This window comes from Delphinapterus leucas, chromosome 2 (assembly GCF_059928025.1).
Source record: "Delphinapterus leucas isolate spDelLeu-1000000601 "Yukka" chromosome 2, BTC_Dleu_Yukka2, whole genome shotgun sequence".
NCBI lineage: Eukaryota > Metazoa > Chordata > Mammalia > Artiodactyla > Monodontidae > Delphinapterus > Delphinapterus leucas.
In genome coordinates, this window is record NC_143130.1 from 153,904,109 (window position 1) to 154,027,715 (window position 123,607).

The 123,607-nt window shown below is 49.7% G+C and overlaps 4 protein-coding genes across 16 annotated transcripts; 1 reads left to right on the plus strand and 3 right to left on the minus strand.

Annotated features, from left to right (window-relative positions):
- Positions 1-2,017: 2,017 nt before the first annotated feature.
- Positions 2,018-11,157, minus strand: PROX2 (prospero homeobox 2). Its single transcript, XM_022576542.3, has 4 exons — positions 9,659-11,157; positions 5,425-5,534; positions 4,179-4,373; positions 2,018-2,658 (listed from the first exon to the last, which is right to left on the minus strand). Exons 1-4 carry the CDS (start codon positions 10,974-10,976, stop codon positions 2,473-2,475), a joined length of 1,809 nt encoding a protein of 602 aa, XP_022432250.1. The 5' UTR covers positions 10,977-11,157; the 3' UTR covers positions 2,018-2,472.
- Positions 11,158-27,021: 15,864 nt separating this feature from the next.
- On the plus strand, positions 27,022-46,958 carry DLST (dihydrolipoamide S-succinyltransferase). Of its 4 annotated transcripts, XM_089907963.1 has the most exons (16): positions 27,027-27,141; positions 27,347-27,466; positions 27,718-27,751; positions 30,358-30,406; positions 33,234-33,289; positions 33,429-33,503; positions 33,723-33,778; positions 34,277-34,388; positions 35,875-36,030; positions 36,409-36,485; positions 38,292-38,389; positions 41,736-41,866; positions 43,282-43,355; positions 43,664-43,747; positions 44,150-44,317; positions 45,359-46,958. In XM_089907963.1, exons 1-16 carry the CDS (start codon positions 27,079-27,081, stop codon positions 45,491-45,493), a joined length of 1,488 nt encoding a protein of 495 aa, XP_089764089.1. In that variant the 5' UTR covers positions 27,027-27,078; the 3' UTR covers positions 45,494-46,958. The 4 variants fall into 4 exon arrangements, with proteins under 4 accessions (XP_089764090.1, XP_089764088.1, XP_089764089.1 ...); XM_022576541.3 differs by lacking the exon at positions 27,347-27,466 and having other exon boundaries at positions 27,030-27,141; XM_089907962.1 differs by lacking the exon at positions 30,358-30,406 and having other exon boundaries at positions 27,024-27,466.
- A 1,264-nt stretch (positions 46,959-48,222) lies between these two features.
- RPS6KL1 (ribosomal protein S6 kinase like 1) lies at positions 48,223-64,292 on the minus strand. Of its 3 annotated transcripts, XM_089907966.1 has the most exons (13): positions 64,158-64,292; positions 63,019-63,711; positions 62,476-62,760; positions 61,066-61,190; positions 60,006-60,098; positions 54,253-54,300; positions 53,725-53,857; positions 52,347-52,934; positions 51,802-51,891; positions 51,553-51,635; positions 50,067-50,162; positions 49,331-49,798; positions 48,223-48,719 (listed from the first exon to the last, which is right to left on the minus strand). In XM_089907966.1, exons 3-12 carry the CDS (start codon positions 62,609-62,611, stop codon positions 49,688-49,690), a joined length of 1,503 nt encoding a protein of 500 aa, XP_089764092.1. In that variant the 5' UTR covers positions 62,612-62,760; positions 63,019-63,711; positions 64,158-64,292; the 3' UTR covers positions 48,223-48,719; positions 49,331-49,687. The 3 variants fall into 3 exon arrangements, with proteins under 3 accessions (XP_089764092.1, XP_089764091.1, XP_089764093.1); XM_089907965.1 differs by lacking the exon at positions 63,019-63,711; XM_089907967.1 differs by lacking the exons at positions 61,066-61,190; positions 62,476-62,760; positions 63,019-63,711; positions 64,158-64,292 and adding an exon at positions 59,071-59,203.
- Positions 64,293-64,449: 157 nt separating this feature from the next.
- Positions 64,450-92,161, minus strand: PGF (placental growth factor). 8 transcript variants are annotated; one of them, XM_089907969.1, is made up of 8 exons: positions 91,709-92,161; positions 90,434-90,473; positions 85,909-86,105; positions 85,026-85,102; positions 82,994-83,023; positions 82,826-82,888; positions 81,982-82,130; positions 64,450-80,155 (listed from the first exon to the last, which is right to left on the minus strand). In XM_089907969.1, exons 1-8 carry the CDS (start codon positions 91,781-91,783, stop codon positions 80,028-80,030), a joined length of 759 nt encoding a protein of 252 aa, XP_089764095.1. In that variant the 5' UTR covers positions 91,784-92,161; the 3' UTR covers positions 64,450-80,027. The 8 variants fall into 8 exon arrangements, with proteins under 8 accessions (XP_089764095.1, XP_089764094.1, XP_089764096.1 ...); XM_089907968.1 differs by having other exon boundaries at positions 90,434-90,476; XM_089907971.1 differs by having other exon boundaries at positions 80,039-80,155; positions 81,982-82,107; positions 90,434-90,476.
- Positions 92,162-123,607: the final 31,446 nt, after the last annotated feature.

A 123,607-nucleotide genomic window follows, 5' to 3' on the forward strand; every position in this document is an offset into this window, starting at 1 on the left:
TACCTAGGAGATGCCTTTCGCCCCTTCACCATATGAATCTGGTCTGGAGCTGTGTATACTATATACAACCATGTTTGAAATAAATGGCCCTAATTAACATTTTTCTGCATGGAATGCCAGTTAACTGCCTGCTTTCAATTGATCATTGGACATTAAGTCCTCAGTAATGCCATCATCTTAAACCACAGTCCAGCCCCTGCTGTCCAACAAAGAAGGATTGGACAGTTACGCAGTATTTGACCAGACGCTGAGCATGTCTAATTTGGGTATATCCACATAACACCTTGATGGAAAGAATAAGCAGACCTTTGGCAATATTATGACGGCTAAAAGAACACAATAACCATCTCAGCTTATGCTCGAATGTGTTCCCACCATACCTGGTAGAGACAGAAAAATATAGTAAACTAGAATTCTTCTGTTGGCAGAGCATATATATTTATGCATTCTTGTGTGTTTAGTTCAGTGGTTAGAGAACACTTCCTGGAAAGACTGCAGTACCCAAATGTTTTCAATTTGAGCTTGTACATTTCATCTAATTGGTCCCTGGGACAAGGTTCACTGCCCTGGAGGTGGCTTGGCTCAGTGTTTAAAGCTAATGAATTTCAGGTTTGGGACAGAAAGTGGCTGTTCATATTGGACAATCATGTGAACTTGGAATTGTTTCCCATGAATGTCTTAAATAACTATGTAATGTCACTCTGGACAGCAGGTTCTTCTGTCCCCAAACACAGATGCCTGATTGCCCTTGCTCAGGATACTCAGTGCTTGCTTGCTTTTAAAACTGAGGTTTGGCGGAGTCCTTCATTTTTGTAAAGAGAACATTGTGGGAGAAAATAGGGCAAAGATCATCTGAGTGCAGTTGGATGTGATGAAGGACACTTACAAATAGCCTTAAAGCAGCCCAAAAAGACTGGTTTGGGCTGAGTATGTTTGTTTTGTTTTTCCTCTTAGCTATTTGGAGTAAGAGAAAATTCAAAAGAAAGTCGTCTTTCCTACCTTTTTATGTTGATACATCTAGCAATAATTTAGGGATTTCATCTTATCTGATCCAGCTGACCTGAAAAGTCAAGGAAGTGGAGTAATTAAATGTGGAAACTTGTTTTGCACAGAGGGAAGAGAAGTAAACTAACGAAGTCACAGACACCCCTTAATCAGAGCACAGAGCTCAAGCTCTGTGACGCCTATCCTGGCCTGCGCACCTTTGGCATCCTTTCAAAGACTTGACTCTGACTAGCTGGGAAGCTAGATACAGTTACTCAGCTTTGCAGATGTCTTGCCTGTATGCTCAGAGCAAGGCACAATTTGTGTTGGAGCAGTAGGTGAAAGGAATGTTGATTTCATGAATTCCTTTATCTGTGAAAGAGTGACCATGGGCTGTAATGTCCTTATGGAGCAAGAGAATTTCCATTGCTGTGTGATGCTGTATTTGTCCCACTTAAGCTGTCCACGGTCTGTGCAAAGCCTCGCATCTGGGCTTCATTCCTCCTTCCTCTTTTAAGCAGGGTAGGCCAGATGAGCCCCTAAGGCCCTTCTAGCTTTCGTGGTCTGAAGTTCAGTTTCTTCTGCACATGGGAAGTTGGGGCATTAATTGCATTGGTCACCTAGAGACTGTTCGGGTTATTCAGCTGATAAACTCTTCCAGCAGATAAATGTGAATGTACAGCAACACTCAGGTCCTGCAGAAAGTTTGTTTCAGCTTTGCTGGAACGATCGGTGGACGTCCAGTGAGGAAGCACTCCTAAGTGCCAGGCAGGGGTTGTCACAAGATGGTGCCGCATCAGTGCTGGATGCTCACCGGGGATGGTGGCCTGTGTGAGAGCATGGGCGGCAGCATGAGGTGGTCCACATGCAGCCTGGCATCAGAAGGCCATGGGTTCCTCCACACTCCTGACTGCCCCTACCAACCCAAAGGCCCTAGCCTCATAGCCTTTGACGACTTATCTTACAGTTCTAAAACTTCTGTTTGGTTGCTTTAAAAATGTTTCAGGGTAAAAAGCTTAAAGGTAATGTATTTGAAAGTGTCTTGCAAATAAGTGGAGTTTGATAAATAGGTAACTCGAAACAGCAATTTATAAAAACCCCAAATAAGATGGCCTTATCTGAAAGATGAAGGAGAAAAAAAAATAACATTTGTGTAGTGAGAAACATTTCACAGAGCACTTTAGGACATGTCTTTTTATCCATACAACCTCATGTTACAGATGCAGAGACACCTGCAAGTTCCCAGGGTCATGATACCTGGAAACAGTGGCGTGGGGATACTTCTGGTTCCAAACTGTTGTGTTCCTTTTACAATATTTTATAGTTAATGTTAAACCTCTGGTAATTCTGGAAAAGGAAATAAATGATCAAAAATGGTAATGGTACCTATTTGAGGGGTTTCTCCTTATGCTCTTTTTATATGACTACAGCTGTACTGACTGCCATTTAAGATAAACCCAGGCCAGTCGCCCCTCACTTTGTGGGACCTTAATTCCGAAACAGCTCCTGGGGATAGCTGGAAGATTTGAATATCTCTGGGATGTCACTGTCCAGTTTCGAAATAATTTTGTAAATGGGTTTCTTCCAGGAAGGATCTGAGTCTTTGCCTGCGGAGACAGCCCTGAAGAACTCCTGTAATGTCAAGCTGGCGATTTCCAAGAAGCAGTCTGGGACCTGCACTCCCAAAGAGACCCACAAGGAAGAAAAGACGTGAGGCTGTGAAGCACTGGCACCATACAGACCTCACTGCCTGATGCTGCCTGTTCCTAGGGTTGTGGGCTGATCAGAGCTTCCCTGCTCTACTGGCCCCTGACTTTTGTGGAATCTCTTCCTCCCTCATCAAATACATACCTTAAAATGATGGTACTGATGAGACAGCCCTGGGAGAAAGCGTATTAGGGACACTCCCTTTGTAGGAGTAGCTGATTCCACTAATGAGTGGCGTTTTTAGTAAGCGGGAAACTGACTCTGATTGAAGTTAAATCTGTGGTTTAGAAGAGGTTTTTCGTATTCTTTTCCTTAGTGCCTCATGTGGAAAGAACTGCCCCCAAGCTTACGACTGTCGTACCTCATTCTGCCATCTTTTGGGACAGGGTTCGAAGGACTTGGAATCATTCCTGCTCCCAAAGCCAACCAGGAGGCTTGCGGGGGTGTGGGGGGCCTCAAGAAGATGTTCCAGGACCTCACCCAGACTGGCACCGTTAATGATGGGACATCCTACAGGGCCTCCAGATCCAGCCTGGCCTGGGGCTTGCCACCACTGCGTGCCAGATGACACCCGCACGTGGAAAGACGTGGCAGCGCTGCCTCCCATCCACATGCCTTGACCCCCACGAGCCTCACAAAGGAGGCATGGTCCATTTTCCCCACAGGTAGGCTTAGGTTTCCAAACATATTCTGATGGATCATCTAACCAGTGGATGCCAGCAGTTCTTCTCTTTTTTTGGAGGTGTCAATACACTGCTTTGTGATCACAGTCAAGTGAGAAATGCGAGAAGAGGGAAGTGTAGTCAGTGACCAGACACACCCAGCGCCTGCAGAACAAGATGTCAGCCTAACCGAGCTGTCAGCCACACACAAGGAAGATTACGAGTTCTCACCAGCGACACTTAGGCCACCTGCTCACCCTTTACTGATGCTTTACCTCTACGGTGCCACCAGCGTGCCTTCACAGAGATCCCCAAAGGACTGAGAAGCTTGAGTATTGTTTATTATTTCCAGAAAGGATTTGAGGTGACTTGCCATGGGAGACCCACAGATAAAACTGTTCAAGGGAGAATGAAGATAAGAATCAAATGACTGAAAGAACAGAGACTGTTGTAAAGAAACCCTAGGCCAAGACTAGGCATGCAGCTGAGCCCTGCATTCAGTCCTGGGCCTCCTGGCGCTAAGGTGAGAAGGTCGACAGGCTGTGTAACTCGGTCATTACAGAGTATTGTCTAAAATGGCATAACAGCTGACCTCTGGCCAAGTTTATGAATAAAGACAGGCTGTACATTCAGTTTGCAGCATCCGTCAGTTGCCTAAGAGAAGATGTGCAGGCTGTAATCTTTGTGGATGGTACAGAGATTGGCCCCCGGCTGCCCTGCTCTCAGTGATGTAAGGACAGACACGGAAGGGGATCTTTTCTAAAACCCCAATCACAAAGGGAAGGCACTCATCAGTCCTTCTGGGACCCAAGCACATGATCTTACCTCAAAGTCGTTTCCCTTGTTATAGTGCATATTGAGAGCTCGAAAAAGCTCCGAGTTGCGGAGAACCACCAGCATTTTGGGATTTGTGACACCATCTGAAATTGCTTGCCGGGCAAATTTCTCCATCTGGATATAATAAAACTCACGGAAGTTGCTGAACCACTTGATCATCTGGGAGGTAATGCAGCGGTTGAACTGTACAAACAACAGGGTCCATGAACTCAGACGTTTGCCATGAGGTGCTCGGTCAGAACTGTCAGCTTCCAGTTCAACACAGGGGTTAACAAGAATGGCTTCAAGCAACACTAAAAAGGGCTTTCTTTAAAAAAGAAGCCACAGCTGTTTTCTAAGCCTATACAGTTATACACAGAAAAATCTGAATTAGGCCATAATGCCCATTAGAAAACGTATTTTATAGCCTAGATTTATAAAGGTTTTTCACTCTTGAAGTGTGACTTTGGGAGGGTCCAGGGTCAAGACTAGTGTGGTCCCAGCTTCTGCTGCACCCAGGTAGACTGCACGGCAGCCCCAGAGCCCTCTGCCAGGTAAAGAGCCAAGGAAAGGGGTAAAGGTGTAGATCAGAGAGCCATTTACTGGCAACTCAGAGTTGCGGAATGAATCAGAATGAGAGCTTGGTGCAGGGATCAACCGAGCAATTGGATATGAGGGAAAGAGCTCAAAAACAGCAAAGGGATGATATAGATACAAAGTATTAACAGCCCCTAACCCAATACCCAGGGTAAAGGAGGCCCTCAGAAACTTTATGGAAACAGGCAAGGCCTGGTTCCAACCATCAGACCTTGATTTTTCTTATTGTCACATTGATCTGTATGCACCTTCAGTCGATTTTGAAACACAGCAGTTTGAATGTAAAGTTGACAGGGACAGTGTCCAACTCTTGATACACTCTTTCTTTTTTTCATAGCGTCCCCAGCAAAGACAGAACACTAGGCCAAAGACGCCATTTCCTAGTGGTTCTTTCTAACCCTGCCTCTCTCCCCATATGTTTCTGGGTATACCTACAGTTCAAAAGCTTAAATTCAGACACCCAACTTTCCTACCCTCAAAGTTACCCCTGATGATTCAGGCAGTTTCTCAGCCCAGACCAAAAATGCCACCAATTCCATCCACAACATGAAGGGGAGCTAAAGTGCACGTATGATGACCTAGGACTTGCCTCACATGGGAAGAACCCGCTGCCACTTGGGAGTTTTGCAGAGGCTGAAACTCAGTTGAAGGAGTTTACCTGAACATCAGGAAAATAAGCCTTCAGGAGGTTGGAACTGGGATAGCGTGTGAAGAAAAACATTAGTTTGGCCTTCTTCAAGTGACCAGGGTTGAGGCCCTCCTGGATTTATCCCAGGGTCAAGGAAAACTAATACCAGTTTATCAAATAATTTTGTCAAATTATCCAAATAGTAAATTGCCCTGTTCCTTATGGTTTCTATTTTATTTTTTTCTGGTTGAATGATGTATTTGCTCTGTTTTTCTGCCTCTAGCAAGTATCATCAGATAAGCTTTTTCTTTCCAGATGCTGAATACCACATATGTACAGTAAAGTCGCAGAATTTACAAAGCATTTTGATGTGTAAAAGTTCTATGGCACATGTGATATCAAATACAGTTTGTTGTACTGTGTGTGTGCTTTCACAATACGATGGGAAGAGACGGCAACTCTCTCCCAGATAAACCATTTCAAAACCTCAGGTAGAGATTTACTTCTCTCTGCCTCAGTTTCCTCATCTGTAAAATGAGAGGAGTCGACTAGATGGTCCCCATTCTGGCTCTCATCATTGCCTTTGCAGTGTTGACACCAACGAGCATCTAACCAGACTGAGTACCAGATCACAGTTAACTTTGGCTCAAGAAGCTTGAATTGCTGGGCTGCAACTGCTCTCCATTTGCCTGGCAGAATTTTCCCTCATCCTTCCCATCTCAAATCAGATGTTCCCTCTGCTGTGAAACCTTTTCTTGCCAAAGTAGGCCTTCCTTACCCTGGGCTACCAACACTCTTTGTATAAACCTTTTTTTGTAACAATGACATTATTGGAATTTTATTGCATGTTTGTCTCCCTATTTAGACTGTTAGCTCCTTGAGAGCAGAGACCTTATCCTTTCATCTTTGTATTCCACGTGCCTAGCCCGGTGCTAGGAACATAGTAGGTGCTCAATAAATGTTCGTTGGATGAAGGAATGAGGGAGTGATTAAATGGTCAACTTTAATCCATACACAAGTATGGCAATTCTATTCCAACTCATTCCTCACTCTGGGAACAGAGTCCTTCCCCTTTAATAAGAGTAGGGGGCTGTGGTGTGAAAACTAGCACCAGGGTGAGAGGGAAATAAAAGATTCTTACACAAGAACACTTAGCATTCCCAGGAACAATCCTAGGGCTGAGTGACAAGCATACAGAGCTACCCTGGAGCTCAGACCTGAGCTGTAGCCTTAGGACAAAAAAGACTTCTCAGTAGGATATGTCAGTTTACCCGAAGGAAACCAAGCAACTGATGATAATTATAGCTGGCCAGGCACCTAGCTGCTGTCCAGGAGGCCCCCGCTCCCTGCCTCATTGGCCCTACTTCTTATCCTTCATAAATGCTGTGGACAGAATCCTGGATTGAGTCCAAAGACCCAGTTTCAGATACAGATTTTGCCACCAAGACCCTGTGTGACCTTGGGCAAGCCACTTATGTTCTCTGGGCCTCATTTCTAAACTGTGGAGTATAGTGGTTGAAGCTTGTGCTTGGCAGTCAGATGCTGGGTTTGAATCCTGTCTCTGCATGTGTCTGTCTTTGACTTTGGGCAAGTTATTTTGCTTCTCTGTCCCTGCCTCCCTGATACTGATCTAGAGTGGATGATTGAGGAGGGTAAGATAACACAGGCCCACAATCCGTTATCTGAAACGCTGGGCCAAATGGAGGCCAGACTTCAGAATCCCTGTTATTTTATAAAGGTAATACGGTGCATGTACGATGTGTTAGTTAACACCCCCAGCAGGGTCTGTGGCAGGAGTCTAATCCATTTAATATTCCCACAGCAAAATCAATGACTAATTATGTTAAGTGAGATAGTCTATAAATAGCCTCCTATCAGTGCAGGTCAGGTTTTGCAACCAGGTGAGTTCCCATCAACCTTAGGGGAAAGAAATCATAGAGATTTTCAGAGCGTTTTGTGTCTCAGAATTGTGGCTAAGGGGGTGAGCAGGGAAACTGCGAGTCGCAGTGCCCGCCGCAGAGAAGGTGTGCGGTAAATCATCATTGTCTCATCATCATGCCTGCTCTACCTGTTTCACAGGGGTATCATGTGAATGTGAAGGTCCTTGAGAGCAAGAACCTTATCCATTCAACTTTGTATTCCACGTGCCACGTGAAGAACTTGCTCTTAGGTGGCTTTCATGGCCCAGAGGAATAAATCTCTAATGCTGGAATGAGGGACTAATTGGGGTCAGGATGCTGCCTGGGGGCCCCCAATCATTCCAAATGTAGCCAAGTACCTGACCCGGGCAGCCAGGCTCCGTGGGTGCCCCCCGAAACCTCCTGAAGCTCTTGGAGCCCAATCCTCATGTCATAAGGCAGGGCCAGGCATGCCCCTGTGTGTGTATTTCTCAGGGCCAGGTGCCTTAGAAATTGCACAGCACACCCCTCACAGGGGAAGGACAGCAGAGAATCTTTGGGGACTGAGCCCTTGAGGTTCTTCCACCACCTGACTTTGACAGAGAGTCTTAACCAGTAGCCTCTTATCAAAGGCCCGACAGATAGCTTTCCTCACAGAGGGCTATCACCTGACGAGAAATTCTGCCTATGTTGATATCTCTATGCCTACTGGTGGCTGGTGAGTTGCTCTCAGCGTTGGTTTTGTAGCTGCTCTCTGCCTGCCAGGAAAGCAGCCAGCGGTGCCAGAGCTTCGGGAGTGTTTCTAACACCTGTGACCAGCAGGGGGTGCTCATAGCATTTAGGACACAAGGGCGGGCCTGGCATGGTAGTGAGCTGGCCCCATCCCATCCTGCGTCCTCACCACTGCTTGCCAGGTAGAGGGCACGACTGTTCACATCTGCTTGTGTGACTCCACAGGCACAAGGAGATTCGACTTAAGGCTGTCCCTGAGAAGCAGCAGCGTGAGCTTGGCTCCCTAAAAAAGCAACATCCAAAATATGTTCTCAGGAACTTGAGTCCTGCAGTTGCCTGTTGGAAAAGGGCCCTTTGGTCATATGAGTTTGGGGCTGCCTACATTCTCCTCTTAGAGCTTTTCATTGGACTTAAGCATGGCTCTGAGAAGTCCCGCAGTAATGGAACTAACCCAGTGTTTATTTACCCAAGCTACTTTTTCTCCTACTTCAACAACTGTTAACATCCTGAGGGAGAGTTACTCTGAAGAAAAAACTGTTTAAGAGTGGGGTCTGCCTAAGGGTTGCAAAGATGATGCAATAAGATTCAGACCCTTGGGATTTCTCTGGTGGCGCAGTGGTTGAGAATCCGCCTGCCAATGCAGGGGACACGGCTTCGAGCCCTGGTCCGGGAAGATCCCACATGCCGCGGAGCAACTAAGCCTGTGAGCCACAACTACTGAACCTGAGTGCCACAACTACTGAAGCCCACGCACCTAGAGCCCGTGCTCCGCAACAAGAGAAGCCACCGCAATGAGAAGCTCGTGCACCGCAACGAAGAGTAGCCCCCACTCAACGCCAATAGAGAAAGCCTACACACAGCAACGAAGACCCAACGCAGCCAAAAATACATAGATAAATAAAAATTAAAAAAAAAAAAGATTCGGACCCTCTCAGACCAGCCTGGGCCCCGCAGCCTTCCCCATGGGGGCCTCCTCTTCCTCCACATGTGTGCAGCCCTAGGCTCTCTCCTCAGCTGCAGCTTAGAAGCTAGTCCTTAAACTGAAATCTTCTTACCCCTTTCAGCTTACCCCTCAGGTCTAGTCCCTGCAGAAAACTTCCCCTTTCCCATCTGCTCCAGAAGTTGCTGGTCCCTCGTCTCTTCCCCGTGAATTATCTGGTCAGAGCAGGCTTTTTGCCTGTAGAGCCAAGAGGCTCCAGGAGCCATGCCTCAGGTGAGGCCATTCCTTTGACCCGCTCTGCCAAGGTCTACGGGCAGCTGACAACTAAATGATGGGGTTTTTCCTTCCACAGGGTATTTTGGGAGCCAATTTGGGTTTCAAAACAGACAAAACCCTTTCAGACCCAAAGGACTCAGCCAGTAGTGGTAGAATCTGATGTGTCACAGAGGAAGGTGACGGACCCCTCCAAGCATCCTTAAATCCCAGGCTGTGGTCACCACTTTCTCAGGAGCCTAACAAATACGAGCCACAGGGGAGGGAGGCCCAGAAGCAACGTTAAGAAGACCACCGGGAAAGAAGAGCTGTTCCCTGCGTGGGGTACTTATTTGTCCCCCCCTCCCCTCATCGTCCAGACTCCCTGTCTCTCTGGGCTGTGATAACGAGAACTTCGATTACTAGTAAAAGGATATGTAAAGGGCTGAAGAGAAAGGAAGTGCGTCCGTGACGGCCTGCAGGCCACCTTGCTCCATTTTCACTGAGGGAACGAGGGGCAGTCTTTCCAAACAGGTGGACTTGAAGAGCCAGGGGCACTGTTGCTGGCTCAAAGCCAGTGGTCGCACTTTGGCAGCTCGCCAAGGTCGCAGGGCCGCCTCTGAGGAGGGGTGGCTCTGGGGAGATGAGTCCTGCGGAAGATTGCCCCTCCAGTGGCCACTGGGCCTATGGCCCAGTAGCTGGCTGAGAATCTGATCTTCCTGGATGTGGGCAGGCACAGTCAAGGGACAGTTTGCTGGGGGACCCTGACAGGGTTTGGGGATCATTCTCGGAGAGACAGGGTACCTGGGAGAATCTAGAGGCTTGGCCAGAGATAAGTTTCCCAGTGGAGCCCCTGTCTGTGGCTGGGCCCTCCTGGGCAAGGCAGCCAGAGGAAGGGGATCTTTACAGGCACCTCCCTCAGGAGGCGAGGGCTCGCTTCTACCATCTGGCACCAGCCCCGGGAAGCTTCTGCCCAGGTGAGTCAGGTGGCCCGATGGATCCAGTAGCACCTTCTGTAATACTGAGTCCACAGCCTGGGATATGGCCCCCGTCAATTCTTTCTTCAGAATCTCCAGCAAAGCTCGCGCTCCAGAAGGAAGGAGCCTGGGTTCCTCAGGCTGGTGTTTGACCTCAGACACTCTGTGTTTCTCCACCCTGGAGAGGTCCCCGCTGGAACCCTGGCGGTGGTCACTGTGCACAGCCCAGGACGTAGACCCAGAGCCATCCCTCTGCTTTACACTCAGAGGGTCCTTCCCTGTCTCTGAGCCTCCCGGGCCCTGAGCTGGGGCCTTGGGCTCGGCAGCCTGCAGGATGTGCTCCTGCAGGTGTTTCAGCTGTTGCTTCAGCAGGTGAAGCTGTTCTCTCACCCGAGGGCCCCCCTTCCTGCTTCCCCGGTCCCCGGCAGGGCCTGGCTTCAGGGGGCCTTGCTGCACGGGAAGATTCTGCTTCCTCTTCCGCTCCCGGGCCTTCTCTGGGCAGCACAGGCTGTCCCTGGCTGGGGCATTGCCTGGCACCGGAGGGTTAGGGGAGAGACACATGCCTTGGACGATGGTCTCTACTCTGGCTCTCTTTGCCTGGATGTGCTCATCCCAAAACCAGTCAGGGTCAGCGAGGCTGGAGCTGGGGACCTGGCTCCAGGGAAACGGGGAGTCTCTGCCCTGTTCTCTGGGGGACAGGCTTCTTCCATCTTTGGTACAAGGTTCTGCCAGGTATGAGCAGGCCCGGGATGGTTGAGAAAGCAAGCTGAAGTTTGGATTCATCCCTTGGCTCCACAGAGGCTGTTAGTCAGGGTTCCGTGAGAGAATTCCTCCCCCTCAGGTCCTCAGCTGGAGGTGCACCTACAGTGAGCTGGGGGCTTCTCTTCACTAAGAGGAAGGATTCAGACTCTACGATGCCGGGGCGTACCCACCTCCCGGTCAGACTCTGAAATTAGAGACAGGAGAAAACAGTACGTGTGACTTTGAGCGGTGCTTTTCAAACTTGTACGTGCAAACAAATCACCTTGGAATCTTGTTAAAATGCAGATTCTGAGTCTGCAGGTCTGGAGTGGGGCAGAGATTCTGCATCCCTAACCAGCTCCCAGGTGATGCCGTTGGTCCAGACCACACTTGGAGGAGATTCTGAAGAGCAATTCTCCAAGAAGGTTCTTCTCCTGCCAGGGCATAACAATAAAATAATCTGTAATGATAATGGTAATGGCAGCTAACTGCATAACTGGCATTGGGCCAAGAACTTTACATCCATTACCTAATTTATTTCTCATAACAGCTCCGTGGGAATGTTGTCAGTCCTGTTGTACAGATAAGGAAACAGGCTCAGAGGAGTTAAGAAGTTACCTCCCTAAGGTCATACAGCTAGTAAGTGTCAGGCTGGAGTCAGAACAATATTTGTCTTGATTCAGAGTGACTATCTACAGCAGGATCACCCTGGGCGCCTGTTAGAACAAGCACATTCAGCAGGCCTGCCAGTCCTAATTAATCAGCGTCTCTTGGTGCTGGGGCAGGGCACCTGCCTTTGAAACAAGCAAACTAAATTTTGAGAAGCTGCTGTTTGACCGCTATGCTATCTTGCTCCTGGAAGTGTCAGGGTATGCATCTACCTTTCAACGTTTCACAGCTACTTTTTAAGCATCTACTATGCACCAGGCCTTCTGGGCACTTGGAGAGTCGGTGGTGAACAAGACAGCAGAGTCTTGCTCTCACAGAGCTGGGCGTGTAACGGGAAGAGAGAATAAATAAGTACATTTTCAGGTCGTGCTAACTGCTATGAAGAAAAAGCACAATAAGGGACTGGAAATTGGGATGAAGGTGTGGGGAGAAGGAGAGAGCTATGTTAGAAAAGACCGAGTAAAGCTGTTTTATTCCCATGAGTATCAAAGTACACTGCACTTGAACCAGGAGGCTTCCGGTAGCAGGTATAAGGCACTTTGAGTTTACGAAACATTCGTTCATGTAACGTCATTGCATCTCACACCAACCCTGAGAGTCAGTGTGATTCTCCCATTTTATGGATGAGGAAACTGAGGCTCAGTGAGGCTGAGTGGCTCTCAGTTACAAGATTCCAAGTCTTCTGATGCAGCCACACTTCAGCTCCCTCCCTGAAGATGAAAAGACCTGCATAAGAGACCAACTTCTCTGCTTGTTAAAAAGTTTCATCCTTTCCTAGAAAAGGTAAGTGAATTTCTTTTTTCTCTACAATTTTCACTGTCGATTGCTGCTCTAGTCCAAATGATGGCGGGAGAGAGCTTGCTTTCTTCTTCCCACTTTCATCCTGAAGCTTACTTGGAATTCTCTGCTCCAGGAAATCTCAGCTCTTCTGCATCCAGTGGGTTCTAGTCAGTAGACTTGACCACAGCCTCCACCTGGAGCCGGCAGGTGACTGGCAGCCGCACAACACAAGCTTTCTATGAGCAACGTCATACCAAGTGCCAGGGCGGAGGGTGGGAGGTGGTGGCATCTGCCGTGCCATCATGGGGGAAGTGCCACTGAAAGAAGGCTAGGTTCTCAGGTCAGAGTAATTAGAAGATTCTGGCTTTGAGTAAGTAATACATTTGTAAATTACTAAAAAAAAAATGTGACTCACCAAATTAATATAAATTAAAGAATTTGTTATCACCAAGTTTTACCAACAGTTTGGATGGCTTACCACCTCTTGGAGAGAGAAACATTTAACTTCCTGTGACCATTTGGCAATGAATATATATTATTTGTATCATATGAAAAAATTATTTTAAAATCATATCATCTAATAAGCATAACTGGGTCATTGAGCATGCCTTAGCTGCTTTCTAACTAATAATGATCACTACACGGGAAGAATTGATATTTTAACCAAGAGGAACTATACAACAATAGTATAAACCATGTATATTTTCAGTTAAGTCGCTTCCAAAAAGAAGAGGGGTTTGGTTATAGTTATTCTAACTACTTAGTGAATATTTCCTAAACTCAACACTTTCAAACCCAAACTCTAGAGCTGCCCCTCTGCCTTACCCCTCTGCTACCTATCTTATTGTTCAAGCCAGAAGCTGGAGAGTCTCTTTGACCCCTGCCCACCTCCTTATCCTCAACATTGATTTGGTCACCATGGCTGGTAAATTTTTGGGCAAAAATGTCTCTGAACTACGTTCTGCTGTGCTTTTCCCATTATGTTTTCTCATAACTTTTCACGTGGACAATTCCAATACCTCATGACTGGTCCCCATCCTCTAGCCTCTCCTTACTCTGGTCCTTCTTCTACATTCATTCATTTATTCATTCAACAAACATGGATTGAGTGCTGACAACAGACAAAATCCTCTGCCCATGTGAACCTAACATCCATGCAAAGGGAGGCAGATGTAATAACATGCTAAGTAATGGAAGGCCATTATATAGGGCCTTGTTGGTCATTTGTAAAAACGTTGGGCTTTACTCTGAGACAAACGAAGACCCACTGGAAGGTTATGAGCAATGTGACCTGACTTAGTTTTAAAAGGCTCATTCTTTACTGGGTGGGGAATAAACTAGGGGGTGGGGAGCAAGGGTTGAAACAGGGAGACTACTTAGGAGGCTCTTGTGATAATCTAGATGATAATAATCCAGATGAGATGGCTTGGACCAGGGTGGCAGTAATGGAAGTGGGAACTTGTGTCAGATCTTGGATATATGTTGAAGTTGGAGCCAATGGGATTTACTAGCAGATGAGATGTGAGGCTCAAGAGAAAAAGAAGTATTACTGATGGTGACTCTGAAGTGTCTGGCCTGGAAGGATGGAGTTGCATGAACTGAGCTGGGGAGGGCTGCAGAAGGAGCGGGCTTGGGGAGGAATACCAGGAACCCAGTTTTGGACACAATAAATTTGAGGTAATTATTAGACATCTAAATGAGGGTGTTGAGAAAGCAGTCGGATAACTAAGCCTCAGGTTCAGTGGGGAGATCTGGGCTAGAAATATAAAATTGAGAGTTGCTGGTGTGTAGATGGGTGAACTCATCAAGGAGTCAATGTAGATAGAGACGGGGCTGAGGTCTGAGTCCTAGGACTTAACAGCATGAAGAGGCTGGGGCAAGAGGGGACCCAAACAGGAAACACAAGGACCAATCAGTCCTAGGAAGAAATCTAGTCTAGTCTAGGAGTGTGTGAGGTCCTGGGAGCCAAGTGAAGAAAGTGTTTCTAGGAGTGGGGAGAGGTCAAGTCACATAAGGACTGTGAATTGACCGTTCAAGTTAGTAATTCCAGATGTTAATCAGAGTCATTTGGGATCTTGATCAGAGCAGTTGTGGTGGAGTGGAGGGGGGGAAAGCCTGGTTGGATTGAATTTTAGGGAGAGGACAAGAAGAGGAATTGGTGACATTAACCATGACAACTTTTTCAAGGTGTTTTGTAAAGAAGAGAGAAATGGGACAGTAGCTGGAAGGAGAAGTGGGTCAAGAGAGGGTTTCTCAAAGGAACCCTCCCACACTTTTGGTGGGAATGCAAACCAGTGCAGCCTGTGGAGAACAGAATGGAGGTTCCTAAAAAAGTAAAAATAGAGCTACCGTATGATCCAGGAATCCCACTCCTGCACATATGTCAGGAGAAAACTCTAATTCAAAAAGATACATGTTGGGAATTCCCTGGCAGTCCAGTGGTTAGGCCTCCGTGTTTCCACTGCAGGGGGCATGGGGTCGATCCCTGGTCAGGGAACTAAGATCCCGCATGCCGGGTGGAAAAGAATAAAAAAATAGATACGTGCACCCCAGTGTTCATAGCAGTGCTATTAACAATAGCCAAGACGTGGAAGCAACCCGAATGTCCATCAACAGATGAATGGATAAAGAAGATGTGGTACATAGAGACAGTGGAATACTAATCAACCATTAAAAAAATGAAATAATGCCATTTTCAGCAACATGGATGGACCTAGAGATTATCACACTAAGTGAAGTAAGTCAGACAAAGACGAATATCATATGACATCACTTATATGCGGAATCTAAAAAAAGTGATACAAATGAACTTATTTACAAAACAGAAGTAGACCCACAGACATAGAGAACAAATTTATGATTACCAAAGGGGAGATGGGGGGGAGGGATAAATTAGGAGTTTGGAATTAACATATACACACTACTATATATGAAACAGATAAACAACAGATAAACAAAGGACCTACTGTATAGCACAGGGAACTATATTCAATATCTTATAATGGAAAAGAACCTGAAAAAGAGTATATATGTATAACTGTACACCCGAAACTAATACAACATTGTAAATCAACTATACTTCAATAAAAAATAAATTTTAAAAAAAGAGAGGGCTTCCCTGATGGCGCAGTGGTTGAGAGCCCGCCTGCCGATGCAGGGGACACGGGTTCGTGCCCCAGTCCGGGAAGATCCCACATGCCGCAGAGCGGCTGGGCCCGTGAGCCATGGCCGCTGAGCCTGCACATCCGGAGCCCGTGCTCCGCAACGGGAGAGGCCACAACAGTGAGAGGCCTGTGTACCGCAAAAAAAAAAAGAGAGAGAGAGGATTTCTCAAGACAGGAGGAATAACAGGATATTTGCAGGCTGATAGCAATGATGTTGTAGAAAGATAGTATTTGTTAATATAGGCAAGAGGGGGAGAATTTCTGGAGCCTTGTCCTTGGGTAGGAAGGAGGGGGTGTGATGTGGTGCACACGAGGAGGGCTGATTTTAGAGAGGAGAACCCTCAGTTTATCGGTGGTGGCAGTAGAAAGGCAGGTACATGGGCAGGTGCTGGCATGTGGGTAGATGCGGTGATGGGAGCTGGGGGAAGTCCCTTTTGATTGTTTCAGTTTTCTCAGCAACATTGTCATTGGCATGAATTTTCTGAACTGTAGGTCTGCTTATTGCCCATCCATGGAATCAAAGCCTTTGCTAACTTCCTATCAACCATAAGGTTCAGATATTCCAGCTCCTCATAACATGGTCTTATTCTAACTCCTCTGGAGCCACTACCCTCAACAGTTACCTGCACCGAGTGGTTAAGAATCTGCCTGCCAATGCAGGGGACGCGGGTTTGATCTGTGGTCCAGGAAGAACCCACATGCCGCGGAGCAACTAAGCCCCTGTGCCACAACTACTGAGCCTGCGCTCTAGAGCCCGCGAGCCACAACTATGGAGCCCGCATGCCACAACTACTGAAGCCCAGGCGCCCAGAGCCCGTGCTTCTCAACAAGAGAAGCCACCACAATGAGAAGCCCACGTGCCGCAACGAAGAGTAGCCCCTGCTCGCCACAACTAGAGAAAGCCCGCACGCAGCAACGAAGACCCAACACAGCCATAAATAAATAAATAAATAAACAATAATAATTTGTAAAAAAGAAAACAAAAAACAGTTACCTGCATTGCACTGTCCTGGGCTGTGTTTCCTGAGCTCACCAAACCCCTTCATGCCTCTGGGTCTTTGCACCTACTGTTCCCTCCACCTGGAAGGCCCTTCTCCTGCTTTTCTACCTGAGAAACCTCTACTCCTCTTTCAAAATCCAACTGAAATATCAGCTCCTTTCTGAAGCTATCAGTGCATCTCCCCTTCAGACTCTGAGCTCCCACCTTGTGTCCCCAAGTAGTGCCTGACCATGAATTGTCACCAGATTTGTGGTGACTCAGTTAAATAAATTATTCTCTCAGCGCTTTAGACTGACTTTTGTCTCCTCATTAGAGGTACATTATTTCAGATCTCTCTAGCACCTAGCACAGAGCCTTGTGCATGAAACAAAATCAACACAGACAGACCGACAGACAGACAGACAGATAGATAGAAGAGCATAGAACCACCAACTGCCAAATCTCCCTTGTGGGTTATTGAAGGTATTGTTGCCAGTGTTCCGTGTAGTCTTTGTGCCCCGGAAGGCACAACTGCTAGAGTAAAAGACAGGACTCAGTGTGTTCAATGAAGCAAAAATCAGCAAGAATGCCTTGAGGTCAGAAACTGGAAGTCCAGCCAGACTCTGCTGTGGTTGGGTGCCCAGAGACGTTTACGCCCGTCTCTGTAGGACAATCATGGAAACTCTGCATCTGGGCAGCTGAGAAACAGGAAACCTCTGTGCTGGGGCCAGCCTGCTGCCCAGAGCCCTTGATCTGGGTGTGGCCTGAAGCAACAATGCTTTCTGCCTGAAAATTAACTAGCAGCACTCTCACATTCACTGATCGAAGTAGCCATTGTCACAACCCTTTAAAAATAGGTTTACTGCCTTTCTTAGATTATGAAAGTAATACAGAATCATTTTACCCCAAATATAGAAACGTATTAATAGGAGAAGAAAGACACTTATAATGCTTCCTCCTAGAAAAAAAATCACAGCTAACATTTTGGTGTTCATCATTTTTTCCAGTGTTTTTCTCTGTGTACAGATAAATTTCCATAATTACTTTCATTAAAAAACCAACAATGGAATCATAAATGCGTAGTTCTATAGCTTCCAATTTTTTTGCCTCTTTCGTGTCAATGAATATTAATCTACAGCAGCACTGTGAAAGCCAGGTAGTCCACTGTATGGATGCACCAGAACTTATTTAATAAATTCCCTTTCTAGGGACAGTTAGTTCATTCTTATGTTTTCACCATTATAGCCGTAGCATGGACCTTGGAGTCTGACTGCCTAGATTTTTTTTTTAATTAATTAATTAATTTTTGGCTGCATTGGGTCTTCGTTGCTGCCCGTGAGCTTTTCTCTAGTTTGTCGAGCAGGGGCTACTCTTCGTTGCGGTGTGCGGGCTTCTCATTGCAGTGGCTTCTCTTGTCGTGGAGCACGGGCTCTAGGCACGTGGGCTCAGTAGTTGTGGCTTGCGGGCTCTAGAGCACAGGCTCAGTAGTTGTGGCGCACGGGCTTAGTTGCTCCGCGGCATGTGGGATCTTCCTGAACTAGGGCTTGAACCCAGGTCCCCTGCATTGGCAGGTGTATTCTTAACCACTGTGCCACGAGGAAAGCCCCTGACTGCCTAGATTTGGATCCCTAGAGCCACTTACTAGCTTTGTGACCTCTCTGTACTGAGCCTTCCCGTCAAAAAAATGGGAATAACCATAGTACCTACTGTTATCATAGGGGTGTTGTGAGGATCCAATGAGTTAACATATGTCACATTTTTAGAGCAGCTCCTGGCACACAGTAAATTGCTGATGTGTTAGCTATTGTTATTATGAGTAGTATTGGGTTGAACACTCCTATCTATATCCTTGGCAACGTATCCTATTATTTTCTTATGTTACATTTCTAGAAGTGGAAATTCTGGGTCAAAAACTAGGCATATGTTAAACTTTCATACTTGTCACACAGCTGCCCTCCAGTTTACATCCAACTGATCGGGAGTAAAGATGAGGGTCTGAAGGAGAACTTTCAATTTTGACTGTATATTTCTGCATTAATTGAATTTTCATAAGAAAGTACTCATGCATTACTTGTATATACACTTTAAATAGCCAGTTTGCTCTCTCACCAACATATCTTTAAAAGAACACATATCCTCTCATCCTCAGCAACACTGAGCATGTCAGTCTTTCGTCAGAGTCAGTCTTTTAAATCTTTGCCAATATGATGGGTGAAAATGTTATCTCATCATTTGTATTTCTTGCTCATTTTTCATATATTTTGGGAGAAATAGTTCTGTTGTGTATATTACAAAACTTAAACATGTTTATATCATTTGAGTCAATGACTCTACATCTACGAAGTAAAATCAAGATGCTATTAAAAAATAAAATACATTTTTAAAAATTAAAAAAAGAAAGTGAGGGCTTCTCTGGTGGTGCAGTGGTTAAGAATCCGCCTGCCAATGCAGGGGACACGGTTTCGAGCCCTGGTCCGGGAAGATCCCATATGCCACGGAGCAACTAAGCCCATGCGCCACAACTGCTGAGCCTGTGACCTAGAGCCCGCGAGACACAGCTACTGAAGCCCGTGCGCCTGGAACCCATGTTTCGCAACGGGAGAAGCCACCGCAATGAGAAGCCTGTGCACCGCAGCGAAGAGTAGACCCCGCTAGCTGCAACTAGAAAAAGTCCACGCACAGCAACGAAGACCCAATGCAGCCAAAAATAAATTTTTAAATTTTTAAAAATAAAAATTAAAAAATGATCTGATACCCACAGATTTATATAAAGAATGATTATCTTAATATTATTTATAAGACTAGAGAGTGGTTAAACAAATTATAAAGTATGATATCATCTATGTGATGCTATACTATGCAGCCATTTAAAAAAATCATGTTTGAGAAGAGTTTGTCAAACATTATTTTATAGTAATTAGAGGGGAGAGAAAAATCACATATTAAAAATACAAAGAAGAAAAGGATGAGAAAGAAATACATTAAAATGTTAGCAATAGTTCTTCATGGGTGATAGAACCATAGGTAATTTTTTTCTCTATTTCTTCTTTTTACTTTTCTGTATTTTCCATAGTGGGTATGTTCTCACTGTCGTAATTCAAAAACAAAGGCATCCCTTGCCTTGGATAATTTAATAAAACTTGCATTTATAGGGTAGCCTACGCACGTTTGGGGTCAGAATATACATGGGAAATCTCTGTACTTTCTGCTTAATTTTGCCATGAACCTAAAACTGTTCTAAAAAATAAAGTCTATTAAAACAAACAAACAAAACTGGCATTTTTCTCTTATTGACTCTTTCCCAGACATACATTTCTGGGCACCAGACAGGAAGAGCCTCACTGGAGAAGAAAATTCAGCTACAAACACAAGCACAGGACACAGAGCTTATAAGTTCACTCCAAAGGTATGTAGGATTTTATAGCTAGGAAGTGTAAAATGAGGGCGAGGTTGAATTTCAGGTAAATAATAGACATAAGAAAGAAGCTGTGTGTCATCTCTTTTCAGCTGAAGTATTTGAAACCATGGGTACGAGCTGAAAGGACAGCTCAACTGCACAGATCACCTCCTGACATGAGAGCCTTTCTCCCTGCGAGTCTGTGCCCTTCCATGGGACCTCCCTTGAGATCTCCCAAAAGCTCTGCCCAAGAGGGCAAAGGGGAAGAGCTGCCCACAGGGCCAGCTGGGGTGAGACTAGCAGCTCACAGGCTGTGTTTCCCCTTCTGCGGTGTGTCCACATTAGGGAACAGCAAACACTTCTGACAAACTCCAGCAGGGCCACTAAGAACCAATCAATAAAACAAGGTGGGCTTATGAGGAGTCCTTAGATAAGAGGCACCATGTGAAGCCCAAGAGATGCTGGGTCATCCTCATCCCTATGACTGACGCTCAGACCAGATTTATATGAGGTTTATTGTTACTTCCTTGATAATGTTCCTGCAAGGTTTTTGTTGGGAAATTTTAGTGTTTATCTTTGCAGGATTTTGTTCATTCATTTCCTAGACTCAGTTGGATTCCGATTGGACCAGCCTAGTAGATCACCACTCCAATATGGTTGGAGAAATACGGAGGAAAATGCCTTATCCTGAAACAGCCTCTTCTATACAGATGTCATGGGATCTAAGGGTCCACCACGGGTGAGTCATAATAACGATCACTTAATCACACATTTATATACGAATACATTTTTGCCTGACCCATGGTATTTCTGAACAGCCTCGCATCCTTGTACTTAGCAGGCTCAGCAAACTTTAGCTGCCACCTAAGGCTTGTTCAAGGTGGCACATCTCAAGGACATACAGCATTTCCATGCTTTACTAAGGTGTTTTCATATACGACCTCACCTCTGCTTCATTTTCTGAGGGTCCCCTGCATCATCCATCCCCGCATGGCTGTGGGTGGGAGCGGGGGCACCCATTCATCTCTGGTCCAGCCCTGAGTAGCTCTCCCCGCTGCACTGGCTGATGATGGAAATGGTGAGGGGAGGTCAGACTGACGGCCCAATGTGCACAGCCCTGACCATCGACAGACATAGATACAACCAAGTCGGAAGCCCTGGTGGTCTGCGTGACTAGTGCCCATGAATTATAGAATCATCTACTGGTGTTGGATCTGGGTCAGACTCACCAGCTCTTAGGTGATCTCATACAAGTTAACTTTGCCTCTTCCCTCCCTCAGTTTCTTTGTCTGTAAAATGGGGTTGATAACAATGCCATTTACTAGGGGTTCGGTGAGGATCACAGGTGTTAACACATGTCCAGTGCTTGCACTCTCCAGCACTGATAATAGGTGCTCCTTAAATTGCAGGTCCCTTTCCCCGTAGGGCAGATTTGGAAGGCCCCATAGCCATGGAACTTTAGCACTGGAATGGGCTTAGGGATCACCTGGTACAGTGGGTGGTTTCCAGACTTTTAGATTTCAATCATTAATAAAATGAAAAAAAAAAAAAGGATCAGCTTGAGAGTTGCTGACACTTTATTTGCGGTTAAGGGCACAAAGATAAGTATAAAAGACTGCAACCTACTATCATTTTTATTTCATAAAAAAAGAATCTTAACCACCCTGTTTTAAAAAAAAACAGGAAGGGCATAATATCCAAATAAATTTAGCTTTGTAAAAAAACCTCTTTACATTGTCTTTTCTGAAAATCAGGAAAACATCACAGGCCAGTGTTAAGGAACCTCTGACTGTCAAACCATGCCTTCGCTTTATGGATGAGGCAGCTGAAGCCCAGAAAGGTAGAAGTGACATGCCCAAGGTCACACAGTGGCTGCCATGTCTCACTGTTATCTAGGACAACACCCCTGGACATAAAGCGTTCCTTTCATGTGGCTGAGACAGGTGCTCCAAGCTGAAAGTTAGCAGGTCTGGGCTCTACTCCGAGCCATTTGCCCTCAAGCCACACTTTATGCCTTATCTGTTTTTCTAAAATGGGGATGATAATCACCCCCTCACTAAGACTGTCTGAGAACCTAATGAAAGATGAGCTTCAAAACTGCTCAGAGATGCATACCAGGGTATTAGAGAGTGAGGTATTAGGAGTGAAAAGTCTGGTCACTGTCTGTGATCTACTTGAAAGTATTTCTGCCAACAAAAATAGATGAAGCAAATATGGCAACATATGAACAATGGTTAAATCTAGGTGATGGGTTTATAGATGGGTGTTGTGACTCTAGTCTCTCCACTTTTCTGCATACTTGAAATTTTTTTAAATGAACATTCCATCATCATAAAAAGTGCTCTGGAAAGGTAAATGGAAGGGATGGTGTTACTCACAGAGAAGATGCCCTCAGGGTGGTCCGGTCCTGGGCTCTTCAGCCAGGTGGGGCTCGCCACCCCAGGAACTGGAGCAGCAACACAGCCACAGTCTTGAAGTGATTTTGGTTTCCCTGCTTCCTCCCCAGGCAGGCCTGGTGCCTGTGGCTGGGTAAGGGAAGCCTCCCACCTCTTCTCAGTGCAAGGCACCACCTGACAGACCCAGCCCTGCTGCAGCCGCTGGCACTGGGGACAATGAGGGCTGCCTAGCGCAGCCAACCAGTGTGGGGGGGTTATGAATATGCAGATAGAGGCCAGAGCTGGTTGGCTGCCCCCCTGCCATCTCCCACTCCCACCCCATCTCAGATGTCCAGAAAAGCCAGCTCAGAGAGGACCTTCTTGAAATGCCATCTCTTCTGTCCTTGCCTAAGGATCCACGGAGCCCCTTGATATTTTGAGAATGAGTTACCCAGCTTCGCCCATTACACTGGCCTCCAGCAGGGAGCTCCTGACCTCGGCTTCCAGATTCTCCAGAGAGTCAGCTCCAAAGTGAACATCTTTCTCCTTACCCCTCACGCATCCTGAGGATATGGAAACCAGGCCAGCACCAAAAATACGGCCTCTCGGCTCTGCAGGAAGGCTATACAGCTTCTCCCTCCAGCAGAGGTCTGAACACTTTTGGGGAGGCTGTTTGCTGGGCCAAAAGCCCCCTTCTTTGGCAGAACTGGGGAGAACCCACTGGCCAAATCATTTCCCCCCAACATCACTAGAATTTTAGCAACTTCTCCTCCTTCATTTTGGGAAGTGGAGTGAATGTTGTGAAATACAGCAATGAAAATCGATGCACTAAAGCTCAATTCAACATGGATAAAGCCTCAAAATGTAATGTTGAGTGAAAGATGTAAATCACAGAATGACACAGGTACTGTGATTCCATTTATATTACGTTTAAAAATAGGCCAAGGGGCTTCCCTGGTGGCGCAGTGGTTGAGAGTCCGCCTGCCGATGCAGGGGACGCGGGTTCGTGCCCCGATCCTCCGGTCCGGGAGGATCCCACATGCCGCGGAGCGGCTGGGCGCGTGAGCCATGGCCGCTGGGCCTGCCCGGGCGGAGCCTGTGCTCCGCAGCGGGAGGGGCCCCCACAGTGAGATGCCTGCGTACCGCAAAAAAAAAAAAGGCCAAAATGTCTAGATTTTCGCTGAGTACTCATCTATCCGTTATTTTTAATTACAACTGAATGAAGAGATAGATGGAATCTAGGTATCATGAGTAATTCAAAGTGAATATAGGGTATAGTCTCTATTTTATGGACCCCAGGCTCTAGCTCCATCTATCATCTGGTCAATAACATTAGAAAAAATATAAGTAAGGATGTGAGTGTATAGTTCAGACCACACTTATGAATACTGGGGAATTTCAGTTAAAGAAAAAGAGTGCTGTGTGTATTATTTAAGCTGAGCTGCCCTCTCTGTGGTGTTTTTATAAATTAACTGAGCCATTTATTCTTCCTAGAAACACATTTCTTTTTCTTATATAATTTGAAACTAAATACATCTTTTCCTCAATTTAAAGAATAAACAAAAACATGTGTACAGTTTAGGACACATGCATATTGAAGCTGCAATGAAAGCCTGGGGATGGTTAATATATAATTCAGTATAGCAGTGGTTAACTGGGACGACCAGCAAGGAGGGTCACATAGGGCTTTGTCATTTCTTAAGCTACATGGCGAGTGTGGGTATTCTTTTTGTTACTTTTCTTTAAATCATACACATATATTTATACACCCTTTTGAATATATATTTTGCCATAAAAATTCTCTTTTGAACCCTGCCGTAAACACAAGTTTATGAACTTGTATTCATCAACTCCTGTCCCAATAGGTGATGCTGTGTCCTGAAAGGCTTTAAATACAGAAGAAGGTGTGAGCTTATTGAGTTGGACCCTGGGCTCCACGGAAGCTCATATGTGACTCTCAAGGAAATCAGTTTTAACCTTTATCCTGTGAGAGAAATTTTGCACGCAACTGTGTGTGTGTGTGCACTCCTACGTGTGTGGTGTCTGACTATAACATCTAATTAACTTGGGCAATCACTGAAACCCCAGGAGAAATGCTTTGCCACATTATCCAGGCCTGAGCTTCTAAACTCTCAATCAGAATCTCAAAAATTAATTATTTAAAACTGAAAAAATTAAGTAGTTATCTAAGAAATATTAACAGCATCCCCTGCAAAGGATTGCCACAAGTCCTGATTACTGTTTCTGGACTCTTTAGCTGCATCCAGCAGTGCTGTCAGCATGGCAGTATTTAATCATTCCAGCTGTATTTATTGAGTACCTACAGAGTACCAGCCATTGTGTCCTGTGCAGGGGATTTAGGAAAATAGAGTCATCTCTTTCCTTCTGCTGTTCTGCCCAATAGAGGAGACAGACAGGTAAAAATGACATTACAATCAAGGTAGAGATACAGACACAATGCTTTGGAAAAACAGAAAAGATATCTGTTAACTCTGCTAGAGGGGATTAGGAAGGGATTCAAAAGACTTTAGAGGATGATTAGGAGTCCCTAGGTAAATAGGAGTTGGGAGCAGCCCGGGCAAAGATGTGAGGGAGTGAAATAGCACTAAAGTTCAGCACCTGGGAGAATGGGGGTGGGGAAGGTTAGGGAGAGGATCGCAATATAGCCAGAGGCCAGGTTATCAGGTGCCTGGTCAAGTTGAAGAGTTTGGACTTTACCCTACTGACAGAGAAGCAACAGAAGGACTTTAAGCAGGGGAGTGACGGGATTAGATTTGCATTGCAAAGACATCTTTGACACAGGTGTGGAGGATGAGTTAGAGAAAGTGAGAGTGGAGGCCCAGGTCCTCTCAGGAAGCTTTTTAAATTTTTTATAAATTTATTTATTTTTGGCTGCATGTGGGCTTTCTCTAGTTGTGGTGAGTGAGGGCTACTCTTCGTTGCCGTGCTCGGGCTTCTCACTGCGGTGGCTTCTCTTGTTGTGGAGCATGGGCTCTAGGCGCCCGGGCTTCTAGTAGTTGTGGTGTGTGGGCTTAGTAGTTGTGGCTTGCGGGCTCTAGAGCGCAGGCTCAGTAGATGTGGTGCATGGGCTTAGTTGCTCCGTGGCATGTGGGATCTTCCCGGACCAGGGCTTGAACCTATGTTCCCTGTATTGGCAGGGGGATCCTTAACCACTGCACCACCAGGGAAGTCCCCAGGAAGTTTTTTAAACAATCCAGGTGAAGGATGCTGAGGACTTGATCAGAGGCAGCTGCAGGACAAGGACGTTTTCTCTATTTAAAGTTAGGGCTTCTGCTCATCCCTCCAGAATTGCAGTGGAAGTGCTTTCAGGGTTTGGGTGAGTGAAGGCATCATAAAGCTCCTAAGGATCAGGCAAGAAGACTCAGCTAAAGAAACCAACATGAGTAGGCACCAAGTGGCTCATTCATTCATTCATTCATTCTTAATTCAAACTGAAGCTTATAGAACACCTTTTCTATTAGGAAGGCAAACTATAAAAGTGGATACTCAGGGGCCTGGGGCGTTAAGGGGAGGATAAACTAAAGAGTAGAGGGAGTGTTACCTGCTTTCACTTTGAAGCATGGTCTGCCCAAAGCTGGGAGGCCCAAATTCAACCCACAAATATTTATTGCACACCTAAACTGTGACAATCTCTGTTCTAAGTGCTGGGGATACATTATACTTCAAAAACAAGCAAACAAACTCATAGAGAGAGAAATCTTATTTGTGGTTACCAGAAGTGAGGGAGGTGGGGGAATGGGATGAAGGTATAAACTTCCAGTTATAAGATAAATAAGTACTAGGGAGGTAACGCACAACATGATAGATTAACACTGCTGTATGTTATATATGAAAGTTTTTAAGAGCATAAGTCATGAGTTCTCATCACAAGAAAAAAATTTTTTTAATTTCTCTAATTTTGTACCTATATGAGACAACGGATGTTCATTAAACTTTTTGTTATAATCACTTCATGATACACATAAATCATTATGCTGTATATCTTAAACTTACACAGTGCTACATGTCAATTATATCGCAATAAAACTGTAATTTTAAAAACTTGCTGGGGATACATCAGTGAACCAGACAAGGTCCCTAATCTTATGGATTTTATATTCTGGGGGTAGAGTGACAAATGAATGGCCTTCAAAATGTACAGGATGTATGGGGAACAATTAGCTCAGCTGGAGACAGTTTGAGTTGGCACTATGGCAGATCAGGAGATGTGGATGCAGAAGTAAGCCTACTTGGTGAAGATCTTCAGCTCGGTTAAAGGGCAATAGGAGCCCTTTAGAGCTTCCTTGGGGTTCTGTTTCTTTGTTCCGGTGTTAGGGAGCGAGGCAAGTGATTATTGCTTTTTTCAATATTTGAGGAACCTGAGGCTTCGGAAGGCAATGTCACCTGCCCAAGGCCACACAAGTGTAAGATAAGTCAGGCAAGTCTGCCAAGGTCCGAGTCCGAAGCCCATGCCGCCTTCGGCTCTTTTCCGGTAGTGCAGAGGAGGAACGGCGCGGTGCCCCTGGGTGCCAGGACAGAGGGGCACCTTCGGGAGGACCGGCCCCGGCCGGCTGGCAGCGCGGCAGCCTCACCAGCGCGGACAGCTGGCTTGAAGCGGTGGCAGCTCCGCGCTGCCCGTCGGTTCCCCCCGCCCGCCAGTGGTTCGCTCCGAACACCCCTCCCCGAGCGGCGGGTGCCGCGGCCCGCCCCGCTTCCGGTTGTTGCCGGGCCCTATATCCGGTGTCCGCCTGCCCTCCGCTCCGCCGCCGCCGCCGCCGCGATGCTGTCCCGGTCCCGCTTCCTGTCCCGGGCGTTCAGCCGCTCGGTCTCCGCCTTCCAGAAGGTATGGTACGGCCGGGCCGGGGCCCCGGCGGGTGAGAAACTCGCCGGCGGCGGACGGGCGGCTTGGGGACAGGGGCGTGGCGCCCCGGCCAGGCCGGGCACCAAGGGCACCGGGACTCAGAGGCCGCGGGCTGGGCGGCCCAGAGCCGCTGTTGCCCTCGGGGCCGTCTTGCGGAGCTCACCGGCCCGTCGCTTTCCCGAGACAGCCGGCGCCCCGTCCCCTGCTGGACCCCACCCTCCGCGCGGGCGGAGGAGCCGCCTTAGGGCCGCGCTCGCCCCCGCACGAGACTCAGAGTTCGGGAGGAGGCGCCGCGGAAACCCCGACGGTATTCGGGGGCCCGTTTCCTTTCTGTTTAAGTTGGTGGATATCAATCCGGTTGGGAAGTTGAGATAGTTTGGCAGGCCCCGTGTGCTGACGGACTGAGAGCCCGCCCAGGCTGTTGCCTTTACCTTTTGGAGTCATGAGATTCGCCTGTCACCGGCACCTGGGCAGCTTTGAGTCAGTGCTTGAAAGAGAAAGCTGTTTATTCTCCCCTTTCGTCTTGGGTGACGTCGATAATGTCTTCTTTCTCAACAGGGGAACTGCCCTCTAGGGAGACGTTCCCTGCCTGGTAAGTTCTGCCCTTGCCGTCACCTAAAATGCTCTCCTCCTGGGCAGAGCAGTATGCGAGGAAATCGGGGTGCCTGTGTTTCTTCGCATCGTGTTCAGATAGATAGAAGTGAAACAGGTGTTGTTTAATAACAGCTATCATTTATTCATTTGGCACTTAGATACTCAGTATCTGCTGAGTGTCAGGCACCATGCTAGGCCCTCACAAGGGATCCAGCAGTGACGGGTTCTCGCCCTCCTGGAGCTTACAGTCTAGTGGGAAAGACAAAATGTAAATTGCTAAACAAGTGAACTATCGTGAATCTTGGTTAAATGCTGAGAAGGAAACATACGAAGCTGGACACTAAAGCTGTGACCCAGAGGATGTGACAGGCCAGCCGGATGAAAAGCAGGAGAAAGAAAGAGAATAGCATGTACAAAGTCCCTGAGGAGGGAAATGCTTGGCAGTATTTTGGAACTGGAAAAAGGGTGGTTTGGCCAGAGCATTTTAGTTGAGCGAGAGAGTGGCATGAGATAGAAGATGGCATGGAGACTACCGAGAATTTAGGTTTTATCTCAACAGTTCTTTATATGCGTGGTATAAGTATTTGTTGAATGAGTTGATCTTATTGTGGGCATTCTGTGTGCCAGGCATTGTTCTGAGTGCTTTCTGTGCATTTTTTCAGTTAATCATCAAGAAACAGTAAAAGAGGTGTTTTCTCTATTTTACAAATGTATAACTCAAGACTTAAGAGAGGTTAAGTGCCTTGACCAAGGTCACGCAGCCAACTGTTGGTTAAGCCAGGTCTGCCTATTCCTCAGCCCGAACTCCTAACCCACCATGTTATCATTTACTCATATAATCAACAGATTATTGAATTCTTACTACATGCCAGGCAGTGTGCTACGTGACAGGGATAGAGGTGGTCTCTACCCTCCAGGATCTTAGGGGCTACTTGGAGAGAAAACAAATATATATTTATGCATATCTAAGGACATAATTACATTGTGATTACTATAAAGGAGAAGTGGAGTGTAATGAGAGGATGGGATGATGTAGCCAGACTTGGGAGGGTGGAGAGTGTGGTGGCAACGTCAGTAAAGGCTTCCCCAAAGAAGTGACATTTAAGCTGTCTTGAAGAATACATAGGAGTTGGCCAGGAGAACGATATTCTAAACAAAGGGGATTGCTTGTGCAAAGGTTTTCAGGCAGGAAGAGACTTGACCGGTCATAGAAATGGAAAGGAAGCCTGTCTGGGAGGGCTGGACAGGAATATGGAAAGTTTTTGGACTTTATCCTTAGAGTCATGAGATCATAGGCACCTAGCACAGTGTTCGCTCATAGTGGACTCTCAGTAATAAACTTTTTAACTTGGAATTTTGAAAAATGTCAATAAACATTTTCTCCACTTCATAGATTGGCAGGACAATGGGAGGAGCCTTGTATTTGGGGTGTGCGTTGTGGTTCAGGGCTTCTCCTTGGGCTAGTCACTTAACCTCCAGAAGCCCTGTTTATATATGAAACGGGAGTAATGGCAGATGGCCGTTCCACTTCAGGGAGTTGTGAGACACAAAAATCAAAATGAGGTCATTACGTGAAAGCTTTTTATAAACTCTTAAATGCTGTACAAATGAAACTTGCTATAGGATGAACTCTAAATTGGAGTTAGGGTTCCAAAAATCAGTAAGGGCTGCTGACTGTTCTAGCTCAAATATATGCTGTGTTTGGGATTTGTACTGCAACATCATTGGTTACTGGATATAGAGGTGACTTAACTTGCCTCTGAAACCCTGGGGGTGTTTGTAAGGAGGTGGGCACAAGAGAGAATTGTCTCCCATTTGGTGTTTACCGTGCCCGTGGTTCAGAAAGAGTTGTTAATAGATCTGAAAAAATAAGACACATGAAAGAATATAATCAGGTGAAGCAGATGTAGTAATTAGTTGTCAGTTGAAGAAGTGCAGTTATCTGTGATAAGGACAATTGGTGGGGCAGAAAGGAGCTCCCACCTTGTTGAGTATGACCAGAGTGGAAGGTCTCGGGAAGAGTGTAGGAAGACAATAAACTGAAAGGAGGGACAATGATTTGCTCGGTCCTAGAGCAAGCTGGAGACCTTAGGCCTGAAGTAGCCTAGTCTTTGCTACTGGGGTTCAGGCAACAAGACTTCCTGCTCAGTGTGTTTTAAGTAACCAGGGAAACAAACTCAGATCAAACATTCCCACTGCTTCTCTGATTAGGCTATATGTAGTCACAGGATAAGCCATCATGTGTCTTTTTCAAGCTTCAATTGTATTTGAAGTCGTGGGGAGTAGAGCATTTTATTATGAAAACATAAAGGGGTAATGAAAGTTTATGAGTTTTAAGATAAATAAGATTATAGAATTCTCCCCTTTCTTCCTCAAAGCCATTCCCACCCGAAGTCCCACATGCCTCTTGTTCTCTGCCATTACTATTGCTATGGTGGAAAAGTTTAAGAAGCAGGACTCTGTGTGATAAAGATTATGTTGTTGCCTGCTGTTGATCCTGTTCTACCTCAGAGTTAGGGGGTGAACAGACTTCTTTTCCATTCCCAGCAGGTATCCTGTATAAGATAAAGAGTTGTTGGTTAAGAGTTGTTTTGTTTCTTGCAGGGATCTCCTTATGTCAGGGACCAGGTTACCCTGACAGCAGGAAGACTGTGTAAGTATCACTGGGAAGCACAGATATGTGGACATGGGGTATTTAAGACACCAGTTGAACCATCTGCTTTCTTAACTGTCTTGCAAGCCTAGTAATCAAGCTGGTTATGTTGAGTCCCTCTACCTAATCTTGATGTTAATTTATGACATGTGCTTGAGCTTCAGCCCCATGTTAAGTGCTGGACCAGGAGTGTGTCTGTCCTGAGGTGTTTAGATTATAATGAAAGTGAAGCTGGAATCCTCTTTTTATGGGAATAGATATAGAAAGGTGCTCCTAAATATTCTGGTTGGATACAAGTGAAGCTGAGGGACTGGAGGTTACATTTATTGTGGAGATTAAGAGCATCTGTTTGGTTGCATGGTTACTCATTTTAAAAACAGTAAAAGCAGACTAGTCAGTTGAGTCATGGGACTTTGCCTAGTTCAGAGGGAATGCTATTATTGCATAATGCAAAGTTTGGGGAAAGGCCACCCATGTGTGTTTCAGATTAACTTCTGCTTATGAATGTTGCTTAATGCTACTTTGCATTCCAAGTATTTTCAGGGTGGTGGTAAGAGGATGCTCTTTAGTTACCTGTTGAGCAGCTGTCAAGCTATTTTCTCTACAGGTAGGATCTTCAAAATGAAGGGTGAGCAGATTGGCTCCTTCTTCACTGTGCATTACAAGCATAATCCCATTGTAAATGTTCTTTTTGCTGTTTCTAAGTATTCTACTGTTAACATCTAATACTTTGTAATTTAAAAGTTATTTAGGGAGATTCAAAATGTGTTACTCATCTGCAGTTTAAATGAAGAGTGGAGCAGCCACAAATCCTATGCAGTAAATGCAGTAAATAACTGTTCAAAAGTAAATTATTTTAAAATACCCTAAACTTTGAGGGATAAGGATCACACATTAGGGTATTACTCTAATCTAATAACTGTTTTTGTGTTGTATATTGTCTTTATTCATGAATAAGGTACCCATTTTGCTTAAAAATCCTTTATTGTAAAACTATTTTTTGTTTTATGTTATTTAATAGCTTATAAATTTACATGGTTCAGAAGTAAAATGAGTGTCCATGAGAAGATTTTTTCCTGTTCTCCGGTGCCACCAAGTTTCTCTTCCCAGAGGCAGCCAGTGCTCCATGTTCTCGGGTGTCCTCAAAGAGCAGTCTCTGCACTTATACATTACCTGTTAGTTCTTGCCTACGAACATGTACTATACATGGTTGTAAACTGTTGGCAGAACACTTTGTGTTCTGTATTTTTTTAATAACATACATTTTCCCCTTGATTTTACATAGACCTTATAGTTATTTTGAAATTATAGAAATAAAAATATCAAAAGGCAACTTAAATCTGTTATACTTTTCTATTATAAAGATGCTTATGGTAGAATATTCAAACAGTCCTGAAGTGTAGAAAGTGAAAGTCCCCATCAGTCCAAATCACTCTTCCAAAATGTGTGTGTATGTAACAGATAACCATAGATACCATATATATCTACGTTTCCCACTCTCCAGTGGTAACCACTATTAATGATTTTGTGCATACAAGGTAATATTCTCCAGTTTACATTATTTAAAGTTAGTGTTATATCAAAGAATACCTTGCTTTTTTTTTTTTTTTTTTTTTTCCCCCGCGGTACGTGGGCCTCTCACTGTTGTGGCCTCTCCCGTTGCGGAGCACAGGCTCTGGATGTGCAGGCTCAGCGGCCATGGCTCACTGGGCCCAGCCGCTCCGCGGCATGTGGGATCTTCCCAGACCGGGGCATGAACCCGTGTCCCCTGCATCGGCAGGCGGACTCTCAACCACTGCGCCACCAGGGAAGCCCTACCTTGCTCTTTTGAAGTTCCTCTTGAATGAGTCCAGAATGGACTGATATGCTGCCTCCTGGCAAGAGAACAGATGAGGAGATACTGTATCAGTTTTTTGGTGTTTTGTTTGTTTGTTTGTTTTGCATATAACACCTTGTTTTACTTGTTAACTGTCTCATCTTGCTGTCCTATATAAATCTATAATCGTGTGGACAGAAATTCTGTTGTATGTGGCACAGTGGCATGTACCCTGAGGGCACACAATTTATCTTACTTGCATTTAGTTAAGAAAAAAAGGTCATCAGGAAGCTGAGTCCTTTTGGTGGGTATGCAAAGGGCCAAGATGCTATCTTTTCCTTCAAAGACCCAAACTAGATCTGTTCTGGGAGAGCTGGCATTTCACTGCAGCACATTTCACTCACCCAAGGGACTCACTGTTTAAGGCACCCAAGTCATCTAGGCTTTGCTCTAGACATGCTGAGTCAGAATCTCTGGGAATGGGGCCTAGACATGTATGCTTTGAAAAAGTTCTCCCAGGTAACACTGATGGGCACTCCTAGTCAAGAATCACTGATTTAAAGGGAAGGTGGGGCTTCCGTGGTGGTGCAGTGGTTGAGAGTCCGCCTGCCGATGCAGGGGACGTGGGTTCGCGCCCTGGTCCGGGAGGATCCCACATGCCGCGGAGTGGCTGGGCCCGTGAGCCATGGCCGCTGAGCCTGCGTGTCCGGAGCCTGTGCTCCACAACGGGAGAGGCCACAACAGTGAGAGGCCCGCGTACCGCAAAAAAAAAATAATAATAATAATAAAAAATAAAGGGAAGGTGAAAGAATCTAAAAAAGAGTGGATATATGTATAACTGATTCACTTTGCTGACAGCAGAAACTAACACAACATTGTAAATCAACTATACTCCAATAAAAATTTAAAAAATGAAAATAAAAAAGGGAAGGTGACCTGTGATGCTTTATCTAGACTAAAATGTGAGTGAATCACCTGTTAAAGGAGTTTACTTTTATGTTTGTTTTCTAGCATTAACAGCGGTAGTGTCTTCATTGTTCGCTTTTTCAGAACTACAGCTGTGTGCAGTAAGTACCTTCAGCTCCCTACCCTATTGGGAATGGAGTTTTAATGGGAAGAACAACAATTGACTGAATTTAATTAAAGAAAAAAATTAAAAAGGAGAACTGTGGACTATGTGATTTTTTTTCCCCCCTCTTTTCCTAGAGGATGATGTGATTACAGTCAAAACCCCAGCATTTGCAGAATCTGTCACAGAAGGGGATGTCAGGTGGGAGAAAGGTAAGATTTAGTGCCTTCTCACTTCTTAAGTTTAAATACTTTTGAAAAGTCCCCTTTACCCCCACGATAATCAGTGGCTCCACCCTTTTCTTTACCTGCAGTGTACTTTCCCCTGGCTTTAGGAAAGGGGTCTTGTAACACACCTGCCAGTGGGGATTTTGTGGCTACTGGAGGGTTCCCCCCTGCACCCTAAGAGGTAGCCTTTGACTATCTTTTCAGCTGTTGGAGACACAGTTGCAGAAGATGAAGTGGTTTGTGAGATTGAAACTGACAAGGTAGGCTTGTCCTATTAGTACCAACTTTTCATGGTCTCCCCTTGGTTTCTTAACCTAATGAAAGGAACAGGGACTTAACTGTTGGTTATAGATCATTTTTAACTGCCTCAGTTGTAAAATTGTTGGAATAGCTCATTAAAAAGAAAACATTAAAAGTTTAATTTTAGATTGTTCTAGGTGTATGTACTATGTACTTTAATAGCTTTAGTTTTATAGCTTTTGTGTGTGTGTGCATGAGCTGTTTCCAGTTGTTTTTATGTATCACTTGGAAACACATTAACTGAATCTTGCTTTAGTGTTCTGAGAAAGGACAGAAAGGGTGAATCTTCACAGTAGCATTGATTACTCTTACTCTGAAAGTGTGGCCTTGGTGTTTCTATATACAGGGTCTTGTGTATCTGTGTTGCAACTCTTGTGACTCATTTGAGATTCTATACAATTAATTTTCTAATGCTGAGTAAAAATTTGGACTCTTTCTCCATCTGTCTTCTTTTCAAGACATCTGTGCAGGTTCCATCACCAGCAAATGGCATGATTGAAGCTCTTTTGGTACCTGATGGGGGAAAAGTAGAAGGAGGCACTCCTCTTTTCACACTCAGGAAAACTGGCGGTAAAGAAGTTCTCCTGGTTGTCAAGGTCTCCAGTGTTCCCCCTTGGAACTGGGGCTGAGCATAATATACTAATTCCTTGATACCTCAAAGACCATTTGGCATTCCCTCTGCCCTTTTTGAGGCAGTAAGAGGGGAGCTGTTTATATTGTGAACTTTAAATGTCAAGTTTTAGAAGAAAAGGGTATTAAAAAAAATAAAGCTCATAATACTCTGTTCTTTATTGTGCTGGACCTTTTCTTAAATAGGAATGAAGAAGATTCTAAAGACAGTGATTTCCCCCACCCCAACCCCGGCGTCAGAGTCACATGGAGGCTTTAAAAATAATACAAATGCCTAGATTCTGAGTCCCAGGGATTCTGATATATTAAATCTGGGGTTTTCAGATCCTGGTTATCTTATCATAGTTTTCATTGTTGTTGTTGTTTTTAACGCTCTCCAAGTGATTCTGATACACAGCTAGGGCTGGGAGCCACTCTTCTAAAATGAGAAGTAGTATTTCATCCTGTCTATTATAGAGAATTTGGTGTAGTTTTTTCATATCTATTCTCTCATAACATTTTTTAGGGAGGGTTGGATTTCTCTTGGGAAGAAATGAGAAATAAGGAAAGGAATTTGTACTGGATCTCACAGCCAGTATTAGAGATTAGAAAAGAACTTTCTGATTCTTAATTAAATGCTGTAACTACTAAAGTATTTTTTTCATTGTTAAGATAGTTAAGCAGAAAGATGGTAGATTGCATCGTTATGATTGATCAGGGCAAGACCAGAAGCCCAGAATGGAAACAACATACAGTAGAAGGCTAGGGGATAAAATTGATTCTTCTAGTTGGAGAATTTCATCTTCTGATCATTCCTTAAGAGAATGTTCTTGTAATTTAAATGTAAACCCAGATGTGATGTCCAAATTGGTAAAATCAAAAATATTTATATTGCTTGACCACCTCATTGGTTTATAAAGTTACCCTAGATAAAATGCTTTGAAGTCTTCAGTCTAAATGTGCCCTTGATTATTTAAACTTTTAAGTTTTAATAGTTAAGAGTATTCTCCCACATGGGATGTTAAAATAGAAGAGGAGACGATCAGTATTACCATAACTAGAAAGGTGTTGCTCTTATGTGTGTATTTTAACATCTTAAATTACCTGGGTTTCTTTTGCTTTGAAGTTTACATTACCATGGACTTCAGTAGGTTCTTTGAAAGTACTGGCTGAATTTGATGATCAGTAGATATTTGTGAAATCAGGAAGGCAGCTGAATTAAGTCAGTTATCTAATGTAGGACATCTAGGAGCCCTGGGGAATAGAAGCATAGTGCCTTAAATCATTCTGTGTATCTCAAAGCTTTACATGTATAGCAAATACTCAGGAAGCATTTGTTAATTGATTGGAGATAGAGCTTTTGCTGCTAAATTCTACTTAGTATCTGCAGTTTGGTTGCTTTCCATTCCAGATAGTGCCAATGGCATCTATATTTCCTGTTTTTCAGCTGTTCCTGCTAAGGCCAGGCCAGCCGAAGCTCCTGCTGCCGCAGCCCCAAAAGCAGAACCTGCAGCATCGGCAGTTCCTCCTCCCCCTGCAGCATCTATACCCACTCAGATGCCACCAGTGCCCTCGCCCTCACAGCCTCTCACTAGCAAACCAGGTAAGCCTCTGGCTCCCACGTGTCTTTATGTGGGAGAACAACATCTCATCTTATGTCATGTTCCCTCACAGTCTAAGACTAATTACGGCTCTGAACAGGCTCCACTGCCTGCTTTGTGGAAAGAATTATAGACTTTGTATCAGAAGACCTGATACAAAGGGTTTGCATCTCAGCTTTTTAGCTGAGTGTATAGCTGTGTGACTTTAGGCTAGTTATTTAACTTCTCTGAGCAGATTGTTCGTTCGTGAAGTAGGAATGATACTAATTCACCTCAGCATATCTTGAAGATTAAGTGACAGTACAGTATGAAAGCACTGGCATGTACTCAAGTAAATGTTTCTCATTTTCTGATGCAGTGTACCCTTTCTTCATTTTCAGTGTCTGCCGTAAAACCCGCTGCTGCCCCTCCAGTAGCTGAGCCAGGAGCTGGCACAGGTCTGCGTTCAGAACATCGGGTGAGTCTCTGAGGACCACTTCCAAGAAAGAAGCCGAGGGGCAGTGCTGAGATTAATGGAGTGGGTATGCTCTGCCTACGTTTGAATGGCTGGCAGCTGATTCCCTTGGCCTTGACAAGGAAATTGAGTTTAGGATGCGACTTGTTCAGTGACATGACTGTCAAATGACAGGACTAGAACCAGAGGTCTTCTGAACACTTGTCCATTGGTTTTTCCCACTTTGTTATGCCAGCAGTGAAATGCTGTGGGTGAGTAAGATATACGCAGAGGATGGTAGCCTAGTGATGCATCCCTTCCCTCCCATGATAACGCATACTTCAGAGAGGTGGTTCAGTGAGCTCTATTCCTATACTTCCGGGATACTTAGCTGAGGGCTACCCAGTGGCAGTCAGGAGCAGACATAAGACCTCAAGGAAGTATGGTCAAGAGGGTGGGTTCCTCTGCCTGAGAATACCTCCTAAAAATACTATAGCCTCAAAAGTTTGTGCCTCTGAGTTTCCATTCCACCAGTAGCTGTTCTCGTGCAAGTCTTTATTACCAGAAATTTCCTTTTGTGCAATGACTCTTGGGCTGGCTAGCCCTACCCCACAGTCTTCCATAAATTGGTTTTGGTTTTTAAATCAAACCATATCCGAGGCCTCTATTCTTTTTTTTTTTTTTTAAACATCTTTATTGGAGTGTAACTGCTTTACAGTGTTGTGTTAGTTTCTGCTATATAACAAAGTGAATCAGCTATATGCATACGTATATCCCCATATCCCCTCCCTCTTGCGTCTCTGACCCTCATCCCACCCCTCTAGGTGGTCACAGTGCACCCAGCTGATCTCCCTGTGCTGTGCAGCTGCTTCCCACTAGCTATCTGTTTTACATTTGGTAGTGTATATATGTCCATGCCACTCTCTCACTTCTTCCCAACTTACCCTTCCCCCTCCCCGTGTCCTCAAGTCCATTGTCTACGTCTGCGTCTTTATTCCTGTCCTGCCCCTAGGGTCATCAGAACCATTTTTTTTTTTAGATTCCATATATATGTGTTAGCATATGGTATTTGTTTTTCTCTTTCTGACTCCACTCTGTATGACAGACTCTGGGTTCATCCACCTCACTACAAAATCTCAATTTCATTTCTTTTTATAGCTGAGTAATATTCCATTGTATATACGTGCCACATCTTCCTTATCCATTCATCTGTCGATGGACTCTTAGGTTGCTTCCACGTCCTGGCTATTGTAAATAGTGCTGCAGTGAACATTGTGGTACATGACTCCTTTTGAATTATGGTTTTCTCAGGGTATATGCCCAGTAGTGGGATTGCTGGGTCATATTGTAGTTCTATTTTTAGTTTTTTAAGGAACTTCCATACTGTTCTCCATAGTGGCTGTATCAATTTACATTCCCACTAACAGTGTAAGAGGGTTCCCTTTTCTCCACACCCTCTCCAATATTTATTGTTTGTAGATTTTTTGATAATGGCCATTCTGACTAGTGTGAGGTGATAACCTCATTGTAGTTTTGATTTGCATTTCTCTAATGATTAGTGATGTTGAGCATCTTTTCATGTGTTTGTTGTAGGCCTCTATTCTTGGTCAAACTTCAGGCACATCTGAGTGGGTAGTTTGTGTTTCCTTGTTCTTGCACAGAGGAGCAAGGCCACCACAGGAAAGAGGAAGCCTGGATCTCTCCCTGTATTTAGATACTACAGTCTGTCCTTATCCACTCCTAGCAAGCCCAGTGCTCCCTCAGACTAAGTGCGAAGGGTTAGGTCCAGAGAGACCAGGTGGTCAATACTTGTCCCACTTTCCCTTTCAGGAGAAAATGAATAGGATGCGGCAGCGCATTGCTCAGCGTCTGAAGGAGGCTCAGAATACCTGCGCAATGCTTACCACTTTCAATGAGATTGACATGAGGTGAGAGCTCTAGTCCTCTTCCTCCCTGTGCCCATTTTCTTGGAGAACACTTGAGCTTGCCCAAGTCCCTACCTAGTGCTGATTCCAAAACTAACTTAACAGGAAAGAAGTACTTCTTTGCAGTGCTTGTTGACTTACAGAGCGACCCACTGGTTTCACTCTCTAACTGACTTCCCTAACACTGCGCCTGCCTCCTCTGTGACCTGAAAACTTAGCCTTTTACTTTTATACCTGAATCTTGTGATTTCTGATAAGCAAGGCTGGTAATAGTCTTAACATCTAATGACTACTGTCGAGCTGACAAGTAGAGATAGGGCATCCAGGCTGACAAGGCTCCCCTAGGGATACAGAATCACTTGACAGCGTGCCCAGAGTCCGGCGCCACACCCTGCTTCCTTCTCACTGGGACTGCTCCTTATGTGTGTTCCTAAGCGACTCAGAATTGAGTGGGTGGAAAGGCATAGGCTTGTCGTGCCTTTCACCTTTCCCAGCTTTGATAATGAAATGGGAAGCAAGTTGTGCTTTTAAAGAAAAACTTCAGAATTAACCAAAGGGGCTAATTCAGTATACCCATTTCTGTAGTGAGCTAATCGTTGACTCACTTATCTTCTTCAAGACTTTGATGTTTATAGGTGTCAGGACTGTAGGGAAGAGAATGTAGTTAAAGTCAACAAACAGTTTTTGAGTGCTTACTGTGCACAGTATATTATACTATATTTGAGGGGGGTGCAGAGATGAGTGAAAAAGAGCCCTTACCTTCAGAGAGCTACCATCTTGCTTAGATAAATAGAAAGTAAAATCTCTAGTATCAGTATCAGGAGGATACAAAACGTATGAAGTGGAGAAGAGAATGAGATCATTTGTTTATGAGGTGACAGGGTGGAGGTAGGGATCAGGAAAGGCTTCCTGGAGGAAAGAGATTTTTAATAGACCTTAAAGAACGACTAGCACTTTGACATAGTGGAGGAAGGTCATTCCAGAAGATGTTAACAATATGGACCTGGCACAGACAGGAAAGTACATGACACATTTGAGAAACAATCGCTGTGAGAAATATGTGTAAGAAAGAATGGTAAAGAAAGTTGGATCCATACTTCAGAATGTTTTAAGTGGCAGAGTAAGAGTTCATAGTTAATACAGGAGGTAAAATCATCAAGTCTTCAGGTCACCTCTTTGTTTTTTATTTTTGTCCGAAGTGTTTAGTCTGTGAATCTACATTTCGTTAAGGAAATTGGTCTCCTTTGGAAGGGGTCTGAGAAGTGTAGAGAGGGGAGTGTGCTGTGGCACTCACAGAGTAGGACTCTGTGGCCCATTTCACCAGATGTCATACATTCTATTGTGAAGCTTCCCAAAAGACTGGATGTCATTCAAGCCAAAGATTTCTCTCCTATCCATAGGATGTAGGGAAGGACCTTGACTAATGAATCACAAGGGCTGCAGCTTATGTTTCAGTGCATTAGGGCCAAATTGTACACAAATCGAATTGGGCTTTGAAATTCTACCCAATTCCTTAAGACAAAACATGTAAATATTTGTGGCCTTGAAAGATGCAGTTGGCCCAACAGCTTTGATTGAAGGTAAGTACAATAGCTGGATCTCCTTTCAGCAGCTAATCGAAGTGTCACTTAATGATGGCCTGGGGTCTTACCGCAGTCAGTAATCTGGTTTAGATTGAGTGCCCTTTGGGTCTTGCACTGATCAGCTAACCCATAAGGGGCCTTTCTGAGACCTTCTCCTCTCCCCTGTTGTCCCAGCCTCTGCCTGCAAGGGCAGAGCTCTGAAATAGAAACTACTTAATGACCAGACAATAGCATTTGGGCAGTTTTGAGAGCAGAGATGTTTATCACTTCTCTTTCCCTCTTCTGCAGCTCTTGTGTCTTGGGAACCAGTAATGTCTTTAGGGTGGTAATCCTAGCACTAAATGAGGTTAGACTCAGGAAAACAAAACATTTTAAAACCAATCAGTCTCCCTAGGAAAACTTCCCTTTTAAAAAACAAAAGGTCTAAAGGGGGGAGTTAAAGTTATATCATCTTATCTTTCGTGCTAATGTCAAATTAGGCCATTATAGAGAGAAAGGGAGAACTGAGCATTTGGGCCTAAGATAAAGTTAAATTCGATTTCCATCACGGAACTGTATTCCCATAAATACAGAGGTTTCTGCAGCAAAATGATGGGAAAGCCATTTCCCACTAACTCTGTTGCACATGTGTTGTATGTATGTGAAAAACCAGCCCCGAAGGAACAAAGACTGGTCACCTTGCAAAGGCTTCTCAGGGGCCTTGCTGCTTGTACTTTAAAAAGCTTAGGTCCACACATGGTCACTTTTCTAAATACCAGGGAAACCACGTCCATCAAACTAATCTTAACAGCAGGAACTGTGTCTTTATTATCTTTATATCTTGGTGCCCTGCATTGACCCCCACGTGTGGTGGGTGTTAGTACCTGTTTGAAGGAACAAGCGGGGGCTTCCCTGGTGGCGCAGTGGTTGAGAGTCCACCTGCTGATGCAGGGGACACGGGTTTGTGTCTGGGAAGATCCCACATGCTGCGGAGCGGCTGGGCCCGTGAGCTATGGCCGCCGAGCCTGCGCGTCCGGAGCCTGTGCTCCGCAACGGGAGAGGCCACAGCAGTGAGAGGCCCACGTACCGCAAAAAAAAAAACAAAAAACGGTAGAAGGAACAAGCGGATGGAACTGCTAACTCTGGGGAGATGAATGAATCTACTGACTTTCTCGTGAGCCTAAAACAACACTGGATTATACCCATCCACAGATAGTCATGACTGCTTTTGCTCCCATGAAGCCCATGCACCTGTGGGGCTTTGGGGTTTATTTCATCTTCACTAGTTAGGAGACAGGAGGAATGTCACAACTAAGTCATAATCAGGTTTGGTGGTATTTTGAAAATAAATGAGATAAAAAGAATGGTGCTTATTTTGCAGACTTTGTTTATGCTTAAAAAAAAACTTTTTTCGGTGTGGATGGCTCATGATTTTAGTGTAGCTGGAAGTCACTTTCTTGTCCAGGGTGAGAATGTTGGTGTGCTGTCTGAGCTCTCGTTCATATTGTCTGTAACTGAAATCTTTGACTTCTGGAACACAAAGGAGCCCTGTAAAGGGCTCAATCTACCTTAAAGACAGATTGGATCCGATTCCTTCGGGTCCAGGTTTTGTAAAGGAATAAAGTTATTGTGTTGACCTCTAGTGGACTATTTCAAAACTTGAATTTAGGTAGATGGTCCACAGTAAGGGAATAAAGCTTACGCAGCTGTGTACACAGAGTTAGGAACCAGTATGAAAGTTTTCTTTTGTGGTCAATTTGTTTTGTAATGTTAATGTGTCTTTGCAGTAACATCCAGGAGATGAGGTCTCGGCACAAAGATGCTTTTCTGAAGAAACATAACCTCAAACTAGGCTTCATGTCGGCATTCGTGAAGGCCTCAGCCTTTGCCTTGCAGGAGCAGCCTGTTGTAAATGCAGGTGAGTTTGTGGTGGCTAGAATCACAGAGGTCCTGGGAGGTGTGAGTGTAAACACACACCTGCTCACAGACACAAAGACGGCGGTCGACAGACTAAGACTTCTTATTTCATACGTGTGAAAACTTGAGTACCTTCCCTGGGGATTTCTTGACTCACCTTCCCAAATGGACATCATGATTACTTCCTCCCCCCTAGCTGGACAGAACAGGTTATCTTCACAGTGCACAGCTTGGCAGCTGCTGTGGTGACAGGCAGTTCTGAGCCAGCCCAGCAATCCAGGCTTCTCGTGTCAGTGTGGAGACTTGTGTTCTGGCTGATGCCCACCTTCCCACAAGCCCTGTTATCTTGGGACCTGACTCTTACACCTGGCATAGCTCCAGGGTGACCTTTGATTTCTGGTCAGTGGACCTCATTGGGAGGCCTTGGGCCTGGCCCCTGTTTCCTGGACTTGGTGCCCATTTTCCTTACTTTTTGCTCACCTACATCATTGGAATGTTGACCTAACAAGCAGTTCTCTTTCCCATTGAGACAATTCTCTGTTCCCTGGAAGATTAGAGAGGACAGTGGCACTTCTGCAACCCTCAGCAGTGCAGGGTCCCTAAAGGTCTAGAAATAGAAGTCCTAGTCCCTTCCGCCAAGTGGTGTGCCCTAAGGTGGGTGGAAGGGCTTTGTTTCACCCCGATGTGTATCTCTTTATTTTTTCCATTCTTCTTATGCTTCCTGATGACTCTCTCCATCGCTTCTGCCTACACATACATGTAGGCATTTCTCAGAGTTCCCCTGACCTCTTTCTCACTTTACATGCTTTTCCGGGGTGTCTTATCTGTAATACAGTGCAGACTTTCTATGAAAAAGATTCCCAAGCCTGTATTTTCTCATGAGCACCAGACTTAAATTTTTAGCTGCTGGTTTGCTCTCTCAGGCTAGCATGTTAAAGCCAGACCACCCTGCTTCCTACCGAGTCTCCTAGAAAGAGGCTTGCCTCCTTGTTGAGAGTGGGCAGCAGAATGGGCAGCATCCCCACCCCCCTACTTCCACTTCCTTTACTAATTTGCCCTTTTGGGGAACACTTTTTAAACCTGCCGTTAGCTAAGGGAGGGCTGGAGTAGAGCTAGCTAACAAGAACTTTGGCACATACTTATCCTGTGTTAGCCTGTGTATTGATCCCTCTGAGGGCTGCCAAGGAAACGGATGCTCCTGTGCTCATGCTTAGTCAGGGCTCTTGGGAGAAGTTACAGTTGGCTGGCATGGGAGTAAGAGGAGTGTCAGCTGCCACTTGTAACGCAGTGGGTTTTGTGCTAGTTGGTCACCGCACACTGTACCAAGCACCGTGGATTTTTCCTCTATGATGCAAATTTTTCCTCACTAGCCTAGGCCTGGGGAGTTGTATGTAATGTGTGTTTTCTCTCTCATAGTGATTGACGATACAACCAAAGAGGTGGTGTATAGGGATTATATTGACATCAGCGTTGCAGTGGCCACGCCTCGGGTATGTTGGGGCAAGAAGTGGGGAGCTCTGATCTTTGACTCTCTCCTTACCTGTGTGAAGAAGCAGACCCCTGGGAGAGATCTTTCCTGTAGTTCTGTCTTTTTAGAAGGGAGTTACTAGAAGAGTAACCTGTTTTTGACCATACCACATTCTTCTATCTCTGGCAAGCCTAAATATTTTAGACTCTGTTAATCACGAGTCTGGGGGATATTCTGGGAGAGGGGAGACCATAGGCTTGAATCAAGAGAGTTATAACTATAAAGGGTACTATTAATTTGCAACTGAAAAGAACTTTTCACTCTCATCAGGGTCTGGTGGTTCCCGTCATCAGGAATGTGGAAACTATGAATTATGGCGATATTGAGCGCACCATCAGTGAACTGGGAGAGAAGGTAAAATAGAAAGGATGGTATGAGCTGCTGGGCAGGTCAGGGAAGAGAGCCTGGGGAAGGCTGGGCCAGTGAGCGATGCTCAGGGAGCTGGAGCGTCACTTTCTTCTGAAAGGAGTGCGTGGCCCCTGTGAACAGCAGTCACAAGCGAGAGCTGAAGTACAGCTTCCTGGTGGAGCTTATCGTGCTCTTACGACTGAAGAGCTCATCAGAGGAAACCTCAGAAAAGAAAAGATTCTGAAGTCCTTTCCCCTGGTGGAGCACTAGTCACAGGCATCTCAGCTGAATGCTTTCACGTTAAAGCTAGACCTTGGATCGTTGATCTTAGATATGAGCCTTCTGGACTTCCTTTAGGTGAAGAAAGCTGGGTTGACCTTACCTTTCAATTATAAAATCTGTTTTTAGGCCCGGAAGAATGAACTTGCCATTGAAGATATGGATGGTGGTACTTTCACCATCAGCAACGGAGGCGTTTTTGGCTCGCTCTTTGGAACGCCCATCATCAACCCCCCTCAGTCTGCCATCCTGGGCATGCATGCCATCTTTGATAGGCCAGTGGTCGTGGGAGGCAAGGTAGGGAACATCACCATTAATGTCCTAGCAGCTAGGCGATAAGGAGAGGTAAGTCTAACTAGATGCTCATTATAAAAGATTCGCTATAATTTCAGGCATAAGTTGCAGCTCCTAGTTTCTAATTACTAGCTGAGGCACTGGTTCTTAAATTGTGTGTGGAGTAGCAGCACCTGGGAACTTGTTGGAAATGCAAATTCTTGGACCTCTTCCGAGACCTAGCGAAGCAGAAAGTACAGATGATTCTGATGCACGTTCAAGTTTGAGAACCTTTGAGCTGAGAAGGCTTGCTCCTTCATCTGGGACTAGTCAACAGGTTTCATTCTCTAGGTGCCGTAGAGAGTGTGGGGATACAGTTGAAGACATGGTCCTTGCTCCTGGGGAACAGAGGACAGCAGGGCAGAGCCATCTACAAGCTGCCAAGTTGTAATGATGAGGCTTAGAGGTTTTCTGGGAGTTCACGGAATGAGGGCAAAGGGTCTGGAGCTGGCCCTAGAAGATATGTTGGTAGGAAAATGTTTTCTGGGACTCCTGCGTTTAGAACCTTTTTGGGTCACTAACTCCTTTTTCAATCTAAAAATCATAGATCTTCCCTGAAAATGCTCATACACCCAACTTTGCATAGAGTTTCAGAGAATTTGTGGACCCCAGGATAAAAAAAAAATTTTTTTGTTGTTACTATAACCCCAAAGAAGCAACTGCAGGCAGCGAGAACTGAAGAGGAACTTCCCTGTAGGCAGCAGACAAGTGAGAGGGCAGAGCATGGTGTTTTGTTTTCTTTTGTTTTGTGTTTTTAAAGGCAGTTGTAAGGAGACTCCTGTTTTCTTGATTTAAGTTTTGAGTGTGGGAGCTTTGCACTCAGGGTAGGGCTTGGTCTTTGAATATACTGTACATATCCAGAAGCAGCAAAGCAAAGCAGGAAAGGCTCTGCAACTGGGAACTTAACTATGGGCTGTGCTGTGTCATCTTCCCTTTGATCTGGGCTTTCTCTGCCCCGCTGCAGACAACGGGGCAGACAAACCTGTCGACCTCTCTTCTCTGTAGGTGGAGGTGCGGCCCATGATGTACGTGGCCCTGACATATGATCACCGGCTGATCGATGGCAGAGAGGCCGTGACTTTCCTCCGGAAAATCAAGGCAGCGGTAGAGGATCCTAGAGTCCTCCTATTGGACCTGTAGGAGGAAGCCATGCGCCCTACACATCAACCATGCAGGAACTGAAAACCAGTCTTCTCCCTGTCCCCTCATGGGCCCCGGGTTAGCCTGGTGACAGACAGGCATATGCTGTTGTTCTCAAGCAAGGAAACCAGGGCACTATGTAACCAGCAGTCACAGGTCTCTTGGTGTTCCTGCCAGGCTCTCTCCCTCTCTGCGCTGTTCTCTTACACTCGAATATCTGATTTCCTTAGGCTTGAGGGAGAGAGAGAGCCTTAATGGATGCTCATTAATATTCCTGCCTTTCTCCATTAGCCCTCCGCTGAGATGATTTTGCTTCTCCCCCGTCCAGTATACCATAGGGAAACTGCCGGGGACCATGTGATTAAGTTTCTATCTCTTGAAAGTCTGTTCTCCAGAGATGCCTAGGAGGGTGCTGTGCCTCCCAAGCTCGGAGCAACCTCTGTCCTGGCTGTGCACGTCCTTACTCGGTTCCACCCGTGTGGAGGTATTGACCACAGGCCAGGAGGTGCTGCTTTGCTTCTTAAATGGCATCTTCATTCTCAGCTGTCACTGACTTCAAGCTGCCTCTTCTACCTCTTCCAGGAGCACAGGCTGGGGGATCTGGAGGGGCAGGGGATGGGTAGGCAGTGTTGAGGGGGAGGACAGCTTCTGAGGTCAGAGGTTGTAAATGAGACTGGAGCAGAGCCCCGGCCTGCCCTCACCCTCTCCGTCATAGCTTTGTACCAGGAAGACCCGTTTTGGCACAAGCACGCCCAGCTGTGGTTGTGCTGACCTTTCCAGACCACTGGGACCATTCTACCACATTGTTCTCATCTAGAGCAGATTCTAGCACATCTTGGCAGGGAGACAGCATGTCACAACCAAGGGCTGGATGGCGCCTGGTAGAGATTGGAGTGAAGGAGGCATACTGTGGACTGGCTCACATTGTCTTGAGCTTTTAAATTCCATTGGTTTAAGCCTGTGGGCTGAAGAGGCAGTTCTGTTCCTTCCTGTATCATGGCCCTTAGGGAGCGGAGCCTTGGCTCTTCCTCCACAGAACACAGGTCTGGGAGAGGATGGATTGTGGTGGAAACCAGCCCAAGATGCCAGTACACAGTGGGGAAACGGCCGATGTCACCTACGAGGTACTGCCTTGGGTCTGGACACAATCATTGGAATTCTTTGGAGGATGGTTAAATCCACACGTCTTGTCATGAGAGCTACTGGGCTTCATCGCTTCATATCCAACTGCGTCCAGGCCTGAGGCTGCTGACACTTGACACAGGGAGCCATTTATTTAGTGCAGGGTGCCCATTTGTATTTTGAGCGAAGAAGCAAGGCCTGGGGGTTGGGGTAGGGGGAAGGGGTGGGAGCCAGTACTGAGTGCCTGCAGCATCTCCTATGTCTTCACTATTCAGAACTTGTAACTAAAATATTTAAAGAAACTGATTTTAAATGCAAATTAAAGGGCAAATGTTCGCAAACAGGGTTCCTGCTTCTGTACTTCTTTTGGTTACTGAGGTTGTGCAAGTCTCCAGCACTGTAACTGTCATTAGCACTGAAAGCCACGTAATGTCCCTCTCATCCAGAAAAGTGCCCTGGCTTCCTTCCAGGGCACTTCCTTCCTCGAACCTGGTGAGCCCGGCAAGCCACACTGTTGAAGAGAAACTGGTTCTCACCTGCGTGAAGCCCCTTGAAACACCAACAGACATTTAGATTTTGGTGGCGGTGCCTTGCGTTATTTCTGGGATGGATGGGGGAGTGGTGGAGCAGCATAGCTTCGCATTTTGCACTTGATTGCCACGTGGGTACCCAGATGCTCAAGGTTGATTTGAACAAATGAGGGTAGATCTCCTAGGAGCAAGTGGTATGTGACGGCGAGTGGATGGGGTTGAGAGAGAATCTGCGCTGACTACGTGTGATAGGCTTGATGGTGTCCAGGCTTAAACTCAGCCTGGCTTTTCCACACGCAGTCCCTGCCTGCTGATCTCGCTTGCGGTGATACCATCTTCATGTGAAGGTCTGTCACGGGAACAGAGTGGCTCCTAGAGGGTAGAACTAGAGCTAGTAGAAAAAGCTTGGGTTCAGTGAAAGGAAGAATTTTAGGTCAGGTTTGGGGCATGGAGCTAGAAGCTTTAATTTCTTTAGTAAACCTACAAAGGAGGTACATTTAGCCCCATTTTTATCAAATGGAAATAGACTGTACGCCCCTTAAGGGCTGGGACCACAGTATTCTAAACTCAGGGCCTAGCAAAGTGCCGGATGTGCAGTGTTCATTGCATGAATGAGGCCCAGAAGTTCCAGAAGCAACTTGCACTTTGTACAGTAGTTGGAGGTGCTCTGACCTGACTGAGGGAGTGTAGCGGAAGGAACACAGACTTGGGAGCGGGCTTCACCAGGCTCTGGCCAGGTCCTGTCATTTCCCTCTTTGAATTCCAGTTTTCTCAGGAGCCACCATCTGTTGAAGAGGTCACCGTGAGGGTTAGGTCCACTCCCCTGCACCACCCCCAGGCACCATGACCCTCTTCGAAGATGTCTTTTCCTGTTTTACTTCCCACGGAGCCCAGTGCTGCCACTTTCTGGGGGGCTCACAACTGCTCTGCTGGGTACAGGCCGGCGTGCTGTTCACTACCAGCCCTGCTTCCTCCTTCCTAGCAGGATCCAAGCACACTCTTGGTTATCATGGAGCTTGCTCTGGAGGAACCCTCCCATCTCCCCATCTCCTCTCATTGCGTTAGTGAGGCAAGGACACCAGAGGCAACAGCAGGCTTTATTGGAGTCGGGGTGGAGGGACGTGGGCAAGCCCCAGGGAGAGCCAGGACCTTCCAAAGGCTGCACCTCCCACGTCCCCCAGACGCGTCCAGAGGGCCTGAGGAGCTTCGCGCCATGCCCACAACAGGTCCCCAGCCCCAGATTTAGAGCTGGGCCTTCACAGCCAGACTGGAGGGTGGTGTCAGAGGCGCCACCTGGTGGTGCCGGAGACGCAGGCGGGAAGGAGTTGGTGGAGATCTGTGGAAGATTGTCTTAGATGCCACACCCCAGTGACAGGGTGAGTCCTGAGAGGAAGGCGGCCCCCAAATCCGGGGAGGGAATTGTCTTTGGGGATAACTACTTACCCCAGTTCTTCCGAGACCAGAAACATTTTGCTTCCGGCTAAATGCTTGGGCAATCATTCCATGTGTTTTGTGGTTTCATTTCAAAAGGATATGAAGTCACAGTGGGCAGTGGATTGAGTGGACCCTCAAGACTAAAATGCAAAATGGTAAACAGGACGAACGTCCGAGAAGGGAGTCCTAGTGGGTACAACTTTTCTTCAAGTGGCTTCAGCCTGGAGACTGAATGGCGGTCTCCCCTCAGACCCATGGGGCAGGTTTTCCTTTCTCTCCATATGGGTGGGCTAGCCGGGGAAGGGAGCTCTTTGTTTCCAAAATTTCTCTAAGTGGCAGAGCTGTGCCTTCCTCTCTCCCCCCATTCCTCTTTATCCTTATTTTCCTCCCCTCCTTTCCTTTTGCTCTCCAAAGTCTGTAATCACAAGATAAGGGGCATGGTCAGGAGGGGGGGATGGGTTGTCCTGTCCCATTCCCTCACCCCACCCCATGCCCACTACAGACTTCTTCCCTGCTTCCTCAGCCTCCCGACCCCCTGCAAAAGTAGCCTCTGGTGGAAGAGGCCCACTAGTTGCATGGTTAAGATGACCAGCCAGGGCAGCCCTGGTTTGGGACCACTAAGCCAGTGGACTAGTATCCTGAGATGAGTCTCCAGAGACATCCCGAGTGGGGCACATGGCAGATAATGAGTCACAAAATTTCACGGCTCAGCACGTGGTCAGTAGCTCAGAGCTAATGCAAAGGAAGGCACCTTTTAACATGGTAGGTCCAAGTTCAAGTACAGGGTGTGCATTCAGCAGGGGACTGTTGACTGATGGGTGGAGGGGTTCAAGCTGCCTAACAGGCTGAGGTCTCTCTTTCCCTCCCGCTCAGCACCGTCTAGGAAGGGTTTCTCCAGGACGTGGCTGGGGGACTCCGTAGGCCCTTCCTGGTCAGTGAAGAGACTTCTGAGGCCCAAGGGAGGGGCCCGACCAGGAAAGGCAAGCTGCCTTTCATTCTTTGCCCGAGGGCCGCCGATTAGAAGGGCCAGCTCTGGGTGGCAGGCAAAGAGAAGAGAGGAGATCCAGACCAGTCCAGCTGCTTCCACCGCCTACTCCACCCCCTCCGGTTACCCCACCAGTTTGCTCCACTGGATGCTGCTGAAAAAGGGGTGGGACTTGAGTTTGTTGACACCGCCTCCTCCAGCGCCCAGGCGCCCGGCGGGCTCAAACTGCAGCAGCTGTGGAGAAAGGCCCAGTCAGCACTGGGCAGGCCTTCCCAACCCCGTTGCTCCCTGCCAGCCCGGCCCACAGAACCCCCAGTGTTACCCTGGGGGACACTGGTGTTTGGCCACTAACATAATAGAAATTTGTTGTCCCCATTAACCTCCTGCACCCACATCAGACACCTAATACGCTGGGCGGCTTGTTCACACACAGGGCTCTGTCCTCCCTTCTGTCCACCCTCAGTACAAAGAAGCTGCCTGCTCCGGGCCGGCCACACCTCACCTCAGTCAGCAGGGAGGCTGCGGGGCGACTGAGCCACTCGGGCAGCTGGAGCTGGGTGTGGGGTTGGATTCCTGAGGGGTGGCTCTGGGACAGCGCCTGGGAAGACACGGGGGCGACCCCAGGAGAGTCTGTACACTCCAATGGCGGCCAGGTTTTATCTTTTTCCCCCTGTGTCACATCTCATGGGGATGCTGCTGCTGCTGCTTGTTGCCTCTTGCTTTGGATCTACTGCATGTCAGGCTGCGGAAGATGCCTGAGACCCATTATCCGTAATTTCCACAACAACCTTCAGAGTAAGTATTATTACCCCCATTTTAAAGACAAGAAGCAGCCTCAGAGAGGTCAAGGGATTTGTGCTGAGTTCAGGGTTTGAACCCAGGTCCCTCTGGCTCCAAGCTTGCTAGAAACATCGGTCTTGGGTTGCAGTCAGGGCAGGCACTCTATCAGGAATAGCACTGAAACTTGTCTCCTTACAGAAAAAAAATTTCTATGGGCGACTCATTTGACATGGCGTCCTACTGTCAGGGCCAAGGCAGGGCTGTGGCGAGGGAAGAAGGTAGGACCTCTCTGTGCTCCAGAAGGGTGCAGCTGCGGGGAGCAGAGAGGTCTGTCTGGAGGTCAGGAAGAGAGGCAAGAAGCGACCAGGAGGAAGGCCAGAGGACCTGATCTGGAGACGTGGTGGGAGGCCAAGAGGAGAGAGCCACTGTGTGGGGCTGTGTGCAGCCAGGGCTCTCAAAGGCCCTGGCTACAGGACCAAACCAGGAGGGAGCCAGGAGGGACCAGTCAGATCTGGACTTCCGGTCACACTGCATCCACTTGGGGCATTCCCTGCTCAAATGCAGTTTGGCCTCTCCCTGCTGCCCGACCTAACCAGCCCCAGGTGTGGTGTTGAACTCACGAGCGAGGATGGAGGGCGGAGGCCATCATCCTGAGCAAGGGTACTTGCCAGGGGACTTTAAGCTCTGGGTTGACCCAGGCCGGACAGGGCAGCTGCCAGCCTGGGATGAAGGAGGCCCTCTCTCTGGTCGTCCAGCCAAAGTCTGGGGGTTATAGCTCTGAAGGGTGTGGATGCGGGGAGTGAGCAGCGGGGAGAGGAGGCTTGGGGGATGATCCGGTGGCCTTCTAAGTAAAAGGGCTGTGTCAAACTCCACCCTCCCTCCAGATCCAGGCCCGGACGCTCTCTTCCAGAAACCTTCGCTGATCATCCCGACTCAACTCTCACTGAGTTGACAGTCTCCCTAGCTGTAGCCACTCATCTGGCAGTGGTGCGAAGTGTAGCCATGGCCTGGGTGGGAGTGGCTTCCATGGTCTCTCATGGCCTTGGCGGTGGAGGCGGGAGCTGTGCTGGCAGAACACTGGGCCCGACGGCCAGGTCTCCGGGACCCAGGCAGGCTCTGCCCCAACACCGACTGGCTGGACTAACCCCAGCCCCTCCTACATTCAGTGACACCCACGAGGCCCTACACCCTGCCCACACACCGCTCACCGTTCCCGTCAGCAGTTCATACAGCAGAGACCCAAAGCTCCACCAGTCGCAGGCTTCGGTCAGCTCAGAAATCCCACCCACCTCTGTGGGAACAAGAACATACGTGTCTCAGTCTCGCCCGCCCAAGGAGGCGTGTCTCCCCTCCACTCACCCTACCCAGGTGCCCCAGTTCCCTCCATCATCCTCAGTCCCCTGGCTCAACCCACATAAAGACACCCAAGGGCTACCCCCTACCCCTTCCCTTCTTGCCTGGGGCGCTGTAGAGTTTGTCCAAAGCCTCTCTGCAGCACTGGGGCTCCACCTCTGACCACTGGCCGAAATACGTGAGCCGGATGTGGCCTTGTCATGCAGTGCATGCAGGGAGGAATAAAAGGGGACAAAAATTGCTATTAGTCATCTTGGAGCTGCAGGCGTGACGCAGGGGACTCCAGCGCTTCTCCCAACAGCCACAAGGCAGGGGCCAGCGGCTGCACTGGGCAGAAGCTCCCTAAGGGCCCGCCCCCCCCCCCCCACAACGCCGAGGCCCCGAAACAACCTGGTCTTCACAGGAGCCTTGCCCTGAGCTCATCGAGGGAAAGGGTTTGTTTCCCAAGCTCAACCCTGACCAACCAGGCTCAGCAGAGTCCTTCCTGAAAAGGCCGGGGAGGGGAGGCAAGGGAAGAAGCAGATAACCTCTGCATCCGCTTGACTTTGGGGAAATTTCCTTCTCTGTCTTGAGGCTTCGGGGGCCTCCCGCCGGAGGGGTGGGGTAGGGTGAGGGCCCACTCTTCTCCCCCTGGGCCCAGGGCTCCTACCTGCCTGGTCCAGGAGCAGGTTCCGGGGATTGAGGTCCCGGCACAGCACCCCCTGCTCGTGCAGCGCCTCCAGGGCCACCAGCATCTCGGCTGCCCACTGCCTCACCTGCTCCTCCCTCACACTCCAGGCGGCTCCACCGGTTGAGGGGCGGCTCCGACCTCTGCCTCGGCCACAGCCCCCCAGCACCCGGCCGGCCCCTGCACGAACCCAAGGGAGCCCGCAAGGGGGCCCCGGATCAGAGCTCTGGCCGGGCCCCCGCCTGGCTTGGTGGTGCAGGTGGCCACCTGGGGCCTTTGGAAGGTCCCAGGAGCAGGAAGGGCCGGTCCCGGCTGAGGGTTCACCTTCAGCCTCTCTCTGGGGTCTGATGGCTGCAGCCCCCCTGGCCGGGGTAAGGCTCTGAGAAGTCCGGGGAGGCTCCAGGGGGATTCCGTCCTGCAGGCAGGTGTGGCCAGGTGGGAAGCGAGCTGGGGTCTGGAGGCTGAGTCGGGAGTTGAGCTGAGCCTTCATCCTCTCCAGGCTGGAGCCAGACCTAGTCCCAGACTGTTGGAGGCACGGCTGGGAGAGCAGGTGGGACCACAGAGTGCCTCCTGGGCCGTGCAGAGGGTGCAGCAAGCATGGGGACAGGAGTAAAGGAGCGTGGGGCCCAGGTCCCTCTCCCACTCCCGCCACCCCCTGCCCCCCGTCTTGGGCACGGACCCTTTGCCTTCCAGGTCCTCACCTCTGCTCCCTCCCCTCCCTCAGCCTAGGATGCCCTCTCCCCTCCTCTCCACCCACCTAAAGTGGCCCCAGCCTCACAAGCTGGCACAAAATAGGTGCTTAACCCCTAAGGAGATGTAAATTATTCTTAATGTCCTTGGTCTACGTGGTGGGTTCGCCAGTGTTCAATGTATTATAATTTTTTTTAAGGGAGAAAAGTGTAATGAAGCTTAAGTAAGTAAAATAAAAACAAGGCCAGGCACGGACCTGCGACGACTGAATGTCATGACCCAGAGATGTGTACCTCATTTAAAAAAAAGTCATAGCTGATCAATAAATATGTGCTACGTGACCCAGTTCCTGTCCTTACAGCTTCAGCACCATCACCCCACGGGGCCACTCTGAGGGGTGGGCACAGACTAGGAAAGTGAAAAGAGCCAAGACTGGAGGAGAGGGTGACAAAGGGGACATCTGCATAAATGCCCTCTCACCCACCCAAGATGTGAACATCCTCCCAGGACGTCCCCTGCCCCCCTGGCACCACACAGAAGCCCCCAGCAGCCATCATCCTCCAGGAAGGCTGGGTCCCCTGGTCTGTGCTGGGCATCTGGGCTCGGCAGTTTAAGAGGATGAGACAGGACGACATCCCAAAGGCCTAAGGAGCTGACAGGGCCCCCTCACCTTGCACATGCTCCAGGTGCAGGAAGATGGAGTCCTCGCTCACAGAATACCGCAGCAGCTTGGTCATGTAGGGGACGCCGTGTGGGATGATGGTCAGCCGCTCCCGGCTCACCGCGTGGCACCTGGACAGGCTCTGGGGAGGGAGCAGAGCAGGCAGATCAGCTGGGGACTGGCCAGAGGCTGCTCTGCTCTTCAGGGGCAACCAGACGAAGGGTGGGAGCCACCCTGGAGAGCAGCTGCCTGCCCCCAGTTCCTAACCTGACCCTCAACCCTCTTTCCACCCTGGAAGGCAGGCCCTCCCATCTCTGGTCCAAGGATGAGGCAATGTGTGTGTGCGTGTGCGCACGTGCACATTTCTGGGAGGCAGGGTGCATGCTGGGGGCAGAACAAACAGCTGTTGGATTTGGAGGGAGTGTGGGTTTCCCATACGGCTTCTGGGTAGAGGTTCCCCAGGGGGTAGGGGTTTCCAAGAGCTCTGAGAAAGTCCAAAGGGGAATGCAGAACGGCAGGGGGTTGGGCGGCACCTGCCTTCACCACGAAGGTCCCTCCAGTCGCTGGGTCCTGGACCAGCTGCACCTGCCGAGGTCCAGGAGGCACTAGTCAAGTCACATGCTAGTTCCCGGGACTCCATGGCCCCAGCCCCAGCCTCCCAGGGTCCTCCACCAAGGCTGGGCTGGGAGGCCAGGCTTTGGTAGTGCAGAGTGTACCCCCCACCGCCAAACTGACATCAAACCTGTCCTGCTCATCCACCCTTGTTAGATCTGCAGGTCTTAGCTCAGGTACCACCTCCTCCAGGAAGCCTTCCCAACCCTCACGTTAGGCTGGGGCTCCTAATCTGTCTCCAGTGCTCTCTGGGCTCACCCTATCACACTGTGTCTAATTTCCTGTCTCCCCGCTGGGCTGTGAGCTCCGAGAGGGCAGGGACCACATGTCCAGCTCTGTACTCCCAGAGGCCTGCATAGGACAGGGAGGTAGTCGGTGCTTCCCACATGCATGCTGAGTGGTCCATCCTGTACGGTCCGAGGGTGTCATGGCTGGAAGTGACCTCAGAGCCAGTCACCTTCTCTGATCTCTTATTTTACAGGTGAAGAAGCCAAGGCTCTGAGAATGTGGCCCCAGTGGTGCCCGAGACCTTGTGGTCTTGCCATGCTCCTTCAGGTCTCATCCCCTGCCCCCAGCCCCTTCTCTTAAATGGTCTTTCTTTCTGGAGGCTATCTCTGGAGGGCAGTCCACTCCTTCTCCTGTTGGTTTTGCTTGGAGGCAGTGGTCTGCCAATTGCTGGGCAGAGCCTTGTTTGGAGTTGGGCCCTAGACTCATCTCCATGGTGGGCAGGGGTGGACCCCAGCCATAGGAGAGGACACGTCAGGGGAGGAAAGCGGAAGATTCGGCCCAGATGAGGGGCATGTGGGGGGCAAGGCCAGCACCCTGGTGTTGTGACTTCTTAGCCGTCAGCCTGCCCTGCACACGTTCCCCGTAGTGGCACATGGGAACCAGGCCCTGAGGCCAGGCCACTGGGCAGTGACAAAGGCTGCAGCCTACGATTGGGGTTCAGATCTTGGGTGAGTGAATTGATTTTCTCATCTACCAAACAGGAATTACAAATGCCCACCCTCCCTTATCACTGGTTTGTTGAGGCCACCAATGGGAAGGCCCTTGGAGAATGTAAAGGCGGTGGGAATGTCAGTTACATTTGCCAAGTCACATGGCCTCTGTGAACCTTGGCCTTCTTCACTGCAAAATGGGTCATAGCAGTACCTCCTTCAGAAGGCCATTAGGAGGATTCTATTAAAGCGAGCAACTCAAGTACAGCAGCAGCCTGTGCCTGCCACATAACATGCTCTCAATAGTCTATAGTGACGATTATTAATATCATCACAGGGAAACCCCACACTGGCTATACAGCATTTACTCTGCGCTAAGGGCTTTATCTAGGTCATTTAGTTTCATTCTCCAGCCCTACCAGGTGAGCATTACTAGTGACTCATTTTACTGATGAAGAAACTGAGGTTCAGAGAGGTTACGTTGCCTACGGTCCCCCTGCTAAAAAGTAGTAGAGCCAAGATGTGAATCCAGGCAGGCTGATCCCGGAGCCCTGGAGACATAACTTCAAATAGGGGCACAACCAGGTGACCTGGTGCATGCCTTCCCCTCTGGGCCTCAGTTTCCCCATCGTCAGTGAGATGAAGGTGGTGGACTCTGAGCACAGGGGCAGCAGGCGTGAGGCATCCCTTCTGACCACTAGAGGTCTCTCCTCCAACAGCCAGAGATGGAGTCCAGCCTAGTCCCGGCTCTTTGGCCAAATTTATGCAAAGCTTGAAAAAGAAAGAAAGAGAACTCTGGGGTCATTTAGGATAATACAGTTTCCCACAAGTGCTGACACCCCGGATAATTCCCTACTGCCACTTGCCAAGTGGGATTCCCCTCCACCTTGTCTTGTCTTGGGCAAGTCTTCTCGTTTACAAAAAAACAGCAGTGAAGGTCGTGGAGGCCAGAAATAAAACTTGATCAGTACATTGAAACAAGTGTGTTAAAAAAGAGAAGAAAAAATATATATATACACACACATCTATCAAGAAAGAATTAGACCAAACCATTAACAGTGATTATCTTGGAATTAGATAGGATGGTGGGGAATTTTTTTTTCTTTTCTGTTCTAAACTCCTTTCTCTTTCATGGTATTTCAAAAGGGGGCATTTTCCCATTAAACCAAGCAAATAAAAAAATCCCCTTTCTCTTTTGCTCTGTGCTATAGAGCACTAGTTTGTCCCTTGACCTCATGAACCTCAGTTACATTCTCTGTAAGACAATGATTAAAATGCAGCACTGTCCAGGGACTTCCCTGGTGGTCCAGTGAGTAAGAAAGACTCGGCACTCCCAATGCAGGGGGCCTGGGTTCGATCCCTGGTTGGGGAACTAGATCCCACATGCATGCCACAACTAAGAGTCTGCATGCCACAACTAAAAGGTCGCACATGCCACAACTAAGAAGTCCACATGCCGCAACTAAGACCTGGCACAGCCAAAATAAATAAATACATAAATACCTTTAAAAAAATGCAGCACTGTCCAGTAGGACTTTCTGCCATGATGGAAATATTATATATCTGCACTGCCCATTAGAAGCCATTAGCCACATGTGGCTATCAAGCCCTTGAAAGGTGGCTGGTGCCACTGAGAAATAGAATATTTAATTTTAATTAATTTTAATGAATTAAAATAGTCTTATGTGGCTGGTGACTACTGTATCGGACTGCACAGGTTTATAACCCTTTTCCTCCCCAGGGTGACCGAGCGGGTTTAATGCAACAGCTTGGCAAACTAGAATGGGCCTTACGAATGTCAGGTGAGTATTGCTATCGGGAAGGTGGAAGGCAGTTCTGGTGAAGGGTGCCTGCCTTCATCTTTTTAAAAAGGGAAATGTCGGGCTTCCCTGGTGGCACAGTGGTTAAGAATCCGCTTGCCAATGCAACGGACAAGGGTTTGAGCCCTGGTCCGGGAAGATCCCACATGCCGCGGAGCAACTAAGCCTGTGAGCCACGCTACTGAGCCTGCGCTCTAGAGCCTTTGAGCCACAGCTACTGAGCCCACGTGCCACAACTACTGAAGCCTGAGAGCCTAGAGCCCGTGCTCCACAACAAGAGAAGCCACCACAATGAGAAGCCCGTGCACAGCAACAAAGACCAAATGCAGCCATAAATAAATAATAAAAAATAAAAAGGGAAATCTCTTTTTTAAAAATGAAACCCACTGAGTTCTCGGGATTCAGGGACAATGAAAGCTTTGGTGAAACACATTAACCCTTTCTTTTAAAATGTCCACAGTATCAAGGTCAGGAGGACTCCTCCTGGAGCAAACAAATCCAGAAGTTTCAAGCAGGTTCTCAAGCACTAAGGTCCACAGGGGCTGGGCATGTGAGCCAATGGGCAGGATGAGAAAGGGGCCGACGGAGGGCAGGTGCCCCATTAAATCGGGCAGCCCGTCCTCTGCTCCGGCTGACATGAATGTGAGGCAGCATTTCCAGAGCTTCTGATTTCTCAGGATAAGTAGGAAATCTGGACTTCTCTATGAAACCTGCCAATTTTTAAATGCTGATAACTAACAATAATTCAAAAAACACCCCTGTGTTTGAGCCAAAAACACGGAAGTGACTTGGCTGGTCTTCTCTTTCTTCCCCTCCCTGACTCAGGGCCTGGCTCCGGGACAAAGCTCGGCAAATAGGCAGCATTGTCTCCCAAGCCCCCCAGGCTCCCCAAGAGCAGACCCTGGCTCTCCTGGCCTGCTGCCTGCCTAGTCCTTGATCCACCCTCCTTGCTCTTCCCTGCCACCCCCTACCCCTGCCAGTATCTCTTCGGTCCTGAGGGACCCCCCCGCTCCCCAGCCCCTTTAACCCTCACAATGGGGTGTTTCTGGGGGCACTCAAGGCTTCCTGAGCGGGGCCCTCTGCTCCCCCTGAGTCTGCGAGCTGCTGCAGGCTGGTACTGCCCTCCCACCTGCCTGCCCAGATCTGCCTGGGCAGAGCTGTGGTATGGAATGTGGTGATACTCATCCAGGCCTGGCTGCAGGGACCTGGGCCCAGTGGCCCCAACACCTCTCCTAATTTGAGGAGATTGGTGTTCCTGGCTTGGGAATGACTCAGAAAAAGGAAGCAGGATTTTAGGAGGGAGGTGGAGTAAGTAAATTGAGTGCCCAAGAAAGTATATAAAAAGAAAGAAAAGAGGGCACTCTCAAGACAGAATGGCTGGGCTTGGCCGGAATTTCTAATTCCCATATGCACAGGCCTCAGTATATGGGATTCCAAAAATGCTTTGCCCATGTGTGTCTGGGGTTAAATTCTAATTCGGGGAATTCTGTCACAGACCTCCCTCTTGGAGGTTCACTGTGTACCTCTACATCCTAAAAGCCTGAAACTTCCTATACTTAAAAACTGAAGTAATGTAACTTTAGCTCACTGTTTCCAAAACTTATTTGACCCAGAACCCCTCTCTCCAAAACACCACTGGTTCGGTGGGATCCCACACGGGGAAACACTGGTGGCTGTCACCTCCTCCGCCTGCCCGGGGAAGCGGCCAAGCCACGTGGACTCGCGCAATGGGAGGGAAGGGCTGGGCAGATGGAAGCTGCTGGGCCTTGGCTGACAGACTGGGGCCTGTTCCAGGGACCTGGGAGCAGCAGCTGGAGCAAGGCTGGGATGGGAAGCCTGCTCGCCACACACTCTCGTCATTCGCCTTCACGGCCACCAAACTTGTATCAAATGCTTTAGCGTGTGCTAGGCCTTTCCCCCGAATCATTTCACTTTAGTTCCCACATCACGCTGGGTGGGGCAGAGGTGGGTGGGAGGATCCTTACCTCCACTTCCAGATGAGGAAACCAGCGCCCAGACAGGGAAAGGAGCTCGTCTGTGGCCACGTGGTGCCAGCCCGGCCAGCACTTCACCCTCGGCATGTCGGGGAGCACACACCGGTCCCCTTTTCTCTGCGGGCTCCCAGACCCGTCCAAATTCCCCATGAGTGTTTTAAATTACAGGAGCCTGGGCTCAACCCTAGAAATTCTGACTCAGTGGGTTTGGGATGGGGCCCGGGCATCTGTATTTTTAGGAAGCTCCCCGAGGGGATTCTGATAAACAACCAGTTTGAGGAAAAAAACGCTTTAGCAAATATTCAGGTATCCCTGGGCTGGGGCGAAGAGCGATCAAATATTGGCTCAAATCTCATTTGACCCAACTTGTCTGTCCTTCTGATGAGTGTCCCAGGTTCAGGTTTGGCTGTCAGCTCCTATCTTCCTGTCTGCCCTGAATTAAGGGAAAAGATCCTAGATGGGGTCAGGATGGGGGGTGGCCGGAGGAGCCAGGAGAGAAAGGGCAGAGCTGCCAAGGCCCTGGACAAGGCACCAGCCCACTTCGACCATCCGCAGAACGGGTTTCTGGAGATAAGCGCACTCCCGCCACAGGAACCTCTGGGCTGTGCTAGGTGGGGAGACTCCTGGCTGCAGCCCTGGCGAAGTGGAATTGGGGCAGGCAGGCAGGGCAGCGCGGGCTGGCTGGGCGCCCCGGAGGGAGTGGCTTTCTGCGTCTGAGCGGGCGGGCTGTGGAGAGGAGCTGCGCGCCTCTGCTTTTTCCTCACATTTTCCTTTCCAGAGCTGACTGGTGTGGGCTGGGGTGGAGGAAGGGTGGGGGACCGCCACAGCCGCTCTCCTCCCCTTGGACCCTCTGACCCCTTTCCAACACCTGCCCCTCCCAATTATACGCAACACCTCCTCCCACACCTCGGGCGGTGCTCACTCACCTTCTCGATGACGGCAACCACTTTGCAGCCCCTCAGCTGCTCTAGGGCAGAGCTCAGTGTGCGGATGGGCCGCAGCCTCAGGCTGCTAAAACCCTGCAGAGGCAGGAGAGAGCCACGTAGCGGCCTCAGGGTGAGTCCTACTCAGCCACAGCCTTCTCAGCAGGCAGTGGGCAGGGCCCCGGCTGCCAGGAGAGCAGTGGCCACAGAGGGCAGGACCGGGGTACAGGCAGGGCCCACCTCACAGGGACAGACTGAGCAGAGAAGCTGGCCTTGGTCCAGGGTGGCCAGGCCACCCTCTCAGCTCGGTCCCCACCTAGCCCTCCTCTCAGACACAGGGAGTTCTCAGGGCTTCAGAAACCCCCTCTCAGAAGCCTCATCCACAGGAGGCAGATACGCCCAGGGAGGGGGGAAGTAACCTGGGAACATGTGCATCTTGGGGAACACGCCTCGAAGACCAAGGCATGTGGCCCAGGCACCTGCTTTGGGGGAAGCAGCTTACAAGGTGCAGCAAGCCTAGAAGGGGTGTGTACGTGCACACCTGTGGGCTTGAGAAGTGTGCGTGCATCTTCAACCCTTTCTGAGTGCCCACTGGGTCAAGAAAAGCCGTATGGGGAGAGGACTTTTGCACATTTATATATGCACATATTCATGTGTGTGTATATGCACGTGGGTATTTGTGTCTGCTCCGAATACTCACTGCAGCCCAGCCAAACACAGAGAGATCTGGGAGCCTGAGTGTGCGCATAGGTGAGCACGTGTACGGGCCATGCGTGAGGGTAGGGAGGTGTGTGTGTGTGTGTGTGTGTGTACTCTGTGGGGGCGTAAGACTGGACTGGAGATGATTCACTAAGCGTTTGCAAATGAATGAATTATGGAGAGTGTGGGATAGAGAGGAAGCCAGGAGGGGGGCAGGAGGGCAGCCCTGGCACACACACCAGCCGAACTGTGCTCTCCACCGTCTGCCTGCCCCCCGGGATGGCGGGCGACAGCTCCTTGGCCTGTGGGGTGAGGGCCTCAGCTCTCTCCCCTCAGAGCCCTCAGGCCTTTGGGGTCTCCTTACCGTGCCAGGGCTGGCTCCACTGCCCAGCGTCCTCTGCAGGTGGCAATTAAAGATCTCCTCCGCCCGCCGCAGGTACTTGGTAATTTTCAGCTTTACAGCCTCACATCTCTCCTTGTTGGGGTCGACTGTGGGGAGGAGAGGTCCTGTCCTTGGGAGGACGCTGGGGTTTGGGCTCCCACTGCCCGCCCCCTGCCCTCCATAGGAGGTAGTGCCTATTTCTGATGCTGCTCAGTGGATTCTGACCCCACCTCTGTCCTTGGGTCCTCCTCTGGATGGGAGACCAGCAGGGGAGGAGGAGGAGGGATGGTGGCAGGAGAGGTTGGGAACCACAGTCGCCACTCAGCCTACAGCACTTTACAGTTGGCACCTACTACCTCGCTGGCCACCATCACACCCTGGGAAGGGACACAGTGTGGATTTCCATGTCCGTTTTTCAGAGTAGGAGACAGAAGCCCCCAGAGAGCACACGTTCTATCTCTGATGCCCAGTGTGAAAGAGGCCAGAATGGGGATCAGGACGGGAGGGTAAAGGAAGTCACTGGACAGGCACGAAGCCCAGGTGTTGAGAGGTCTCATCGGAGGGAGGGTAGGAAGCGTGAATTGGGGCCTGACTCCTACCCCCAGCCTGGCCACCTAGGCCCTCAGGGGTCTCCAAGTGGCCTCAGGGCCAGCCTCTCCCCCTACTTGGAAATGGCTTCCTTTTCCCTGAACAGGCCTCCCCTCTCACCTCCAGGCCTGTGCGGTTCTCCCTCTGGAGCCCCACCCAGCCCTTCAGCTGGACAACATGCCCACCATTCTTTAGTACTCAGATTAGGGTTCTGACTTCTAGAAAATGCCCTATGCCAGCCTAGTCTGGCCTCAGTTTCCCTCTTCCCTCCCTTCAGCTCCTCCTCATTGTTCTTGCCACCTGGGACTGTAATAGTCCATCATCAACTCATCAATCTCCCCCCATTAGAATGCAAGCCTCCCGAGGGCAGGACCCCAGCCCAGCTCCAGGGGCAGGCAAGCCGAGTGAGCTAAGCGCACAGCCTCTGGAGCCCACACTGTTCAAATCCCAGCTTTGCCACTTGACAGCTGTGGAGTCTCAAGCAAGCTAGTTAACTGCCCTGTGCCTCAGTTTCCTCATCTGGAAAACAGGAACAAAAATCATTCTTATCTATTTGGAAGTATATGCAAGAACATATACAGTGGTTTGTATTACTGTGAATGGGAAATGAGCTGATACAAGTAAAGCCCTTAGACCAGCGCCTGGTGTATAGAATCCGTTCGATAAATGAGAACTGTTATTACTGTCCTTTGCAGAGGCCCTGCAGGGCCCACAGAGAGAGCCCTGCTCGCCCAGCTCAGATGGACAGATGGCGGGATAAGCCCTTCACCACCGGCCTCCGTCCCTGCCCAGCCCCAGCCTCACCATTTACGCCTCGGAGCAGAACGTCCACGCCATTCTGGTAGTGGCTGAAGGCTGCCTCATACTCCTCACTGACATCACGCTCCAGGGCCAGCCGGATCTGTGTGGCTGCATCCACAAGGTAGTCGCGCTTGGTCATGTCAGATGCCCCTGGAGTGACCCGATTGCGAATCTGCTCCCGGTACACTAGGGCCTGGGACCGCACTCATGAGCAGGGCTCGGGGTCCAGGCCAGGGCCAGGGGGGCACTCATGGGCCACCAGGCTCATGGCTGCCCTAGAGCAGGGACCTGGAATGAGCAGAGGCATTAGGGGGAATCCTGCTGGGAGTAACACCCCATCTGCACCCTGGTTTCCTCCACTGAGTATTGGGAAGACCAATGCTCACGTCCAAGGGTTGGAGGGATCAGAGCTAATGTGGGTAATATCCCTCACTGAGCCAGATCTGTCCTAAGTGGTGGTAATAACAGAATAATAACATGCTTTGGGCTCTGGGTTTTTTGTTTTCAATTCAAATTCAGTTCATCAAGTATTTCTTGAGCACTTACTATGTGTTGAGCACTGGAGAGAGCTGAGGATATGCCTGCAAAGGGCCTCTATACACATTAAACATGGAGGTCACACACTCTGAGGCTGAAGCCAGGACCCGGGGCCCAAAGGCCATTCCTTATACTGTTCCCTCCATCCTGCCTGTTCTCCCCTCCCTGGGCATCCCATGGGAATCTCATTTATCCTTCAAGGTTCGGCTCCATGGCACCTCCTCGAACAGAATGGATTGCCCCTGCTTTATTTCATTTCCCTAGGTCCTGAGGTCAGTGTGGCCAGGGAGTGAGGACCCCCAAGAAGCCAGGCAGAGAGCCGGGCACAGGGCTTGGCCTTAAAGTCTGCGGGCAAATGAGCTGACTGAGTGGCAGATTCAGTGCCACTCTGGGTGGAGTTAGAGGAATGAGGTCAGAGCCCAACCAGCCCTAGGGAGGGGATGCCTCTGGCCTCCTGGCTCTGTCTCTGAGAAGGTCAGGAGGCCACGTGGCCTCCAAGGACCGTACAGCAGCTCCTCCCTGAGCAGTGTGCGATACAAGTGGCCAAAGGGATAAGTGCAGTGTCTTCAGGAAAGGAAAGGGCTCAGAGAGAGGCCAGCAGAGCTGCCTTTGCCCCTCACTGCAGCCTCTGCACCTTCGCTCCCTCAGGCCCCACTGGGAAGGGGCAGGGCCCAAATTGCCAACTTCAGGTCATTTCTGCCTCTGTGGAGAGAGGGAGGAGAGAACAGGATGGGGAGTGGGGCGGGGAGGAAAACCCACATTGTGAAGCCGGCGGGAGCTGAACCCTGGCCAGGATGCGGCCAGGAGGTGGAGGGAGGGGGGAAGGGAAGCCGCACCCTCCCCACTCGGCCTAGTCACCAGGGACATGCCGCGCTGAGTCCTGTGCTCAGAGGCACCAAGGCCGACAGGGCGGGCTGCTCTGTGTCAGGGCCCGGTTTCCGGGACCACCCGCCGGGCCGGGTCCTTCCGGGCAGAACCGCATAGCCGCGCCTGAACCCAGAAAGCGTCGCGTCCAACCCGCGAGTCCCCGGTACGCAAGGTGCACCGCCCCTCGGGGGTCGTCGAGGAAGGCGGGCTGGGGGAGTGAGAAGAGGGGGCATCCTCTCCTGGGGGAGGGGGATGGAGGAGGAGCCGGGCAAACACCGTACCTGCCCGAGCCAGGAGCTCGGTCCGCGTGGCCAGACCCAGCCCTGCCGCCACTGCCCCTTCGCCCCCGCGGGGGACCTTGCACCGTGGGCGGCTGCTTTCAGCCCTCCACCCAGGTTCAGGAGTCTGGCCGGATGCAGCTCGGTCATTGGTTGCAGATGAGCTCATCCTCTATCCGTTAGAATAAACCACCAATCAGCGCCCGGCTCCACTTCTGCGGGGCCCTTAAAGCAGAAGCGCCCGCAAAGATGGAGCGCTGGGGGAGGGGGAGGGGGAGGGGGGGCGGGGAAGGGATTGGGGTGGGGGTAAAAGCTGCGAAGAGAGGAGGTCCAGAATCTCACAGGGATGCGGAAGGAGTTGCTTCAGAAATCTAGGCCGACTAAAAGCACACATGCAGCTTCCAGGACTTTTCTCATCCATTACTTCATTCATTTATTCAACTATTTAAATATTATGTATTGAGAGACTACTGTGTGGGAGGAGCTAGATGCCAAGATACCGCGACGGAGGGGACAGTCTCTGCTCATGTCTTCATGGGGTTTACAGTCTAGGGAGGGTTACAGGGATTAAAGAACTAAAGAATACAGTTGATATTTCATTCCAGTTGTGATCAGAGTTGTGAGAGAGAAGCACCACAGGGGCCATGAGGCAGCAAGGGGAGTGACCTAGTCTGGGGGTGAGAAGACTTTCGGGAGGCGGTGATATCTGAACTGGGCACACAGACCTCACCTGCACCCTAATGCTGCCTGGACTCACACTATTCTTCCCTAGTGCAATTGCTCTCTTCTAGATACCTTTTCACTCCATTCCCTTCTAATTCCCAACACCTCCTCCCCCTCACTCAGCCAAAGACCATGCTTCTTCCATCCCTTGAAAATTTAGGAACACAGACTCCTACCCTGCCTGCTATCTGCCTTCTGGCCAGGTCTGCACCCACATACCGTCTCCCCATCTCTTTCGATAGATGGCCTGTCCGAGCCCCATCAAAGGCCAACCTTCCCCTTGGGATCAATCTTGTCCCGTCACCTCCTCAAGGAACCCCGTCCGGCAATTCTCCCCTTTCTCTCCTACATCATTAATTTTTGGCTCCCACTGCATCGTTCATTCCTGTCTGAAACAAACATCATGCTGATTCTCCCATCTTGAAAACAAAACAAAAAACACTCTTGGCCTCACTTCTCTCCTATCTACCACCCCAGGTTTGCAGCAAAACTCCTCAAAAGAGATGTCTCTACTGTCTCCAGTTTCTCTTCTCCCACTCTTTCTTGAACCCACTCTTTCTTGAACCCACTCTGATGAGGCTTTCTTCCCTGACATCGCTCTGAAATAGCTCTTGGTCAACCAGGAGCTCCATGACCTCCTGGGTGCTAAACCCAATGGTCATTTCTCAGTCCTCATCTTACTTGACCTCTTAGGAGCATCTGACCCAGGTGATCACAGCCTTCTGTCCATGCAGTTTCTCCCCAGGCTTCCAGGACCCATACTCTCTATTGCCTCCCTCTCACCAGCAGCCCCTTCTCTGTCCCCTGTGATGGCTTCTTCTCTTCCAGATGTTCGAGTGTGCCAGTTTTGGGCATCTTCCTTCTCTCTGTCCTTACTCACTTGATGAGGGATTGCACCTAGTCTCATGATTTTAAGTAGTATTCTTCCATATATTGATGATTCTGTATATCTATTTACAGATACCTTATATTTTCTGTATCCCTTAGCCCTCACCTCTCTACCAGACTTAAATATTTAATAGGCTAATAAAACACCTCAAATTCAAAGAGTCCAGAACCTTGGAAAAATTATGCTGAATGAAAGAAGTCAGACACAAAAGGCTACTTACTGTAAGATTCCATCTATATATAATTTCCAAAATAGGCAAATTCATAGAGACAGAAAGTAGATGTCTAGGAAGGGGGGATGGAGAGTGGATTATAGGTATGGGTTCCTTTTGGGGGGGTCAACAAATGTTCTGGAATTGGATAGTGTGATGGTTGCACAACTCATGAATATTCTAAGAACCATCAAAGTCACATTTTAAAGAGGTGAATTTTATGATATGTGAATTTTATCTCAATAAAAAAATTATCATAATGAAAAAGAAAAAAAAACTGAACTCTTGATCCTCCCCCACCTGAAACCTTCTCCACCTAAAGCCTTTTCCACTCTTCCAGCTCCATCCTTCCCATTGCTCAGGCCAAAATTTTGGAGCCATCCTGGCTTCTCTTATTTTCTCATACTCCACATCTAATCCATTAGAATATCATCATGGTTTTTCCTTCAGAATGTATCCAGAATCTCAGCACTTCTCACCACCTCCACTGCTATGACTCTCATAGGAGCATCTTCATCTCACACCTGAGTTATCGTAGGCGATTCCTCCTGTCTTCCTGTTTCTACCCTTGCCACCCTAAAGGTGGTTCTCACCACTGCATCAGGGGGATCCTTTCAAAGCGCAGTCAGTTTCTGTCCTGTTCAAAAGTCTGCAAGGGCTCCCATCTTAGTCCAAGAAAAACTCAAAGGCCCTGCTATGACCTCTAAGGCCCTCACGGTCACCCTCCTCCACTATTTCTCCAGCTTCATCCCTTACCAGGCTCACTCACTCAGCTTCAGTCCCGGAACTTCCTCACTGCTTCTACAACCCACATGGCAATTCCCACCCCAGGGCCTTTGCCCCACTGCTGCCCTCTGCCTGGAACAGTCTGCTTTTGGATACCTACCTAGTAAACTCTGCCCCTGCTTTGAGTTGTTGCCCTGATGTCATGAGAGACCTGCTCTGGCTACACCCTCCCAACATCTCCATTTCTCCCTTGCCCTGCTCTGCTTCTTCTCTGTTGTACTCAAGACTATTGGTATGCTATCTAACTTATTTATTTTATACGTTTCTTTTCTTTCCTCCCCCCACTGTAAGATCCACATGGGCAAGACCTTTATCTGCTTTGTATCCCAGACGTATCACAGATGTATCCCAAGGGCCTAGAACAACATCTGGCAGATAGCATTGCTCAATCAATATTGGCTGGATGAGTGAATGAGCTCTAAAGAATGAGAATTAACCAGGAAAACTGTTTGAAGAGGACAGTGGAGGAGAATGTTCTGGGTAAAGAAACAGCATATATAAATGCCTTAACAAATTAAGGGAGAAAAATAACATTTACACATCAAACAGATGACATAAAAACAGTTGATAAAATTTAACACTCATTCATGATAAGGACAAACTCTTTACTTAACAAGTTCTAAACAAACTCGTGCACTTACTTCTAAACTTGATAAAGGGTTATCTACCAGAAACTTAGAGCAAACACCATGTGTAACGGTGGAGCATGAGAAGCATTCCCACAGTCCAGCTGTTCTTCTGGCATATGGAAAGATCACACTTCCCTACCTCTATGGAAGTTAGGCTTGGCCATGCGGCTTGCTTTGAAATGTCAGTGGACAGAACAGCATCCTGTCAAGTACTACAGAGTCTTTTTAGTATTTTGGAAGCTTCAAAAGCCAGTACATAATTCCTCCTGCCATAGTGATTGTGGAAGCACACGTCCATGTGCTTAGCCTCCATCAGCCTGAGTCTCTGAGAAATAACAATAAGGAACCCCTCCCTGACCCATGACTTGTGTTGAATATGAGGTGTAAATGAGAAATAAATTTTGATTGTGTTGAGCCACTAGATTTTGGGACCGTTTGTTACTGCAGCAAACCTTGACCTATCTTGAATGATACCCCAGTGCAGTCAGAAATGAGCCAAGACCTCTACTCGTCGACAATATACTGGAAGTTACAACTAACACGATAAGAAATTAAAAACAAAGAAGAGAATAAAGAAAAAAAAAAAAAAGAAGAGAATAAAGACGCAGATGAAGAGAACTGACTTGGGGACACGGGGTGAGGGGGGAAGGGGAAGCTGGGAGGTAGTGAGAGAGTAGCACTGACATATGTACACTACCAAATGTAAAATGGATGGCTAGTGGGAAGCAGCTGCATAGCACAGGGAGATCAGCTCGGTGCTTTGCGACCACCTAGAGGGGTGGGATAGGGAGGCTCAAGAGGGAGGGGATATGGGGATATATGTATACATATAGCTGATTCACTTTGTTGTACAGCAGAAACTAACACAACATTGTAAAGCAATTATACTCCAATAAAGATGTAAACAAACAAACAAGCCAAAACAAAAAAAAGAAGAGGTTTAAAGATTGGAAAGGAAGAGACCAAATTGCCATTATTTGTGATAATGTGATTACTCACCTAGAAAACCCAGAGCAACAATTAGTGAGTTAGAACGGTTCAATATTTACAAATCAAGAGAACTTTTCTATATATCAACAATAACAATTTGAAAATGTAATAATAACTTTAAAATCCCATTCATCACAGTAACAAAAACTATGAAATGCTTATGAATAAACTAATCAGAAGTATATAAGACCTTCATGGAGGAAATAATAAAATTGAAAGCCACAAAAAACGGAGAGACGTGCTGTGTTCAATAATGGAATGACTATCGTCGTAAAGATGTTGATTCTCTCCAAAATAATTTAAAACTTCAATGCAATCTCAATCAAAATACTAAAAAGACTCTGTAGTACTTGACAGGATGCTTCTAAAATCCATATGTTTATTCATTCCCTTAACAAAAACTTATGGAGGGTCTACTATGGGCCTAACCCTGTTCTAGATAGTAAGGAGATGGTGGTAAATAAAACAAAACAAAAACGCCTTCCTGGAGCTCTTTTTCTAATGGAGAAAAACAGTAGTAAAGACACAGACATACAGATACATAATATCTCATGATGATTTTACACAGTATATGAAAATGTGCAACAATAGCCCAGCCCCTTGGAAAAAAACAAATGGTGGGGGTCAGCATCTTGCCTTACCAGATCTAAAGAATTATTATAAAGCTGCAATTTTTAAAAGAGGTGACGTTGGTACACATACATAGATAAGAATAGACTAGAGTCCAAAAAAAAAAAAATTCATGTATCTAGGGGATTTGACTTAGGATAAAGAAGGCATTTCGAACCAGTGGGCTAAGGATGAATTCTTCATGAGAGGTGTCGGGACAATTGACTTAAGGAAAAAAAATTGATCTCTTCCTCATACCTTATACAAAAATAAATTCAAGTTTAAAATTCTAAATTAAAAAAAAGAGAACAACCTCAAAATTTTAGAAGAAAGTATCAAAGAATATCAGCACGATCTTCAGGTAGAAATCACCTTTTAAATATTCCTGGTGGGGAAGGATATGTGAATTAGTATATTTTGGAGGGTGATTTATCAGAACTATTTAAAATGGAAATACACATAATCTATGACCTATCAATTCCACTTCTAGACATTTAATCTAAAAAAAAAAAACACTTGCTGAGATACATAAGGATATATATGGATATTCACTGCAGCATTGCCTGCAGTATTAAAAAATTGGAAAAAATTCCAAATTTAGTATCTTGTGAAATATCAATGTAGAAATGAATTAATAAAATGTGGTATATTCATATATTGAGTTATTATTATTATTCAGCATTTTAAAGGAATGAAACAGAACTAAATCTCTGTGTACGAACATGCAAGATCTGAAAAACATATTGTTGAGTAAAAACAGTCAGTTCCTAAGAGCTACCTGCAATATGATGCCATTTATATTTATATGTTTTTTAATTTATGTATTTATTTTTTATAATTTAAAAAAAAATTTTTGGCTGCCTTGGGTCTTCGTTGCTGCGTGTGGGCTTTCCCTAGTTGCGGCGAGCGGGGGCTACTCTTTGTGGTAGTGCGCGGGCTTCTCATTGCGGTGGCTTCTCTTGTTGCGGAGCATGGGGTCTAGGTGCACAGGCTTCAGTAGCTGTGGCGTACGGGCTCAGTAGTTGTGGCTCACGGGCTCTAGAGCGCAGGCTCAGCAGTTGTGGCGCACCGGCTTTGTTGCTCCGCGGCATGTGGGATCCTCCCGGAACAGGGGTTGAACCCATGTCCCCAGCATTGGCGGGCGGGTTCTTAACCACTGCGCCACCAGGAAAGTTCTATATTTTTTATTTATTTTATTTTTTGGTTATGTGGGGTCTTAGTCGCGGCATGCAGGCTCTTCTTTGTGGCGCACGGGCTTCTCTCTAGTTGTGGCACAAAGGTTCCAGAGCTTGAGGGCTCTTCGTTGCAGCATGTGGGCTCCAGAGTGTGTGGGCTCAGTAGCTGTGGCACGCGGGCTTAGTCGCCCCACAGCATGTGGGATCTTAGTTCCCCGACGAGGGATCGAACCTGGGTCCCCTGCATTGGAAGGTGGACTCTTAACCACTGGACCACCAGGGAAGTCCCTATATTTATATTTTTAAACTACACACACAAAAAAATACTATATACGATCTATATATTATAGAGTATTAGGATTCTCCAGAAAAACAGAAACAATAAGTTGGATAAACAATAGATAGATACATAGGTGATAGATTTCTTACCGTAATAAACTGACTCGTGCAATTATGGAGGCTGAGACGTCCCATGATCTGCTGATCTGATGTCCGCAAGTTGTAGACCTAGAAAAGCCTGGCATAGCTCCAGTCTGAGTCTGAAGGCCTGAGAACCAGGAACACTGGGCATAAGTCTCCGACCAGCGTCCCAGCTCAGTCAGGCAGAGAGAGTGGATTTTCCCCTCCTTCACTTTTTTGTTCTATTCAGGCCCTCAGTGGATTGAATGACGCTCATCCACATTGGGGAGAGCAATCTGCTTTACTGAATCTACCAATACAAATGCTAATCTCATCTGGAAACATTCTCACAGACACATCCAGAAATAACGTTTAACCATATATCTGGGCACCCCATGACCCAGTCAAGCTGACACATAAAATTAACTATCACATATAGTAATAGCTAACTTCCATTCAGCACTTATTATGAGCCTGGCACCATCCCAGTCACTTAACATGGAACATCTCATATAAATCTTAATCCTACACTATTAGTTACTATTATTAATCCAGAGTTTACAGATGATAGAACTGAGGCATAGAAAGGTTAAGTAACTTGCTTAAGGTTACATAGGAAGTAGGAGCAAGCACTGGGACTCAAATCTTAGCAGTTTGGCTCCAGAACCCAACCTCTGAGCCACTATGCTGATCATATTAAGCTCGTAACAGTGGTGTTATCTAGGAAGTGGGGGAAGGCAGGGAGCGAGACTTGGGGGAGGAGCTGGGTAGTGGTCAAATAAAGCTCTGCAATACCTGTAATGTTCTATGTTTTTAAAGGGCAAAGTAAACTCGTATATTATTTGTGATAATAAATTAATTTTTAAAAATTACATATGGGGGCTTCCCTGGTGGCGTAGTGGTTGAGAGTCCGCCTGCCGATGCAGGGGACACGGGTTCGTACCCCGGTCCGGGAAGATCCCACATGCCGCGGAGCGGCTGGGCCCGTGAGCCATGGCCGCTGAGCCTGCGCGTCCGGAGCCTGTGCTTCGCAACGGGAGAGACCACAACAGTGAGAGGCCCACATACCACAAAAAAAGAAAAAAATAAATAAATTACATATGAAATATATATATATACATGAAAATATATAATTATTTTTCAGGATATAGTGATTAATGCTACAAGGAAGTAGACAGTGCTCCATAGCCTTTAATGGTGGGCTAGACCTAGTCTGACGCGGAGGGGTGTTTGGGAAACGTGCCTGAGGAGGTGTCTTTGAGCTGAGTTGTGGATGATGCATGTGTATTAGTCAGCAAGGGTAAGGAGTTGGGCGTGGGAGGGTGGAAAGACTTCCTGGCATAAGAAACTGCATGAGCAAAGGCCCTGAGGGGGGCACCACAAGTTCCCAGAACTAAGAAAAGGTAAGTGTGTTAGGCTTTAGAGAGAGAGGGGACATGGCTTGAGATGAGGCTGGGGAGGTGGACAGGGCTCTGACCTCATGGAGGCCTGTAGGCTGAGGAAAGGACTGGGAGTTTAATTCTCAGAATATTGTGTGCTGTTGGGTAGGATGAAAACTGGACACTCTGATTGGCACCATGGAAATCGCTGGAATCACTTTCGCAGGGCTGTGTTATGATAGTGAGTAGAAATGCCAAGAAAGAGACTGAAAATATAGACAAATCTCAAAACACATGGATCTAAAGCACAAGACTGGGATAGGGAGGCCCCTGGAGGGTGAATGTGCCATTGAAGTCTGGGTTTAATTCCGGCTGCTGTTGTTATTTTTATGATGGGAAAGACTTTTACACACAAAGACATATCCACAAGGACGTTCATCATAGCATTGTTTATTACAACAACAACAAAGAGAAACTAAATATCCAGCAACAGATCAAGTAATCAAATTATGGGATATCCTAGTGACGCAAAGCAATTCAGTGCTTAAAAAGCTATATCGTAGAAGAATATCTATTGTTGTGGGGAATGTCTACAACATATTAAGTTTAAGAAGCAAGTTATAACATAATGAATATATTACGATCTCATTTCGGTGTCAGGGTGTCTCCTCCACCTCCTCCTTTCTCCCTGTCTTCATGCCTGGTGGTGGGAGGAGGAGGGGGTCTTTTGACATAACGCAACATGCCCAAAATTATGCGGAGGGAAGTGATCCACTTTATCAAAAGAGAGGTTTATTTGTCTTGTGGATGCTCCATGTGGGTCCAGGATGGAGCTGGAATGTTGGGGGAGGGCAGAGGGATAAGAAGGAAGGCACTTGTGGTCCCAGCTTAGGCCAAATTTATACCAAAGCTGAAAAAAATGTATTGCTCGTTCTCTGGATTTTGGAGGAATTTGTGATAGGTTATAGGAAATATCTGGGTGGGGGGCAGAGTTTTAAAGGAAGATGTGACCGCTCACCATCAGAAACAAGAGTCTTGAGTGTACTGCTTGCTTAAGAGAGCTGTACCGGCAAAGGCATCTCTGAGCAAGGGGGAGAGGTAATCTCATATAGGCTTTGGGGAAGCGTGGAGTTCAGCGATGGGTCAACTTTCAGAGTGTTTAGGAATGGTCGACCTTTGGCTCTAGAAGCACCGTCAGTGGAGTGAGGTCGCTGCTGACTGGTTATTCTCAGAAGGGTGGGCTATGACTGATGGAGCACGCGGTTCCAGGAGCATGGTTACTGAAACAAGTGGTCATAGAAGAAGCCGGGTAGATAACTGGTGCTAAGAGTTACTTGTTACTATAGCCACATAACAATCCATCTTTTCCTAAGAGGATGGGAAGAGAAGGAAAGAGAAGGGAAGAGATGGCAGGGCAGTCTACACATACATGAAGATGAAGGGTCTCAGTGAAACAGCCCAGGTGGAGTCTTTGTGCTAGAGCTAATCCTGATTGGCCAGGACTGGTTTCTAAAGAAAGATCCCAAAGGCACCCAGAGCTTCCTGGATTTGGACTCAGAACTTGGTTGTGAGAGAAGAGTGCTATCCCCTCCTTACCTCCGCAGGTCTGGTGAGAAGTTGTATTTCCAGTGATCTGGGGTGGGGGAGGCATAGCTCCCAGGCACCCCCCTACCCTCAGGTTCCCCCCTACCCTCAGGTTCCGATTAGGCCCTCCCTCCTGAGTGATGACCTCCACGACCCCAAAGGGCTGGCCCGGGGTCCACGAGCCGATCAGAGCCTGAGAGGCCTTGGCTTCTGCCTCGCTGTGTGGCAGCCGCGGCCAGCTGTCAGCCCACTGGACCCTCCAGAGATTCTGGGGCTGGAATTCCTCGGGCAGATTTCTCACCCTCTCAGTACTTCCTTCCAGCTTGTCTGGCAAATGAAAAGACTTCACAGGCTTCTGAAGAGGACTGTGGCAGGGACAGCTTTGGGAGGGATAAAGAGCTCAAGGAGGGGCGGATATCACCATCATTACAGTCTAAACCTCAGACCCCCGCTGGGGGCGTCAGGCGGTTACATGTCTGTAAACAACCGGGGCTGCCGGCCTGGCTGTGTGAGCACAGAGGCTCCCGTTGCTGAGTGGCTCACACGGTGACTCATGGGGGGCCCGGGCTGACTGCTGGGTGGGGGTGGGGGTGGGGGAGCCGGGGCCTTAGATGGGAGAGAAGAAGGGATAGGCCTAGAGATTGGGGCTGGCGGTGGGGGACTCTCCTCTTCCAAGTCCAGTGAGGACAGGGGCTGATTCTCCAAAGTGCCTCGACGACGGAAGGTCAGTATGGCCGCAGGGCCCTCTGCCCGTCACCCAGGTAACGCCCTCTCCGTGGGAGGAATGCGGGTGGGAGGGTGCCCAGCCCCGTGGGGAAGCCCTCACCCTCCTCCCCACCGGACTGTCCTGCCTGGTGGTTGCCATGGTAAAAAGCTACCTCAGGGGCTAGAAACACACTATCTTTTTGGCCTGGAGCCCCATGGCCTGTGAGGTGGGATCCACAGATGGCTAGCAGGGACCAGGCCCTCATCTGCCTCAGTCACAGCCAGCGTCGGGGTAGGGAGAGTACACTCCAGGCTTCCCTCAGGAAAAGGAAGGGTCGGCCTTCTCTAGGAAAACAGCTGCCGGGCTCCGGTGCTGACAGAGCCGTCTTTCCACAGCAAGGCTCTGTCCTGTCACCGCCCTGTCTGGAGCCTTGGTTTCCCACCAGCGTGTGCAGAGGGGCCCGTTCTGTGGACCCACCACGCAGATGTCTGGCCTGCTTCTTAGGTTTGGAGCAGACACAGTTCTCCTCCCCTCCTGTCCTCTGCGCTCCATCCTGAGAAGAGATGATGCGGTGAGGGGTAGAGAGCACGGATTTTGGATTCAGATCTGGATTCAATTCCATTCCTGTCACTTACTGGTCAATTGTGAAATTCTGACTCACTTAACTTCCACGGCTTTGGACGCACCTGGCCCTCAGCTTCTTCATTTGCAAAATGAGGATATGGAAATGGATTATTTGTAAATTTTCTTTCAGCCTGGAATTCCAAGATCACAGTCACCCTCCTGCCTAAAACACTTCCGTGCCTCCCGCTGCTTCGCAAAGTCCTGACCCCCAGGATGGCGCCTGGGGCCCAGCCCACCTTCTGGCCTTATCCATCACTCCTCTGCTGCACCTGCCTTAAGTATCAGTCACGCTGAACCACTGGAAAAGCCCTGGCTTTTACCCTGGATTTGGGGGAGGGGGTGCCCCTCTGGGTCTTTGTTAGTGGGTTGCCTCCACCTAGAACACCTTCCCCAGCCATCTCCCCGCACTCAGGCTTGCCTATTCCTCAATGTCACTGACTTTGCAAAGCCGGCCCTGATTTTCTCCATGGGTAAATCAGCTCAGCTCAGATTTCTTTAGTAGCACTCCATCTGCCTTTGCTGAAGCTATGTGACCTTCTTTCCTTCTGTTGTGATCACCTGTGCGTATCTGATTCCTTTGACGAGTTTTTCTAGGAGCAGGGACAATGTCTTAGTTATCTCTGTGTAATCCTAGCTAATCCAGGTGTTTCACTGGGTTGGGTTTCTGCCTAAGAACATTAGGGCCTTCAACGTTAGGGCAGTGTAGCAACACTCCCCAAACCCTTCCTTCGCTCCCCATGCTGTCTTGAAGCATCAGAAGCTCCAAACAGAGCACCAAGCTCTTTCTCTAGCTCTGGCCCTGGCATCTTTGATTTCTCTCTCAGAATCGTGCCTTCTCTCTCTTAGTTCTCAGGTAGACAACTTAGTCTTTCCAGCTAAGACCTCTCTCTTTATCCTTATTTCTTCCAGAATGGGATTTTCTTTAGTAAGTGGGGACACTGGAAAGACTTTCATGTGCTAACATATTTTGCCCCTTCACACATGTATCTGCTACAAAATGCCTGGTCCTAGGAGACTCAAAAAATGTTCATGAATGAATGAATGATCGGGGTAACGAGCCCACATGCATAATTAAGACCAAACTCTACTTCTCTCCATCCCATGTGCTTCTTCCTAGACAAAGCCATCGTAATTGGTTGTCTGGATTTGCTATAGCCTTCTAGGTGGTATTTGTACCTCTGGTCTTGTGCCCTTAGAGTCCATCCTCCGCATGGAAGGCACAGTGATCTTTCAAAAATGTACATAATGCCACTTCATTCCCCTGCTTGAAACCCTCCAACGGTTTCCCTCTACATTACAACAAAATTCAAACTCCTTACCCTGCAAAGCCCTTCATGATCTGCCTACCTCTAACATCACATCTCCTGGCCCTTCCTTCCTTACTCATCATGCTCTAGCCACACTGGGATTCCTTCTAGGCTTTTGCATCAGCTGTGTTTTCTGTTCAAAGGGCTCTTGTCCTGTTTTGGAGTGATCTTCACATGACCATAACTTCACCATAAATGTCACCTCCACAGAGAGGCCTTCCGTGACCTCCTGGTCTAGAGAACCTTCCCCAAACACTATCTCATCACCTTTCCTTATTTTCCATTCAGCCCCTATTGCTGCATAGCAAACTGCCCCCAGACACTTTGTTTTTATTACATCTCATAATTCTATGGATTAGGAAATCAAACAGGGGACAGTGGGTACAGCTAATGTCTCTCTTCTCTATGGGGTCTGGGGCTTCAGCTGAGATGACTGTAATGCCTGGGAGCTGGAGCAACTGGAAGCTGGCTGCTACCCCTGCCTACATATCTATACATATCTAAATTGCTAGCTTGGGCTTCCTTCCAACATGGTGACCTCACAATAGTTGGACTGCTTACATGGCAGCCCAGGGTTCCAAGAGACCAAGGCAGAAGCTGCCAGTGCTCTTTAAAGGACTTGGAACAATTATAAAGTCCCTTCTGCTATACTCTATTGATCAAAGCAGACCCAGGTCAACTCAGATTCAAAGGAAGGGCCATCTCTAATATGCCAGAACCGTATTCTGGCAATAAGACATTTTCTCATTAATTTCTCTGTTTACATGTATAGATTGCTTATTGAGCAAACCGTGGGAGTACAAACAAACCAGTTTCTTTCTCTCATCATTGCTTGTAGATTAACTATGTTGATCCTCCTTTTCCTGTTTCTTAATAGCATCTTGGGCAGACCTTCTAATGTTCCTCCTGTCACTTTAATTTATTAAAGGTCCAGCCCCATCTAGGCTGGTCCATCCAATTTAAGACTAAGCCCTTTCTCTCCCCTGGGCAGGGCCTGGACTTGGCTCAAGGGAGCGGGGAGAGGCGTAGTCTGCCCCTGTACTCCTCTCTATTTTCCTCGCCAAAGTCCCTTTCTCTTTTTTCACAGGGTCGGGAAGGAGAAATTAGGGGAAAGTTTCTCTTAGCTGTGGCCATTTCTTCTCCAGCTATGAATGCGCCTCGTATGACGGGCGTCTAGATGCCCACTCTCGCGTGGGTGCACTGCACATTGCAGGGCTACCCCACGCACTGCTCCCTACTGCGTGCCCGTTCCAGATCTATACCTGACACCTCCACTCAGCTACTGTCCCAACCCTACGTCCACAGCCTCGAGCCTCTGGGGTTCCCTCATCTGCACGTATCCCTCTTGGGAGAACACGGGAAAGGAGGCTCATGGCCATTCACCTTCCCCTATGTCCCCCTGGAAACTCCTGCTGGAGGTGCTGAGGTGTCCCCTCTCCCCATCCTCTGTCACTCACTATTCAGTTCTCCATTCCTCCAACTCCCAGCCAGCTAGCACATGGGCTAATCTGAATGACAAATCCAGCTCCAGGGAGACGAGAAGGGGCCAGCAACCCAGGTCTCTGGTGACCTCCCCTCCTTCTCTCTCCTTTCCCCCTCCCTGGTCCTCCGCTTATGGAGACTGAGGAAGGGGATGCTGGGTGATGTTTGAGCCTAGCAGGATTACTTCAGCCATCTCTTAATAAATCCTGTAGGCAGATGTGTCCAACCCCAAATTGCTTCTTCTTTGTTTTAGAGTGTGGGATACTCAAGACCCCTTTTTCCTAAGTTATGGTCCAGTCTCCAATTTGAAAAAGAATAAAGTCCACCCAACATCCTTATTGGACCACGATTATGGTCTGTCTCTCCACTAAATACAAGATCCATGAGAGCAGGTCCTGGGAGTTTTATTTCCCACTGAGTCCTTGGTGCCTAGGACAGTGTCAGGTACACAGGTGGGGCTCCACAAATATATAAAGAGCAAAGGAAAAGGGCCCTCTAGGTCCTAAATGATTTGAAAGGACGGCCAGTGTAGTCAGGTGGACCAGTCAGCTCCTTTCCTACTGACTCCTGCTGTGAGGCTCTGGCCACGGATGCAGATTTTTGCTTCTGGCCTCTGGATGCTCCCCTGGTCTCTGTCTAGTTCTCTACAGAGGTGGCTGGTCTGGGTGGGGAGGCAGACCTCCATGGGGGTGACTTGTGAATCTGAGAGCCTTGGAGATGCTGCAAGGGCTGCGGTAGGGTCCCTGGGGCCACATCAGAGCCTAAGGGGGAGGGGTGCTCTTCTCAGTTCTCAGTCCCTCAGAGGCAACGGCTCGGAATGCGTACAGCCCAAGAGTGGAGAAGCTGGAGAGAAAGTGCGTTTCTTCTGCAAAGCGTGTCCCCCGGGGCTGGCCCACCCCTACTCTGTGATCACCAGCCAGAAGCACATTCTGACCAGACTGTCCTCCAGGGGGGCCCAGGCCTCGGTGAACAGACCACCAAGGGCCTCAGCAGGGCCTCCCCACTCCACCTACCTCACTGGAGCGTCTATGGCTTCCTTCCAAAGCCTGGGGCGGGCCCCTGCCCCCGGGCCTTGTGGCTTTGTCTGAGCAGCCTGCAATTAGAGAGAACAGGGAGCTCCCCTTCCCAAAACACAACAGGAAAACAAACACATCTTGTGGGTCAAAAGCAGAAGGGAATCAGAGAGTAAGTGTATGGGATTGAAAAAAGAAAAAAAAGCATTTTTTTCTCATTTCATGCCAAGGTGTTCAGGAGGAAGACAGGAAGACAGGAGGTCAAAGGAGGAAGAGATCAGGCAGCATCTGCCGATCCCTGCATTCAGCAGCCAGAGGGTTGGAGGTGGTGCAGTTCAGTCCCCCAGGGCCACAATCTGTGGTGCCTGGGAGCCCCCATTCACTCAGGGTCCAGAGGGTCGGGCACTGGGCTGGGTATAGGGTGGCCCTGGGGGGGAGAGGAAGGGGACTGTGCTCTTGAATTTGAGGGTGATCGGGGTGGCTGGGGTCAGGGCCTCCCAAGTTTGGGGCCAAGCCTCCATCCTGGGAACCCCTCATTATGGGAGGAGTGGGCCTCAGGGTTGTGCCTAAAGCACCTGGGAGAAGATGCCCCAGGGAGCTGCAGCAACAGGCTCGAGCTACCCCCGGGTAGCCCTGGAGCCCACGGTCCCTTTTACTTCTGTCCTGCTTCCATGTCCTGCTATTGCCCGTTGCTCTGGCCCACACACTCCCCTGGAAAGCTGTTTCCAGACTAAAATACTTTATTCAAGAGAATCTGGCTTGGTGGTCAAACAGCCACGCAGGGGCAGCTTGCTCCATGTCCAGTCTGGGGCCGCTCTTTGCCTGTGTCCCTGGGAGGGGCAGGATGGTGACGCCTTAGCCGTAAAGAACAATGTCCCAGCACAAGCAGTGGCAAGATGTGAGGCCAGACCTAGGGGACAAGGAGTGGCCAAGGCCCCCAGGCAACCACTGTTCTCCAGAGCTGAATGTTCTGATCTCCAGGGGTAGAGCTGCTGCCAGGAAGAGGGTGCAGAGCTGCTGCCTGCTCACCCTCCCAGCAGGGCCAGTGGGAGCAGGCTTCTCCACTCCCACCCCGGCCACGAGCTCCCCCAGCAAGGGCTGCTGGTCCATGCAGAGCCCAAGGCCGGGGGGAAGGCGGTGGGTCTCCAGTCCTTCCCTCTCCAGCCCCCTGGTGACCCCCGGAGCCTCTGGGGCCTGGCCTGCCCCTCACAAAGCCACACGTCTTGCTTCTTCCCAAGCTGAAGCCACATGGGTCTGTCTTCTGTCTTTCTCTCACGTTCTGTTTAAGGCACTGAATTCCTGAGGGTCCTGTCCCTCCCTGCCCCTCCTCTTGGAGGGAGTGAGTCATTCAGCAGGGATACAATTGGCTAATAAATAGAGGGCAGGTGCCAGCAGGGAGGTAACTGAGAGTGTGACGGTAATAAATACACGAGCTGGGTGTGGGGTCTCTCTCCTCCGAGGGGCTGGTTACCTCCGGGGAACAGTATCACCGCACCTGCCAGAGATCAAACACAGAAAGGGGGTATCAGCCCAGTGTGGAGGGTGGGGTCCCTCCTATGGGAGGGGGGACAAACCCAGAGGGGAAGCTTGGACAGGGAGCATGGGAAGCCTGGATCTCTGCTTGCACGAGGCCAAGAAGCATCTAGGAGCTACCCCTCACCAAGCACGCACCCAGGTGCCCAGCCCCACGCTAAGCACTCTCTCGTTTACCCTTAAAAATACCCCATGAGTAAGGCACTATCATCCTTTTGCAGATGAGGAAACTGAGGCTCAGAGAGGTTATGAAACTTGCCCAAGGTCACACAGCTAGTCAGAGACGAAGTCTACTTTGAATGCAATTTGGCTCCATGCACCAATGCCTTTGCTTACTCTGGGACAGCAGTCTTCAAACGAGGATATGGGAACCCCTAGGTGTACATGAAGATTGTCCAAGGTGTATGTACTGATGGTTTTAAAGAAATTCGTTTTCAGCCTTCCCATGTACTCTGCCTGAAAACTGTCTGCGTGAGAGGTCCGCTTCCCCCATCTTCTCCACCTGAGGTCTGCTTCCCACCATCTTGTTCCCAGTTGCCCTTCTCCCTTAGGAAGGAAGGAAGCATCCTGTCCATTCTAAATCCTGTTACAGTACTTTTCCCCAAGGTAAAAAGGATTCGAGGGGACAGTGAATAAAATAACCATCTGAGACATTGTTGTAGGCTTTGAGAAAGGAAATATGGTGACTGACTGGGTAAGCAAGTGTTTTGCAAGTGGGGTGGTTTCCAAGTCTGCTTTCAACAAAATTGAAGAACAGCTTAACCGAATTGTCAGTTAATCTGTCATGAGAAGTAATTTTTGTAGCAGATCACCTTGAGGTTTTTGGCAAACAACTTGGAAGGAGTTCAAGTGATTGAGTGACTTCCAGTCCCATTTACCTGTTCATGTGAACATGGTTTTTCAGCCTTTTCATCTACAGAAAACGATGCACAGGAATGGGATTACTATTGAATCCTGCCTCAGTCTGGCAGGAGGTAACATTCGTTACTGAGTTCATTAACTAATTGAAAAGAATTAGCTGCATCCATCTCATTGAGGTGCATTCCCAATAAGATTGATCGTACTTTTGCGTTTAGCATCTAGTAAAATATGATGTATTTGTGCTGTTTTGATCAGTTGCTACTAATAATAATCATTGTGATAATTCATTCCAAGAGAAAATTGAATTTCGAGTTTTCTGCTCACAGAAAATTTTAAATAATTCAAACCATTGTTGTGGCAGATAAATATGACAAGGTGATACATAAAAGACATTTGAATATTAAAAAAAATACTACATTAGGCTGAAATTCTGTGGGGAAAGTAAAATGGAAAGACAAGTTCAAGGAAAAAAGAAGCAATGGAAACATTCAACTATCAAAGGAGAGTGTTCATATATTTTTTTTTTGTTGATGTTGTTCAGGTTTTTAAGAGTGGATGATGGTATTAAATTAGGATGGCTTATTCCACGGGGTACATTTGGAGAGTGATATAATGGCTTTATATTAAAATATTAATATTCATGATAGGCCAGAAGTTACATCCTTTGCAACTATTTACAATTTTGATGAAAAAGTTCAATGTCAACTTAAAAGTGAACAAGGGAGCACATGAGTTTCTGAATTTCTTTCAAGAGATTCCCAAATGAAACGTTTGAAGACTGCTGCCCTAGCAGATAGAGGACAGGCCGCTTTCCATCTGGGGCTGCCCAGCTGGGGAGCCCCGCACTGACTACACTGCCAGCTCCTCCCCCAGTCGCTGCTTGGGCCCAGGGGAGAAATTAGTGCCATGTGCCTGCAGAGGACCCACCCAGAATCCTCCCCAGCATCCCTATCTTCACAGAGTGGGGTGGAAGTCTCCGCTCGTGCAGGGTTGGGCTCATGGGGTAGGACTTGGTCAGCCCCAGTCCCATGGCATGAAATGATTTCCTGAGTCCTGTTGGTGGAAGGAGACAGGCCCTGAAGGAGAACCGTGGTGTGACTGAGTTACTGTGCATGATGAAATACTTTATTTTTACTCTTTACTCTCACAGATTTGGGTTTTCCCTTCTCTAATCCTGCTCTCCCAACACTCAGGCTTGGACTCCAGCTTAGTCCTCCGGATGTGAAGCCAAATGGGCAGGTAACATGGAGAGGGAAAGGGAAGCGAGTGGACCCCAAGGCTCCCTGGGAGGGTGGAAGAAATATTGGTCTGGGAGCCGGTGAGGGGCTACACCTTCCCCAGGGCCACCAGGAGGTAGCCCTGGCTGAGTTTTTGGACGTTTTAGCACTAGAATGTAAGCCCTGTAAGAGCAGGAATCTTGTTGGTTTGCCCACTGACGTACCTGGCATACAGTAAGTGCTTAGTAAATGTAGACCGACTGAATGCTTGGTGGACCCCCTGGCCCTTCATTCTACACACAGAGAAAAACTTGGCTCAGAGAGGTGACGTGACCCGCTCAAGGCCACACAGAAACTTAAAGCTAAGCCAGGACAAGAAGCAAGGCTTCCTGGTTCCTGTCCTGGTTCACCTGAGGCTTCCTAGGCCCTAGAATCTCTAGGTTGTGGCCCCCGACCACTGGCTTTGTCCCTCCCCGACCACTGACCCTGCTGGCAGGGTTGGGCTCCCCTCTGGCCCAGCCTCCTTGCCATCCCTGGGCCCCCCGCGCACTCACAGGTGGCAGTCTGTGTGTCTCTGCTTCTCTCTCTTCCTCTTCCCCCTGCCCTTGGGTCTCCTCCTGTAATAAGCCAAAAGCATCAGGACAGAGTGGCTGGGGGCCCCCATGCTAGGACAGGGGCTGGCAGGCCTGAGAACAGCCCGGTGCCCCAGCCAGGCTGCTTACCTTTCTGGCTTCATCTTCTCCCGCAGAGGCCTGGGAAAACAGAGAGGAGCAGGGGAGAATCAGGAAAGCAGTAAGCGGGGGCTCCCGGCCCCGCTAAGCCCCCTCGGACGTCACTGGCGCTGGTCCTGTAGTTGGCACTGAAGCCACTAGGGGGTAGCATGGAGCTAGTTAGGGAGAGATGCCCAGAGGCCTTGGGGCTTCCACTCCCACGCTAGCCTCTGGTGACCCCACCAAGAGAGGTGTGAATGCCCTCTTCGGGGTCCTCTCCACACCCTCTGCTCTCCTCTGCCTCTTGGCATCAAATCTGGGGAATGAGTCTGCTCTCTGCTGCCTTCCTCTGTTCACTTCCTTCCCTCGCACCTGCCCTTCCTTCCAGGGTGCCCTCTGGGAGTTTCCTCGCTGACAGTGAATGAGGGGCAAGGCCACCTGTCAGGTGGACATCGCGCCAACCCCCACCCTGAGGATGTGCGACGGTGCAGGCAACATCAGGGGGCCAGGGTGAAGGGTGGGGTGAGGGGAGCTGATTGAAAGCCCCACAGTCACCAGGCTTGTCCTGGCTCTGCCTCCGGGCGCTGTGGCTGTTGACCCAGAAGAGAGAAGAAAGGTGGCCCTGTTGTCCAGCCCTCTGGAAGGGGACAGGGCCTCAGTCTCCCCTGGGAGCCAGAGTGGGGGCATGGGCCAGCGTGGCGACAGCAAGCTTTGAGGTCAGGGAAGACTCCTTAGGCTGGCCATCTCCCTTGGGAGCCAAGGCAGGGTACCAGCGCCTCCTGGGACTGCCTGGTCGTGTCTCTGCCATCTGGGACCAGTCAGAGACACTCTTGGACCCTCAGTCTTCTCATCTGTCTGCCCCAACAGAGAGGCTGTGAGGGCAAAGGTGATGTGGAAGGTGAAAGGTCACTGTCAAGCACTGTGCCCGGGAGGGTTTGTTACTGAACTGTTGTATGGCCAAGCCCTGGCAAGGGGGGACAGGGGGAAACAGATTGGGGCAGGGCCTCTAACAGTGGTACAGATCCAAGAGGGGTGGCCAGAGCCCAGGACAGTAGGCAGGACCAAGCCCAGGGCAGTACTGGGGCTCCTGGAGAGTGTGGTAACGGCCACGAGAGGTAGCAAGAAAAAGGGCAAGCTTAGGGGTTAGACAGGCTGGGGTTCACTCACTAGCTGTGGCAAATCATGTAACCATAGCAAGCCTCAGTTTCTTCATCCGTAAAATGGGACGACAATGGTACCTATCTCCTAGGGTTGTTAGGTGAGCTGGGACTTGGTCTCTCTTGCTCACCACTGTATCCCAAGGAGCTGGGACAGTGCCTAGCATACAGTCGGTGCTCAATGGATGTTTATTGAATAAATGAGAAAACACAGTCAGGTGCCTAATGCGTGGCGAGGCACAGAGGAGATGCACCATAAATGGTGGTCCTCCCCCTCTTCCTGCCCCAGGATAGGGCTCAGGACCTCTTGTCTGGTGTCTCCACCCATGGCCCAGGGGTACCAGGAGAGCACCTGAGCCCATTTCTCTCTTCCCTGAGCCTGGTTGGCAGTGCCAGGCCTGCTGCTCCTGGTAACTAATGCTCAGAGTACCCTGGGCACCAGCAGCAAGATGTGCTGGTGACAGGCTCTCCCGGGTGGGGGAGCGACTTTAAAGAAAGCTCCTTCCCTCTGCCCCTTCCCTCCCACCAGGGCTTGTCCGTCTCTGCGCGCCTCAGCCAGTTGACCCCTCCCGTGGGCACCAGCCTGGCCTAGAACTAAGTCCAGTCACTTCTTCCAGGGCCGTGGCAGCTGCCTCCCAGCTTGAGGAGGGAGATGGCGTGCCCTGAGCCTGGCAAGTTTGGGAGGGACCCTGGCTCCCTCCATCCCTGTGGTTTCTCAGCAGCTATGGTCCAGCTCCCTGGGCAAAACCGGCTGATGGGGAGACACAAGCAGCTGCCACTGGTCGCCGATTTCCCTGGCCTCCCTCAACCAGGAAGCAGGGAGGGGCAGCCCCTGGCTGAAGCTGCCAGGCTCGTGGGGGCTGCCCCTGCCACACCCGAGGACCCACCTGCACTCGCAGCGCACATGCTGAGAGAACGTCAGCTCCACGTAGGAGGGCCGGTCCCCAGAGCGGATCTTCAGGAGCTGAGGGGAGAGGAAGGTTGGGTGACTGGATTGGGGGTGGCCTGGGGTTTCCAATACTCCCTCCAGCCTCCCCTTGCATGAGGACCAGGTTCCCTATTTCCCACCAGCCTTTCCCACACCCTCATTTCGCTTTGAGTGTGGGGCAAATAGCCCTCCCACCTGCATGTGGAGCTGAGGGAGGCCCCTGTCCCTCCCGTCCCAGGGCCACCAGCATAGCAATAGTGTAGGAAGGGGGCCCCTGCTCTGGAGGCAGCGAGACCTATGTTCAAAGCTTGGCTCTTCCACCTGCTGAGCAAGTGAAATAACATCTCTGAACCTCAGGTTCCTCATCTGTGAAATGGGAATATCACTTGGCTCCAAGGATCGAATGTTGAGGTAACACTTCTGAAGCACCTAGCATAGTGCTTGGCATTATTCAACTAGTGCTCAAAAAACCACTGTAGGTGTGAGTGTGTAAGAAGGCTCAGGACATGAAATGCCAAATGTCCCTGGTATAAACAGGGACATCTTGAATCCGAACAGATTTCTTTTCCAACCTCAACCAGATATGCTAGGTCCTGGGGCAGGGCTAAGCCAGAGGCTGAGAAAGCTGGTAAGGGAGGAGGTGAGGGGGCTCAAAGCTGGGGCAGGGGTTCAGGAAGGAGGGGCACTGTGGTAAGAGGATAGGCCTGGGCATAAGTCCCAGTCCTGTGATCCTGGCCTGCCCTCCTTCCCTCCCGGGCCCCCTCGGGGGCAGGTTCTGTGGTCCTCTGAGCAGCATGCGGACAGAGGTGCAGGCCCGGACACGAGGAGGAGAGCCTGCTTACCTGCATGGTGACATTGACCGTCTCCACTGGAACACAGTGCAGGTTCTCATCACCACAGCAGCCCGTGCAGCGCAGCAGGGAGACGCAGGACGGGCTGAACATGTGCTCAACCTCGCCGGGGTATTCAGACACGATGTCCACCAGCCTCTCCAGGGCCCGGCAGTAGCTACGGCCCCACACTTCCTGGAAGGGCACCACTGCGAGGAGGCACAGACAGCTGCGTCAGGCCAGGAGGGGCCTGCTCCTTGAAGCCCAGGCCCTGCGGGTCCTCCCAGGTTCAGCCCACACTCCCTCCTCCAGGAAGCCCCCAGCCTATGTGAGCTCCCCCGGCTCTGAACTCCTGATGTGATCCCTCTGGGATGACAGCTGGACCTCCAGCTCGTCTGCCGGATGGAAATCCCAGTGGAACGCAATTTCTCAGTGTCTTGAGCTCTCAGCTCTATTCTCAACTCAGGGGCCCGCATCTGCCTCGGTGCCTTGAAGCTTCGAGGAGCGTGCTCTGGCAGCTCCCCAGGCCCTCTGGATCTTTCTTAGCCCTGACCTGGTGCTTCCTCAGTCTTGGGGAATTGGCAGAAAACAGTCAGTTCTGCAAGACTGGCTTGCAGAGTCCCACAGGGAGGGTTAGCCTTCCCCTTAGTCCTTGTTTCCTGCCCACACTGGGCCAGCTCCTCTGCCTGGTGGCCAAGACTGCAGTCAGCAACATGCCCCATTCCCGTGCTCCATTTCGGTCAGGCCACCCTCGTGAGAGCTCGGGGCCACATCATCCTAATTCCCACTTGAGGTCCATGCTCCTTGCCCCCTTCTCGTTTCTAACCAAATAAAGCCCACTTCCCACTTCCCCAGGCCCGCCTCCCTTCCTCCTCTCCGAAGCCTTCTCCTACTTGTCCAGCGTGAACAGATGTTCCTTTTTTGAGCATAACTCAGCCCCAAGGGCTTGCCTTATCTCCGTCACTGGTGGCTCTTATCTTTTTTACAAGCAAGTTGAGGCTCCTTGAAGACACGGACCCAAGCACCCAGTAAACACAGGCTAAGTAATTACTGATTGATTAGATGAGAATTCGCTGAAGGTTATCAGGGACATCCCTGACCCCCACGATGTCCTGGTGGTCTTGACCAGGAACTTCTGGGGGCTGATCTGGAGTCTCTCAAAAGACGTTGCTCCTTCAGGGGAGGGCCTGGGGCCTGGTCCCAAACAGAGGCTCACAGGAAGTGAGTAGCCAGAGCCAGGAGACCTGGCTTCTAGCCCTGGCCCTACACTGGCTGTGTGACCTTGGGGCGGTCACTTCACCTTTCTGGGTATATCAGTTTCCTCAGCTGAGGAAAAAGAAGAAGTTTGGGAATAGATGGTTGCTAAGGGCTCTCCCAGATCTGACAGGCAGTCTGTGATTCTGTGCACACAACCCAGCCCAGCTGTGAGACCGTGAGCAGAGACACATCTCCAGTCCTGGGTCATCCTGCCCTGTACCTGGTGGTCATCCTCAGCTGGTGGGGGAGGACAGGGAAGCTGGGCCACCTGGGGACGCTGCAGCCTCTGCCCTAGGGCAATGGCCTCTCCTAGCAGCCCCTCACTACCTTCCATGTAGGTAGGCAGAAGGGGCTGAAGTCCATTCTACTGAGCCTACGAGGACGTGAGTCTCAGGGTAATCTCAGAGGAAAAATAAACTTCAGCCCTAGCAGAGGCCCTCGGGAAAGGCTGCAAGCTGGTGGAAAATACCCAAGAGGCAGTGTGTCCACGTGGAGCTGGCTGAAGCGGCCACAGAGCAATAAACTGTGCTTATCTGAGCGTCTGCTGCTCCATTCTGCCCTGTCTGCTTAGGGGGCACTAGGGCTGGGCCCAGGGACGGGAGGGAGACCAGAGACCTCCCTGATCCTGCCTCTCCAGGCCACTGGGTCACTCTCTCTGGACCCAAGTGGGAAACAAGGCCCTCTCCTCCAGGTCAGCCCAAAGCCCCAGGGAAGCCAGCCTTTGCAGGGAGAGGTCAGAGGAGCACCTCCCTATTGTAACTCTGTGAGTGCGTGTTTAGTCTAAAACCTTCATAAGCACTACACAACTCTGAACATTTAATCTCTGCCTCGGAAAACATAAATAACAGCAGAGGGATAGCCAGCTGCCAAAGTGCCACAGAAGGTTCAGGGTCCCGCCCCGGGACCAGCCATCAGGGAGGGGGAGGGCAGCAGAGAAGGGGCACCCCGTCCCCCTACCATCCCGCAAGCAAACTCCACCCAGCTGGGCCATGGGGCCACCGCCAGGTTAAGCAGAGCCGCAGGGCCTAGGAGGCAGAAGGGATTTCCTTTCCCCTCACCCACCATGCAGACTGCAGCAACAGGACCCAGTCTCCGGGGCCCTGAAGCCCACCGCTTTCTGGGCCTCATGGCCGGATGGTGTTGGGAGAGGGCTGAGAAGGAGGTGGGCTGGGCCTGGTTTACCTGGCAGACACCAGGAAAGGGGGCAGCTCATTCCTGGGGCTGCTGTCTGGGTGTGTGGGAGAAACAGAGGGGGCTGGGCGAGGGGTTGGCTGAGGGAGTGCTATGACCGCCCCCAGCTGTGGGCTGAGCCCCTCAGCAAAGAGCTCTGCTCAGCTGCTCCTGAGGGCACTTCCTTTGGCCCCAGACCTGCTCAGAGGCCGGGGTGCGGGGAGAGGAATGGGAGGCTGTGGCCGAGGCAGGCGCCTGGCTGCTCCCAGAGCCAAAAAGTGGGCTCTCGGCTCTCTTGCCAGCCCTTGGGTGAGCCTCCCGTCTGGCTCCAGCTGCCTACCACCCAGGACAGAGGAGACCCCAGATGGGAAGTGTTTCATCCTGAGAGCAAGCTCCTGGGGGGGGCCACTGGGAGGGTGGGGGGACCGGGCTGGGCAGAGCCACTGGCCACCAGCCCGAGCCCAGCAGGTATCCTCTTGGTGGTCACCGGTGGGGCACACACCCAGCCTGTGGCAGTGGACACCCTGCTCAATGCCTGCTCAGCTGTGAGCCGTGGGGAGGCTCGGTGCCACGCACTCCAGCTCTGTCACATGTACTGAAGAGTGTCCAAGGCTTTAGGTGACCCCAAGGGCCTCTGTGAGCCTCAGAGCCTTCATCTATAAAACGTGGAGAATACGAGTGCCTTCCTAGTTCACAGCTTGTGGCAGAGTTATAGTAAATGCCTGATAATATTACCATGAATAGTAATTGTAAAAAATCAACGTCTGTGGCTGCAAAGCACAGACCATTCTGTCTCTTGTCTGGTGTTAGGAGGGGATGGCATTTTCAGGATTTTGATAACTGGGGTCCAAAGCTCTTTCCCTGGTCATGATACAGGCTCCCTAATTGATCAGGATGACAGGTGAGCTGTCCTAATGGATCGACACTTCCCGGGTCCCTCCTCACTCGGGTCCCTGGGAGATATATACTCCTGTGTCTCCTCCGTGGAGTCAGAGAATCCTACAATCTGAGAAAAAGAACCTTAGATATCATGTAGTTTAATGCTCCCATTTTATAGATGATGAAACTGAGGCTCAGACTTCTTTGATAGCTGTTATCTGAAATATACTAAAAGCATCAAAAAGGCCATGGGGTGGAGGTAGGTGATGGGTCTCTCTCCAAATCCCAGAGAGAATATATTGTGCCAATCCCAGAGGGCAAGCAGGGGGAGGGAGAGGATATCAATGAAATCAACGTCTGCTACCACCCCCACCTTCTCAGTGCCCAAGGGGCCTGGGACTCAGCCGTCAGAGCATGGCCAGGCCCAGGAGAGGCTGGCTACCAGGCAGTAGAGGGAGGGTGTTCCCAGCTCACAGAGGTCACCACGCGTGTGCATGTGCACGTCCCTACATGCTCCCTTTCTTCCGTGGGAAGTGGTGTGTGGCCTGGCTGCACGTCTTGGAGAGGCAGGGAGGGAGGGGCAAGGCAGGGGGCCTGGCATGGGCCTCCTGCCTTCTGCACGTATGTCTCTTTGGCAAATTGTCTCACCCTTTGAAGATTCCCTCTTGATGCAACCCTGGGTGGGGAGTGGAGGGGCCAGGGAAGGCACAACTCATTCTGTCTGTTTGTAATCAATGGAAAGGCCTCGTCAGGTCCCTGAAGCTCCTCCAGGGCTGGCTGCTGGGAAGGTCCTCTTGCCCCTCCCTGGTCCTCTTGACTGCTGGACCACTGCATCCAGCTCATAGACCCCCAGCCTGGCCCTTGGCACTCATTGCCTGCACTGCCCTCCAAGACCCCATCTGCCCCCCTTACATCATGCTGGGAAGGGGCTCTGATGAACCCCAACCTGACGAATCCTGGGTAAACGGGCCCCAGCCCTGTTCTCTGTGCGACGGGTGACCCTGGCCCAGGAAGACACCTCTCTAGGCCTCTGGGTCACAATGGGGGGATCTCTCAGGCCCTGCCAACTCTGTCGGCCAGGGCGTCAGCCAGCTTGCAGACTCTCCCCAGCTCAGTATCAGCCTGCACCCACCCTTCCCATCCTCTGCAGAGGCCCAGGAGGTGAGGACTTGGAGAGCTGTGCACCCGCCCCTCCAGCCCCGCCCCCACCCCCTGGGCCCAGGCAGCTTACCTTCCACCTCTGACGAGCCGTTCGCAGCAGACAAGGCCCACTGCTGTGGACAGAAAGGTGCAGAGATGAGGGGGACCACCTTGGGCCTCTGCGCTCTGGGGCCCAGTGTGTCGGTAAGATCATAGAGGCCCCTCTGACTCTGAGCTCCTTCCCACCCGCTGCACACGCTCTGCCCTGTCTCACAGATGGCTCCTTCCAGGTGCAACGAGAAAAACTCAAGGGACCCTGGGTGGGTCCCATGGGTCCCACCCCCTCTCTGGCCTCAGTTTCCTCATTTAGAAAGGGTGGGAGGCTGGAAGCTTTTGGAGACCCTTTGCCTGCTCTGTCCCAAAGATCTGGCGATCCTTTGGGGTCTCCCTTCTACCCAGCCCCCAGGCAGCCCTGCTGGGCCCTGTGCAGCTCGCCTTGGCTGGGTGCCAGAGCCCAGGGGGAGGCGATCAGCTGGTGAGAGCCGAGGCGCTGGAGCGGGTGGCGCCAGGAGCCGGTGCTGCCGGTAAAGTGACACCTCTGACCAGCCCTGCAGCAGGCAAGCGGGCGGCGGGTGGTATGGCCCTTCCGCCCCGTGGAACTGCCCAGCCCACCCACTTCTGGGCTGGGGCTCGGGACTCCCAGGGCAGTGGGACAGCGCAGTGGGAAGGGAGCTCATTGGCTTTGTCAGGATTTCGCTGCCCAAGCTGGCTCACAGCCAGACTCACCCAGCTCCTGGGAAAAGGGCCCTGCTCACTTCCCCAGGCCCTGCACTCAGGACCTCCAGCTGCCCATCCGGGAGAGAGGGCACAGTGGGACCCTTGTCTTGCCCCCAGCCCACCCAGGAGCCCTGGGCTCAGCCTGGAGCCTTGGTGGGGGGTAGGGCCCAGCCTCCCCACCAGTAGTCTTTTCAGCCGGCTTTCCCCCCACCAGGCCAGGTCAGAGGTCCTGGGGGTGCCTGCCTGGTCACAGGGCCTCGACCCTGACCACAAGGCCAGGGACCCGCCTGGGATTAGTGGAGAGATGCTTTTAGCAAAGCCACCAGGGCTCCAGGGGCCAGACAGGAAACCTCCCTCCCTTCCCTGTGGCTTCCCTGCCCCCGCCAAGACAGACCCCGGAGCTGAGGTCTGGGACAGCCCAGCCTGCGGACTCCTCCCAGACGACGTGGTCCAGCCTGGCTCGTGGGAAGTGTGTGGACATCCTTGGAGGTGCTGCTCCCGGGAGTGGGTCTGTGATTTCAGAGCCCCCTGTTCCCAGTGCTGGGGGTGGGAAGATCAGGGAAGCCAGGCTGGGGGGTGGGGATCTTACCTGGGGGGGCACAGCAGGCAGGGCCAGCCCAGCCAGGAGCTGCAGGAAGCAAGTGAACAGCCTCATGGCAGGCATCTTCTCAGACGTACCAAGCCAGGGGGCTCCAAGGGAAAACCACCATGCTCGTACCCCGGGGGAGCCCCTGGCACAGAAGGACAGGAGCTGAATGGGGGGCTGGGTGCCCCCCCTCACTGCTGCCCCGAGGTCCCTGTCGGTGGCCCGAGCATCCTCTAGAAGCCCTGGGGATTCTGGAGCCCGCAGGTAAGGCTGCGGCTGGGGCACCTGGTGCGGAGGGCCCGGCAGGGCCGGTCGGTGTGGGGCAGGCGGGTCCCTGAGGAGGGTCCGTCGGGCGCCCGGCGCGACCCCAGGTCCTCTCGTGGCTGGCGAGTGAAGATGCAGTTTCTTCCTCAGACAGCAGCTCCCTTCTGGGACTGAAGCTTGTCGGCCGCTGGGTTTCAGGGCCCGCGAGTGGGGGCGGGGCTGCAGGCCCGCCCCGCCCACCGCCGACGAGGCTCCAGACCCGAGTCCTAGGGAGCGGCCGGGCGCCGAGCGGGGCCAGAGGCCGGGCGGGCGGCGCGGACCTGAGCGAGCTCGGGCGGCAGTGCGTGGAAGGGGCCCTCCAGACGCGGGCTTCACCGCCCGGCGGAGCCCAGCCCGCAGCTTCTCCCGGGGCGCTCGGAGCCTGCTGCCCGGGGCGCCGGCTGAGCCAGGCAGCACCCAGTGCTGGCCCAGGAGAGGGGCCCCCAGCTTGGCTCTGGCTCTTCCAGGCCGGCCACCTTGGGCGGGGGCAGCCAGGTGTGGAGCCCAACGCCTGCGAACAAGGCTCCTGACATTAGGCCTCTGCAGAGATGCAGCTCCAGACCCCCAGGAAGGCAGTGATTTGCTCTGGTACTTCACAGTGCCACCTTATGCCATCCCCATAATCCTCAAGGGTGAAAGAATTATCAACCCTATTCTATAGATGAAGAAACTGAGGTTCCAAGAGTGCCCCTCCCTGTATACGTTGTACATACATATGTACTCCTGAAAAGTGTGTGTGTGTGTGCGCGCGTGTGTGTGTGTGTGTGTGTGTTTGTGTGTTTAACATACAGAGACAAAACCCATGCCATGTGGCTGTCTCTTCAGCCCATGCACCATCCTCCTGGCCAGGCACTCAGACGGCAGGCACCTGGCTGGGGCTTCAGCACTATTTCCTCTTGTGGCAAGCAGTTTTCCAGGCCCTGCCTGCAAGCCGGCCACATGTGGCTTGGAGAGTGGCCTACTAGTGCAGCATTTCCTCCTGGTCCTGGGAGGAGGAGGAAGTGCTCCGACATGGCAGGGGTCTGCCAGAAGGGGTCTGTGTGTGCGTGTCTCTGTGCCTGTGTGTGGGCATTTGCATGCAGTTGTGGAGATCCACGTGTGCTGTCAGTCTCTGTGTGGTCTGAGTGTCTGTGTGCATCTGCTGTGTCGCTTTGTGGCCGTCTGGTCTCTTGGTATCTCCGTATGCCTGTGTGATTGTGTGTGTGTGTGTGTGTGTGTGTATGTATGTGCCTGGTTTTTCTTCTGTGTTTGGAAGTGTGTCTGAATGTGCATTTCAGTGGGATTGTGAACTTGTATGCCTGCCTGTGTCTTTGTGTGTGTGTCTTCATGGGTGAGTATCCGGGCCAGCTTCTGTGTGTGACTGTGCATCTCTGTGTTATTTGTGTATGCCTCCCACGGTCCTCGAGCGTTCATCACCACCACCACCCTCCGCGCACACTTCCTGGCTACGAGAACCTGGCAGGATTTGGGGTCATGGGTTGGCCTGGGCCTGGGGCTGGTGGGCGGCTGGGGGAGAGGAGGGAGGCCTGAGAGGTGGCCCCTACATCTCACATTCCAGCCAGGAAAAGAGAGGCCAGGGCAGCCCCAGCTCTCACCCCAGTGACCTCTGCGTCCGTTGCCTGCCCGCCCACCCACGCGGGGCTGCCGGAGATGCTGCCTCCTGCCTGGCCGGCCCCAAACCCGGAGGTCCAGGAGCCAGGGGCCAGTCACCAGCCAGCTAAGTGGGGGCTGCAAAGAACTTTCTGACAAGCTCCAACATGCTAAGGCTCATGGAGCAGACAGATTCCTTCCTTGGGCCCAGGGTCTTGGTGGAGGATGTCTGGGCATCGCTGGGGTGAGTAGATGTGTGTTTGTGCATATCTGGATCATATATGCTTGCCCATGATATCTGTGTATACATATGCATGTTTTGGATTTGGATTTGTGAATGTGGACATGGGTGTGTTTTGTGTATGAGTGTGTGTGTTTATGTATCTGTTTTGTATATGCTTGTCTATAACTGAGTGTTTTGAGCACTTATGCATTGGGCACCTTTGCCTATAACTATGTATGTATAAGGGTGCATAGATTGTACATGTTGTGTGTGTTTGTTTTCATTTATCTGTCCTTTCATGCAACATGTAGTGCTTCAACCCTACTATGTTCTAGGCACTGGGCATGTGGTGTGGTGGTTCCCTTGAAGTTTACATTCACAGCCAGGGCCGAGGAGGGGGGGGGTGGGTAGGTACAGATGGGTGGGAATGCTGCAGCTCCCTTTCTACTCTCTGGAATGAGCTTGATGCCTGGGCAGTGTCTGCGATTCCTACAAGTGCACCTCAGTCTTTTTGTCACTAAACTGGAGACCATATCCTTCTAAACTTGGCTTCTTGGGTTGCGAGATGAATTAGCTAGGGTAGGCTAGGGGAAACCAATTAGACTTCCAGAATATCCATGAGTCAGATAGAGGTTTACTGTTACTCACATCCAGTCCAGGGCAGGTGTGCTGGGGCTCTGCTGTCCTGGATTATGACTCCAGTCCTTACCAGCTGTATAACTTCAAGTAACTTCCTTTACTTCTCAGAGCCCAGACTTCCTCCATCTAAAGTGGGAATAATAACAGTGCTTACCTCATAGGTGAGGACTGCTAAAGCACCTGGGGTACAGGAAATGGTAGGTGTTAGGCATGATTTCTAATTCAACTTTTGATTCTTATTAGAGATATAAAGACACTGCAGGGCTTCCCTGGTGGCGCAGCGGTTGAGAGTCTGCCTGCCAATGCAGGGGACACGGGTTCGTGCCCTGGTCCGGGAAGATCCCACATGCCGTGGAGCAGCTGGGCCCGTGAGCCATGGCCGCTGAGCCTGCGCGTCCGGAGCCTGTGCTCCGCGACGGGAGAGGCCACAACAGTGAGGGGTCCGCGTACCGAAAAAAAAAAAAAAAAAAAGACACTGCAGAGTAGAGTCCTCACCATCCTGGACATGAGATAGAAAAAGAAGAATCTTATGCTTCTGCCAAATGCAGAGGAGAAAAAGGATGCAGGGATTTGCGTGTGCGTGGATGTGCATGTGTGCATGCATGTACATGTGTGCACACACACAGACACACACATGCAACTTCTCATCATCACCATCCAGGCAATCAGTCCCCAGCTGTCCCTGACACCCTCTGAGTAGATTCAGGTGCTGAGCAGATCCACTGGTAGCGTCAGCGTTCACAACTCAACATTTAGCTGTAGGATGGTGATCATTTGTTGTTGTTTCAGGGAGAGAACAAGTATTTTTTGAGCACTTATTATGTGTCAAGCAGTGTGCCTGGCACTTTTAGCACTTCGACTCATTGAATTCTCATAACAACCCTATGAGGTAGGTTTTAATTATTCCCATTTCGAAGATGGGAAAATGGAGGTGCAGGGAGTTTAAGTAATTGGCCCATAGACCTTTAGCTACCAGGGAAGGAACAGAGATGGGGATCAAGCTTAGGTCTTTCTCCAGCGCTCTTTCCAGTGAGCACAAGCTCTCTCTGCAAGCAGGTAGCAAATACCTTGAAGGCAGAGCTGGTGTCCCAAAGCTTTTCTCGATCTTCCCTTTGCTGGAGCAGAGTGGCTGCTTGACAAGCTCTGAAGGTTGGTGTGTGGGAGACAGACACTGTCATCCCGGGCCTGGAATTGACCCTGTCACAGGTAAATACAGGTAAACACAAGGGTCTAGGCCATTGAAACACTGATTGGACCATGACAATAGTCATCCTGAGCAGCCATGGGTTCTAGTCCTTCGTGCTGGGCTGCCTTCCGAGGCTGCCCTAAAACACAGGGCTTCCCACACCTTGCATTAGTCATGGTCTTAGCCTGAAACACTTGCCTCAACCCATCCTTATTTCTTGGCTTTTAGCTTCCTGACTCATTTTCTCATTTTGGCCTGGCCTCTTCAGAGTCTTGACCCTCTGATCTATTTCCCGACTATGATCTCTTTCTTCTCCCTTGATGACATTGAGCATCAGCCTCTGGAGTGGCATCTCAGGTGGCCCTAGAGAAGCACACTCCCTCTGACCTTGTCCCTGAGCCCCAGATCTGGATGTGGCCAGAGGTGGGTGAGAAGCAGAGCATCCAAGGACTAGAATCTCCTGTTTCCTGGCTGGCAGGGAGAGCGGCAGTGGGCAGCGCAGGTCGAAGGCCTGTCCGCTATAGGCTGGACATGCTGCAGCCACCAGCTAGCCAAAGTCACCAGCAAGAAGATGGCTGGTTGGCCTCTCTGCCTTCTCCTCCTGCCTTCTGGGCTGGGATTTCCTCAGCCTCAACCCTGAGCCTCTCTCCTTCTCTCCATGCACTTCACTCAGGCTCCAATGGCCTCCCTGGCTGCCACCACTGGGTGAGACACTCCTCACCTAGGCTCCCCCAGCACTTGGAATTTCCCTCCCATCATGGTGCCTGGCCCTCAGCACCATCACTGCCCAGACGCTGGTCTGTCTTTCCTCAGTCTGTAAGATCTGAGAGGGCAGACACTTGTTCACCCCTGGATCCCCAGCACCCCCCTGTGCAGTGCCCGGCACACAGTAGGGGCTTACTTGATGTTTGTTGAGGTGGGCCCATCCTCAGAGCACTCTCTCCTCTCTCCACAGGGAAAACGTCCCAAGCCTGCTCATTCTTTACGCAGATGTCCTTCAGCCCTCAGAGGTAGCCCTTCTAGACCCCGTGCTCAAGACAGCTTGTGTGGGCCTCTCTGGTGGGGTAAGTGTGGGAAAACAACTTCCCGTTGCCATGTAATCACGCCCTGGGATGGTCACCACAGCCCTGCCAGCCCCCAGGGGACAAGGCTCACGCCTCGGCCCAGACACCAGAACCCAGTGGGAGGCCTAGGGCGGGTCGGAGTTGGAAGGGAGACAAAAGCAGAGCCCACGGGAGACCCAGTGGTTCCCAGGGCTGGAAACTAAGATGGCACCCACCACGAGGCTGCGAACAAGGGCGGCCAGGCAAGGTGCCTGCGGCCTTGTCCCAGGCCTTTGGGGCAACGTGTCATCACCAAAGGATCAGAAACCCGTACTTTGGGAACTTGGCAGCCGGGCCTGGGTTTTTTGTGTTTTCTGTAATTATTTCCCTTTTGTTCTCCCTTAGTATTTTAGTAAAGCCCTTTGTGAAGATGCCAGCTGGTCTCAGCTGTGCTAAGTGGAATGACAAAGGGGTACTCTGTGCATGCTTGGCCCTCTGCTTTAACGGAGGGATGTAGCTTAGTGGCGGCAGCAAAGTCAAGGAACACCAAGGGCACAGGGAGGCTCTGGGGCCACAGCCAGCACCTCGTGTCCAGCAGCCTCACTGACACTGAACTTCCTTCCAGGCTCTTCCAGACTGGAAGAGCTTTATTGAAACCAGACGGGCTGGAGGGCCGGCCAGCTGCTTTGAGGGAGGGCATTTGTTCAGATCCCAGGGTGTCCAAAGCTCTCGAGAAATCCAGAGGCCGGGCACCTGCTGTGCTCCGACTACCCAATCAGGGGATGTCCTCTGAAGCTGGGGGTCCTTGGCAAGCTGCTTTCCAGGAACTGAGCCTCTGAGCTGGTGCCATAGCTGCTTCCCCTTTCTGCCCTCACAGCTCAGGGCCCTTGCTAAGCCTTGGTCCCCTGCCTGCTTGCTGCCTACCAGGGTGGACACAGTGGGTCCCTTCCCAACTGCTGGGACCCCCCACATCCTATTTCCTGTGACTATTCCCCCTTTCTCCTCCTAGCCCCTCCTCTCTTTCCCATTGTGTCTCCCAGCTGCCCTGGTGCGAGGGCCCAGGGAGACTGTCCTCAGGAACAATCTCCCCTTTCTCTCTGTTGTGTAAGTGATACACGAGGAGAGGAAGCAATTTGTAACTAATCGGCTGTGATGTGGAACAGAGCTTTCTGAGAACTGGAGAGTCTGTGACAGCTCCGGGCTGTCCTGCCTCTGCAACAGCTGGGTGGCTTGGGTGGCAGGTCAACCTTCTCCTCCCCCACTCCATCAAGGAGGCCTGAGGGATAATGGCGGGTAGTAGCTCCCGCCTGGGTAGTACCTCTTGTGTTCCAGGCAAGCAGCAGAAGGGAGAGGGATGGGCAAGGACTAGCTGAGGCTGTGCAAGGAAGCAGTGTCAGGCAGGGATTAAGAGCCTGGCTCTTTCTAGCTATGTGACCTTGGGCAAGTCTTTTCAGCTTTCTAACCCCATCTCAGAGACTGGTTGTGTGGCTTAAGTGAGAAAGTGGAAGTCAATCACATAGCAGAGTGTCTGGTACACTGTGAGTGTTTAATAACTTCAGCTGCTATAATCATTTCCTGGGGAGAGGGGAACGAGGTGGGCCAGATTACCCCCACTGAGCTCCAAGCAGACCTCGCCATGGTCACCGTGGTTACCACGGATGGCAGGAAAACCATCCCAGAGGAGGCAAGGCTTCTGGGTTATTCTTCTGCCCTTCAAGGGGTGGAGCCAACCTCAGAGACCTCCTTCTCCACAGAGTGGGAGAGGATGGGAGAGGAGAGGGCGCCCACATCCATCGGGCCCCTTCTCTGTACCATTCATCTAAGGAGACAGATGCTCCCAGGTCATAGACAATCACAGTTAATTATGAATTGGCCTCTATAGAACCAGAGTCAAGGTGCAAAGTGCTACGGGAGCAGAAAGAGTGCGGAGAAGGCTGCTGGTGTGTGTGCGTGTATGTGTAGGGATGGGGGATCAAAATCAATATTGGACCTCCCTGGCCTGAGAATCCTGACCGTCCCTTCCCCCAGACGAGGCACCCACCCAGAAGCTGGAAGGGGAAGGGAGATGGGCCCTAGAACCAGGGCCTAATGCTTCCTGGGGAAGGAGGTCTTAATGCCCCAGCCACTTCGTCAAGGTGGCAGTGTGACAAAAGTCTTCTGCAGGGACTCCCCCAAAGGAAAAACGTCATGCCTACTTTCTGGGTAGTAACTGAAGGACTTCCTAGCACTTGATGGGGGTGGGGCACTTGGGGAGAGGTAGAAGAAAATAGCAACCAAAAGCCCCATCCCCACGCCTCACCCTCAGAGCACCATGTCCAGAGGCTGCGGAGTCTGGGCAGCCAGTCTGTCCTCCGTTCGGCCTCCCAGAGCTGGCAGGGGATGAAGGACCCAGACTCTTGGCTCGGTGCTTCCCCAGTGTTGGGAGCCCAGGGGGTGGCAAGGGGCTTCTGTTCTCGTCAGGAATGACGTTGTCTGTTATGGGGCGAAAGGTCAGTGGAGACAGTATAGACTAAACATCTCATAATTGGAACGGCGTGGATCTGGGTGAGGATTGCTGTGAGGGCCCATATCTGTTCCATTTTAATGTCATCCCTAAGAGTGTTAGTCCTTGGTCAAGCTGTCATTCTGCACTTCGGAGGGAGGGGGCTAGGCCGGTGAATCGGCAGGGCTCTGAGCTACAATGGGAGAGAGAAGGAGCTGCGTCTTCTGTGGGTCCTTCGCTCATTCAGCCCTACTCAGTGCCAGCCCCTGGGCTCACTGCTGGGGACACCAAGACAGCGATGGTGCTGGAGGAGCTTCTGGTCCAGTGCGAAGGGCTTAATAATGCTGTCTTAAACAATACTAAGTCTGTGCAAAACAAAGCCTCCAAGGCCGCTGCTGCAGACCCATGGTAGCATGCGGATGGGCGGCTCTGAACCTTAGATGGCCATCTTCTCGAGGGCATTCAGACATGTGAGAGAGTGTTCCAGAGACTTTCCGGGAGGTCCACAGAGGACAGAAGTAAGGCTTCACATGGAGAAGGTAATGCTTGTGTAGCATCTCACAAGATGAATGGAAGTTTATCAGGAATCAAAAGGTGGAAAGAGCATTGTAGTCAAGGGGAGTACCTTGGTGGGGTATAGATCCTTTGAGGGACATAGAGGAATCTGGTGGGGCTGGACTGTGTGCAGGGTGCGGAGGGTGTGCATCTGTACCTGGAGATGAGTCTGGAAGGGAAGTCTGGAGTCAGACTGTGAAGAGATTTGCAGGTCATACTGGGAGCTTGTAGTTTATTCTTCGAAGGGCTTCAAGGAGCCACTGCAGGTTCTTGAGCAAGGGGGTGATATGGCCAGATGTGGGGGGTTGGCCTGGAGGCAGGAAGACCAGATCTGTGCTTATCATAGAGTTGAGAGAGGCCTGAATCAGGACAGTGGCTGTGTGAGGAGACGGGATGGGACCCAATGCCACCCAGATAAAAGAGTTCACTTCCCAGCCATCTCTGGAGCTGGCAATGACTTTATGCCTAAGTTCTGGCAATCCTTGCCCCTTAGGGCTTCTTAGAGTTTTGGGTGTACATGGAAGTTTGGGGTTTGACCTTTGGAAAGTCTCCTTAAAGGAAGAAGCATGCCTTACTTCTCTATCTGCCAAGCTTTTGCCTGGAACTTGAATATGATGGTAGGAGCCCTTGCAGTCATCTTGCACCTTGAAGATGAGTTGGAAGGAAACTGGGTCCCTGAAAACTTTGCAGGGTCTTCATAACAGCCCTGGCCTATTTAACTCCAAAATTATTTCATGTGAGGAGAAAATTAATTTCCATCTTGTTTAAGTCGTCATTATTTTGGAGTTTTCTGTTAACACATGTGCTATTCCACATTTTGCCTTATAAAGGTGAGAACATGAGTTCCACAGTTCTATATGAGTTTTATGGAAAAAAGACTGCTATCGTCCATGGCTTATCCTGGAGAGTGAGTCAGATTACTGCTTCCTAGGGAGAACTGGTGCTCTCCAATCCCCTCTCAGTTCGAAGCAGGCATGGGGAGGCCACAGTTAAGGGTACAGATGTTGTGGGCCAGCTGAGCTGGACCTGCCTCCCCAGCCGCATCCCTCTTTTCCCAGCTCTCATCTTCTCCCAGAGAGCACAAGAAGGAAACTGTGCTGGGATGCAGAGGGGAGCCAGATTAGTTACTCTTATGGTTGGATTCCCAGGGGTGGAGGAGACAGAAAGTCTAGCAGAGCTTTCAGCAGACAGACAGCGGACCTTCAGCTGGCCCCTTGGGCCCCCGGCTCTCTTATGAGTCAAAGAACACTTGGCTGCGTCTCCAAAGATCCTCCTCTTCCTCCAGCTCCCCTCATCTTGGAGAATACCAGGGGCCTCGAATCTATAGCTCAAGCGACCCTAAGGGGCAGAATTGGCGCCTGCCTTGGGTATTATGCGGTGAAGGTGGGAGATGGGAGTGGAGATGGAGCTGACAGCTGCACTTTAACTCTCTAACTTTCCAGCTCTAGCTTTAGACCAGAACAGCTCTGGTGAGTCCAATTCTCCCCAATTATGAATCAAATGATCCAGATGATGTCATATACTGTGAATCACTTCCCTATCTTTCTTCCAGGAACCTGCAGGAGTTCTCTGGAACCCACATTTACTGAGCACTTGCTATGTGTCAGGTCTTTTGTACACATGTGCGATCTCACTCCATCCTCACAATAGTCCTGAGAGTCGGCATTGCCCCATTTTAGTGATGAGAATGATGAGGCACCAACAGGTCTTAGGTCACCTAGCCAGTAAGTGACGGAGCTGGAACTTGTCATGTGATACTAGACATGTGACCCCAAAGACCAGGTTTTTTTGTGCTGGACAGTGCTGGGGAGCCCCAGTGGCAGGGAGGCTTATTCTCAAAGTCACAGAGGGCAGTTTCCAGGTATTCCCAGACCTAGATCAGGGTGTGAAGGAGGGTCCTTGGCAACCTCCCTTTCCAGCCCTGCTGCCTCTCACCCCATCTTACCACCCTCTTTTCCTCCAGGCTCATCTTCACGTCTTATTTTCTGTATGCAAAAGGTTTTGAATGACAGTGGATTTGTGATTCGGCCAATAATAATACTAATGAACCTTATGGAGATTTCCTGATTTCAAACCCCTTTCACATACTTAGTGTGCTGAAAACGCCCCGTGAAGCAGCCAGATGAGTGGATGGAAGGGACTTGTCCAGGGCCACACAGCTATGAGCGTAGGGGTAAGGACCAGAACTCAGTTTCCCAGCTCCCACTTGGTACTTGGATATGGCAAATACCATATGCCGCATGGAGTCTGACCTCTGACCTCAGACCTCTTAGCCCTTTTTGAATGACATCTGCCCTATTCCAGGCCCTGTTCTAGGTAGTACTGGGGGAGGGTCCGAGAGCTAAGCCACTTTCAGCCCCTGTGATGTTCAAAACCTGGCAGCACTAGGAGGAAAAGCTGAGGAGTCACCCCTAAGACCAGAGCCAGTATAAGCAGTGATGGGTGAGGGGGTCTCAGGAGAGTCAATTGGAGGGGTCACTCTCCGCAAGTGTGCCGTATCCCTCCAAGGACCAAAAATCTTCACAACCATGTGCCACATTCAGGAAGCCTGCCGTATCCTAATACCACCTACACTAGTATTTGTTTGTTTAGATTGATTATTTTAACTTAAAAAAATTTTTAAAGGAAACTTTATATCACTACCTTAAATAGCAAAGTAACTGTAAAAATAAATTAAATTATAGCTGAATAATGCCAGTGAAGACTCTGAGCCTAAGGTCTGCTCTTTTTTGTTAAAAAGGACATTTAGCAAGTGTTAATGAGGTGTTAGAGACACATTAGCCCCTAACTGAGGCTTTCTTTTTAACTCATTAGAAGGATGGAAAGAGAATTGGAAAGGGGAAAATTTTCTTACTCCATGACTCCGTACTATTAAAGGCTAGCTAAAATCATCTCAAATACACCCCAGATCATCTCATATGCTGTCCATACTTTGAGAACCCGTGGCATAGAAAAATGAACATTCCAATCCCATAGTCAGGGTAGGTGTAATGTCTGGGGAGCAGACTCTCACTGGCAAGGAAGCCTCAAGTCATGTTCTCTCTGAAAAATAACAAAAAGGATAGGCAGGCTTCTCAGTTTTGGTACATGTTTTTCCAACTTGCAAAGAGTTGTTTTTTTTTTCTTTCCCCAAGCATATGAAGCTCACAGCCTTATGCAGCCCAAAAGATCTTTGGGTAATTTTCCTCTCTATTATGGCTGTGAAAACTCATGTAGAGAAGGTCACAGGGCCCATGCAAGGTCATCCAGCAGGTTACCCCACAAAATACTTTGCAAATGCTTGATGGTCCTCTCTAGTCACCCTGTCCTCAGGTAGGTGAACACAGCATCACTTTGTGTGGGAAGCCTGTCCTGCATTGTAGCAAACCCAGACCCTCAGAGGCTGGTCCTGGAAGAAGAGCTTCTGGAAGAGCCATCCTGTGAGTCTGATCTCTGCCCTGAAACAGGATTCACCTTCTCATGGGGGTCTCTCTGTTCCTGATGCCCTCTGCTCCCACACTTTTGGTCCCAGTGGGCACTCAGGGGAAGGAAGGACAAAGGAGGTACAAACACTGAGGGAAGGGGAATGGCTCACCGTCCAGAGCCTGAGATAGACATCTGCCCTCCAGTGTCAAGGGCCTGGGATGGGGGCCTCAGTTCCTGGCCTGTACCTGCCTCCATGAGGACAGCTCATCTGCAAGCCTACCACCTAGGGTTCCTCCTACACTTTGCAGTCTCTTCCTGGTCCAGGTCCAAAGAACCCCATTCCCAGGCCTCTGCCTGGCCAGGCCTTTTAGCTCAGGGTTGGCTCTTGCACCAAGGGATGCAATTTCATAACTGGTCTCAGCAATGCTTTCCCTTCCATTGAGACTCACCTCTTACATTCAGGGTGTGGCCTAGGGGTATAAACAGTCACTCTGTTTTAATTAAACAGTATACAGTCAGCCCTCCGCATCTGAGGGTTCTGAATCCAAGGATTCAAATAACCACGGATTGAAAATATTCAGTAAAAAAAAATTCCAGAAAGTTCCCAAAAGCAAACTTGGATTTGCTGCATACTGACAACTATTTACATAGCATTTACATTGTATTAGGTATTGTAAGTAATCTAGAGATAATTTAAAGTATATGGGAGGATGTGCGTAAGTTATATGCAAATACTATGCCATTTTATTTTATTTTATTTTTAAAAATATTCATTTATTTATTTTATTTATTTGGCGGCATGAGCCGGGTCTTAGTTGCGGCACGTGGGATCTTCATTGCCCCATGCAGGATCTTTTAGTTGCGGCATGGGGGCTCTCAGCGGAGGCATGCGGGATAGTTCCCTGACCAGGGATAGAACCTGGGGCCCTGCACTGGGAGGGTGAAGTCTTAACCACTGGACCACCAGGGAAGCCCCTACGGCATTTTATATATGGGACTTGAGCATCTTCGGGGGGTCCTGGAACCAATGCCTGGCAGATACCGAGAGACGACCATATATCCATTGTAGAAAATACGAACTAACATAAAGAATAAAATAAAAATCACCCAACCGTGTCACCCAGAGAAAACCTCTATTAATATTTTGTTTTATATTCTTCTAGATTTGTTTTCTATGCGCGCATATCTTCTCTCTTATAAAAATGGCATCATATTGTCTGTAGCACGCTATTCTTCATTTTATCATATTTTGGTAATGTCTTTTCATATTAGTAGTAAAAATTCTACAGCCTTGCTGCTTGAAGTGTGGTCCAGGCACCAGCAACATCAGCTTCCCCTGGGAGCTTGATGGAAATGCAGAATTTCAGGTATCACCCCAGACCTGTAGAATCAAAATATTCATTTTAACAAGATCCCAGGGATATTCTTGTGCACATTAAAGTTTGAGAGTGCTGTAATTTGGCGTCATTTTTAATGGTTGTACTCCCAGGGAAGACTTATCACTGCGTGATTAAATTTTTCTTTTCAAATCTACCTATAATTGGGCATTTAGGTAATGTCTAATGTTTTCTCCATTATTAACAGTGCTACAAGGAGCATGTCTACATATTTGTTGCTCGCATCCCTTAAGTTCCTAGGATTTCTGGGTCAAAGCCTTCTGATGCTTATTGTCGAGTTCCAGTAAAGCTGTTCCATTCCTCCCTTCAATGTCCAGGATGATGAGATCCCTACACCTTGGCAGTCCTCAGTATCATCATTCTTTTACACCTTTGCCATCAGATCTGGGAAGGTCATGTCTCAGGTTTGTTCTGGATACATTTCCTTGGTTACTGGGCAGTCGAGTGAGTTCTCCAAGTGAGTATTGGCTGTTTGCATTTGTTCTGGCTGAGTGTCTGCTGGGGTTTTTTATACGTCAAGCCCACCGAGATAGTGAGAGATGTTGCCAGTAAGGGCTTCAGGGACGGTGGCCCGAATCCAGTCCTGGTGTAAAGTCCTGTGCGGACACTCCTGTTGCTGCTGCTAGAGGGCACAGTGGGCTAGGGCCAAACTCAGACCCCTCCTGGCTCTCTTGTGGGGCCCAGCCTCATGCTGTGTCCAGACCCCAGAGCAAATGCCCAGCCAAGCCCCTGCCTCCTGGCCTGCTGCGGGCTGGGGACTGGCTGCCACCCAGGATGATGTTCTCAGGCCTGGCTGGGCACCCCACAGTTCCCCAGGCAGGCAGGCCTGCCAGGTGTGCTGGGGGGAGCCAGCGGCCAAGACAATTCAGGGAAGTGACCCTGCCGCGTTGCTGAGCGCCTGCCCCAGCAAGCATTGTGAGCCGCCCTCTGGCCACCCTTGCTGAAGCTGCTGACGGGGGCAGCAGGAAATGGTGCTTACTCAGCCCCGGCTGCACGTTTGCTGCCTCCCTCCGCCCAGCCTTCCTCCCAGGCACAGCGTGCCCAGCCAGCAGCTGGGGGAAGCAGGGCGTGGGGAGGAAACTGGAGGGACCACCCCCCCTCGTCCCCCACCACCCCCAGGCGGAGCACCTGTGCTCTGCCGGCCCTGCCACCTGTTGCCTGGCTGGGCATGAGGCCTGCCTGGGGGCCTCTGTGGCCAGTCAGGCTCGGGGCTGGGACATGGGGTGGGCCCTGGCCCTGGGGGCAGGCAAGCTTAGAGTGGGACCCCGCCTTGACACCTACTCACTCACTCCCCACAGCCACTGGGATGCATGTATTATTATTTCCCTCTGACAAACAAGGAAATCAGGCTCAGAAAATGAGAGTAATAATAGCCTAACCTAGAGATCGCTTGTTCGGTGCCAGAAACTCTGAACACTTTGCAAATGTTAACTCATTGAATTCTCTCGAGAATCATGGCTACAACAGCAGACCCATTTTCACTGAGGAAACCGAGGCGTGGGGAGGTGAAGGCACTTGCTCTAGGTCACATAGCCTGTGAGTGCCGGATCCAAGCATCTCACTCCAAAGCGCACACCCTTCCCCACCCTAACCACCTGCCCACAAGGTGACCCCACCGGAGCTCCAGACCTGGTGGTCAGTAGCAGTGGGGAAGCTGGGAGGGGCCAGCCCTTAATTAGATTGTTTCAGCACTGGCCCCGCCCCCACACAGGAGCACCCACCATGACCCTCATGTGGGCTGCTCAATGGGAGTCGCCTGACCCTGGGCCTCTGTCTCGCCATCCTCTTCTGTGTCTGCTTCTGTCACCAGATGTCCTCGGGGACCGTCTCAGTGGCTGTGTCCTCTGGCTGTCTCTATCCTGCTTCTTGACCTTGACTCTGCATCCATCTGGCTCCTCTCTCTGCAAAAGGGGCCGAGAGGGAATATGCATGGAGTGTGGCAGACCAATTGTGGCACCAGATGCCATGGGCATCAGAAAAGCGTCTCCTGGCTGGGAGCTGAATGGATGGAGGATAAAGCAGAGGGAAGGGAGCGAAGAGCCTGCTCAGGGGCTGGGGACCCACGGGGCAGGTGTCTGGAGGATGAGAGGTGCCGGCTCCCCAGAACTAAGGAGGGTGCAGCAGCCCTGCACCGCACATGCCCAAGCTCCTTTCGCCTTCAGCAGGGGTGGCGGTGGCCCTAGGCTGCAGTAGCTGTTGCTGCTCATGCTGTCTGTTGGCTGAGGGTGGGGGTGGGAGATACGGAGGGCCCGGAGGAAGGAGGGAGTTGTTCTCAGAGTGAGGGTCTCTGCATAAGCCTGTTGACAAGCTTTCAAATCTGCAAGATGGGACTTTGGGTTCTCAACCAGATTCACTTCTGTCCCAAGTGGGGCTTAAAGCCAGACCTCCAGGCCTTTGGCAATCAGGATGGGGTCCAACCACCCGCTGTTATGGTAACCTGTATCACTTAGGACTTCACAGAAAGGCCTAAAGCCTGCAGCCCCCAGGGGCCAGCGGCTCAGAATTACATGGCAATGGGCAAGCCCATGGGTGTGCCAGGGAGAACCCTACGGGGTAGGGCCCAGAAAGGGTTTGGCCCTGCAGCTTCCTTCCAGCCCTTGCCTCTTCCCAGCAGTGTCTCCTGGATCTGGCCTAAGTTGGACTTCAGCCAAGCTGGCTGGCCTCCAGGTGGATTTGGGTCAGACAGCTGGGATGTGGTGTTTCCCGCTCTGAAGAGATGGAGGCTGGAAATGGGGCCATGGTGGCTTTGGAGCCTGGAATGCTGAGCCTCTCAGCCACAGATCTCAGCAGGATGGCGGGGTCACCAGTGGGTGGAGGTTGGTTAGAATGTCTTTAGTGAGGTTTCCAAGGGAGGGGATGTGTCAAAGGATCAGAGTCAGGTGCTCCCCATAACTCCACCCATTCTTTATCCGGGTGACCCTGAGACATGAGTGGTCCCTTGGGAAGGCCAGCCAGCTGGCCCTGAAGGCTCCTCCTGTGTCCTCAACCCATGGCTCTCCCTCATTCAGGAGAATACTTCCTTTCCTCTCTGAGGTCAGGTCAACCTGCCCCAGGGTAGCATCAGGCACTGTTCACTGGCCTCATTTTGCATGTCCCGGTAGACTTGGTCATAGCTGCCTGGACTCCTGATTCCAGCATAGATGCAATAGCTCAGTTCCTCAAGACAATCTGTGCTTGGCTTTACGGGGTGCATGTGAATAAGAGCACAGCCCTTCCCCCGCCCCCAGCTGCCAGCTCGGAGGCCCATGTCAGACATGAGGCTGTTCCTGCTCCTTCCCCTTGGTACCCGGCAGAATCGCTCGTTTCCCCACTCTGGGCTCCCATAGCACAAAGCACTGACTGCATGAAGCTACCTAAGGAGCCCTCTCATCTTGACACTCTCCAGCTCAAACATTTGCCATGGCTCCCTGTTGCAAAAAGCCTTTTGCACTTTTTGGCTGCATCATCCCCTAGGATGAACCCTCCAGAGAACCCTTCCCTCCCATCAAGCCATCCCCAAGCCTTGCCCCAAACTTGGCCTGAAACTCCCCCTTCTCTACTCCCCTGCTCAGGCCAGACCCTCTTCCTGGAACACAGCTCCATGCCTATCTACTGAAATTCTACCCACTCTGCAAGGCCTGGGGTCTCCTGGTGCCCTGGGAGGCTGATGGCTCCCAAACAGACATGAGAGAAACTTCCCTTGGGGCCCCAGGTTTCCTCTTCCACCCCCTCCCGTGCTCTCCAGAGCCAATGGCTTTTGAACAACTTCCATCATATATTCCATAATGTAAATCAAGCAGCAGTTGAAGCTTCCATTAATGTCCCATGTGAGCACACATGAAATGTGTCATTGTACGCAGATGAATATATGTACGTTCAGGGGAAGATATAAGGCAGCATATGTGCGTGGGGAGCTATGTGTGGGTTTGGAAGTGTGTGGGAATGAATGTGCCTCTGCTTGTGTGAAAGTGGGTGTGTCCAGGTGCATGAATGTGTGTGCACATGAGCCTGTGCAGGAGACCCTGTGCTCATGTGCCAAAGCATGTGCTTTGTGGCTGTGTGTGTGTACAAGGCATGTGCTCACATCTGCAGGAGAATCTGTCTGTGCATGCACGTGTCCGAGTCCTGGTGTGCTTCCTTCTGCCCTGCCCACGGGTACTGGGGAAGGCCAAGGCCAGGCAGTGTGCCTTCCATGAGCCACCCACCCCCAGCTTCCAGGGGCATGAGGAGGGGGCTGCACACTGCATCCTGACTTTTGACAGAGATAAATGAAGCATTCCTGTGCGGTTGCCCAGCCATAGCAATGAGCAGCTGTGAGAGGCAGGGGTCTGGCCCCATGGTGATCTGGCCCCTGGCCTCCAGCTCTCAGGACCCCTTGTCCCCCACATAGCCAGTAACCAGAACTAGGAGGGCTCAGGAAGGGTCTAGCAAGAGGTAATGGCTCCTTTCTTGTCCCAGGCAATGGGAACCCTCCCTGGGCCTGTGAGAAGCGGCATATATTGGATGCTGGAGGTGGGGACAGTGACAGGGCCAGAGTACCTGGAGAATGCCAGGGCTATGTTCCTCTTTCCTCTGGGGAGTGAACTTCAGAGGAACAACGCAACAGGTTAATAATGCTGAGGGAGCGTCCATCTGTGTGAACCCACTTTAGGTGGAACGAGAAGCTACAGGTTTAAAATGCAGCAAGGAAACTTAGGCTAGACCGAAAGAAAGAGCATCCTTCATTGACCAAGACCAAAAAATCTACGCCCGCAAAGATCCCCCAAACAGGATCCAGGTCCATCCACGGGGTGGTGGAGGGGATCGGAGGCAGGAGACTGGCTGGGTGTCCTCTGCAGCTCTGAGGGGGCCCAGAGGGGAGTTTGGGGAGAGGATAAGCCAGGTGCACTTCTGGACACTGCCCCTAAGATCTCTCCCCTCCTCTTCTCCCGCCAAAACCTTCTTATCCTCCACTTCCTGTTGCCCTCCTCTCACCTCCCAGTGGCTGCCCCAGCCTTGCCCCCAAAGTGGCTTCCTCACTCCCTCCCTGCTGCTCCAGAACTCGGGAAAGAAGCCACAGATTCTCCCAGCAGACCACCCCCAAAGGCCCAGCCCAGTCCCGCCTGCCTGGTCCCTGGAGTGTAGCCCTGGGTCTCCACCCACAGGAACAGTGTTTAGAGGCCCAAACTGGGAGGGGTGCCTCGGGAAGTCAGGGCGCTCTGGGAGGGCAGGGAGAGGGCAGGCCTCGGTGGGCACAGGCTCCCACCAGGGTGGTCCTGAGGGAGCCAAAGCCAACTGAACGTGAGGGCGTGCCCTGGGCCACCACCTCTGTGCTGGGTCCCCCTCCTCTGAGGGGCTTTGGGGCCCCTGCCTTGCCTTTCCTGGTGGCTTCCTCTTGCTCCTGAGGGAGTGGCTGTGGGAGAGGACACGCAGAGGTGTTGGGGAGGGTGTGGAAGGAGGGTGAGTGCCCGCTACACCCTGGGCTCCCCCCTCCTCCTTCTGGAGCCCCCATGCCTTCCCTGGGAGGTCTGACCCAGGCGAGCTCAGGGATGTGGGGAGGAGGTCATTCATCATCGTTATTTATTATTTCTTATGTAACGGGTGTTATGAAACATGGGACCTTGTACCAGGCACGACTGGGAATGTGTGAAAGATGGTCCCTACCAATAAGAGCTCCCCATGGGAATGAACAGGTGGGCCAGGAGGCATCAAGCCGGTTCCTACAGACCAGCCTGGAACGAGGGGCAGAGCCTGGGCTGGGCTCGGCAGGAGGTGGTCAGCCTGCCGTGATTGCCTGCTACCTCTGGGAGCCTCGAGGTAGAAAGGGAGCTGGGTTTGGGGCCCCCTGCACCACAGCAGGCTGGGATCAGCTCTGGCTCCAGGGTGGCCTGGGTCACAGCTGGAGCTGTCACAATATTGACCCAGGAGGAGATAACATCCAAAGGGCTTGGAGTCCCAGTCGGATAAGGAGGGGGATGTCGCCGGAAAAGATCCCTGGCCCCCAGGGGGATCAAACTAAATGGGGCTTTAATAGGTCTCTTCCAGCTCAGATTTCATGGGTAATTGGAAGCAGGTCTTGAGTTGAGCAGAGTGGGCTGGCCTAGTGGCCTGCCGGGCGGGTGCCGCCTCCATGTCACCCCACACATCCCACTGAGGCCTCATTAGGGGCTTCTGGACTCCGTTTACTCTGCTTTGGAAGTGCTGCTGTTTTAACCCCTTCAGGAAAAGAAGGTGGATAAGTGGGGAGTCTGAGTTGGCTTGGCGGGGGTGGGGGTAGGAGAAGCATGTCCTGAGCCAGACATGCACCAGGCCTTCATCCATCATTCATTCATTCAACAAACGTACATTAACATTTAAAGCTGGCAATAGCCCTTTAAGTTAGAACCCTTACATTTTTTAATTACAAAAGAGGTACATACGTGGGGACTTCCCTGGCAGTCCAGTGGTTAAGACTCCGCGCTTCCACTGCAGGGGCCACAGGTTCGATCCCTGGTTGGAGAACTAAGATCCCACATGCCATGCGGCATGGCCAAAAAAAAAAAGAGGTACATACTTGTTGAAATAAAATTCAAGTAATATCAAGGTATATTAAGTAAAAATTGCACTCACTGCTCTGTCCCTCCCTTAACTCCCACACTCCTGGATAACCTCTGTCTACAATTTATTGGATGTCCTTCCAGACCGTTTTCAATGCATTCTGTGCTACATCCTGCTGTTTTCATTCAACAATGCATCGTCAATATGCCTCTAAGGCAGTAAATAGAGTGTGGATATTCCTCACTCCCATTTTAAAGATGAGAAAACTGAGGTTCAGAACAGTTTAATGGCTGTCCCAGGCTGCACAGCCAGGCCTTATTCTCATCTTGCCACAGCTTCCAGCCCCTTCACTGCAGAGAATGGATATGATGGAGCAGAGACTGGAAAACCCCTGAGGAAGGGCTGGGGTGGGAGAAAGGGGCTGGGGTGGGAGAAAGGGGCTGGAGAATGAGAAGGAAGCAGCAGGCTAGGGAGGGGTACGGGGTCAGCTTGGAGTGCTGTGGCGCCTCTCCTCCAGTGTCCCCCAGGAGCCCATGCTGTACCCATGCTCAGGGTCTTGGGGTGCTGGAGGCCTGGGCTGGGCAGGGCTGGTCACCTGGCAGGGAAGGGGTTTTCAAACCAAACCTAGCAAGAGGGAAGGAAGGATTGTATTTCAGCCCCCAATGTGCCTGGGGCACATACATTCCTAGGCTTGAAGGGACACTTCTCACCTGACACCATTGGTGGGTGCTGGCCACTGCCCCTGCCCACTAGTGCTGACCTGATGGGCCTCCCTCTAGGGCTCCAGCTACCTGGCCTCCAACATATCCTCCTGTGGAGAGGGCGCTGCCCCTTATCCCAGCCAAGGCCCTGAGCAGCCAGGACCAGCTCCTACTCACAGATGGCTTGGGGCACCCCTCAGGGAGGGGACTGACGGGACAGGCAGGTGGGAGGCCAGCCTGGCCTGTGCCTCAGGCTGAAGTTGTAAATAATACAGGCTCTGAAAAGGTCATGACCCAGAGGCCTCCACACCAGACACCTAGCTTTCCTCCTCCTTGCCCGGGACCTCCAAGGGAGGGAACACGGAGGATGTAGAGGAAAGAAAATATCCAGTGTTCCTCCAGGGCAGCACACATACTCTCCCCCAGCCATATGCATGGACGCACACACACACTAATGCAAAAAGGAAGAACTTGGCCGAAGTGTAGCACAACAGCCCAACAGAGATGGCTTAAGGAATGCTGCCTGCAGAAGCAGGGGCAGGGCCGCTGGCCCAAGAGCTCTCTATTCCTCAGACTGTCTGGAAAAATGCTCCCACAAGGACCACCCAGACCTTGAAGGGGATCGCAGAGATTCTCCCACAAGGCACTCAGACCAACTGGGGAAGAGGACACCGATTCACTCACTTTGCCAATATCCTTGGCAAACTTACTCTGTGCCAGGCACTATGCTGGGCCTGGGAGTACAGAATGCACCTGCAAGGCTCGATCGGTACCAGGCACCAGTGGGCATATGGGGATGAGGGGCCCTTCCAGCAAGAGATGAGCAGGTCTCTCCACATGGGGTTGGCTGGGCAGTCACTGAGGGGCTGCAGAAGACTCTTTGGCCAAGCTGAGGCCACACCTAGGATGCGGACCCTCGCCCTGGACCCTGCCCCAGCTGGTGCCTGAGTAAAAAGAGCTCCGGAAGACCCGTGTCTCCTCCCTGCCCACAACCCACCCACCCCCACAGTTCTGGCCCTGGCTGGGGCCCCAGAAAGAAAATCACCAAGGAGGATTGAATGTCAATTCACAAACTAATCCGATCAGTGCAAACAGCTATAGCACATGCTGTTCCCTGCGCCGTGGCCCCCTCCCCTGCTCTGCAGACCCTGGCGGCTGCTGGCTGACAGGCCCGGCCCCTGCCTGGCTGCGAGGCCAATTACAGCAGCCTTAATCACCATGGTGGCGGCGCGCTAACAACTGTCTGCCCGTCAGTCTCCTTCCCAGGGTGTTGAGGAGGGGGTGACCCCTTACAGCTCTCCTCGAAGGAGCAGGAGTGTGAAACTGGATCCCAGCAACAAGCCGGTGGCCGCCGTCCAGGGTAACGCCTGACTCCTCTCGCTGCTTGCTGGTCTCCTGTGTGTTTGCCTGGCTCCTCCTGGCCCCAGGGTGGAGGGCCCACCAGGACAGGCCTGGAGACTGTGCGTCCCCTGAGCACTAACGCCATTGCTCCCTCCCAGTCCCAGTGGTGCTGGGGAGGCAGGCGCTCCCGGCCAACCAGCGCAAATTAGGTGCCTGGACATTGAGGTCTGTTTGGCATTTCCTGTGTTGGCTTTGGCTGGTGAGGCCAGGCCAGTGGGCCGCCCTCTTGACCTGAGCCGAGTCAAATAGGCATGTCCAGAACTCCAGAGCCTACTGACTTCTGCTCTGCGCCCCACAGGGAATCCTGTTCCGGAAAAAAAGATCACCCCTCCCCGCCTGGGTTCTCACTGAGCTGCCTTCCCTTGCCTTGTAGGGTGCTGTGACCGCCCGAGGCCTGGCCGGCCCCCAACCGGCCTCATCTCACTCATGTTCCTCAGGCTGAGGGATGGAGCCCAGGGAATTGGTGGGTCTCTGAGCCTTCCAGTGACTCCTGGATGTGGTGAGGCCCCTCTGCCTGCAGGCCAAGGTTGGGGTTCAGTGGGGGGCTCTGAGCACCTCAGATCCCTTGCTCCCATCTGTCTGTGGAATAATTAATTTTCCTAGCTCAAGGCTTGTCCTTTGACTGGACTACAAGGAGCCTTAGGGCAAGGAGCCTGCTCTGGGTGTCAGCACCCAGGTTCCAGCTTGAGAAACCACAGGAGCTCCCTTGTCCAACCCCGGAAGGGCCAGCTTCACCTGCAGGCTTCAGCATTGCTGGCTCCGGTTCCTCAGCCCATGTTTTCTTTGGCTTTGGGTCTCTGGGACACCAGATTGTCCAAAACAAGATGACTTCGTGATACTCATCTTCCCAAACAAAAGAGGCTGCAACACAATCAGGTTCTTTGTGTGCAGTGCGGTCCCCAGCTGCTCCCTCTCCAGTTGCCCCCATCCCTGCCCCACCCAGGTTCCCTTGGGGCATAGAGCACTCCCCATTCCCAGTGGCCAGGGGTCTCTGGTCTAGGATTGGACCAGGCTGGGCAGAGAGGGCAGACCCAAATCCCACCCCCATAGACCATCACTGGTCCACAGTCCTTCCCTCTCTCTTCCTTTGGGTGCCAGCAGAGCCCCTGTGAGAAGAAGCAGGAAATGGGAATAGTCTAGAGCAGCGGTCCCCAACCTTTTTGGCACCAGGGACCAGTTTCGTGGAAGGCAATTTTTCTATGGACTGGTGGCAGGTTGGTGGGGTTGGTTCAGGCGGTAATGTGAGCGGTGGGGAACAGCAGATGCAGTTTCCCTCGCTCACTGCTCACCTCCTGCTGTGCGGCCTGGTTCCTAACAGGCCGTGGACCAGTACCGGTCCATGGCCCGGGGGTTGGGGACCCCTGGTCTAGAGCACAGGGTCTAGAGTTAGACACCTGAGTACAAAACCCAGCTGTACTACACACCAGCTGTGTGCCCTGAACAAGGTACCAAATGACTGTGGAACTCACTTGCCTTGTCAGTAAAATGGAGACAATAGAGGTACCTATTGCCTAGGGTTTGTGAGAGGAGTCATTGGGCCTAGCCTATAGTAATCCCTCAAAAAACGGCTATCCTTTTGCGTGGGATTGGCTGAGCAGTCACTAAGGGGTCTGCCAAGTGGTCCTGGGCCAAACTTAGGCCACACCTAGGATGGAGACCCTGAACCCCTACCCCATAGATGCTTCCTTGTTCCCAGGCCGGCTCTGCCCTGCAGTCTCTCTGAGTAGGCTCCAGACCTAGGCTGGCTCTCTCCTGAGTCACTCTACTGCATGGCCATCAACGACTTGGCACCTCAACTGGACAGATGAGCCCAGGGGGCACTCACAGATTGTTGGGTACATGAATCTCTGCTGGTGGAGGCCTCCGTCTTTCTCTAGGGAAAGAGAAGTCATGGACAAGCAGCCTTGGCTCCTCAGGGCCAGGCGCATGAGTGCTCAGAAATGCGCTAAACGTGTGGTGAAGGAAGGAAAAGGCTCTGGATTTCCTACACTGCTCATGGGACACAAAATAGAATGGTTGCCAGGGGCTGGGGGGAGTGGACAGTTACTGTCTAATGGTGCAGAGTTTCAATGTGAGAAGATAAAAAGTTCTGGAGATGGTGATGGTTGCACAAGAATATGAATATAGGGATTTCCTTGGTGGCGCAGTGGTTGAGAATCTGTTGCCAATGCAGGGGACACGGATTCGGGCCCTGGTCCAGGAAGATCCCACATACTGCAGAGCAACTAAGCCCATGCGCCACAACTACTGAGCCCATGTGCCACAACTACTGAGCCTGTGCTCTAGAGCCCACGTGCCACAACTACTGAGCCTGTGTGCCACAACTACTGAAGCCCGCGCACCTAGAGCCTGTGCTCCACAACAAGAGAAGCCACCGCAATGAGAAACCCGCGCACCGCAATGAAGAGTAGCCCCCGCTCGCCGCAACTGGAGAAAGCCCACACGCAACAGCAAAGACCCAATGCAGCCAAAAATAAATAAATAAATAATTTTATAAATAATTTTAAAAAAGAATATGAATATACATTTAAAAACAAACTTTACTTTAAAAAATGGTTAAAATGGTGAATTTTATGTTATGTATATTTTACCACAATTTAAAAGAAAAAAGAGGTCATAGAAAATACATCAAAATGTTCTTAATGAATATTTTTGAGTGAAGGGATTACGGGTTGATCTTTATTCTTTTTAGTTTCCGACATTTTGCCCCTAGTAAATGAGATTTTTTGTTTGTTTGTTGTTTGTTTTAAGGAAGCTTGCTTCAGCATCTGCCAGATGTGTGCGGGGGTGGGGTGGGGGGGAGGGTAGGTCCAGCTGCAGTTGGAAAAAATGAGGGGAGAAGCACAGCCTGCTGGGCGAGGGCTGGCTCAGAGAAGGCCCCGGGGTCTCCCCTAAGCTCTCGCTCCCCCCTGGCTGGCCTCTTTCTCTGCCTTCCCTTCACACTCTGAGCCTTGCCCAGGGGCCTCTCTGTAGGAACAGTACAGTTGCTAGCCTGAAGGGGCTGTCCCAGCCATAGTGGGAATGCGGGCTCGGGGCTTTCTCAGATGGTCGGTACCCGCGAAGCCTTCCCAGCTGCTGCTCCGCCCCAGCCCAGCTGCAAAAACAACAGCCCATACCCAAAGCCCTGTTATTGCAGCCCAGAGTGTTGCTTCAGTGTGCAGCAGCAGGAGTAGGGATGGGGCCAGTCAGCCCTAAAGAGACCTAGGGAGATGGGAGGTTCTCCTCTTGCTCCGCTGCAGGAAACCTGGCCCCAAGGTGTAGGGGGAAAGGGCTTTGGGAGGCCTGGGGGCTGAGAGCCAACTCTGCCAGTGGCTTCCCTGGCTCCCTGGGGGCTGTGGGGGGTGGTGGTGGAGGGGGGCAGGAAGTCAAGCCACTTGGGAACCCGCTGAGCCAAGCCGTGGGCAGGAGGCGGTACCACCGTGGCTCCCAGGCAGGCCAGGGCCAAGGCTTTCCCACGGGGTGCGCCTGGCCACTGGGCTCCAAGGATGCATCCACCCCAGGCTAGGCTTGTGAGCCCTGGGAGGTTTCCACTCAGGTTTCCCTTCAGGGGGTAGGGGTTGGCAGGGAGATTCCCTTACCCACCCCCCAGCGCCCTCAGTTGTGTGCAGGGCATCCTAGCAAGGCTAGGGCACAGCTCTCAGAGGACTGCCACTCAGCTTTCTCAGCATCAGCTCCAGTCTCATCCTTTGGCTCCTTATTCATGTGACAGGATAGGGACACAGAGCTTTATAGCCCCAAGATCCTGAAGACCTCAGGGACTGGTGGGAGTCTGGCCCATTTGACCCCTAAAGACCATTCCTCCCACTCTAACATGAACGGTATAGACGTTGTGGAATTAGGAGTCACTGTGGAAGTCACTGGAGAAGACCAACCTGGGTTAGAACCTAAGCTCTGTCTCACTGGCTATATGCCTGGGCATGGCATTTAACCTCTCTGAGCCTTGGTGCCCTCCAGTGTAAAATGAAGAAGTTAACATTTACCTTGTAGAGACTTGGACGGTTTCGATGTAATTAATACATAGCCTCTGGCACAATGTAGGTGCTTAGTAAGTGGAGGACACTGTGATTCTTATTACTCAAGCCCTAAGAAGTGAAATTAGCTGAGATTAGAAAGAACTTTCTGGGACTTCCCTGGCGGTCCAGTGGTTACGAATCCGCCTTCCAATGCAGGGGATGCCTGCAATCCGCCTTCCAATGCAGGGTTCGATCCCTGGTCAAGGAGCTAAGATCCCACATGCTGCGGGGCAACTAAGCCTGCGTGCCACAACTACTGAGCCCACGTGCCTCAACTAGAGAGCCCATGTGCCACAAACAACAGAGCCCGTGCGCCACAACTAGAGAGAAGCCAGCATGCCACATGAAGATCCCGCGTGCTGCAACTACGACCCAATGCAGTCCAAAATAAATAAATAAATATTTTTAAAACAATAATTAAAAAAAAAAGAAAGAACCTTCTGATCTCAGTACTCAGTTCAGTTCTCCCCATCTGCCACGTTCTGCACAATATAGACAGCACGCTTGAGAAGCCTCCTTGCCTCTCCTTTTTCCACTCTGGTCAGGAACCAGTTAATCAAACTACCCTCTGCAGTTAGACAATCACTGTCTGTTGTTAAGGATGTTCCTGGCCACAGGCCTCAAACCAGGGATAGAAACTATTCCAGGGAAAGAAGGAGGGGAGCCAGATGGGAGACGGTGGGCCTTGGGCCCCTGCAAGCCACCAGCAGCCTCTGCCCGTAGGTTAGTTGCTAAGTGTCACTTATGCCCCAAAAGTGGTAGGAAGTGCTAGCACCCAGGACCCAGGCTTCCTGACTGGGCTGCCCCATCATGCAAGGTCTGTAGCTGTTCTGAAATACTCTCAGGTAGTTACACTAACTGATGCATTCTTGAAGAGAGGAGTTATAGAAATAAAAGCTAGCATTATTTTTGTCTGGACTATCTGGTCTTCAAAATTCTAAGTACATCAGAATCACCTTTTACTAGAGATTTAAAAAAATTCTCTTGATTATGGGTATGGGTATCCAGATCTACTGCTTTAAAGATCAATAGTAGTACAATGTCTCTAAATCTTTAAGATCACTACCCTTTATCAAACGTCACTGTTATTATCATCTCCACTGACAGATAACATCACTCAGTTTCGGAGGGGCAGACCTAAGATTTCAACTGCGATTTACATGACTTCCAAGCCCAAGCATTTAAACATTTAACATTCCATTACACTGCTACCATAGCTAAGAGGATAACTGTGGGCCTTGGTCTCCACATTTTTTCCCCCAGAATCACAGACTATTTGATTTTGTCTACCTATGTGCTTGGTACAATTCTCACTTAGGATGGACCTGTCAATTGTGGAATAACTGATCTCTTGACCAGAGCCAGCCCACTTCATAGGGCTCTTTAGAGACCAAAAGAGATAAGGAATATGAATATCTTTAACTAAAAGGCAAGATCCTCTAACTGTAAGGGATGCTGCTGCTTATTATTATTGAGTCTCCCCCGCTACAGGGGCTATTTTCCAATATGCAGTGTGGTGCTTATATTTATTTATATGCTCGATAAATATTTGTTGCCTATTGAATATGTTGTTCTATGAAGAGCAACTGTTAATACAGTCTTAATAACAATAGTGGTAGTAGTTTCTTCTAATCACACTCTCTGGGACTACCACTGTGTCTGTCAGTAGAATTTCCCTCCAAATTCCTAGCAACGAACCACATTTAAGTGCCAGGGAATCTCAAGAACAGAGCCAGTTTCCAAAAAATATAAATCCACATTTAGACCAAGACTAGCTTCTAGTCTAGCAGAATCAATCAAATAATAATAAACTCCTACCTTAGCTGAGAATAGGGTTGTGTCCCTTGGAGGACAAAAGAGAAACATAGTCAAGGCTCTAGCAACTCAACAATTTAAGCCAAAGGGGAATATGTTGAGAAGTCCAAGGGTGGCTCCACCTTCAAGCTCCATTTGCTCTTTCCCCTCTCGCTCTAGGACTTGGCTCTGCTTACTTCTGCTTCTCCTGGAGCAGTTGCCTGACTTTCTCCTTCAGACAAGCTTTTCTCCATGATGCAGGAAAGCTGGCCACTGATAGTCCAAGCCAACTTCCCTAGAGCAGATTTAGAGGACAGAAACCTGCTCTCTTCCAGGTCTGTATAGCAAATCACAGGGAAGAACTGAATGGCTTTACAAAACCAGCCATCATGGAAGTGGGTGACTGACTAGACCTGGGTGGTGTGCCACCCCTGCGGTGAGGGGCCATGCTGGGCACCAGGAGACCCTGGGATTGACAGTTTCACCTGAATGACATGGGATGAGGAGGGGCAGTTCCCAAAGGAAAGGGGGTGTAGGGCAGACAAAAACAACAGGTGTCCACTACAATAGCACTTGTTCTCAGGTTGCGTAGAGACATGACTTATCCACCAAAACAATCAGAGAAGGATAAAAACAGTAGTGCATTCACATGCCCAGGCCTTGAGTCAAAGCCCTTCAGGAAAAGGAAGTGATCTGATGGCCTAAAGGAGATTCTTTAGAACAGGAGAAAGACACAAATATTTTGGTCAGCTTCCCTCCCCCTACTTGAGAATTATCATCATAATCACCTTATTCTCCAAATTAAGTTTGGAAACTGCGATTTGATAATTATGCAGACAATTAGCCAGAATGTTTGAGATTGGGATCCTTTGGGAAAACCTGGAAGATTTGGTCAACATAATCATACTCACTGAGAGAATGGGCCTGATGAAGGAGTTTTTTCTTTGACTTACAAATAACTTTTCTTTCTGATTATAAATGGGTGTGTTTATTGCAGAAATTTTGGAAAATACAGAACAGTACACAAATGAAAATAAAAACCACTCTTGCATTTGTTAGGACTGGGTGTGACTGCAAGTGAGAGGAACCCCAAGATAACAATGGCTTAAACAGGAATGAAGTTTATTTTGTTCAAAGCTACACGAAGTCCAAAAGTCCAGGCTGGCATGGGAGTTCTCACGGAGGCCTCAGGATGCCCAGGCTCCTTCCAGCTCACTACTCTGCCTTCCCTGCAGTGAGGCCTGCATCCTCATAATCTAAGCTAGCAGAGCAGAAAGGAAGCAAGAGAAAAGGATAAAGAGGCCAGGGACCCATGACGGCTATTTCCTAGGGAAGGTTCTCATAAGTAGCAACACAACACGTCCATACCATCCCATTGGTAAGAATGTAGTCACATGGCCACATCTACCTGCTGGGAAGACTGGGAAATGTAGTCTTTTTTCTGGGTGGCTATTTGCCCAGGTAAAACCGTATTATCATAGAACAATGGCTTTTGAGGCAACTGGGGGTCTCTGATAAACCTGTAACCATTAACACCCAAAGATAACCACTGTTAACATCTTGGTATACGTCATTTATACACACATACAAAACCACACACACACCTGCACATAGAAAAATAGATATAGGTATATGTAGACATATAGATAATGATACTTGATGTATATGTGTGTGTGTGTATAGGTGTGTGTGTGTGTGTGTAAGTATATATGTGTGTGTATTTTTATAATTTATATGAATAACGTATATAAATATTGTAAATGAAATTGAGATCCCACCAATTATACTATTTTCTCATCCTGCTTTTTTGAAAAATTGCAGACCTTAAATAAATTCTCTTTTATTATCTATTTTAGCACTGGGTCATTTAATAATTACAGTTAGAGTAATGTAATGCTTTATGATTTTCTTTTAAATACATGTTTTTCCTTTATAAATCCTGGTTCATGAAGTTTTATTTATTTTGAAATCACTGTAGATGCACAGGAGGTTGAAAGCAAGGTACACCAAGGCCCATGCATTCTTCCCCTGCCTCCTCCAATGGTAACATCTTATACAGCAGTGGTACAGTATCAAAGCCAAGATATTGACACTGGTACAGTCCACAGAACTTATTTAGATTTCACTAGTTATACATGGACTCATGTGTAGCCTTACATAACCATCACCACAATCAAGAAACTCAGTTCTACTATCCTTTGTGTCATGCCTTCAGAGCCACACCCATCCCATCCCCCCACTCATCCCTAATTCTTGGCAACCATGAATCCATTCTTTATCTCCATAATTATGTTTTATCATTAATGTTACACAAATGGAATTAGGTAGTATGTATACTTTTGAGATTGGTTTTCACTCAGTGTAATTGTCTAGAGGTTCATCTAAGTTGTTGCATACACCAATAGTTCCTTTCTACTGCTGAGCTGTATTCCACGGTATGCATGTACTGCAGTTTGTTTAAACATTAACCAATCGGAGAACATTTATTTGGGTAGTTTTCAGTTCGGGGCTATCATGAATAAAGCTGCTATGAACATTCATGTACAACTTCCTATTTAGACATAAGTGCTCATTTCTCTGGGATAAATGACCAAGAGTGTAACTGCTGGGTTGCATTATAAGTCCATTTTCAGTTTTGAAAGGAACTGCCAAACTATTTTCCACAGTGACTGAAACTTAACAGTATGTTGTCAACAATTCTCCTTATCATTAAGCACTTCCTATGTCATTAAATATTCTTCTAAAACATGATATTCCATTGTATGGCCATACTATAATTTCCAAACAATTTCCTAATTTTTAATTTTAGGAATATTCTTATTTTTGTGTTATAAATAATAAAGTGAAAAATATTGTGGATAAATCTTTGTGCCTATTTCTGATTATTTCCTTAGGATAAATTTTTAGACATAAATATGCTGGTTTAAAGGGTATGAAAAAAAATTTTTAAGTCTTTTGTTTTTTTTTTAAAATTGTCCTATTAAAGGTTTCAATTTACAATCCCACAGCAACATATGAGAATTGGGCAAAGTTTCTAAAAATACTAATATTTCAACATAAACTGCAGTCAAACAGTTGGTATCCTTAATATATAAATATATCTTATAAGTCAACTAGAAAAAATAAATACCCAAAATCAAGATGCTTTGGGCTGCAAATGACAGAAAATTCCAATTAAAATTATATAAGCAATAGAGAAATTTATCACTTCATATAATAAGAAGTCTAAAGGTAGGGCAACTTCTGAATTTGTTGATTTCACACAACTTTAAGAAAAAGGCACCACGATATATAGACTAATGGTGCAGGCTCTGAAGCTAGATTGTTGGGTTTACATCCCAACCCTTCCATTTACTGAGTGTGTGACACTGAGCAAGTTACTTATCTTATTTATGCCTTAGGTTCCTCTTTTGAAAACGGTTATATTAATAGTATCTGTCTCAAAGGATTGTTTTAAGGATGAAGAGTTAATATATGTAAACTATCCATTAATTATCAATAGTCTAGGTTCTTTCTGTTTTTCTGTTCTGAAATCCTCAGAATGTTAACATTATCCTCAGTCTTAAGACCTCATGGTCACAAGATAGCTGCATTAACTCTAGGAATCTCATCCAAGAAGTCCAGAAATAGAAGAGATTACGTAGTCTGTTTCTTTCTTAAGAACAGGGAAATCTTTCCAGGAAGTCCCAAACAGATTTTCCTTACATCTCACTCACTAGAAAGTGTGTTATTCTACACCAATCTGTAAAAAAAAAAAGTAGAATGGAATTACTATGATTGGCTTAGACCAATCAGGATTTATTCATAAGCTAAAACCACCTTCCCTGTGGGTAGAAACAAAACAAAATCAGTTATTTTTAACAAGGAAGAGAAAAATGGATATTGAATGAACAATCAGAATGTCTGCTATACATCATATTAGAAAAATGGGCAAACCATATGCACCAGTAAGTCATAAGAGAAGCAATGCAAATGGTAAATAAACATGAAAAAGGCTCATCTTGATTAATGAGCAAAGGAATGAAAATTAAAAGGAGTTTCTGTATTTTCTCTATCAATTTGGCAATGATGAAAAAGAATGATAATCATCTATCGTAGTGACAAATATATAAGATGTCTAGGAATAAATTTTATACACAAGATGTGCAAGACCTAAATGGAGAAAATTTTACTGGACAACATTAAAGGAGACCTAAATAAGAGATATACACCACGTTCATGGATAGTAAGACTCAGTATCTTAAAGATGTCAATTGTCCTCAAATTGATATAGAGATTTAAAGCAATGTCAGTCAAAATCTCAATACAGTGTTTTGGTTTTTTTTTTGAGAAATAGACAATTTATTTCTAAAATATATGTGAAAGAGCAAAGGCCCAAAACTAGTCAGGACACCTTAAAGAAAGGAATATGGTAAGGGAGTTTTTCTTACAAGAGAGCAAGACTTTAAAAAAAGTAAGACAGTAATAATTAAGATAATGTAATACTGCCTCAGGGATAAGCAAATTTAGCAATGGAACAAAATACAGGGCCCCAAAACAGACTCACACAATATACAACTTCACATAGTACAATGGGAGCACTGAAAATCACTGAAGAAAGAATGGAAAAAGAAAATAAAATTGGATCCCAGCTCTTACCCTACATAGAAAGTAATTCAAAATTATGTGTAAAGGC

Coding starts and splice junctions, on each gene's coding strand:
- PROX2 (XM_022576542.3), bottom strand. CDS start 10,976: ATGAATCCAAACTTCAGCTTGCTTTCTCAACCATCCCGGGCCTGCTCA. Junction 5,535..9,658: donor ACTTCCTTTCTCTTCAGCCC/TTTACATATCCT, acceptor TGACCCTGGGAT/AAATCCAGGAGGGCCTCAAC. Junction 2,659..4,178: donor ACAAGGGAAACGACTTTGAG/GTAAGATCATGT, acceptor TTGGGAGTGCAG/GTCCCAGACTGCTTCTTGGA.
- DLST (XM_089907962.1), top strand. CDS start 27,079: ATGCTGTCCCGGTCCCGCTTCCTGTCCCGGGCGTTCAGCCGCTCGGTC. Junction 34,389..35,874: donor CACACTCAGGAAAACTGGCG/GTAAAGAAGTTC, acceptor CCTGTTTTTCAG/CTGTTCCTGCTAAGGCCAGG. Junction 36,486..38,291: donor GTCTGCGTTCAGAACATCGG/GTGAGTCTCTGA, acceptor TTTCCCTTTCAG/GAGAAAATGAATAGGATGCG.
- PGF (XM_089907968.1), bottom strand. CDS start 91,783: ATGCCTGCCATGAGGCTGTTCACTTGCTTCCTGCAGCTCCTGGCTGGG. Junction 82,889..82,993: donor GAGAAGATGAAGCCAGAAAG/GTAAGCAGCCTG, acceptor GGCTTATTACAG/GAGGAGACCCAAGGGCAGGG. Junction 80,156..81,981: donor GATGCTGGGGAGGATTCTGG/GTGGGTCCTCTG, acceptor GATCTCTGGCAG/GTGCGGTGATACTGTTCCCC.
- RPS6KL1 (XM_089907965.1), bottom strand. CDS start 62,611: ATGACCAAGCGCGACTACCTTGTGGATGCAGCCACACAGATCCGGCTG. Junction 51,636..51,801: donor CAAACTCTACAGCGCCCCAG/GCAAGAAGGGAA, acceptor TTGTTCCCACAG/AGGTGGGTGGGATTTCTGAG. Junction 49,799..50,066: donor CAGCCTCCCTGCTGACTGAG/GTGAGGTGTGGC, acceptor CTTTCTCCACAG/CTGCTGCAGTTTGAGCCCGC.